Source organism: Lampris incognitus, chromosome 7 (genome assembly GCF_029633865.1).
Source record: "Lampris incognitus isolate fLamInc1 chromosome 7, fLamInc1.hap2, whole genome shotgun sequence".
Classification (NCBI taxonomy): domain Eukaryota; kingdom Metazoa; phylum Chordata; class Actinopteri; order Lampriformes; family Lampridae; genus Lampris; species Lampris incognitus.
Window position 1 is genome coordinate 19,144,476 of NC_079217.1, and position 144,179 is coordinate 19,288,654.

Below are 144,179 nucleotides of genomic sequence, written 5' to 3' on the forward strand. Positions count from 1 at the left end.
CATTTTTTTAGGTAAATTTAACCCTATGTTACATTGCGTAAGGTTTACCCAATTTAAGTAGTTCTGTCCATTAAGAAAATAAGGTATCTAATTGGTGATTTCAATATCAATATTGTAAACTGTAAGTCTAATAATTTAATTAAGGACTTTATTGACATAATGTTCTCTCATTATTTTCATCCTATGATTACAGTACCAACCAGAGTGACAAAGAGCTAGTAGACAATATAGTTACAGATGTGTTGGGTAAGAACATGAAATCAGGAGTTCTGTGTATGGATTTTGCTGACCATTGCCCGATCTTTTTAATAAGATTCAAGGAACACGATAAGCTTACATGTACACCATATCCCAAATATAAGCAAACCTTCATCCATCCACCCAATATCCAAACCACTTATCCTGCTCTTAGGGTCACGGGGATGCTGGAGCCTATCCCAGTAGTCATTGGGCAGCAGGCGGGGAGATACCCTGGACAGGCCGCCAGGCATCACAGCCCCCCCCCCCCCCACACACACACACACAAAGAGTAAAGCACAGTATGATCCTTTTGTTAAAATGAACTTTACATTCTGTTAATCACAATCACTATGGAGGTTTTACCAAGCTCCTATTGGTCACCTGGCAATTTTTGTTTATCAGTGTATCCCCTGCATCACTGCATGATGATGGCAGACATTTTCTGCCATTGCTATAACTTTGTCAGAGCTTACAACAACACTGTTCAGTTTCTAAGCAGCTTGGTATTTTCCTATTAAGAATGTACTCGTGACTATTGACTTTAGCTTAGCTGCTGGTAACTAAAATAAAAGAACTAGTGTTTATTGAATTGTTACTTCTAAAAGAGAAGAGTGAAAAGATATAATCAAATTAGTAATTAGTGCCTATTCTGATAGAAATACTGATTTTTAGCTACTAGTTATTTTCCAACAGTGACCAGTGATTGGTCAGAATGGCCGAGCGGAATAAACCGCCGTTCTTGCAATCCGCTCGTCATGTGGCTGGGAGGTTCGTATCCCAGACTTGCTGTAACCGGTCACGGCCAGAGCGTCCGCGGGGTAAGGCATTCATTAGGCCACGCTTACCCGGGACTCGTCATTCTCCAGCGACCACTCTGGCCCATTCGGGCGCCTGCAGCCAAGCAACTGAAAGCACTCTCCCTACGTCTCCTTTGCGGCCTGAAGGTAATGCAATCCATGCGAGGCTTCAGTGTGGAAAATAGCGAGAGCAGCCGACACGCGTTTGAAGGAAGCTGAAGGACTATCTCCTTCCTGTGGAAACGTGAGCCAGGGGAGTTATGCGACTAGAGTTCTGGCCATATGCCATTGGGTTAATTGGGTGGGATAAGGGGAAAAACTAGAAACATATATATATAGAATAGCTAAAAGTGTTTACAAATAAGTACTAGTGTCTAATTTTTAGTGACTGGTGCCTTACAATAAATAAATGATAAATCAACAAACAATTTGCCTATGACAGGGAAATTTTGTCTGAGACAGCCTTACAACGACTAATATCACATGTTCAAACTGTGTTTGTGTGCGATTTGAAGTCTGTAGCTCCTCCACTTCCCCCTCTCCACCCTGCTGCCCCTCTTCCCCCATGCAGACCATGTGGCCTCAACTATATTGAGATTATAGTGGAATACGGACATTGTTGAGTAAAGGGGTGGGGTGGAATGTCACATTTAATTACAGATTGAGGTTTTAAGGGGGAAACGGAAGCTTAGTGAGGATTCTACGGACAGTTGGAATGATTATGTGCTCCATGGTTTGTAGGGTAATGCAAGAAATCATACCTGTGAAAAAATGTCCTAAGCCATGGGTAATTGTTTTTGGTGGCACAAGGAATGTGATAACCTAACCCTAACCTTAAGAATAGAAATATGGCTTAGAGTAAATTGAGGAAATATCCCATGCCCAAATATTGTAGAGTAAAATAGACTTAGAGCAGTAACAATAAATGTTATCAAGGGAGCACGAAGAAAGTATTGGAGGATTTTTGCCCAGATACTCCTCTTAGTTAATTGTTGTCAATGGTGCATAGAATGTCAGAGATATATGAGAGACACGTTACACCTTTTCCGGCTGATGGAAGGGTCGAGGCTATTATCAACAAAGATAAAGTTGAGTTATGTGTGAAAGCATTTCAAACGGTGCATAAGCTTAACATAGATGTTGGAAAAGGAGCAGTGTGAATTACAAATGCATTTGGAGAATGAGAATCCAATAAATGCATTTTTTTGCCTTTGAAGGAGATGAAAAAGGCAATTCAATTTGGAGCAAACACCACTCCAGGTAAGAACAGACTAGGTTATGAACTATATAAGCATTTAGATGATATTGTGTTAGAGTAAAGTCTATTTTTCTTTAATGCACTACGGAAGAGGGATGCTGTGATTGAGACATGCTTTGATAGTTCCAATAATGAAACCAGGAAAATATTCATCAAACCCAAACTCTTATTGCCACTAGCATTAATATCAGTTATGTGTAAAAAAATTGAATGAGTAATATCAACAGGCCTGTCTGTTTTTTAGAGAGCAGAGGATTTTTTTTGCTGAATATCAGAATGATTGAAGAACCGGTAAATCAACAATTTAATCAATAAATATGTTAGATCTAGCTATCAAAATAGCAATTTCAAATTAAGAATCGGTAGTTGGAGTTATTTTTTTTCATTCATCTTCAGCCACTTCCCCGGGCTCGGGTCGTGGTGGCAGCAAGCTAAATAGGGCACTGGTTGAGCACCACCATGTTGGAGTTCTCCCCAGGCAATGGGAGGGACACCTCTATATGACTGCGAGTCGCAGGGGGGAAGGCTCTGACTGTTGTGTGTGTTTATGCACCGAATAGCAGTTTAGAGTATCCGGCCTTCTTGGAGTCTTTGGGTGGTGTCCTGGATAGGGCTCCACCTTGGGACTCTATAGTTCTGCTGGGGGACTTCAATGCTCACGTGAGCAACGACGGAGAAACCTGGAGGGGCGTGATTGGGAGGAGCGGCCTCCCTGAGCTGAACCCGAGCAGTGCCTTGTTACTGGACTTCTGTGCGAGTCATGGATTGGCCATTGCAAACACTATGTATGAACATAAGGTAGTTCATAAGTGTACTTGGTACCAGAACACCTTAGGCCGAAGATCGATGATAGACTTTGTGGTTATATCATGAGATCTGCAGCCATATGGTTTGAACACTCTGGTGAAGAGAGGAGCGGAACTGTCAACTGATCACCACCTGGTGGTGAGATGGATCAGATGGTGGGGAAGGCTGCCGGACAGACCTGGCAAACCCAAATGTGTAGTGAGGGTGAACTGGGAACATTTGGCAGAGGCCCCTGTCCGTGAGGTCTTCAACTCCCACCTCTGGAAGTTCTCCTGTATCACAAGGGAGGCTGGGGACATGGAATCTGAGTGGGCCATCTTCAAGGCCTCTATTGCAGATGCAGCAGGCAAGAGCTGTGGTCATAAGGTCATTGGTGCCTGTCGAGGTGGCAATCTAAGAACCTGCTGGTGGACACCGGCAGTGAAGGAATCCATCAGGCTGAAGAAGGAGGCCTTTCAGGCTTGGTTGGCCCAGGGGTCTCCTGAAGCAGCAGACAGGTACTGGGAGGCCAGAAGGGCTGCAGCTTCAGCGGTCGCGGAAGCAAAAACTTGGGTGTGGGAGGAGTTCAGTGAGGCTATGGAGGAGGACTTTCAGTTGGCCTCAAGGACGCTCTGGCAAACCATCCGGCGGCTCAGGAAAGGGAAGCAGGGCTTGACTCAGGCTGTGTTCAGCCGGGGAGGGGAACTATTGACCCAGACTGGGGATATTGTCGAGCGGTGGAAATTACACTTTGAGGAGCTCCTGAACCTGGCTAACATGGCCTCAGTGGAGGAGGTAGAGTCTGAAGACTCAGGGGAAGTCCCACCCATATCCCTGGCAGAGGTCTCTGAAGTAGTTATTTACTTGTGTACTAATAGAGTGATGGAGTGCTCAGTAATGTTTAATCTGTCAAGTTTTGCAATATAGCGTTCAATATCTTTAGAATTAAAATGCGCAGTGAACTCTGACGGCTTGAAGTCGACGCTGGCGCCATTCATTTTTGCTCAGTGCACGCGCCTTTCTTCCTGCCAAAATGGCCGTGGAAAAAAATAGTCACGTGACGTCCAAGCTTTATTGCGCGCACCTGTTATATCCCCGGATGCGCTGCGCACGCATTGTTTCTATCCCGTAATTGACAGACTTGTGGCTGAAATGAAAAGACGTTTATCAACCGAGGCCGGAGATGTCCTAACCGGAGTCTCAGTACTCAGCCCCAAGCATGCGTCTTTCCTAGACAAGAAATGTCTGCAGCCCATGACCCAGTTCTATGGAGTGACGGAAGAGAACCTGACCGCAGAGCTATACCAGGTTAAGCGTCTGCTGGAAAGAAAGAAACACAGGGACATGTAGCGAAGGACACGACAGAATTTCTCGCTTTAATGCGACCCTACCAGGATGCTTTTACGGCCTTACACAGACTCATCTGCATTGCACTGACTCTGCCTGTGACCTCTGCTTCTCTTGGCTCCGTCGCATCAAGAATGGTCTACGGAACAGCAGCGGTGATGCCCGAAACAGCAACCTGGCCCTGTTGGCCATCTACAAACAAAGGATGAAGGCTTTGGATGTCCGGCGCATCGTTGATATGTTTGCGGTAAACCACAGCAACCCGCGGATTGTGCTCCTTCGAAAACGTCAGTGGTAAGTTGGAATATATTTCTAGGGTCGATTTGGAAACTGTGCTGACCTTGTCTCGTTTTGTGTGGCCTCAGCGGCCACCTGTTGTGCTGTTAACTAGTTCTCTCTCTCTGTCTCTCTCTCTCTGTCTCTCTCTCTCTGTGAATTTGCTTGTTTTAATGCTGCCGCCGCGCAGCATGCATGTCTTCCGCTGTGACACATTGTTGTTCAGCACTACGGATAGGCCGATGTGACACAGTTTGTGTTTATGTGCTACGTGTTGTGTTCTTGTTTTAAGTGCTGCCGCCGCGCAGCATGCAGTGGACGGGTGTGCCTGACAACATGACTGAGTTGAAATAGCATGGATAGTATTGTGTAAACTCGGTAGCAGTAGTGACCGTCCACGTCTGTTGCTCTCGATGTAATTTTGCGTGTGAAAATAGGAGAGTGCAATCATCTAACTCATAGTCGCCTAATGCGTGGCATTTCTAGCTGCTGGAAGGGGGTGCTATTCTATTGTGTATGTATTCACATTGAAATTCTGGCATTGATCTGAGCCCCGCCACTGTATGGATTAGCCCCACCGTGATTTAGCCACCAAAAAAAATAAAAAAATACTCTGCCGCCGCCACTGCTTTGCTGAGCTTCCTTGGGGTGGCCCTTTACACACCGTTTTGTGTATTATACACTGTAATATTTGCTAGTAATATTTGATTTGCTAATGTCCCTTACGGCTTTCCGTAGCGCCACAACAAAGTCACGTGATGTACGTAACAACGTCAGTCGGAATCCGGTCGGTCAATAAACACCCAGCACGAGAGAAGTCGTCCTTGCTTTATTAATGTTATAAGTTAACATAGCCAGAGGGCACAGAACATTACATGGTGTCAGAGTAGCGGAGTTTAAATACCCAATATGGATTCGTACGGCGTTCCAGCTCCACGGATGGACTGGGAATCGGCGAACTTACCTGAAGCATGGAGACGATTTCGACAAACAACGGAGCTAATGTTCACGGGCCCCCTGCGCGGGAAGAATGAAGAGGAGAAATGCAGCTACCTCCTGCTCTGGATAGGGGAAAAAGGGCGCGATGTGCACAACACTTGGACACTCAGCGGAGAACAAGCCAAGAAGCTAGAAACGTACTACGATAAGTACACTGAGTACATCACCCCCAAAGCAAACCCGATTTATGCCAGATATAAATTTCATGAAAAGATGCAGGGAGAGAGTGAATCCTTCGAACGATTTGTAACTGAGCTAAAGCTCCTAGTCAAAGACTGTGGCTACCCAAATGCCGACGAGATGGTCAGGGACCGCATCGTGTTTGCCACCAACTCACCCAGAGTGAGAGAAAAGCTACTTAGCCAGGGAGCTGAGCTAACGCTAGAAAAGGCCATAGATGTAGCCCGCTCACACGAGCTAGCAAAGCAACAGCTAAAGTCTATGGGCCAGGGCAGCACACATGAAACGGTGCACGCAATAGGCAGAAAGACTTACAAACCGAACGCACCCAAAGCAGCTAACGCTAACTTCAGACAAAGGGAGGGTAACGTTAGCACCGCCGCTAGGGCGTGTAGCTATTGTGGAGGGCTACACGGCGCTAAAGCCACTTGCCCAGCTAAGGGTAAACAATGCATTAAATGCAAGAAGCTCAATCATTTTGCTAAAGTATGCAAGTCTAGCTCCCAGGGACAGACAAAGTACTACCGCGACACAGTACATGCCGTCGGAGAGAACCCAGAAGAGTGCACCACTGACAGAGAGCAGGAAGAACTGTACTTCGACAACATTACAGTGGAGAGCACCGCTGTGGGAGAACAGACAGAGCTGTACATAGACCGCATCTCAATAGAGAACAACGGAAAAAGCAACGAGCAGGCTTACGTAGAGGTTGGAATTGGCACACCTCCACAGAAGGTAAAGTTTAAACTAGACACTGGGGCACAGGCCAATACTATTCCCACCAACCTGTTCCAGGCGCTGTTCAAAAATGTGACACTGAAACCAGCAATACACAGACTCACTGAATATGGAGGAGGCGCGCTGAGCGTGAAAGGCACATGCAAACTCAAATGTAAGTACAGAGACAATGCAATGATGCTGGACTTTTACGTCATTGACACAAACGCCCCACCAGTCATGGCAATGAAAACATGCCGTGACCTAAACTTGGTAAAAATAGTGATGGCTGTGAGCGAGGAAAACAATGTCACATCACAGAGCATAATGGATGAGTATGCAGATGTTTTCCAGGGAATAGGAGAGTTCCCAGGCGAGTGCACCTTCCGCGTCACACCAGATGCAACGCCGGTCGTCTGCCCGCCACGCAGAATCCCCATCGCCCTACGCAGCAAACTGAGGGACGAGCTTGACAGCATGGAGAAAGGCGGCATAATCTGTAAGGTAACAGAACCCACAGAATGGGTGAACGCACTCGTCATTGTTGAGAAGCCAAAGACAGGCAAACTTAGAGTGTGTTTAGACCCCAGAGCTCTTAACAAAGTGATACAACGACCTCACTACCCCCTCCCCACGCTGGAGGACGCCACCACAAAGCTTGCTGGAGCTGAGTACTTTAGCGTGTTAGACGCGCGGTCAGGCTATTGGGCCATCAAACTGAGCACTGAATCCTCAATGTTGACGACATTTAACACAGTGTTTGGCAGGTATCGTTTCCTCAGACTGCCATTCGGAATCGTGTCCGCTCAAGACGAGTTCCAGAGACGCGTGGATGAAACATATGAAGGATTGGACGGTGTGACGGCCATAGTGGACGATATACTAGTGTTCGGCAAGACTAAAGAGGAACATGACCAGCGTCTCAGAGCGATGCTGAAGCGCACAAGGGAGCGAGGGGTGAGGCTCAACCCCGACAAGTGTCACATATGCGTGTCCGAGGTAAGCTACTTCGGCCACACGCTCTCACACGAAGGCATCAAACCAGACCCACACAAGGTGAAGGCGGTCAAGGACATGCAACCCCCACAGAACAAAGCAGAGCTGGAGACAGTCCTCGGCATGATCAACTACCTCGCCAGATTCGCTCCACACCTCTCACAGATAAACTCACCCCTCAGACAGCTTCTGAAACAGGACAGTGAGTTTGTGTGGGATGCAGTCCACGACAAGGCGTTCCAAGAGATGAAGAATCTCATTACACAGCACCCAGGTCCAGTACTCTCATATTTCGACCCGCAGAAAGAGCTGCGACTCCAAGTGGATGCATCCAAAAGTGGCCTTGGGGCTGTCATGCTCCAAGATGGCAAACCAATTGCCTATGCGTCCAAGTCACTCAACAGCACTGAAGAAAACTACGCACAGATAGAGAAGGAGCTCTACGCTGTGGTCTTCGGCTGCAAGAGGTTCCACGAGTACATGTACGGACGAAAAGTGATTGTGGAGTCAGACCACAAGCCTCTGGAGGCAATACTAAAAAAGCCACTGGCAGCAGCACCACCCCGGCTGCAACGGATGATCCTGGCGCTCCAAAAATACGACATCCAAATCATCCACCGCCCCGGTAAGGACATACCGGTGGCCGACACACTGTCACGCAAGTCAATAGAACACCACGACAGTGACCTACAGGAAGGGATGGAGGCCCAAGTGCACACAGTCCTCAGCAACATCCCTGTGAGCGACACAAGACTCACAGAAATCAAGCAGGAAACAGCGCAAGATCCACAGCTCACCGCACTCAGACGAGCCACACTCACTGGCTGGCCAGACACAAAGAAAAACTGCCCGCTCAGCATCCAGGAATACTGGAACCACAGAGCAGAAATCTCAGAAATGGACGGTATCCTGTTCAAAGGTGAGAGAATCATTGTCCCCCAAAAGCTTCGCAAGGACATGATACAGCGCATCCATGCCAGCCACCTTGGCGTGGAAAAAAGCAAATGCCGAGCAAGAGACTTACTGTTCTGGCCTGGCATGGGGAAACAGATCGAGGATGCGGTAGCAGACTGCAGCATATGCCAAGAACGGCGCAGCGCAAATGCAAAGGAACCAATGATGTCACACGCCATACCCGAGCGGCCGTGGCAAGTGATAGGCACAGACCTATTCACATGGAACTCACAGGACTTCATAGTCACTGTGGACTACTACTCCAGATTCTTCGAGCTAGAAAGACTTTACAGCTGCACCTCATCTGCCGTCATCATGAAGCTGAAAGCAGCAATGGCTCGACACGGAATCCCCGAGACTATCATCAGCGACAACGGTCCGTGCTACAGCTCTGGTGAGTTCCGCAACTTCTCACAGACATGGGGTTTCTCACACACCACCACAAGCCCCCACTACCCACAGAGCAACGGCCTCTCCGAGAAGACTGTCCAGACGGCCAAACGCATCCTGGACAAAGCCAAAGCTGAGAACAAAGACCCCTACATGAGCTTACTGGAGTATCGCAACACACCGGTGGACAACCTGAAATCACCGGCACAGCTACTGATGAGTCGGAGGCTGCGGTCCATTCTCCCATCAACAGCAAAACACCTGCAGCCACAGATCGCCAGTCAGGAGGATGTTCACAAAAGGAGAGAGGTATGTCAACAGCGCCAGCAGGCGTACTACAACCGAACAGCCAAACCTCTGCCCCACCTGCCCGCAGGCACACCAATCCGCTTCCGGCAGGAGGATGGATCCTGGAGACCTGCAACTGTGGAAAGACCAGCGAACACAGAGAGGAGCTACCACATCCAAACCAAAGAAGGTCAGATCTACCAACGCAACCGTCAACACCTGCGACAAAGCAGAGTGAACACTCACACTACACACACACACACTTCACAGCAGACTGTTACCAGCGCTAACAACAACACACAAGCCCATCAGCAAGAGCATGCTGAACCTCCAGACACGAACAATCAGCGACAACCAGACACACAGCCTGGTTACACCACGAGGTCAGGTCGCACGATCAAACCAAGACAAATCCTTGACTTATGAATGTTAAAAAAAGATAATTTTACACCAACCTGTACTATACCTGCTATGTTTTGAAAAGAAATATTTACAGCGTTCACTTACCTTGTGTACCTACCTGCTGTTTGCAGTTACCAGTAATGAAATGAAAAAAAAAGATGAAATGTTATTACGGTGTCACATTTAGACAGTGAAGGAAATGTTTTACACTACTTTGTTGCAGTCCAGTTATATAAGAGTTCCACTTTCATATTCTTTCTTATTAAGATTGTATTCGCTTATAAACGTGCTCAACGTGGTCTGTATCTCTGCAGAGAAAGCAGCACTTTTCAGAAAAAGGGAGATGTAATATTTGCTAGTAATATTTGATTTGCTAATGTCCCTTACGGCTTTCCGTAGCGCCACAACAAAGTCACGTGATGTACGTAACAACGTCAGTCGGAATCCGGTCGGTCAATAAACACCCAGCACGAGAGAAGTCGTCCTTGCTTTATTAATGTTATAAGTTAACATAGCCAGAGGGCACAGAACATTACATACACTACCGTTCAAAAGTTTGGGATCACCCAAACAATTTTGTGTTTTCCATGAAAAGTCACACTTATTCACCACCATATGTTGTGAAATGAATAGAAAATAGAGTCAAGACATTGACAAGGTTAGAAATAATGATTTGTATTTGAAATAAGATTTTTTTTACATCAAACTTTGCTTTCGTCAAAGAATCCTCCATTTGCAGCAATTACAGCATTGCAGACCTTTGGCATTCTAGCTGTTAATTTGTTGAGGTAATCTGGAGAAATTGCACCCCACGCTTCCAGAAGCAGCTCCCACAAGTTGGATTGGTTGGATGGGCACTTCTTTGAGCAGATTGAGTTTCTGGAGCATCACATTTGTGGGGTCAATTAAACGCTCAAAATGGCCAGAAAAAGAGAACTTTCATCTGAAACTCGACAGTCTATTCTTGTTCTTAGAAATGAAGGCTATTCCATGCGAGAAATTGCTAAGAAATTGAAGATTTCCTACACCGGTGTGTACTACTCCCTTCAGAGGACAGCACAAACAGGCTCTAACCAGAGTAGAAAAAGAAGTGGGAGGCCGCGTTGCACAACTGAGCAAGAAGATAAGTACATTAGAGTCTGTAGTTTGAGAAACAGACGCCTCACAGGTCCCCAACTGGCATCTTCATTAAATAGTACCTGTTAGAGCCTGTTTGTGCTGTCCTCTGAAGGGAGTAGTACACACCGGTGTAGGAAATCTTCAATTTCTTAGCAATTTCTCGCATGGAATAGCCTTCATTTCTAAGAACAAGAATAGACTGTCGAGTTTCAGATGAAAGTTCTCTTTTTCTGGCCATTTTGAGCGTTTAATTGACCCCACAAATGTGATGCTCCAGAAACTCAATCTGCTCAAAGAAGTGCCCATCCAACCAATCCAACTTGTGGGAGCTGCTTCTGGAAGCGTGGGGTGCAATTTCTCCAGATTACCTCAACAAATTAACAGCTAGAATGCCAAAGGTCTGCAATGCTGTAATTGCTGCAAATGGAGGATTCTTTAACGAAAGCAAAGTTTGATGTAAAAAAAATCTTATTTCAAATAAAAATCATTATTTCTAACCTTGTCAATGTCTTGACTCTATTTTCTATTCATTTCACAACATATGGTGGTGAATAAGTGTGACTTTTCATGGAAAACACGAAATTGTTTGGGTGATCCCAAACTTTTGAACGGTAGTGTATATTGTAGCGAATATAAGGGGGCAGCCCGGGACCGCCACAACCGGGACGTGAACCCGTAGCTCCCACACCGCAAGCGACAACGTTAACCAGTCGACTAAAGGGTCCCACCCGTCAGTCAAGGACCAACGTGTTTACTTATCCATGCACGTTACACTATGTATACATTGCATTTTTCATATTTGTATGAAATAAAGCTGATTGATTGATTGAATAGGCGGTTATAATTTGGGAGCTGTAATCGATAGCACAAGTGAGACCAAGAAAAATGGTTATCTGTTCCGATTCTGCTGCTGCCTTGTTAATTTTATAGAGCGGATATACAAACGCTTGACCTGATCTGATGTACGCGTTACTTGTGTTTGTTCAGAATAGAACATGTAATTAAATGGTGGATTTAAAGGCAATGAAAAGGCAAATAAGAATAGCAAAATATTCTTTAGAGGGAGAAAGTCCTAATTTTAAAGCGCTACTTGGTAGAGCTTAGTTGAAGCAAAATCCGAGAGTCTTTATTCATGCTCAGTAATCCAGGTAAGAAAATCAAAGAAGGTTGAATCAGTTCATCTGGATAAAACGTTTATTGGCAGACAGATACGTTTTGTCGTTCATTTAAGTGACCTCTTCGGGCTAAAGTGACTGCAGGTATCCCCACCCTTACAAACAATAAAGTTGTATAACGACCGAAACCAGCGACCAGTTTCATATGCAAATATAGGTGTGACCATTAACTACAGTTTTAATGGCCTTGTGTAATATTCACAGAGCATTTGGGAATATTTGCAATCACAGCATTGTAAAATGGCGACAGATGTACTCTTAGGCCCCCTCTCAGTCCAGGGATGGTCGTTCCCTCTTCACATAGATGACCACTTTGACTCTCCTTTCAAACCAGTGTTTCTCCCTATCAAAGATGTGCACATCCTCATCCTTGAAAGAGTGGCCACTTGCCTGTAGATGGGTGTAGACTGTGAGTCCTGGCCTGACGCATCAGCTCTCATGTGGTGTGCCATTCTCTTGGCCAGCGTCTGTTTAGTTTCCCCAATGTACAAGTTACGGCAATCCTACTGGCACTTAACAGCATACACTATAGTGCTCTGTTTGTGCCGGGGGACCCGATCCTTAGGGTGGACTAATTTCTGGTGCAACGTGTTTTGGTGTTTCAAAGCAACTGAGACGTGGTGTTTGGAAAATACGCGTCTCAACTTTTCCAACACTCCCACCACATATGGAATCACCACTGGTTTGTGCTTAGACAGATTTTGTCTTTCTCCTCACTTCGATTGGCTGGTGAACTGTTTGGGCATCTTCCTGGCTTTGACAAGCACCTAGTTAGGATAACCACACTTAACCAGAGCCTGTTTAATGTGGAATTTCTCCCCTTCCCCAGCCACTAGTTGGTGGGGACGTTGTCAGTGGTGTCCTGATGACTCCTAGTTTGTGCTCCAGTGGGTGATGAGAGTCAAACCTCAAGTACTGATCAGTATGTGTTGGTTTACGGTAAACATCAACAATCAAATGTTCCTCATCACCAATTGCAATTTCAGTCTAAGAAGGCTAACGTGTCATTTTTCATATCCTCCCTTGTGAACTCGATGTGGTATCCACAGAGTTAATGTGGTCGGTGAAATATGGTACATCCTGAGATTTAATTTTAACCCAGGTGTCATCCACAAATCTGAACCAATGGCTAGGTGGTGTCCCTAGCTAGGATATCAGAGCCCTCTCTTCCATTTCCTCCATATACAAGTTGGCCACTATAGGTGAGACTGGTGAACCCATAGCACATCCATGCCTCTGCCTATAGTACTGCCCCCTGGATGTGAAGTATGTGGATGCGGAAGTGGGGTAGGCTAAGCTAACTGCTAGCCCATGCAGACCGGCAGTTCCAATAACACTGAGGGCGGTCTGGTGGCAGCCTCGCCTGGCATTGACTGTGGTGTTTTTGGTGTCATTGTGTGGCATGCGGGGAGGTGTGTCGCGGATGTCTGGCTGGGAGAGCTGGCGTTGGATCAGCTGAGGGAGCCTGGTCTGCTGCATCCGGTGGGCCCAAGAACCATGGCCCCTGCCTGGAGCTGTGCCCGAGGAGGAAGCACCAAGGATGGTCTGATAAGACGTGGAAACGGGGCAGGCTAAGCTAACTGCTAGCCCATGCAGACTGGCAGTTCTGACAGTCATCCTGGCTGGCGTTCATTCTCATGGACAGTGATTTTTTTTTCCCGTGTAGTTTGGATATATGTGTTAGTTTAGATATACAGTGCATCCAGAAAGTATTCACACCCCTTCACCTTCCCCACATTTTTTATGTTACAGCCTTATTCCAAAATGGATTAAATTCCTTTTTTCCCCTCAGCAATCTACACACAATACCCCATAATGACAAAGTGAAAAAGGCAATATTTCAGTTTTTTATTTTTGCAAATTTATTAAAAATAAAAAACTGAAATATTGCATGTACATAAGTATTCACACCCTTTGCTATGACACTCAAAATTGAGCTCAGGTTCATCCTGTTTCCACTGATCATCCCTGAGATGTTTCTACATCTTGATTGGAGTCCACCTGTAGTAAATTCAATTGATTGGATATGATTTGGAGATGCACACACCTGTCTCTATAAGGTCCCACTGTTGACAGTGCATGTCAGAGCAGAAACCAAACCATGAAGTCAAAGGAATTGTCTGTGGACCTTCGAGACAGGATTGTATCGAGGCACAGATCCGGGGAAGGGTACAAACATTTTTCTACAGCTTTGAAGGTCCCGAAGAGCACAGTGGTCTTCATCGTTCATAAATGGAAGAAGTTTGGATCCACCAGGACTCTTCCTAGAGTTGGCCGCCCAGCCAAACTGAGCAATTGGGGGAGAAGGGCCTTGGTCAGGGAGGTGACCAAGAACCCGATGGTCACTCTGACAGAGCTCCAGCATTCCTCTGTGGAGATGGGAGAACCTTCCAGAAGGACAACCATCTCTGCAGCAGGCCACCAATCAGGCCTTTATGGTAGAGTGGCCAGACGGAAACCTCTGCTCAGTAAAAGGCACATGACAGCCCACTTGGAGTTTGCCAGAAAGTACCTAAAGGACTCTCAGACCATGAGAAACAAGATTCTCTGGTCTGATAAAACCAAGATTGAACTCTTTGGCCTGAATGCCAAACGTCACGTCTGGAGGAAACCAGGCACCTCTCATCACCTTGCTAATACCATCCCTACAGTGAAGCACGGTGGTGGCAACATCATGCTGTGGGGATGTTTTTCAGCGGCAGGAACTGGGAGACTAGGCAGGATCGAGGGAAAGATGAATGGAGCAAAGTACAGAGAGATCCTTGATGAAAACCTGCTCCAGAGCATTCAGGACCTCAGACTGGGGCAAAGGTTTACCTTTCAACATGACAATGACCCTAAGCACACAGCCAAGACAACGAAGGAGTGGCTTCGGGACAAGTCTGTGAATGTCCTTGAGTGGTCCAGCCAGAGCCCAGACTTGAAAATAGCTGTGCAGCGACGCTCCCCATCTAACCTTACAGAGCTCGAGAGGATCTGCAGAGAAGAATGGGAGAAATACCCCAAATATAGGTGTGCCAAGCTTGTAGCCTAATACCCAAGAAGACTTGAGGCTGTAATCGCTGCCAAGTGTGCCTCAACCAAGTACTGAGTAAAGGGTGTGAATACTTATGTACATGCAATATTTCAGTTTTTTATTTTCATTAAATTTGCAAAAAATTCTACAAAACCTTTTTCGCTTTGTCATTATGGGGTATTGTATGTAGATTGATGAGCAAAAAAAAGGGATTTAATACATTTTGGAATAAGGCTGTAACATAACAAAATGTGGGGAAAGTGAAGGGGTGTGAATACTTTCGGGATGCACTGTAGTATGTTAGTATGTGTAGTAGTTAGTATGTGTGTTCTTGAAGTTCATGTAGTTCATGTAGTTTTTTGATATGTTTTTGTCTTTGTGTTGCACTGCTGTGGGCTGAGGGAAACAATATTTCAACGATATTTTAAATAGTGTTCCTGAATCCATGGACTGAAGCCACAGTTTCAGTAGCAGACACACTTGGTCAGTGTGCGTCTGCTACTGAAAATGGTGGTCCTGTTGCTAAGGGTGGGGTCGTTTTGTAATTTCATACAGACCACCTCCACTGCCTCATCAACAGGAACGCATGTGAAGAGAGAATTAACATAATAAGAGACCATTGTTTCATCCCCCTCCATAATGATGTCCCTCACCTTATCCAGTCTTCTGACTGTAATGTTCATTACTGCCTACCAACGGGTTAAGAATAGATGCAAGAAACGTAGAGATGCTATGGCACATCCTGTTTATGTATTTTAGGTAAACTATACAGACTAGGTGTAGCTTCTCCTGGGTATAATCTGTGGTACTAAATTCTGTCAATAGCATTGTGCTGTTCTAACCGCTTCAGACAATCTATCACCTTTTTCTGCCTGGATCTCATTTCAGGAGATCTGTCAGTAAACGTTGCATCCAGATGAACTGACTCAACCTTCTTTGAAAATCAGAGAGGGAATAGAAAACATATGGAAGGAGAAGTGGAATAGTGGGAAGGCTTTATTTTTTTTTATCCAGAAGTCAGTGAATAGAAGTATCTTCATGTCGTGTGAAATAAGGGATATTTTTAAGCTGATGCTAGACTTGGGTCAGGGCACTGTCGGCTGTTTAAGACTTTTTATAACTCAAACACATTTTACTTTACAGGGTGAAAGTGTAAGGAAAGGGAGTCATTATAGAAAGAAATGCATGACTTAGGTGTTTCCTCTTTTACTTTTTCTGCTTTGCTTGGCCAGAACAAGCACAATAAATTAACTGAAAAAAGGGTTGTGCAGTTTTGCGTGATCCAGGAATATCTCCTCAAATAGAGATGAGTTAAAATTTCTTTTTCTCATCTACTAGTGGAGGGCAGCAATGTGGGAGAAGAGGAAGAATGTTTTGGTGTGGATGGCAAACTTTTTGAAAACAATCTGGAAATGCTAGCGTGGACCGAAAATGTTTGACCTATATTTGACATGAAAATGTTTAAAATTTCTCCACACTGATGTGGACATGGCCTCAGATGATTTGAGCAGATCTGTAGATCTGCAGATATATTTGTCCAGCAGTGTTTCTATAACTAGTAGTATCCACAGCCTTCTTTTAATCAGGCTCTTACAAAGCTATAGTATATGCCACATGATATGTAAGAGACAGATCTATTTCTATTTTGAATCTTTGTAATTGTTTTGCTTACTCACACTTTCTAAGACTACTTTTTCAGTAATTTGTTGTTTTATAATTCCTTTGTCTTTCTAATGGGATCAGAGTGAGCAACTCACCTTGTCAAAGTTCTCCTATATGCAGACTTGCTTGGCAAATAAAAGAGACTTGAGAAAATATATGCAATGGAAAAGACACAAACGAATGGGAAGTATTCTCTATTAAATCTATAGACTCCCTTGTCATTGTCATAGTGGAAATGTCTCGTCATGTTTGATGGCTGTCACTATGGGGGCCTTGCGCTAACACATACCTCTCAACATTTACTACTGTGTTAATTCTGCATTGGTGGCCTTAGCTATGTTTCACCAATTTCAGTTGAAACTGGCCCCACCCTCACAAAGGGCCCCCAACTGACATGCAAGAATTTAATAATTCACCCACTGATCCCCCCCCCCCAATATATTTATTGTGGCAAGCAGCTGTTATTATTTCATTCAAATCTGACACACAAGAACCACCACTAGTGGGCGCCAGGAAGGGTGAGGCTTCTCCTCATTCCAAAGCAAAAATGTAATTGTTACAGTTTTTAATTAAGGAATTGTTTGGATTATTTCCATGTTGAGCTGTCCATGATGCTGGAAGTGCACATAATCAATTTAAGTCTGAAAATATACCGTTATTGATGCAAACCAACTTGAATCCTAGCTTTATTTTTCTCCTTTATATGTTATGTTGTGTTTATTTATTTATTTATTGGTGGGGTACGGTCCCACATTAGCTCTTGAAATGAGGCCCCAGATGCTTAAGGCCGCCTATGAAAATCTGTAACTGCTAAAAGCTGTGAGTCACCTACTTAGCTGACTGTTAGGAGAAAGTCCTGAGCTTGAGGTTGGTTGACACACTACTCAACTGAACAGACACAATAATACATTTCCCACTAAAAGCCAGTTTAATGGGCTCATGTGATGTGTGATAACACATGCATTGAGGTATACACATAGATGCACGCACACAAACACACATTCTTGGCTCACCATTTAGTCTGGGATTCCCCTGAACATCTAATGAAATAAGGTATAGATTATGATCTCATATGTATAGTTATATCTGTCAACATGTATGGGACCAGTCACCGATAACTCCAACTTAGAGGGAGTAATACACTGAAATTATTCAAACCGACATTGAGTACCCTTTTTATAGAATTAGACATAACTTCATTAAATTGGCATTTTAAATGCAATGATGAAGGTCTCCTATATTAGAAACTGAGGTCATTCATATACAGTCTATTATTACATATTGCTAAAGTAAAAAAAAAATTACATGCATGCATACTCTGGCACATATGAAAGAAAAGAACTGATCCTTCATAAATTCAGTGAGTAAATCCAGACAAAGCCACTCTGCATTATTGTTGCACAATTTCACTCAACAGTTTGAGTGAAGCCTTTGATAATATCACAGTGCTCTGATTGAGTTTTCTTAGGGCCAAGAAACCATTTTAATTGTTTGGGCAACATGCCAGTTCTCTTGTAACTTAATGGCTAGTCAGGCAATTATTTACTGAGACAACGGGAGACAATAGTTATTTAGTTGCTCAATGCTGCTATGACGTTTGGACAAACAATCCTCAAACGGACATGTTTGGCTCTCTGACTTCACGCTGTCCTTCAAGAGCTATGCCAAAATGAGAAGCTGCTTTAGCAGGAAAGTAACTGTAGATGAATTAAAGGAGGAATTGTGAAATGTGTAGCGCATAATTTTCTTAGTCTTGTCTGTCTCCAAACAGGTTGCCTGTCTTCCTGGGCCCTGAGGCACTGCCTTTCAATAAAAAGCCTTGGCAAGTATTCTGTGTATGCTTCCCATCTGTGCTATCAAAAAATATTGCACACACATGTTTTCAGAGACTCTCTTGGGCATTGATAGAGTTATTTAGAAGGATTCTCTTGGATTTAACACAGCCACATGAAATGCAAGGAAGGCTTCATCAGAAATATTAGTGCCAAGCAGAAACAACACTTTCTGTACTGGTTTTACTCTTGCACAAAGTCATAATTACAATATGTCTGCCGTATACTAATATCCATGCATCCACACATCAGAGCGCTTTTAAGTAATCTTGTCATTAGTGTCAAAAGGAAGATGAAAAAGACAATAAACCAACAAATGACCGTTGATAGTATAATGGTTAAAGATGACATTGTTTTTTTCTTTTTTTGGGGGGGGGGGGATTTTTTTTCCCCCTTTTTCTCCCCAGTTATACTTGGCCAATTACCCCACTCGTTCAAGCCGTCCCGGTCGCTGCTCCATCCCCTCTGCTGGTCCGGGGAGGGCTGCAGACTACCACATGTCTCCTCTGATAAATATGGAGTCGCCAGCCGCTTCTTTTCACCTGACAGTGAGGAGTTTCACCAGGGGGACGTAGCACGTGGGAGGATCATGCTGTTCCCCCCAGTTCCCCCTCTTCCCTGAACAGGCACCTCGACTGACCAGAGGAGGCACTAGTGCAGCGCCCAGGACACATACCCACATCCAGCTTCCCTCCCGCAGACACGGCCAATTGTGTCACGCCCGACCACGCCGGAGGTAACGCGGGTATTCGAAACGAAGAGCCCTGTGTTGGTAGGCAACGGAATAGATCGCTACGCTAGCCGGACGCAAAGATGATCATTGTTAAAGAATATGTTTAAGACTTCATGAATAAGTGTTATGCACATAATTCTGTTGTATTTCTTCAAATACCAAGTATCACCCTTATTTAATGGTCTGAGTAGACATAAATTGGCAAAAAACAAAAACCCACATTCCTATAAAAACAAACACAGCAGAGTTGAAGTATGTTTAGTTTACAAGTTTCTTAATGTTTTCCCATCCATAACTACTAATATTAGCTTAAGTATTTCTTGAGCTTACCATTTGCTGCAAATCTCATGAAGAGATTTTTAGACTGCCACCTTAAAGCAAATGAACTTAAGCATTCAGCATATCACCTTCATCAGCTTCCAGTTTGGTCTATATTCAATATATGTCTGCAGACTAGATATAAATAAACCATGCATTTTTGTTTATGAAAACCCTACACCAACCAGAATCCATCTTTTTCCACACAAAACCTGAATAGACTTTTAAAACCAGACACTTGAATAATCTCCACCTACCACATGTCTGTGACACCTTACTGTAAACACTTGATTAGATAAGGATGATCTTGACTCAACTCTGACTATTCACATTAGTAATGAAATGGTATGTCTCAATACTACTAAAAAGAAGCTTTGGGTCTATCTGATGAGCAAATAATTTTTCATCATAACTGAAAACCATTATCTCAATCATTCTCCTTCAAAACATGTTCACAGGACAAACTCTAGGCCAGCAAAAAATTGTGTTCAATTGCTCTCTCTTCAGCTGCAAATCCAGACACGCCCTCCCTCTTACTTTCCTTGCATTAGATTTATTCAAGTCCAGAGCCATGTTATTACTTCTTATTTTCAAAACTTGTGTGTTTTCATGCATTGTGTGGCTTGACTCTTTCTGGCTCCACTGGGGATAGTTGTTCTTATAAATACTTCAGGATATTTTTCACAGTTTGCACAACATTTTAATTATCAAATGAAAATATATCATCTTATGTTCCTCCTGATTTTCGAATCCACTAGGTACACTCAACAATTCCCCTCCCCCTGCCTCTGATGCTATCTCAGGTATGTGCAGGTGTGGAGTGTGACAGATGTACGTACTGCAGCCCCTCCTACTGTCAGTTACCCCTGAGGGAAAGCTGTGAGACTTAGAAGTCCTTCCCTGGCCAGATGTAAGTAGTAGGGCTAAATCCCCAACCAAGTTGTACCCAGACTCCTATCGCCAGCAAACCCCCAAATCATTAAACCATACAGGATCCAAGATGGAACAAGGCAGTTCAGGATGGGCACGGGTTTCTCCAACCAATCAAGTTCTGCAACAGGGCTTAAGTTTAATTCTCCAGTACTGACATGAGTCACTGGTTGGTATTGCCAACATTTCCTTGTAAGACATATCCTGATTCCCAGGATTCTTGTGAGTTGGCATTTTTTTAAACTACCGTACAAAGGGGTACAGAAAATGAGGCTGTGACCTCAAGGCAACAAGGACATGTGTGATGTTCAGCATTTAATCCTCTCTCTGAAATGATTCTTTTCTATCCTGTTGGAGACATGACGAACTCCTATTGTCGAGAAAAACAACTTGTGTTTATTGTGTTCAACAGAAATATCATCGTCAATCAGTATGGCAAGAAATTAACTTTCAGTGCATGAAATAGATTTTTAAAGTGTGGCATAAATTTGATTCCCAGCTATGGGACTCTTGATCCAACCCTGTTGTAGTCAATCAAGTTGCATTTTATATAGTGCTTTTCTAGCTGTAACAGCCACTCAGAGCTTTACATTTCTGGTCAAATCTCAGTTTCAGACACCTGTTATAATAGAACACAAGCCGTTTTCTGTACAGTCCACTATAAAAATGCATAGGGGTGTAAAATAATCCCCTTTAATCATGTCTAACAATAATATTGACTCTTTTTGCTTTTGAGTATTACTCTCTCAGGCACTTCTAGATCGGTTCAGGTGGATTTTTATCGGTTTTGATTGCATTGAAATCGATAGCAATTGTTAGCTTAGCATAAGCTGTCTTTGCCCCTGATTTGTACTGAGAAGTGGCAATCAGATTTGGCGAAAGTGCACTCATAGTCTGGTGACGAAACATCTACACTATGGTTGTTGGAAAAAATAATTCTGAAAAATTCACTAAAATAAGTGACAATCTCGTCATAGGTCATTTCTACTCATATTATTCAATATAGTTCAATGATTAATGAGAGTGATGGGCAAATAGGATTCAAAACTCTAATTCATTTTCACCACAGGGGTAAAATACATGGATCCAGAAGTCATCCGAGAGCCCAAAAATTACTACAAAACTTCAGAGGTCTATAACAGAAATGCAAAGCAACACTAAAATAACATATGACACCCATGTAAAAATAAAACAAACAAAAAAAATCACTCAGGAAGAAAATCAAATCACTCAACATATACACCCACAGGAATGTAATATGACACTTTGCTAATTGATAACTTTCAGACGTCGCGTAGGAATAAAGAATTGCTGTAATTGTTTTTGTCTTCTTCTTCATCCTCTTCCTTTGGATCCTCTAGAAGTTTCTCTAGCGGGTTTGGAGATTCTGGTTGCACATCTGGATCCTTAACAAGGGGTTGAGGTGCCATGTCTAGAGTTGGTGTTTTGGAGTTCATCTGGTGGTCTGAAGGCTGTGGGAGCTGGATGGGCTGGGCCTGAGCGTCTAACCCCTGGGTGTCTAGTTGAGAAATCATAGTGGTCAGAGGCATGGGCAGGGGCATGTGGACCAGTGGAGACCCAGGCAGTGCTGCAGAACCTGGTGTAAACTGAACCCCTGTGCTGGGCATGGTGGATATGGTCGTCAGGGGCTGGGCCCAGGGGATGTAAGTCAACCCTGAGTCCTGAAGGTCCATCTGCGGGAGGCTGGCTGGTGCTGGTGCCATAGGTATTGTCTAAAGCAATGACAACAACAGATACGTTTGGATGTTGATAAGAAATTGATATTCTTGTTCTCTCTTTGACCTCATCTCTCACTTACCCCCAAGTTAGTGACGAGTGGTGTGTGGGAGTAAGTCAGCATTGTGGGAGGCCTGACCACGGTGTAGCTAGAGCAGAGAGTCTGCATATACATATCTGCTGTGAGGGTGGTGGGGGCAGGATATGCCAGGGTCTGCGTGGAGGGATCCTGGTGGTTATACTCAGACGAGGACCAGGACGTTGCGGTAGGCTGCAACCCGGCAAAAGTGGCAGTCGGCTGGGTTCTCCACCCTGCATAGTGCGCCCCTCCATCACCGGCAGTGGCCAGGGAGTCAGTTGAGGCGCTGCTGGCCAGCTCAAATCCAAAACTACCTGTATTAATAAGGATTTTTGAAGGGGGGGGGGTTAATGTTTGGTTAATGTGTCTGACAAATCTTAGCTGGCATTGTATTGTAAATGTAATTCACATAAAATAACTTGTTATATCTTGTAATATCTTGTAATGCAGCAAACAAAAATATCTCATTACCTTGTGGATAGGATGACTGATTGTTGTATGGAACCACATCCTGGAGAAATGGATAAGATCAATGAAAGAATGAAAGAAGTATTAGAGAATCTAAATACAGGTAAATGGTGATGGAGCTATAATGATCTGTAGGTGTGATAAAAGTGCACTGCAACGTTGACATATAAATAAGCGGTATTTACAGTTATACCAATAATCCCAGGTGTGTATGACAGGTGAATCTTACTCATTGTCATTAAAACAGTTTGTGTCTTTTTTAGCGTGTGCTTGAGTTTGTGTAGGTGTGCACGTTTGTTTCAACAAAGTGTGCAGTTATACACTTTGTATACTAAGGAAACAATGTGGTGTAAACATAAGTGTGGGACATATTCACATGTGATCTTATTGAATTTCATTGTAAAAGAAACAATGTATTGTGGGTCATGTGTGATTAAAGGTGCAGTATTTAAGATGGTAAGCACTTAAAATACTTAATATAAAAATTTGATGAAATTTCTTATCGACGGTGCTACAAAATCTAGGCTGAACCCCAAAAACACAACTTGAATCGTGTAGCCCTCCCAGAGAAACCGAGTTGTTGATCAAGTTTCAGTTTGTGTCTTGCTTGGTTATCTTTAATGGGAGTGTTATTTTCCACCAGAAAATAATGGTTACCCTCGAGAACAGATATTCACGTGCACCCATGATTTAACCAAAAGATGATTCATTGATCAGTAACAATGTCAAGGATAACAACGGACATGTATTTGCCAGAGGAGGGCATCCGTGTGGCTTGGTGGTCTATTCTGATGCCTGCTAGCACGGGGATCACTGGTTCGAATCCCCGTGTTACCTCCGGCTTGGTTGGGCATGCCTAGACACACAATTGGCCGTGTCTGCGGGTGGGAAGCCGGATGTGGGTATGTGTCCTGGTCGCTGCACTAGCGCCTCCTCTGGTTGGTCGGGGCGCTTGTTTGGGGGGGAGGGGGAACCGGGGGGGAATGGTGTGATCCTCCCACATGCTACGTCCCCCTGGCGAAACTCCTCACTGTCAGGTGAAAAGAATCGGCTGGCGATTCCACATGTATCAGAGGAGAGATGTGGTGGTCTGCAGCCCTCCCCGGATCGGCAGAGGGGGCAGAGCAGCGACTGGGGTAATTGGCTGGATACAATTGGGGAGAAAAAGGGGAAAAAAGCCACAAAAAAAGCCAAAAAACAGACAAATATCTGCCAGAGGAAGAAATATACCGGAACTTAATAACTGCGTCTTTATAGTAGATTGTATTATCTAAGTAGGAAAAATTCACATACTTGTCTAAAGATGATTTGCTACTATGCTGTTGAGCAGGGGTCTCAAACTCAACTTACCTGGGGGCCGCTGGAGATAGAGTTTGGGTGAGGCTGGGCCGCAAGTATTCCCAAAAAAAAAGTACAACCGATCCAATCTTCTCAATCTTTTATTTTTTTTATTTATATATACAGGTGATCAAAACAAGACAGGTAACAGTACAAGTGCAGGAACAAAAACGAACAGTGTGAGACAAAAAGGGGACACCAGGTTCTGTTATGACAAGATGGAATACTAATAAGATTAAAAAAAAAAAACAACAAAAACAAACAAGCTATCAAATGGTCAATGAGCTCCATTTGAAGCACAGGAGGGGCATCTTGCACATCAAAGGAGAAGGGGTCAGCAAAAATTTGAAAAGTGGCTCTGTGTGTCTTGAACTCTGCAAACCTGTGATCAAATTGCTCCTGTAGCTTCACAATGGCATCAGCATACTTCTCACCACTGAATGGTGTGCCTGCATCCATGAGTGCTTTGCATGCTGGGAAATGGCAGAGGTTTGTCTGAGAGAGCTGGGCTTTCCATAACACAAGTTTTGTGGAGAATGATCTCACGTTGTCATAGGCAGCACTGACAAGCTGCCCCTGGTTTTGTAATTTCTTGTTCAGTACATTCAGCTCATGTGTGATGTCAACAAGGAAAGCTAAGTCCATGAGCCATTTGGGATCACTTAGCACAGGAACAGCCATCCCAGCCTTCTCCGTGAAGGCTTTCACTTCTGCTCTCAACTCAAAAAACCTCTTCAAGACGTTTCCCCTGCGGAGCCAACGTACCTCAGTGAAGTAGAGCACATCCTCATATGCTGACTCTATTTCCTCCAAAAAGCCGCGGCACTCCCGGTGCTTTAAACCCCTGGATCTGATATGGTTGATGCATTTCACAACGACAGACATCACATTGTCAAACTTCAGGCATTTGCTGCAAAGGGCCTGCTGATGGATAATGCAGTGCAGAGCAATGGCCTCCTCCACACCCTCCTCTTCCAGTTTTTTTTGAACAAGTGCCACCACTCCATTTCTCCTCCCTGTCATTGATGGTGCTCCGTCGGTTGTTATTCCAGCAAACCTCTTCCATGGCAAACCCGCATCCGCAATGGCATCACACAGCTGGCGGAATATCTCCTGAGAGGTGGTCTGGCCATGCATTGGAATCACTGTGAGCAACTCCTCCATCACTTCAAAACTGTCGTCAACACCACGGACATAGATTGCGAGCTGCGCAGTGTCAGTGATGTCTGTGCTCTCATCAATAGCGACTGAGTATGCACAGAAACGTTTGGCTTTCTCACGCAGTTGATCATATATGTTACCTGACAGGTCAGAAATGCGCTCTGCCACTGTGTTGGCTGAAAGGCTGACGTTGCTAAACTGACCCTTCTTTTCCAGACAGACTATACTTGCAGCCTGTAACATGCACTTTTTAACAAACTCCCCTTCTTTGAATGGCTTGCCCGACTTAGCAATCATCTCACTCACCACGTAGCTAGCTAGCTTCGACTGCTGCATCATTATCTTTGCTAGCTTTCTTGACGAAATCTTGTCGCTTCAGTAAACATGTCTTAAGATTGGCGACCCATTTCTCTCTCTCATCTCCCTGGTATTTTGTATACTCATCATCAGCATATCTAGTCGAGTAATGGCGTCTGATGTTGTATTCCTTGTGCACTGTAACTTTCTCGGTGCATATAAGACACGTCGGGCTGCCTCTGTGCTCAACAAAAAAATATGCCGTCTCCCACTTTTCCTGAAATTGTCTGTGCTCGTCACCAACTTTTCTCTTCACAGCAGGTTTTGAGAAAGACATAACTGGGGCTTGCTGACAGGATATATTTTCCTTCCACTTGGTGTCGCTCCGGAATCAAGTTTCAACCAAGTTTCAACCGTTGCTAATTCGCGCTGCCCATTATGGTGCGTTCAAGTTGTGCTCGGAAGTCGGATTTCTGAGCTCCGAGTTGGACATTTCAACTGGAAGTCTGAAATCCGAGTCGTTCCAATTTACAACTTCCAACGTAACGGGAACGCACCATGACTTGACAACAAACGCGACACCGGAAGCTGTCATGAGCCTGCGCTATGGTAGCTCATAAGTGAAAAATAAAAGCCCAGGGCATGCGCGGGCCGCACTAACACTAAACTTTGATGTCAAGTAGGGGGCCACAAAATAATGTCCCGCGGGCCGTGAGTTTGAGACCCATGCTGATGAGAGTAAGAGAGAGAACATCGGATGCCCTGCAGAGTGTGGTCTGACAGGACAATAAAAGGACTGACACCCGAATTGATAAAGGTTGAAGTATTTTCTGTTCCTATCCGTCAGAAAGGCTGTTGGAGATCTCCACTTAGGTATAGGCAGCTGCAAAACTACCATATATGCAGGTAATGCAGCTGCACTGGGGGCCACAACAGTTTAGGGCTCGCACACAGGACGCTGTTACCGATAATCTTTTCATCTGCACCAAGGTGTGCTGTCACCAATTATGTTTTCATCTGTTATGGGGCTTCGACACCAGATTTTGTTAAGTAGACTAGTCCATCACTGTCTTGGCCTTGCTATTACGACACCTCTTCTATAATGACTTCATTTAGGTGTCAACTGTGCAGTGCATTTCAATGTTGCTCGCCGTTTTAAGGCTGCGTGTTTTCACTTCTTTCATTCGCTACTGACATGATGTTTAGTTATGGCTGATCGTGATGGGCAGGCCGGGGCCCGCTTTGGCCATCTTGCATTGGGGCCCGGGGCTGACTCGTTACGCTGTTGGGTATAAGGTTTGGAGCAGGCTATGTACCCAAGATCCCACACTGCTATTACGTTAAAGACAAAACAAAGTTTAAATGATTCCAGTCAATCTTCAGATTAACAGTTGCACTCAGTTGCCATCTTCCAGTTGCCTATGGTTTTAGCCTCTGTCACGTTCTCGCTCTCTCTTACTCTCTCGTTCCATCCTTTCCCCTCCTTGATAATTGTGGAGTCCAAGGGTGCACTCCTCTTTTGAAAGTCTTGTATAATTCCATATTTAAAAAATCTATTTGCTCTTGAGATCCAACACAAATATGTGAGTGTGATAAACAGTGACGCAGGCAGGATTCGTAAAGAAATGGATTTGTAAAATAACGAAAAAGATGTACCAGTGTTGATTTTTAAGAGCTATCCTCAGGCTCTGCTTGACACCAGCTGCAGGAGAAGCCTGATACCGGGAGTCAACCAGGAGGGCATGTTAAGAGACCATAGGGCATGTGCTGTCAGATCCCTAAATGTTTGCAGCGGATCTGATGAACTGTTAAGTGTCACAGCTTTGATGGTGAGAAGAGAATTACTGCACTCATTCATGTCTAGGCAGAAGACTGCTCAGACAGATGAAGGAGAAAATGCTGAAATTGTCAGAGATGGTCTAAGCACTGTAATATTTTAAAGGTACTGTTGCAACTTTGCGATTTGCACTCACAGCAAGAAGGTTCTGTGTTCACTTCCAGCCCATGTGTGTGGAGTTTGCATGTTCTCCCTGTGTTTGTGTGGGTTTCCTCCCACAGTCCAAAGGCATGCATGTTAAATGAGTTGGAGTCCCTATATTGCCTATAGATATGAATGGTGTGTGGGTTTTGTGATGTACAGCTAATTTGTCCTGGGTGTCTCCCTGGAAAAAAAAATCTCCCTCCCCCAAAAAAGAATAGTTTACATCACTTAAATAATGATTGTATCCATCTTAATGTGACTGCTATAATACAATTAGATTTTAAGCAAAATTTAGAAATTAAGCCGGCCATTATCTACTGTAATTTAAAGTCAGATAAACGGCAAGTAAAAGGTATTGTTGGATTGCCTTTCCTCGTAATGTAAAACATGATAATGATAACCTGAGACGCCATGTTTCATAAAAGCAAATGTGGAGCTATTTTTCTAAATGGATAGATTGTGCCCAAACTAAATAATGTACTTCATGTAGTGTAAAATAGTGCGCAGCCAGGCTTTCACATAGTATATATACATACATGCATGTGTTATAGTTTCCAGTATAGTCTCACTTGCCTTTGAGCCAGACAAATATATACATTAATCCACCTCATAATCCAGCAAATCAACCCTGCCCAGGCTGTGAAAACTGATTATTTCCTGATTGCATTTATATATCTCTGTATTAGTCAAGCCTGAACCATGAGACAAAAGGGCAACATACATACAGTGGATATAAAGTCCACACACCCGTGTGAAAATGGCAGGTTTTTGGATGTAAAAAAATTCAGCCAAAATAATTCATGTCAACTTTTTCCACTCTTAATGTGAAATGGCAACCTATAAAAAATAAAGCAAAAAACATTAAGAAATATTTTAAGGGAAAAAATACAAAACTTTTAATGACCTGGTTGTATAAGTGTGCACACTCTTTTATAATTGGGGATGTGGCTGTGTTCAGAATTAACCAATCACGTTCAGACTCATGTTAGAGTCGTTAGTATACACCTGCCATCAATTAAAGTGACTGTGATTAAGCCCAGTTAAAGTTCAGCTGTTCCTGTAGGGGCAGCACGGTGGCGCAGTGATTAGTGCAGTCGCCTCACAGCAAGAAGGTCCCGTGTTCGAGCCCCGGGGTAGTCCAGCCTTGGTGGGTCATCTCAGGTCGTCATCTGTGTGGAGCTTGCATGTTCTCCCCATGTCTGCTTGGGTTTCCTCCGCGGGCTCCGGTTTCCTCCCACAGTCAAAAGACACGTAGGTCAGGTGAATTGGCTGTACTAAATTGTCCCTAGGTATGAATGGGTATATGTGTGTATGTGTGTGTCGGCCGGCCCTGTGATGGCCTGGCAGCCTGTCCAGGGTGTCTCCCCGTCTGCCGCCCAATGACTGCTGTAATAGGCTCCGGCATCCCTGTGACTCTGAGAGCAGGATAAGCAGTTCAGGTGATGGATGGATGTTCCTGTAGGACTTTCCTGACATTTTGGTTGCATCCAACTGCAAAAGCCGTGGTCCACAAAGAGCTTACAAAGCATGACCAGAACTCATTGTTGAAAGGCATCGACCAGGAGAGGGGTACAAAAGAATTTCCAAGGCATTAGATATACCATGGGACGCAGTGAAAACAATCATCAACAAGTGGAGAAAATGACACCGAGATATCACCAAGAACAGGTTGTCCCTGAAATTGATGAGAAGACAAGGAGAAAGCTGGTCAGGGAGGCTGCCAAGAGGCCTGCGGCAAAATTAAAGGAGCTGCAGGAATTTCTGGTAAGTACTGGTTGCTCCCGACATGTGAAAACAAACTGCCATATTCTTTATATGTCTGGGCTATGGTGGCAAGACGGAGGCCTTTTCACACACGCGCACACACACACACACACACACGAACAAACCATCTAAGCCTGGTGAAATTTTGCAAAAATATGCACCCAGTCCCTCAAACCCATGTGGAAAAACATGTTATGGTCTGATGAGACCAAGATTGAACTTTTTGGCTTTAATTCAAAAAATGTTTGGCACAAAAACAACACAGCACATCACCAGATGAGCACCATATCCACGATAAAGCATGGTGGTGGTAGCATCCTGCTTTGGAGCTGCTTTTCTTCAGCTGGAACTGGGGCTTTAGTCAAGGTGGAGGGAATCATGAATTGCTCCAAATACCAATCGATTTTTTTTTTTTTGCCACAAAACCTTCAGACGTCTGCTCGAAAGCTGAAGATGAGGAGGAATTCCCCCTTTCAGCATGACAACGACCCAAAGAATACATCCAAATCAACAATGGAATGGTTTCACCAAAAGAAGGTCAAAGTTTTGGAATGGCCCAGACCTGAATCCAACTGAAAATCTGTGGGGTGACCTGAAGAGAGCAGTGCACAGGAGGTGTGCTCTCACAATTTGACAGATCTTATGTTTTTGCAAGGAAGAGTGGAGAAACTATCGCCAAGTCGAGATCTGCCAAGCTGTTAGACTCTTACCCAAAAAGACTGAGTGCTGTAATAAAATCAAAAGGTGCTCCAACAAAGTATTAGTTTAGGGGTGTGCACACTTATGCAACCACGTTATTGTCAATTTTGTATTTTTTTTCCCATAGAATGTTTCTGATTTTCACTTTTTCATAGGTTGTAATTTCAAACAAAGTTGGAAATTTTTTTAACATGATTTACCTTGGTTTCATTTTTTTTTTTACATCAAAACAACCTGCCATTTTAACAGGGGTGTGTTGACTCTATAGCCACTGTAACTGTTGGAAACATTTAGGGACTCTCTACAGTGCTGGTTATGAGGTCACCACTGAGTCAGGCTAAGGCTACAACAATAACTAAAAGACATAGTGAGTCTCCAGTAATGACTCAAGTTCTCTTATGTGCTGTGTTGTGACTAACTCAGTCACCCTCTGACAGCTTTCAGAGGCAGTTACATAAAATGTAGCTACATCGACCTGCTGCAGTGCAATGCAACAAGTATGGTTAACCTAATGTAACAAAAACACACACACACACACACAAACTTGCTTAAAAAATGTCCATCCCTGATTGTCACAGTCAGACTGTTTGAATTGTTATTGTGCAAGACATCAGTGGGGGGGATGGCGGTGAGCGGTTGTTGGGGAAAATCCGTGTTCTAGCACTGAGGCCTTACAAATCTTATCTCAATGTACAGTGTACACAAATACACAACCAGAAATTTAAAGAAGGAAGAGCACCAGTCCTTTACTCAGAGACCCTCAACCAAACTACATGAGAAACACCTGTTTATTTGTTTGTCAATCTGTGACAATGATAGCATGCCATTATTTGCACATTTGCCATTGCTACTGTTAAGGGACTATAAAACCATATAGCATGCTATAAAAGACCGACTGAATTAATGGTAAACTGCAGACACCCAGCGGTGAGTACCTACCGGCCTTCCGGAGGCTGATCTTTCAGGAGGTGCCCGAAAGAGAGGCAAGCAAAAACCTTCACATTTTCATAGATAATAGAAACAAGAGGGATGTGGTGTCTTGGTGGCTCAGCAGTTAAGGGCATATCATATGAGCTCCAGGCTAACTGCAGCATTCTGGTTACAGGTATAACCCCCATAATTTTAACTGCTCTAGAAAGGATTACTGTTTAGTTTAACGTGTTTCACAGTCCCCAGTAGAGGGCGCTCGTAGCTTTTTTAAAAGGAAAAAAAGCCATGCCACGTCCACCAGATGATATAACGACGGCAACTGTAGCAGCTGCAGACGAAATAACGAGGACGACATAGCAACTCATAGAAGTTGGAGGGGGGAAAAATACATTAGCTGACACTTTATGGTGGAAATCTACACATTCCCAGTTGAAGTTCGTTACCACCATTTTCGAATATTGAAGATTGCCTGAAGATTACTTGTTCTTTTACCCAGATTCTCCGGTGAGTTTCTACAGAGGTTAGCTAACCATGTGCTAGCTCAGCCGAGTTGGCTGTCTTTTGATTTATGCACTGTAGTATTTTCGTGGTTAATAGAGAACCTAAAGTATTTAATTTAAAAAAATAAAACACAATCGGAGGATTTCCAGATATATTATGTAGCCTATTATTTCCTTTAAAGCGATGATGTAATAATATCGTGATTTTGCCGTGGTTAGTGCTGGTTAGCTACACAGACGTAATTGACTACGTTTTGTAGCCCATGTGCGTTTTCAGCAGCCAAATTCTTTTCTTTTGGCTGTCGATTTGTTTCCTAATTCAATGCCTTGGGAATGTAAAATATTGTATATGTTGAATCAAATATACCAGATCTGGTGCTTTTTGTGAGTAGAATTTTACTGATTATTCCCTGTGGTATGCAGGTTGTTGTTTTTTGGGGGGGGGGGGTTGTGTACGATTCCTTCCTAACTGCAAGGGGGAGCAGTAAGCTGGGGAGTCGAGTCGCAACGAGCCAGTGGACAGTACGTGGAGGACGTGATCGGCTGTTCGAGCTGCCAATCAACTTCTGCTTCTTCAGTTGAGGCGGGACAATAGACAGAGAAGGACGGGTAAGTTTTTTTTTGGAGATCTCCACATTCATTTTCAGAAATACACTACCTGGGTAGACTTTTGTCTGAACTTTTCCTACTTTTCTTTTAACAGAGCTCTAATTTCAGTTTATTCAAAGAGACAGTTACAGACAGGCTTTGAGCAAATGGTGTATACATTGTTTCCAAAAAAAGTGATACTTTCAACGTTAATGTAAATAAATGCCGGCTACGTCCGTTTTTGTAATCCGTTGTCTGTGATATTTTTTCCTCTTAACTCCGCCTTAGCCGAACCAGATTAGATCAGTAAGTTACTATTGCTAGACTAAAGCATTTCACGGGACTTTTTTTGCTTCCTGTCTCATTATGTTTCCTGTCTAATTGCAGTTAAATATCAAATAAAGACTAAAAACGGTGTGTTCGGGTGGTACAGTGGACCCTAGCATCTCAATGCTGAGGCTCATGGTTCAAGCCTCAGTGGTCCTTAGCAGTGCAGCTGGTAGGGGGTAACACGTCCCGCCATTGCATTTAGCAACTCCTACACTTAGTTGGACACTTACAGTTGTGGTTGGATTTGGGAGGAAATAGCATGAGTCTCCACATGAGTCACATTTCCCAGGAAAAGGCTGTAGTTGGCAGGTGACCTAGCCCGTATTAATGCAACAGCTTACCAGGGCCCAAGCCCCGGGGCCCAACAATGTGAGGGGGCCCACGAGGGTCAGGCTTTGCTGTGTCCTTACTCCTGACTGATGTGCGTGTGTGTGTGGCGGCCGCTGGCCGCCCTCAGGGTCAGGGGAGGGGGTTGTGTATGCTTCATATCTGACAAATCACAATGTCAGACCCATTGATTAAAGGGGGGGCAGTGACATTAGGCTACCAATCACACATATGACGTGCCTGTCAAGGCTGTCATTATTGTCCAGTGAATGACTTGCTGTTTTTCAACTGTATACAACAATAACATTACCGCTCAACTTGCTTGCTGCTTGAAACTTGCTGTCTGGGAAAAAAAAAACATGCCTGGAAACAAGAAATGTGAAAGTGGAGCTCAAAAAAGGAAAAACCAAAGAGAGAGAGAGCAGTGGGAGTCACAGTTATTAAGACTCTGAGGCTGAAAACTGATCAAGTGACCAGAAAACAAGCATCAAACTCCAAGAAGTTGAGCTCGACCTCTCCAATGCAGTGGAATTGGTACACTCATTGAGGGATTTTATCACAGCTCTACGGGATCAATTTGACAGGTTTGAGTCTACGGCAAAGGAGCTGTCACCGAGCCGACACAGTCATAGGGAGACGGCGTAAAACACCACCAGACTAATCATCTGAGCCAGATGTTGGAATGATGATGACCAGCCGACAAAAATGTGCAGTGGATGTTTTCACTGTGGTCATCGATAAACTTGTGGCAGAACTAGACCGGAGGTATGAATCCTATAATGCACTGAATAGCAGCTTTGGATTTCTAAATAAAATTCACATCATCCCATCTCCAGAACTTTGTTCAGCAGCTACACTGCTTCAGATGAAATACCATGCAGATTTACAGGAGGACTTTGTTGATGAAATAGAGCAATTCAAAGAATTGATCAGAAATGAAGAAAATACAAGTGTGTGGGCCTTGCTTCAGTTAATAAGGGAGAAGAATCGGTCATCAGTTTTTCCAAACATGGATATAGCCTTCAGGATTTATTTAACTCTCCCTGTAACCAATGCCTCTGGAGAGCGCTCCTTTTCAAAACATGGACTTGTCAAGAACAGACTGCGCTGTACAGTGAGACAAGACTCAGCCACTTCACACTGATGTCATTGGAAAGTGACATTGTTAGAGCCCTGGACTTCACCACTCTACTCAAAGACTTTGCCACGTGCAAAACCAGGAGGAAGTCGTTTTAAGGGTAAGAACAGACTTTAATACCTGCGGTTGTTATTGAGTGATTTGTGCAATATTCTTATGCTGGCACTGCTTTTGAGTGGAGGAACACTGGACAGAAGGATGCATGCAGGCTTCACTTGCCAGTGTTGTATGAGTTGGTTTTTGGACATTGGACATTTTATTGGGGCCATTTAGACTGTATGGCACTTGAACTTATTAGGCAAAACAAAGGGATTGCTTTCATCTGTGTGTGTGTGTGTGGGTGTGAACTGCTATGAGAGGATGAATAAATGGAATTAGTAGAGGGAGAAGTCGGCTGCTTCTCTCTCTCATACCAGCAGTTGGCAATGTGTTAACGTGTATCAGATATTGTGATTTGAGACTAGATATATTGCCTTAGATTTTGTGATATGGCATAAGTGTTATCTTTTCCTGGTTTCAAATGCTGCATTACACTAAAGTGAAGTAATCTTCTGTTCTATTATTTGCCTTTACTCACTTAGACATTATTTCCATCATCAAAATTCTCATTGTGACATAAAATAAAACTGCGGTCTTAAGTGATTGTTGATGGGGGGGGGGCTTGAAAAACTCATAGCCCCCGGGCCCATGTTAGTTTAATCTGGCCTTGCAGGTGACAATAATCAGTTGGCGAATCCACGTGTTTCGAAGGGATGTATGTGGTAATCGACGCCCTTGCCAACCAGTGAAGGGGACATGCAATGACAAAACGTTGGGAGAACAGCAAATTGGACAAAACAGAAAAAGTAATCTTTGTAAAACAAAAGGAAAGCTGCTATTCATATATCACTATCATTTCGGCTGTCCCCATTAGGGGTCGCCTCAGTGGATCATCCGTTTCCATCTCTTCCTGTCCTCTGTATCTTCCTCTGTCACACCAGCCACCTGCATGTCCTCTCACCACATCCATAAACCTCCTCTTTGGCCTTCCTCTTTTCCTCTTCCCTGGCAGCTCCATATTCAGCATCCTTCTCCCAATATACCCAGCATCTCTCCTCCACACATGTCCAAGCCATCTCAATCTTGCCTCTCTTGCGTTCTCTCCAAACCGTTCAACCTGAGTGGTCCCTCTAATATACTCGTTCCTAATCCTGTCCTCCTTCGTCACTCCCAATGAAAATCACTGCATCTTCAACTCTGCCACCTCCAGCTCCGCCTCCTGTCTTTTCGTCAGTGCCACTGTCTCCAGGCCATATAACATACGTATATCACTATCATAAATCAGTTTATTAATAGTCATATCAGGAAACAACTGATGTAGAATATATGGGGAGCCATGTTTGATTTGGCTATTTTGCATAACACCAGGCAGGGAGGCCCTGTGGGAGAACATTGACTGTGACAGAGGGGCCAGTCATGTTGGCATAGGACCAGTCACACTGGCAAATTCAAAACCAGTTTATCTACAGACCTGGATTGTGCACCTTCATAAGTAATGCATATCAATGCAGTCAGTTTATGTGTGGGATTACTAATACGCCACTATCAAGAATGCTGGAAAGAAAGAACAATTGTTCTCAGATGTCCCTGATGATATCCAAGTTCCAAAAACTGTTTCGTTGTTCCACAACAATTGTTCAACAGGAATATCTTCCAGAGAAAGTCGTGTCAATTCTATTTTACATTCTGTTGGAAGATAAACCACACCTTTTCAAAAAATGCTTGGCCCCTTTTCCCAATTAAACCTCTGGGGATTTTTTGAGTGTTTGGAGGGTAAGTGTGTTCATATTTGTGGGTAGGTGTGTGTGTGTGAGTAATTTGCAGCATGCAACGTGCACTGTGTATGGTCTTCAGCTCTGGCAGCATTATACTCAGTAAGTGGGAGGACCATTTGGCAAGGCGGCAATTTGTTTTGCATAGGGCCCTATGCCCAGCCCTGGAGCCACACAAGAGAAAGGCTTCAACTGTCATGGAAAAACACCTGGATTATGTAAGGAAAAAAAATCTCCCCTTTGCTATAAACCAAGCCTAGGGTCCTGACTGCTAAAGCTCTGCAGACATTATCCACTGTGCTGGTGCCCACTTTTTCACTTGTGAAACTTCAACCCATCATTCAACCCTAACTCAGACAGTATTTTCTTGAAAATTATTCTTTGGTGAATTCCATGTGTTCGGGAAAAGCTTGAGCTTGTTTTTAGTATTTTGTTGTATTCTATTTATTGAATAGTTTCCTACAACAAATTCCATATTATGTATTAGTTAATCATCTCACACACACAATGCTAGCTACACTACAAAGCAACGTTATTATGAGCGTAATAAGGAAGATTGCTTCACTGAATGTTTTGATTTTAATAGTGCATTAATTGATGGAATACCTTACCAAAAGGTCGTTAAAGGTTCTATAAAGAATTGTTTTACCTCTTTTTTAGATAAAAGGTCAATAATACAACCTAAAGTAACAGTCTGCTACTTTATTCTATATATTATTCTATCTATATGTTTTATTTCCATCCATTATTCAAACAGGGTCGGGGGTTGCTGGAGCCTATCCCAGCAGTCATTGGGAGGCAGGCGGGGAGACACCCTGGACAGGCCGACAGGGCTGAGGCTCACACACACATTCACACCTAGGGACAATTTAGTACGGCACCTGACCTACATGTGTTTGGACTGTGGAAGGAAACCGGAGCACCCGGGGGAAACCCACGCAGACACGGGGAGAACATGCAAACTCCACACGGAGGATGACCTGGGACGACCCCCCAAGGTTGGACTACCCCAGGGCTCGAACCCAGGACGTTCTTACTGTGAGGCGACTGCGCCAACCAATGCACCACCATCCTGCATGTTTTAAATGATGAAATAAAAGTTTGAAATCACTTTCACCATTTTTTGGGAGTTTCATTCATGGCTAAAATGTTGCTGGAAGTAGAGTTTGAAGAGGCAGTCATGAACAACAGACAAAACAAAGAGCAGATCAGAGTTCCCAGGAAAGTCTGGGCACGGTTAAATGGGAGCAGGAGAGGCTGTACAGATCAAAGCTCCCAACCCCACCACCACAGTTATCAGCAGCATAAACTTCACTTCTCAAAGAAGAGAGAAAAAGAGAAAGAGTCCAGACACACAACAGATAGACGCATATGCTCACAGTAAACAGACAGGTTTCCACCAACCGGGCCTACAGTTTAGCGCTAGCTAGAAACTCGAACCTAACCTTGCATCAAGACTGAGACCCTTCCAGGGAGAAGGTACAAGGTTACACTACCTGAACAGAAGTGTGTGGACACCCAAACATCACACCCATACGTGCTTGTTGAAAATCTCATTCTAAAACCACGAGCATAAATATGGAGTATCCCCCCCCCCCCCAGCTGCTATAACAACCTCCACTCTCCTGCAATGGTTTTCCATTAGATTTTGGAACATGCCCCCAGGGATTCGCTCCCATTCAGCCACAAGAGCATTAGTGAGTTCGGGCACTGATGTTGCGTGGGAAGGCCTGGCTTGCAGTTGGAATTCCAATTCCTCCTAAAGGTGTTTACAGTTGACACTATACAGTTGGGCAGGTAGCATTCTCCTGGCATCCACCAAAGCCTGATTCATCCGTTAGACTGCCAGATAGTTAGCGTAATTAGTCACTTCAGAGAACGTATTCACTACTCCAGAGGCCAGTGGTGGTGTGCTTTACATCACTCTAGCCGACGCTTGTCATTGGGCATGGTGATATTAGGCTAGTGAGCAGCTGCTCGACCTTGGAAACACTGTTCATGAAGCTGCCAACAATGCAGGCTGAATACTGCTCCACCTGGCTATATGTTTGCTAAGGTGCTGGAAGCATCAATGAATCCAAGCTGATAGAGAAGATTTCTGCACACTTAGATCTATGCAACACTAGAACGACCGGGATTTCACTCCTACATTTTAACAACTTCTAATGCTATTTTTCCAACAATTTAGAATAGCCGCTGTCCAACGGCAGTAAATACTGCAATGTGCCGGTGGTAGTCATGGTACGTTTGAAACGGCATCTGTAACCAGACATGTCGGGAATAATCAAAAATCAAATTTAGACTATTTCTCTGCACTGGAGGAGGCTAGTTTTTTTTCTTTCTAGGAAAGAGCAATGAACTTCACGAAAGAAAAGGCTGTGACCAAAACACGTCATAAATAAAATGTATGCAATTTTAGGAGAATGGAGGAGCGGCAGGTCTGTATCTTTTTTTCTTTTTTCCCCCACAAAGTTATTAAACATTGTAAATGACCATCTTGGTCGTTCTAGTTAAGCTTTCAGTCTGTCAGACCTTCGTCAGAGCATACATGATTCAATAATGGACTGGCAGGAAGAAATAACCAATCCCATTCTAATCATTGGCAGTATGCAGTAAACCTGTGCACACCCTGGTGATGGAAACCCCACCTCTTGGGAATTGTAGTGTTTAGTACTTAATGGAGTACTGCGAAGCATACAAATAAAAGCCATACTTATAGAATACAAAAAAGGGGTTGAACCAAAGTGAATAGAAAAAGCATATACAACCAGGAAGCACCTAACAGTAATACCAACATATCACATAGTAAAGGGGGCTTTGAGTGGAATCTGGCAAAAGCCTCAAAAGTAAAAAAAAAATAAATCCCAAAATCGATAAGATAAGACAAGCATCTCAGGACAAAAATAGAACACAGGACTATGGAAAGGTATCAGGAGAGGGCCATCATGAACCATAGACCCCAAATTCTACACCAGAGAGGAAAAAGAAACAGCCTGGAATACAGCATAACACACATATCAAAATCCTTGTTGAGGCCCGTAGGCTGAAGTGTATCTAAAGTGTCAATCCAACAGAGCTGCCTCTGGCATATCTTTCTTTCTATATCTCTCTGTCTTTGCAATTCAGTGTGTTCAATGCCCTGGAATCGTAGGGAGGAGATAGGGTGTGAGAATTCATTGAAATGACAGGCAACAGGATAGTTGACATCATTACGTCTGATGGACCTCTTGTGCTCACTAATCCTATATTTTAGCATGTGTGTAGTAAGTCTTATCACATGGGCATTTTAATAAATTAATCACATTTTCTGTGCTGCTTGTGATAAGGCCCTTAACAGGAAAACTTTTGCCAGATCTTGGATGTATAGAAACTGCAGTTGCCCATGTGTTGTGGCACTGGGCACAATTGCCACATGGATAATTCCCATCTTTTAAAGGAGCTAAAAAAGTCTGTTTCGGACCTACCTTAATGTTGACCCGCTCCAGCTTGTTGCACAAGTTAGGACCTCTTCTATAGAGAAAGAGGGCAGGATCCTGATAATGCTGGACTAAAGCTGGGTCAGAGGCCAAAATAGGCCAGTGTTTTATAATGGTGTTCCAGAGGATATAGGCCTGAGGAGTGATGCAGGAGACAGAGTAATTTTTTTCTTTTTTGGCATTTTTTTGTAAAAGCCCAGAGTGGGATTTAGAAAATGCAACTTGGCAAGCCCCATCAATGCACTGTAAAGAGTATCCTCTGTCAAAAAAAATTTTTTTTTCATTGCAGCAGCTTTATAACAGAAACCCCTTTCTTCACAAAAGCCTCAAATGGTTCAGCTATCTAGATGATGTATTTTGCATTGTCCAAGAGACTAGCAATGAGTTGAATGATTTTGTTAATCTCCTCAATAGTATGAATCTTGACCTGAAGTTGTCAGTTGAATATGATCATTAACTTGTCTATTTCAGATATGTGGATATAATTATGTAATGACAGCCTCATCACTACCTTATATCAAAAAGAAACAGATAGAAATACATGCCTCTTGACCATCCCAGAGCTCTGAAATATAGTTTACCCAAGAGTCAGTTCTATAGACTCAGATGCATAGGTCACTCTAATGAGGAATTTATTGATAAAGCTGCTGCAATGAAAAAAAAATTGGACAGAGGATCCTCTTTACAGTGCGTTGATGAGGCTTACCAAGTTGCATTTTCTAAATCCCACTCTGAGCTTTTACAAAAAAGTGCCAAAAAAGAAAAAAATCACTCTGTCTCCTGCCTCACTACATATACTCCTCAGGCCTACATCCTCTGGAACACCATTATAAAACACTGGCCTATTTTGGCCTCTGACCCAGCTTTAGCCCAGCATTTTAAGGATCCTGCCCTCTTTCTCTATAGAAGAGGTCCTGACTTGTTCAACAAGCTGGTGCAGGTCAACATTAAGGCAGGTCCAAAACAGACTTTTTTAGCTCAATTAAAAGATGGGACTTATCCATGTGGCAATTGTGCCCAATGCCACAACACATGGGCAACTGCAGTTTTTATACATCCAAGATCTGGCAAAAGTTTTCCTGTTAAGGGCTTTATCACATGTAGCACAGAAAATGTGATTAATTTATTTAAAATCCCCATGAGATAAGACTTACTACACGCATGTTAAAACATAGGATTAGTGAGCACAAGAGCTCCATCAGACGTAATGATGTGAACTGTCCTATTGCCTGTCATTTCAATGAATTCTCACACCCCATCTCCTCTCTACGATTCCAGCGCATTGAACACATTTTGAAGCTGCTGACAAAGTTGAGATTTTCCATTAAAACCAATTTATTCCTACATCAACCAAGTGTCTTTCTTGAAACAAGATGATTAAATCTTTTACAAATAACATAGCGGCTTAAAAACCTTCTGACTTGTCAAGTACTACTACTTTCGGCTGCTCCTGTTACAGGTTGCCAAAGCGGATCATCCGTTTCCATCTCTTCGACCGATCCGGTATGGAAATCTGATTTGTGATCCGCATATTTGATTTGGCAAAGATTTTACGCCATTGGTCCCTCCTCATTTATTCGGGCTTGGGACCGGCACTGGCTTGTACCCAGCCAATTCAAGGCTTGCAGTGGCTGGGTTCTGACTTGTCAAAAAGACTTATTTAATTTGATATACCACTCAAAGTGAGATGTTTTCAAGACAATTTCACCAAACAAGATGTTCAAGATGCACCGTCTAAAAACAAGCCCTCAAGCTCAAGGAAATTTTGCTTGTTAGTTGACTGTCTTATATAAGTGTAATGAGATGTTTTAGCGGCGCAGTGGTTAGCGCAATCGCCTCACAGCAAGAAGGTCTTAGGTTCAAGCCCTGGGGTTGTCCAACTTTGGAGGTCATCCCGGGTCGTCCTCTGTGTGGAGTTCGCATGTTCTCTCCATGTCTGCATGGGTTTCCTCCGGGTGCGCCGGTTTCCTCTCACAGTCCAAAGACATGTAGGTCAGGTGAATCGGCTGTACTAAATTGTCCCTAGGTGTGAGTGTGTGTGTGTGTGTGTGTGTGTGTGTGTGTGTGTGTGTGTGTGTGTGTGTGTGTGTGTGTGTGTGTGTTGGCCCTATGATGGACTGGCGGCCTGTCCAGGGTGTCTCCCTACCGCTGCCCAATGAGTGCTGGGATAGGCTCCAGTATCTCCATGAACCTGAGCAGGATAAGGATAATGGATGGATGCGATATTTTGACTTTAAAAGAGACAAATAATGCTTGGTGGGATTTGGATTTTTTTTTTTGTTGCAGTGAACAGGGCAGAAATTTGACAAACTGACTCGTTGGAAATGTGGCATCCTATGACAGTGCCATATTGAAAATCACTGAGCTCTTCAGTATGACCCATTCTACTTCCAGTGTTTGTCTGTAGAGACTGCATGGCTGTGTGCTTGATTTTATGCATCTACAAGCAATGGATATGGCTGAAATAGCCAGATCCACTCATTAGAAGGGGCATCTACATACTTTTGGCCATAGAGTGTATGTAGGGATACTTCTGGTGTTTTTTATTTACAAACTCGTTCTCATTTTCATAGTTTCTGCCACTGTGCATATCAGTTATGGGTAACACTTTAGTATGGGGAACATAAAAAAACTTAATTACTAGTGAATTAGTAATGATCAAGATGTCACTTTAGTATGGGGAACATATTCTAAGTAACAAAAACTCAATTTACAGTAATTTAACACTATTAACACTTATAGTTTTGTGTTTTGTTATGTAAGAACAGACCATATTCATTAAGTGTTAGTAAGGGAGAATAACTCTTCTTGTGGTACTACCACCTTATAAAGTCCATACTAAGCAAAGCATATTGAGATGGTACTACTAATAAGCAATAATTCTGAGGTTATTGAGGGAAACCTCATAGTTAATGGCTTACTGGTTGTATAATAAGGCCATGCAGAATAAGGCATTAATGACTACGTAATAATGACAAATTAAGAGCCAATATGTTGCTAATTTGCATGCTAATAAGCACCTAATTAATGGTGACTACGTTCCCCATACTAAAGTGTTACCGAGTTATGATATTTTACTCACTCATTGTCAAGGTTTTGAGGCAGCGCCACTGGATACCATTTTCCAATGGCATCTTTTAGGGCCATGGAAAACAAGTGCCAGACATGTTTCATCAAATCCAGTTTAACTTTTATTATCTAAACAATGTCTTGGAAGTGAAAAAAAGTCAGTTAAAATTTTTTGCCTGAAAATCTCTATTACAATGGTCTGAGCCATCGGACCATTGGCCATCAGCCATCAGACAATGGTCTGACAAGCACATCTGAGCTTCTTCCTGATTCAGCTTGCAGGAAAGACCTGCCAAGTTGCTGTTGGTATCCATGTGGGCGCACAGTTTTGATTATTTTGTATGTGGCTCACCTTGACTTAAACTAGTGCATAAAATCAAAATCCTAGTAAAGCCACTGCAATGGCTGAATACTTGACTGACTTTTACAAGGATGATTGAGTTGAATTAGGCTTGCTGAAACATGTCTGTGTTTCATGACCACAGAAGACAGTTAAATGGTGTCTAGAACTTCTGTCCAGAATGTCCACAATGAAGCCAGTGAGGAATCCATAACTGATACATATGCACGATGGCCAAAACTATAAAAATAAGATGCAGGTTGTAAAAGACTTGCGTTACCCTTTAAGGAAAATTACAACAATTCAGATGTACCTGATAGTACAGACTCATAATCAATTTGATGAGTTTTTTTGTTTGCTTGTTTGTTTTGTTTTATTTACTGGTAAAATCATAGTAATTTTTACTAGAAATTATGGTTTGATACTGATTTTTTTTTACACCCCCCCCCTTTCTCCCCAACTGCACTTGGCCAATTACCACACTCTTCCGAGCCGTCCTGGTCGCTGCTCCACCCCTTCTACCAACCTGGGGAGGGTTGCAGACTACCACATGCCTCCTCCAACATACATGGAGTCGCCAGCCGCTTCTTTTCAACTAACAGTGAGGAGTTTTGCCCGAGGGATGTAGCACATGGGAGGATCATGCTATTCCCAGTCCCCCCCCCCCCCCCCCGAACAGGCACCCCGACCGACCAGAGGAGGCACTAGTGTAGCGACCGGGACACATACCCACATTTGGCTTCCCACCCGCAGACACAGCCAATTGCGTCTGTAGGAACGCCCGACCAAGCCGGAGGTAACACGGGGATTCCAACCGGTGATCCACGTGTTGGTAGGCAATGGAATAGACCCAGATGCCCCTGATACTGAAATGTTTTTGCATTGCTCCTATATGATCATACAAGCTGAAAAGTGGTAAGACATATTTTTCTCCATGTGCATAATAAACTCAAGGAATGCTGTGATATGCATGTATGCATATATTTTGTAGTGTCAGGTGCCATGGTTCACTCACTGCAGCTGAGGGAGATGTCTTAGCAGGGGGAGGCTCCAAACCTCTTTTCCTCCTCAACAGCTCTTTGACTGGGTCTCTTACACGAACACCCTGGTATGGTCTTGAATTGGCAACCAATGATGGTGGGGCTAGAGAGGCAGAGAGAGACGGTACACGTGAATTCAAAATGTGACTGCATTGCCCCTAAGCTACATGTCTCTGTGACGAACATAATTAGTGCATAAATTTCAGCTGTCTCATGCCAAATATGAACTGAGGCAGTGTATGGCAATGACAGGTTCAAGCACCAGGCAGTTAACGAAGGTCCATGAGGTGTGAAATTGCAAAAGCTAAAATACTTGGATACTAAAACAGAGAAGGGAATTTGGGAGAGCACAAACCTGACCTAGGATTTGGGAGGAACATATATCAGCTCGAAACCGATCCTGGGCCAGTTTTCCTCTAACAACGTATTTCAGTTTTAGAGGTAGAGAAATTGGCAGCCCTAAAGGCGGAATCTGACATAATTACCGATAAATACATCCATAAAATGTGATTGCGCACACACTCGCATAAAAAGCCTAGTTGGCCCGAACCACGGGCAATTATGACATCCTTAACAACCAAGAAAGACAGACTTTAAAAGCTCTTTACTTACGTAATATTCAAATGTTCATGAGCTGTGACTTCTTGCAAGTATAAGCATGAAAAGATATCAGATCTGACAGGGATGGCCTCGAGTAACAGTACATTTGAAACTGTAGGCAATGTCATCAGTCAGCGTGGTTTGAGGCTCTACAGTCACGTGAGTGTGATGATGTTTTCCTTTCAGGTGTGCAGCTGTATGAACCCTCTGGAGCTGGGTAGCAGGGTGATGTATGAAGTAGACAGGATGAGGGGAATAGGCCCAAGAGCAGTGACCTATGGCTTTGACTTATGATCCTTTCTTTCCTGCCATCTCTCCCCCTCTCCATCTTAACCTCTTAAGTCTTATGCACACAAATGCAAACATACAGGTAAAGGCACTCTCAGTCCTTTCAAAGTCCACACAGACACAAGCAGGAACAAAAGCATGACAATTTTTTCTTTCCCTATGACATGACTGAAATTAAGCGACGGGGTCAAAAGTTAAACAGTTTGTCATTGCTCAGTCATCAAGACATCGGAAGGTGATTAATTGACTGCTGGCTGTCTAAGACCTTTTTTATGTTTTGATTTGAATAATTTGAACCATCACAAAGTAGTCAAAATGACACAAACAGTCATGGAGTTTCCCTCTGGAACAAACTCTCCAGCGTATATATTTTTGCATGTCTCTTTAATGTTCACACACACTACTAAACTTCAGAGCGAAAATACAGTTGCATACACTGTTATGAAAAGGGACGGCGGTTAGTATGGGTGTGGAACACGTACATGTATATGTGTCTTATGTACATGTTATGCACACGTCATGCACATGTGCATAAGTATGACACACCGTCAGCTCTTTGACTTAGGCATTCCAAGTCAGCACTTCATTCTTTTAAAACCTTTTTTAAGGCAATTATTTTGCAGTATATACACACACTAATGCACACCACACAGAGACACACAGACACAGCCATGCCCTGCTTAACATTTAAACTCTAACCTGTCCTGCACAACCGTAGCCTTACCGCCATTATTGGTCACAGCATAGCTCCACTAGAGCATTTAAGGTAAGCGCCTTGCTCACAGGCCCTACAGTGGTTGTTGTTGAAGCAAAGGAGTGCACCCCTCGAATAAGCCTGAATTTCCGTCCAGACGCAAGCCTGTCTCTTGGACTGAAGGGGACAGTTGCTAATGAGAGCTACCCCTACCTCACTGGGCTGTGGGTCAGGAGCCATGTGGCCCTGGCTGTGTTTATCTGGGGTTTTGTCACCATGTAACCTCCATCTTTAACCTGGGAGGTCTACAAGTCACTGGTTCAGATTTCTATCAAACGCTGATTGATTTACCCCTCTGTCCATAAATTACTACTGCCCATCCCAGCCGCTGTAGGCAATGTAGCTAGACGGAGAGAGACATCTTTTTAGAGAGAGTTGTAACACATTACCTTGCTGGAACAGTTTTGGATATAAATCACATCATTTGTTCTGATAAGCCTATGGGTCACACATAGCGCTGGAAGCCAGCCTTAGGCTAACTGACATGGGCATGTCTTAATCATCGTCTCCCTGGTTAGCCTAATTATTCTCAAATGGAGACAGAAACCTCCACTTGTACCCAAGGGGGCCATTGCTCCTTCAAATGCCTATTCACTCATATAGGCCTGGAGCAGATCTACTGCAGTTCAAGAACTTCGAATAAAAATTATGAATACACTTCAAAGTCCCCTTGACAATTATGTAATTACAAGGATCAGACGGCAAAGAGTGGATGACTCCATGAGAAGAGCCTTTTTTTTTTTTAAGAGGTATGGCCCCGGTCCTAGAGTTGCAGGTGACCAGAAATACCTCTGTCACACAGCCAACAGCAACAAAAAAAGACTTGTGCAAAGGCTGGGCAGTCAACCAAGTTCTTGAGAAATGATTTGCTGCAAACTAAGGTGTGGTGTTAATCACTAACAGTGATTCATAGCAGCTGTGAAAAGGATATTGATGTTGCCCATAAAAGAGTTCAGTTACTTACTGCACAAGTCGCCGTTCAAACAGAAGCATTCATTTAAGAAAAGTGATTAAGAACTTTTTAAAACGTCAGTGCCTATACTATGTGGAGCCGGGGGAAGTCGCACCTTTGTGTGGTTAAGAAGTCAACAAGATAGGACAGAGTAAAACGTTTAATCGAGGATCTTTGTTGACATTTGTCAACCCACATATGAATTAAATCAAATCAAATGTATCCTATTAGCCCTAAATCACAATCATAGTCTCAGAGGGCTTTTACAGTCACACTGATTTACAAGTTAATACAGCTGATTTCAATGGGTAACATGCTCTAACTTTGCCAATCCGGGGAGGGCTGCAGACTACCACTTGCCTCCTCTGATACATGTGGAGTTGCCAGCTGCTTTTCACCTGATAGTGAGGAGTTTCGCCGGGGGGACGTAGCGCGTGGGTTACGCTATTCCCCCCAGTTCCCCGTCCCCCCCCGAAAAGGCTCTCCGACCGACCAGAGGAGGCGCTAGTGTAGCGACCAGGACATATACCCACATCCAGCTTCCCACCCACAGACAAGGCCAATTGTGTCTGTAGGGATGCCTGACCAAGCCGGAGGTAACACAGGGATTCGAACCAGCAATCCCCATGTTGGTAGGCAACGGAATAGACTGCCACACCACCTAGACACCTTTTTTTTTTTTTTTTTTGCGTTTTCTCCTCACAGGAAATTAGTTTCTTTTCCAGATCACTTTGCCAAACAACAATACTAGAAACCATAATGCTAATATACACACTCATTATTTTGCTGCTAGTAATATGGTATCATCATCACACAGTACTCACTTGCTGCCAGACCGTCTTATGCTCACTTACTGCAAGACCATCTCCAACGTACCATTAAAATGTTGTAAATGCAAGTAACTACATCTGATTTAAAACCAATGAACTCATCCAAAATATGATGATAGGATCCAGGTGGAAAATGGTGTGCAAGATGAAATAGTGTCAGAATGTAGTTTTTTTTACGATACAAGACAATATGATACTACATGATATGATTCCTTATGACACGATATGATACTATATGATCTTTAAGATAAAAAATTATACACATAGAATGAGAGAATGATTCTAAACATTCTCATTGCAAAATGTCTTATTTAAGGTCATGCCATTTAAGGTAATGGAAGATATAAACCATAACCCAAAATATTTTAAAGGAATGGTTCCCCAAAATGTATCAAATTGATTCAACTATCAGATTTCTGTTAAATTTGCATACACAAGGGAACACATCAAAAACAGGGGCCATGTCATAAAACACACCTATTTTACATGCTTGGGCATGCATCATGGAAATAACAACAAACAGGAACACAATGATCACCAAACCACAGGGACCCTTACTTTGGGTTGCACTGGCCCATATCTTACACAGTGCACTTTCCATATTCTTAAGTATTGCACCACTATTATTGCACGAGTCAGTGCTTGTTCTTACCTGAGACTATCTTGATTGAGTATTTTGATTGAGCGCAGGATTAAAAAAAAAAGTCCAGTTGAGTCCAACCCGTGGGACTCTGAAGCGTCTGTTTGAAAGCATAAGTCGATGTTGTCTATGCAGTAGATTGGGGCGATGAGAAGACATCCTGCACAGTTATGAAACTACGCAAGCAAATTTCTGATGCTGTGAACGGGATGTTTGAACAACACCAAAAATGAAACAGTTATCAGCCAGTTAGCTAGCTGACAGCTAACTCTCAGACAGGATGGGAAATAGCACAGGATATGCATATGCGGAAATGACAGTACAAGCACTCTCAGTCTAACAGGATCACTCATTATATGGTGTTCTTCAATAAACACATAATTAAAACATTAAAATGGATAAGTGAAAAATGATAGGCAGAAAAAATGATCCATCGTGTCTGCTTGAAAACGATGTCTGTGATGACTGAGTGACGACAAAGACAGGAAACACTGGCAGATGAACGTTAGACCTAACATTACAAGAATCCGTGCCTTATCGGGTATTAGGTAGACTGCGTTATCTTAACCGTGAAAATCCTTCCACTGAATTATTGCCATAACCTGATTACACTCAGTATCTGGGTATTGGTTTACATGTAACACAATGTTTCATTGAGTTAGGCTCAAAACACCTCAGATGAACTCAACAATACATTCCAGTATCCCAGAAGCAACCCCCTGTACTCAACCGACAGCAGACTCAACATAGCTGCTAGTGTAATGGCCTGTATAAATGTACTTTTTTTTGGGGGGGGGGGGGATTTTCCCCCTTTTTCTTCCTAATTGTATCCGGACAATTACTCTACTCTTCCAAGCCGTCCCGGTCACTGCTCCACCCCCACTGCCGATGCCGGGAGGGCTGCAGACTACCACATGCCTCCTCCGATACATGTGGAGTCGACAGCCACATCTTTTAACCTGACACTGAGGAGTTTCACCAGGGGGACGTAGCACATGGGAGGCTCATGCTATTCCCCCCAGTTCCCCCTCCCCCCTAACAGGCGCCCCGACCGATCAGAGGAGGCGCTAGTGCAGTGACCAATCACAATCACATCTTGGCTTCCCACCTGCAGACATAGCCAATTGTGCCTGTAGGGATGCCCGACCTAGCTGGAGGTAACCTGGGGATTCAAACCGCCATTCCCTGTGTTGGTAAGCAATGGAATTAAAATGTACTCTATACACTGAATATGTCACACGAATATATAGGCTTTGTGGAAACAGTGCAATCCAGATCTTTTCATGTTTTTGTCTTTCTTTTATTTTGTTTTCTTTGGTGTGACTATATATAATGGAAAAACAATAAAACTTCATAATTACCCTGGATCTATAAAGATTCTGCAAATTGTAACTTGTAGGTTATGTACGCCATTCTTTAATACGAAACGTCTCAATAAGATTCAAGAGTGCATTTGTTACCATAAACAGAAACAATGTGGGTACTAACCACTTTAGTAATGCAATACTAAATGCTGCTAACTGCAGCATTCTGACTGTTGGGCTAATATACCAAGGGGCTGATGATATCAGTAGATATGCTACCAACACGCCACAAACAAATGATACACTAAGTCTGGCAAATTTGTGTCACAAATATGGCTCCATTCTAATTTGCTTCTATACCATGAAACACTCGGCTACAGTAGCAGGCAACAAACCACATATCAATAAATACAATTGTTTGCAGATATAAAATGACATGCTGGCATTCTACCGAGATTGTTGCGATACTAGCAAACTCATGTGGATGTTAAAACGCCAGAAGCTGTTACTGATCTCTGCAGATCTTTAACAGATAAAAAATTATATAAATAGTATGAGAATGATTTTAAATGCCCCTGTCTTTTTACAGAATGTCTTATTTAAGGTCATGTCATTTAAGGTAATGAAAGATATAAATCCTAACCCAAAAGGTTTGAAAGGAATGGTTTCCAAAATGTATCAAATTTAACCAGCATTTCAACAAACCATTGAACCACCATAATGTTTATTAGAGCATATTAATTGCAAATATGCACAACTCTTTTCTTACTTTATCTAATATTACATATTATTTGAGAAATATTAGAATAAATGAGAAAGATTAGGCTTACATGCACAGCTCTTATCTTACACCGTTCAGCCAAAACATTAAAACCACCTTCCTAATATTGTGTAGGTCCCGCTTGTGCCACCAAAACGGCTCTGACCCGTCAAGGCATGGACTCCACAAGACCTCTGAAGGTGTCCTCTTGTATCTGGCACCAAGACGTTCGCAGCAGATCCTTTAAGTCCTGTAAGTTGCGAGGTGGGGCCTCCATGCATCTGCCTTGTTTTTCCAGCACATCCCACAGATGTTTGATTGGATTTTTCGATCTGGGGAATTTGGAGGCCAAGGCAACATCTTGAACTCTTTTTCATGTTCCTCAAACCATTCCTGAACATTTTTCTAGTGTGGCAGGGTGCTTTATCCTGCTGAAAGAGGCCACTGCCATCAGGGAATATTGTTGCCATGAAGGGGTGTACATGGTCTGCAACAATGTTTAGGTAGGTGGTACATGTCAAAGTAACATCCACATGAATGTCAGGACTCAAGGTTTCCCAGTAGAACATTGCCCAGAGCATCACACTGCCTCCGCCGGCTTGCCTTCTTCCCCTAGTACATCCTGGTGCCATCTCTTCTCCAGATAAATGATGCACATGTACCCAGCCAAAAGAAAACGTGATTCATCAGGCCAGGCCACCTTCTTCCATTGCTCCATGGTCCAGTTCTAATGCTCACATGCCCATTGTAGGCACTTTTGGCAGTGGTCAGGGATCAGCATGGGCACTCTGCAGTCTGCGGCTATGCAGCCCCATATGCAGCAAGCTGTGATGAACTTTGTCCTGACATCTGTAGCCAGCATTAATTTTTTCAGCAGTTTAAGCTTCAGTAACTCTTCTGTCCTTTGCAAGTGTCCTTTCCATTCGGCAAACGTGCCCAAACCAGCTTAATTTCCTTTTTTTTTTTTACCATTGTCAGTAAACTGTCATGGTGACCAATAGCTTCTTTAACTTTGTTCAGCACTTCAATGTTGGTGACGTGTGCTGCATATGGGATTTGCAGCATTTTTCTATATGCTCTAAGTTCAAAGGCTTGTATTTTTTTCTCCATAGCTTTTGTTAGAGTCCAGGATTCTGCACCATAAAGAAAAGTTGCTATTATGATGGTGCGGAGCAGTTGCATTTTGACTTCATTCCAAGGTTTTTATCTTTCCAGGTCGTGTTGAGCTTGGTCATTGCGCTCGTTGTGATGGCAATTCTGCTCCTAATTTATTTTTCTGATCTTCCGTCTTTGTTAATCACAGATCCGAGATATTTGAAAGATGTGACTTCCTCAAGTTTTTTGCTGCCAGAGCAGTGTGATGCTCTGCTCTTCAATCTCTTCAGTCTCCCTCCTCGGGTGATCTTGTGTTGTCATGATTTTGCTTTTTTGAAAGGACATCCTGCAAAGCCCAGTAGAAGGGAGTAGGAAGAGAGGGAGATTGAGGAAAAACCTGGGTAAACAACATCGCAGAATGGCTACAGGTGAGCATAGTGGAGTCGGGGAGAGCTGCGATAGATAGGGAATGATGGAAGAGACTTGTTGAGGCATCAGCTGTGCTCCTACAACCTCCATACATTACGGAACTGATGATGACGATGATGAACTCTTCTGTGGAATCAGACCAGATACGCTAGCCTTTGCTCCCCACAGTGAGCCTTTGGCACCCATGAACCTATCGCTGGTTCACTGGTTGTCCTTCCTTGGACCACTTTTGGTAGGTACTGACCACTGCATACTGGGAACACCCCACAAGACCTGCCATTTTGGAGATGCTCTGACCCAGTCGTCTAGCTGTCACAATTTGGCCCTTGGCAAAGTCACTCAGATCCTTACGCTTTCCCATTTTTCCTGCTTACAAAAATATCAACTTCAAGAAGTGACTTGTCACTTAAAGCCACTTTATTTTGTTATTGTAGTGTTACAACAAATTGTATTCTTACTATTCTATCCCTGATGCGAGTTTCATCTACGCAAAAACTGGCAGATGGCTAACAAACAGGATTCAGAAAAAAGTCGAACACGGGAGTGAAGTTGAGGTGTTTTACTGAGTCCTCGTTTCTCTTTTCTTTTTCTCCTTTTTTTTTGTAAAACAAATAAATGCAAAGATACAATGCTTTGGTTACAAACTGTTCTCAAAGTACAGCACAAATGAATTCTCATTGCTTACAATACACATGCTACGACAAGAAGCTACATTTAGCTTAGCTTACCATTTTTAACCTTAGCAAATTAAATGATCACAAATAGCTTGTTAATCCAAACGTTTTAATTCCAAATGATTAATATGCACATTTGCACAAAACACGGAAAAGGTAACAAACTTACAAGAAAAGGCTCCCCAAGGCACAAACGTAAAGGACAAACGGAGCGGAACTTTCTGTCAAAATTCTTGCAAACTGCCGTCTTTTCCTGGTTGACTGCTAACCTACGAGTCACATGGTCTGAACTGACCACTGAGAAAACGCTTTACATTTATCACCGATTTTTACAACAAACTACCACAAGGGGTGCTAAAGAATATGATTTTGAAGGCCACAGAATGTGTGCCATGACACTTGCAATGAATTTGTTCGCTGCATTTAACCCATCCTATTGTATAGGAGCAGTGGGCAGCTGCAGCGCCCGGGGACCAACTCCAGTTCTTCTTTCCACTGCCTTGCTCAGGGACACAGACAGGAGTATTAACCCTAACATGCATGTCTTTTTGATGGTGGGAGTAATCCGGGGCACCGAGAGGAAACCCATGCAGACACGGGGAGAACATGCAAACTCCACATAGAAAGGACCTGGGACGTCCTGGGGTTTGAACCCTGGACCTTATTGCTCTGAGACAACAATGCTAACCACTGAGCCACCATGCCGCCCCCTTTTTTTAAAATAAAATTTAAATCTAATATATTGCACTTGTTGACAGGTGCCATTGTAGTGAGATAATCAATGTTATTCACTTACCTGTTGGTGGTTTTAATGTTTTGGCTGCTCGGTGTATCTTATTTTATCTTGTCTTATCTTATAATCCTGACCTGTATGTATCTTGTAACTCTGACATGAATATTTGTGGAATTGGAATTGTTTACATGTACACACACACACACACACACACACACACACACACACACACACACACACACACACACACACACACACACACACACACACTCACACACTCGCACACACACACACACACACACACACACACTGAAACTTGAGCATCATGAAAGAGGAAGCGCGACAGCTGTGCAGGAGAGTTGGTGCCATTTTGCATATCAAGTTTACAATTCATAACACATCGGCCAACTTTCAAATGACTGTCTTCCTCTTTCCACAAGAATATAACACAAAGGTCTTGCAGCTTGTCAGCGATATTATAAACGTCGCATGCACTCAACCTAAAAGCTGAAGCAATCCTTTCCTTTTGCCCAGGTCCTATTTTTTTCTATTGCTTTTCATAGTTGAAATATTTCAACTTTGATGTTATTATTCAGCAAGATCAAGGTGATAATATTTGTTTAAACAAATGCAGTCAGTTTTCAAACTAAATGCCTTTATTTAACTGAGACACACAAGCGTTTTATGTTTTACCTGCTATACCGCCATGAATGTAATCCCTAGTAGGATGTAATGACTCCGAGGTAACACAACCCCTGAGTCAAGACTGACTTTATGGGCCACATATAAGACACATATACATTATATTAACCTCAGCTCCATAGCTAGGAGGAACACTTGGGACGGCTGTGTGAAGAAAGCTTCTTTAAACGATCACAAAAAGCCTATGAAACCAGATTTCTATCATCTCTCCATCTTAGGTGCATCACTGTTAGCAATTGTTATCTAGCATATTGTTATTTCCCAGTGAAATAACCGTATGCTCCATAACCAAGACAACCACAACCTTCTTCTCACCCATCATTTTCCATGCAATACGATGTACCCTTACAGTATATATATATACACACACACACACACACACACACACACACACACACACGAGTGTCTCCCTGCCTGCTGCCCAATCACTGCTGGGATAGGCTCCAGCATTCCTGCAACCCTGAGTAAGGGTAAGCGGTTGGGATAATGGATATATATACACACTTCGCACAAAAAGTAAGGAAATTTGTGTTTGGTAGATTATTTCTTTGTTGTAACAATGCTGCTTGGCAATAAATCTTATACCGTTGGAAAGCTTGTTTATTTCGCTTTTAAATGGTGCCACATTTGTAAGGAACATGCATTTGTGGGATGAGCAGCAGAGCTGAGTATGTGGGTTGCGCCGATGAAAAATTTGCCAAATCTTCTCTGCCAAAGCTAAACAGCTTATTTTACTGTTGCTGTTGACTCTTGTTTTGAGCTTCTGGTACCCCAGGTGCTGACAATCAGCTGCCTGATATAAGATTTGTTGCCAAGAAGCATTGTTACAACAAAGAAATAATCTACCAAACACAAATTACTTTACTTTTTTTGCGAAGTTTATAAAAAATATATCCATCCATTATCCGAACCGCTTATCGTGCTCTCAGGGTCGCAGGGATGCTGGTGCCTATTCCAGCAGTCATTGGTCAACAGGTGGGGAGACACCCTGGACAGGCCGCCAGGCCATCACAGGGCAGACACACACACACACACACACACACACACACACACACACACACACACACACACACACACACACACACACACACACACACACACACACACACACACACACACACACACACACACTTCATTCCTAGGGACAATTTAGTACGGCCAGTTCACCTGACTTACATGTCTTGGGACTGTGGGAAGAAACTGTGGGATGGATGGATGGCTATATATATGAATAACTTTGTTAAAAGAAACACTCAGTGGTAGGGAAAGTGCTGAACAAATAAGGAGCAAAATAATCCAGTTATTCAAGTAAATTTTCTATGAGACAGTAGAAGCCTGTTTCATGCTATAAGCAATCATCAGCTGTCATTGACAGCTGTGATTGACAGCAGGTCATTGACAGCTATGATTGACAGCTGATGATTGCTTATGGCAAGAAACAGGCTTGTACTGTCTCATAGAAAATTTATTTGACTAACTGGATTATTTTGCTCCTCATTTGTTCAGCACTTTCCCTACCGCTGAGTGTTTCTTTTAAGAAAGTTATGTAGCGGTTATTTTTCCGGAAATTAAGACATTAGCAGCTGATGGGTGTGTGACACACGAAACAAGCTTGTACTGCTATGTATTAAACGTTTTTTTTCCTACATATATATATGTATATATACACACACACACATACACACACACACACACACACACACACACACACACACACACAGAACATAGATTTATGACACCAAATACCAAATGACTGGATGCATCTGAGGAGGCAACAAACAAAATAATGACGAGAAAACTTGGGACTATTTTTTTCTAAGTTTGTTGTCCTCTGTTGAAATTATAGTTGTATTGTAGTCTAATCCATTTCTCAGGCTATCTTTTTTTTGTTTTTGTTTTTTTGGAGTCTTTCCCCCCAAATTACAGCTGATTTATTGTATGCATTATCTTCAACAAACCAAACTTTAAAAAAGCAACAGAAAGGAAAGAAAAGAAAAGTCATGAAGGCTGAAAATTACTAAGTATCAAAGAGCTCAATTTTGTGCAGCAAATTGTTAAAGGACTATGGTACCAAAGGCTGGGAATATATCACTGAAATATCGTTGAAAACACATCACTTGTATCACAGGTAAAATCTGCCCTTAATTCATATTTTAGCTTTCAAAATGATAAAAAACCACACAAATCAGCAAGAAATATCGACATGGAAGACATAGGTCATCTGTATGACACTGCAGTGGTGTACTCACATTTTTCCCAGTGCATATCAAAGGCAAGTCTTGAAAAGTCTCCTAAAACCTTTAATTTGATGCTCTGCTTATAATGACAGTGATCTAATAATTAAGTGAATAAAACCCGAGTGGCCAGCTTTTTAACATCTAGAAGCCCGCCACAACCCCCCCTCCCCCTCCCCAGTGATGTCACAGCGCTTCAAACCGCAAATCTCCTTCAACATCTCTCTATGTCCTCCTGCATCTGGTTTCCAGTTTTTCTCCTAATGTTTAAGTCTATTTCCTTTTTAAGTGTTACGTGTTAACTGCAAAATGTTAAGTGTCAAGTGTTAACTACAAAATGTTAAGTGTTAACTACAAAATGTTAAGGGTTAACTACAAGATGCTGTGTTAACTGCAAAACATTAAGTGTTAACTGCAGAATATTAAGTTTTACCTGCAAAATGTTAAGTGTTAACTGCAAAATGTTAAGTGTTAACTGCAAAATATTAAGTTTTACCTGCAAAATGTTAAGTTTTACCTGCAAAATGTTAAGTGTTAATTGCAAAATGTTAAGTGTTAACTGCAAAATGTCAAGCGTTAACTACAAAGCAAAATTTGAAAGTAAGAACAAAAAAGAAGTAGCAACTCTGCCAGATATGACAAAAAAAGATTTAAGGGGATTGTAAAACATGTCATCTTAAGCTATGTGTGTGTGTGTGTGTGTGTGTGTGTGTGTGTGCGTGTGTGTGTGTGTGTGTGTGTGTGTGTGTGTGTGTGTGTGTGTGTGTGTGTTTATATATATATATATATATATATAATAAATCAGTCTTATATAGTGCTTTTCTAACACTCAGAGTCGCTTTACAAGACAACAGATAAACATAGCACAAACATACAGGGGTGGATGGGAAACAGGGGGGGGGCTACGAGAGGGGGAAGTGCCAGAAGTACTCTCAACTTTGACAGATACAAAAGGGAGAGAAAAATAAGAAAACAGCACTGTTGACATTTATATATATATATATATATATATATATATATATATATATATATATATATATATATATAGGCGGCACGGTGGCGCAGTGGTTAGCGTGGTCGCCTCACAGCAAGAAGGTCCCGGGTTCCAACCCAGGGGTAGTCCGACCTTGGGGGTCATCCCCAGGTCATCCTCTGTGTGGAGTTTGCATGTTCTCCCTGTGTTTGCGTGGGTTTCCTCCGGGGGCTCCAGTTTCCTCCCACAGTCCAAAGACATGTAGGTCAGGTGAATTGGCTATACTATAATGTCCCTAGGTATGAATGTGTGTGTATGTTGGCCCTGTGCGATGGCCTGGCGGCCTGTCCAGGGTGTCCACCCGCCTGTCACCCAATGACTGCTGGGATAGGCTCCAGCATTCCTGCGACCCTGAGAGCAGGATAAGCGGTTCAGATAATGGATGGATGCATATATATTTAGCACAAAAAGTAAGGAAATGTGTGTTTGGTAGATCATTTCTTTGTTGTAACAATGCTGCTTGGCAATAAATCTTATACCGCTGGAAAGCCTGTTTATTTCCCTTTTAAATGCTGCCACATTTGTAAGGAACATGCATTTGTGGGATGAGCAGCAGAGCTGAGTATGTGGGTTGCGCCCATTAAAAATTTGCCAAATCTTCTCTGCCAGTGCCAAACAGCTTATTTTGCTGTTGCTATTGACTCTTGTTTTGAGCTTCTGATACCCCAGGTGCTGACAATCAGGTGCCTGATATAAGATTTATTGCCAAGAAGCATTGTTACAACAAAGAAATAATCTACCAAACACACATTTCCTTACTTTTTGTGCTAAGTTTATATATATATATATGTGTGTGTGTGTGTGTGTGTGTGTGTGTGTATATATATATATATATCAAGATGACAAACGGCAGTCGGCAAGGGACATTAGATACTAGCTCATGAGGAGTATGACAGAATAACTGTTAATTACATAGATATGTATAAAATGCAATCAATCAACCATAGTACCACTGTTGCAGATCATGATTAATGTTAAGAATGTGATAGTAAGTAAGGAGGTGTGTGTGTGTGTGTGTGTGCGTGCGTGCGTGCGTGCGTGCGTGCGTGCGTGCGTGCGTGCGTGCATGCAAGTGAACAATTCTCCAACGGTGGACCTCACCTCAAGCAAGAACAATCTTTATTTTATGTAATCCAAGCGATATTAATCTGGATTAATCTTCGTGCGAATGTATAAGAAGCCAACACTGACAAAGGTCTTGTTTTACTGGCAGATATAATCATGATGGTGAAGCTTAAATTGTGCTCAAAGGAGGGAGGAAAAAGAGGATGATTCCCTTCTCTTCTCTGAAAGCTGTTTGGTAGCTTTGCATGTTTTCAGTATTTGATAAGTGAAGTTGCTAGTTATCAAATCCCTAAATCTTTTTCTCAGTTAAAACACAGAATGTTCTTTTGCTGCATGCAGAGGAAACTTAGTGTAATTTAGAGGACAATGAGGGACTATTAATTTACAATTCATCATCTTACTGACAGTTTATGTCAAGACAAGAGTTATTTGTGCAGCCCTGAATCGCAGTTACACTTTCAGAGGGTTTTACACAGCGACAAACGGGTGAATTCCATAGACAACAATGGACGCCCTCTATCTTTTGACCCACAATGTCTTTTTAGTTTGAGTACAGATAAATAAAATCCACGCAGGCCATATCATAAAGGTCGGGGTCAGTCTTTGTTAGACAAAAAGGAACCATTTTGATGTGTGACTCGAATAACACTGACGGTTATGTTTTTCAGGGAAACGCAGAAGCACGGCAGAGAAGTTACCATCTATTCACCCTTTGCAATGAGCGTAATTACACATCTGCCTCCGCTGGGATTTTACGCCGTATGTTTCACGTTTACAGTATGTGCAATCCTCAAGGTGAATTTTGTTCTCGTCCCTGTCGCCAAGAGCAACAACGAATTAGCATAGAGGACAGCTGCAGAAATCTGAAGTCTAAATTCAGTCTGTTTGGCCAACCCTGATACTGAAACTGCCCTGCGTCAGTCTATCAGTGGTGCAGGAGGGAAACACCTGCATGCACTTAGAGGTTGACTGGCCACCAACGCACAAACCACAGCACCAAGCACAGTACAAGGAGAATCTCTGGCAAACTCCGCTCCTCTCATGTCGCTGCATTTTAAAGTACAATTGCAGAAACAATTTTGAGGCTTCAATATTTAGTATATGTTAAATTAACAGAAAGAAATCACAGTAGAGGGGATCCATTCTGCAGTGCCCCAAACTGTAAGCCATTGATCCATTCAGGTCTATATGAAAATCATCATAGGCTCATGTCTTACTTACTGTCCTGATGATCCTGGGATGTTATCCAAAGTTACACTGACAACCAATGTAAGATCCTGGAAATGATGAGCTTATCATTTTTAGTTTCACGATATATTGTTTGAAGTTCTGTAAACTCGACCTTGTCCTTCAGTCGACTATGTGACCAGACCTGTGTTAAAGTTTGAGTGTGTGAAGTGACTGATGCAAAGCATGGTTACATGTAAGATAGCTGATGCAAAAAGGCTTTCAAATGATTATGGAGCGAAGCCAGGCTCATAGTGAAATGAGGTACTGCACCAGGGGTACTCATTCAGGCACATAAGATATTATTTATCTGTAGCACAACTTAGAGGCAGCAAGTTGTCAGTCACTCTTGCATATGTTGCCTTTTTAAACTTGGAGACACTCCATGGCCTCAGGGGGCATGTATGTACACAAACACACAGACCCAAGAAAGAAAAAAAAATAAAGAGAAAGAACAGACGAATGAACGAAAGAAGGAAAAGAAAGAAAGAGTAGAATAGATAGTGAAACAGAGAAAGATGGAGCAATTTGTCTGTGAAGGTTGCCGTTGTTTCTCTACTTGACATGCTGACCCCCTGGTTTGTCAGTTGAGCCTGTGGGCTGTGTTTTAGTGCAAATGATATCTGTATAGATTTTAGTCGAGTTTTAGAACTTCAGCTGCTATCTTTGTGTTGGGTCGCCAAAGTTGGCACAGATAGTAAATGCATATCTTAACATCATCTCTAACAGCCACTTGCAAGTGCCGGAAAGTGGATAACTTAACCACATCCAAACCTTACTATGTCATTTAAAGACATGAGCAAAGCTATCATTCTGCTCTGTGTAATTCTACTCCAACAAAACCTCATAATTTACCATTCAGTCACATATTTGCGCTTGAAGATGGGGGGGGGGGTGAGATTCCTATAGGCTTGACAAAATAAAGACAGTTGTAGAGAAGAAAAGCCTGTATCGTGTCGGAGAATTTACTTTGGTAATTTGCCATTATGCTATCATATTAACCACTGCACAACGAGCCCCAAATGTGACAGTTTGTACAGGAATATTTCCATTTTTAAAAAAGACATTTTTTCCCCCAACATTGAAAAATTAAAATGGTGAACAAAATTATTGACTACTGTAGGAGCCCTTTCAAGTCAAGTCAAGTCAATTTTATTTGTATAGCCCAATATCACAAATTAAAAATTTGCCTCAAGGGGCTTTACAGCAACACAACGTCCTTAAAAAAGAAAAAAAGAAAGAAAAAAAAAATTATCTGGATAAAAACCAATAAATAAAAAGAAAAAAATGAAGACAGCATGTTTTCAAAAAGGACATGCTACAAATGTTTGGAATAAAGCTTTTTGTTTGCCATTTCAGATAATGTAAGGGTGCACCAACAAAGACTGAGTCACAGTTCACTGCTGAAATGTTTGTGCCATAATACTTAAACCTATGAGGACACCCATTTACACAAACTGTTAGCTGTTCAAGCATTTTATTTTCCCTGACTACTAGGCTCTACTGCTGCATGAAACCTAGCACTTCATAATTCTGTCATTTCTGCTGCGTCTTCCTCACTGTAGGTATCAAAGACTGTTTTAGATCAAGAATCAGGAACACTTACACCATTTCTTCCAGCCCACAGCAGTGCAACACAAAGACAAAAACACATATCTAAAAACGACAAGAACATATCAAACTAAAAAATAAAATAAAATAACTGTCCGAGAGAACGAACGCCAGGATGACTGTCAGAACTGCCGGTCTACATGGGCTAGCAGTTAGCTTAGCCTGCCCCGCTTCTGCGTCCTGTCAGACCACTCTCGGTGTTTCCTCTCCAGGTGCAGCTGCAGGCAGGGCCGTGGTCCATGGGCCCACCGGACGCAGCAGACCAGGCTCCACCAGCGATGCAACACCAGCTCCTCCAGCCAGACACCCTTAACTCACCTCCCTGCACTCCACACGACAAAACCAAAAACACAGTCAACGTTAGGCGAGGCTGCCGCCAGATCGCCCCCGGTACTATCGGAAGTGCTGGTCTGCATGGGTTAGCAGTTAGCTTAGGGCCCACAGGGCGGAGCAGACCAAGCTCTCCCAGCCGACCCAGTGCCAGCTCCCCCAGCCATTAAACGAAGACGTAGACAGACGTGGACGAAGACACTGCATGGACGATACAGGGTGAGGCCGCCGCAAATGTAAGTTTGTGCCACCATCTTCCCATACCAGTGCTGGGTGAGGCTGCTGCAAATGGGAATTTGCGTGGTCACCATCTTGATATGAAGACAGTCTGACGTTGATGCTCCAAGAGAAAACTGATCCCACCACACTTTATTCCAGCCAAACTTTGATGGAAAAAATTTTCTCGTTCCATCACTAACCTTGTCCCCAACTGAGTTTCTATCAAATTCAATTATTGACCCTTCCTGTGCAGCAGCAGCTTGGAATTTTCGCAGATGGGGAAAAGAAATTTGAATCCTAATAAAGGTAGTGAGTGAATCAATCACAAATGGGTGGTAGCTTTTTTTTTTTTAATTCTTTCTGACAAGTGACGAGAGTCATTACTCTGCTGGCATGCAGGGTTGATGTCCCTAAACAATGTAAAAGCCTTCTCCCTTGGCGTTCGGGTAGCGTAGTGGTCTATTCCATTGCCTAAATCAAAATCAATTTCAAATCAAATCAATTTTATTTGTATAACCCAATATCACAAATTACAAATATGCCTCAGTGGCCTTAACAGCAACACAACATCCTGTCCTTTGACCCTCTCATCGGATAAGGAACAACTCCCTAATAAAAACACTTCAACAGGGAGAAAAAATAGGAAGAAACCTCAGGGAGAGCAACACAGGAGGGAGCTCTCTCCCAAGATGGACAATGTGCAATGGATGCTGTAATAATGCAATTTCCACAATACAACATTGAAAGAGGATAACACAATTATAATGGACACATAAAATTTATGAAGAATATGATGCGCAGGATGCCAAGCAGTATCCAGACGCCATCGGAACAGTCCAGGACCCAAGCCATGTGACCAGCATAATCATGTAAAAAAAAAGAATGATATGGATTTATAAAAAGAAAATGTGCTGAGGGGAATGGCAGGCAGCATCCAAGTGGTGACCACCACCATACACCACGGAGACCTGGGAGGAGAACCGACTGCACGTGCACACAAGGGAGACTCACATGACACCATTCACACACAGAAAAAGAGAAAGGAGAAGACATCATTCAAAGAGAGAGAAAAAACGTGAGAGAAGAGAACAGTTTGCAACAGTCATTAGTCATAATCAATTAGTCATAATCTATACTCTATAATCTGGTCGGCAGACCAATGGCTGGTATATTCATTGAGACATGTCTGTGAATGTTCTCATTTATCCAGGTCATAGTTATCCAAAGGAATTGAATCAAGTGCAACTGGACTTGGTTATATATCCGTGAAGACCTTTCGCCTCTCATCCAAGAGGCCTCATCAGTTCGTGCCTTTCTGACTAGACCAAGCTAGTCTGACTGGCTGGTGATGAAACTCAGATATTTAGCCTCTTTGGATTCGTTGTCAGAGCTATTGATGTCAATGGCTCTTTTGTGTTCCGATGTTAAGCAACGACAGTCGTTGGAGGTGTTAGTTTTGACTCCGTTAGTGCTCCATTCAGTGGTCATGAGTTGTTGGAGCTGTTAGTGACCGACTGTTGTTCTTGGAGGCTAAGCTTTTGAGTCTCTAACGAAGTCGAAACTAACACTTCCAGCGACTGTCGTTGCTAAACATCGGAACACAAAAGAGCCATTGACACCAATAGCTCTGATAATGACTCCAAAGAGGCTAAATATCTGAGTTTCATCACCAGCCAGTCAGACTAGCTTGGTCTAGTCAGAAAGGCACGAACTGATGAAGCCTCTTGGATGATAGGCGAAACGTCTTCACGGATATATAACCAAGTCCAGTTGCACTTGATTCTATTCCTTTGGATTCATTGAGACAGAAAACCGACCTGCCATGCAGTACAGGTTGTGAGGCATTCAACTTAAAGGCAACTAATTGTAAGCTAAGGCAAAAAAGATGAGTTTTAAGTTTGGATTTAAAGGACTCAACAGACCCTGATTGTCTGACGGCCGCAGGCAGTTTATTCCACAAGAACGGAGCCCGATAGGAAAAGGCCCTGCCACCAGCTGACTTCTTTTTAACGTTGGGTACACACAGGAGCCCTGTATTTTGAGAGTGAAGAACTCGAGATGGAATGTACGGTTTAAGGAGATCAGACAGATAAGATGGGGCAAGCCCATTTAGGATTTCATAAGTCAGCAGAAGCACCTTGTATTCTGATCTAACATGGATAGGGAACCAATGAAGGGAGGCAAAAACTGGTGTAATATGGTTCAATTTCCTAGATTTAGTTAGAATTCTAGCAGCAGCATTCTGAACCATCTGAACACTTTTAGTACTAGAATGTGGCAGACCTGAAAACAGAACATTACAGTAATCAAGTCTAGATGAAACAAATGCATGTATTAGAGTCTCTGCGTCAGCCATGGAGAGAAAAGCCTGAATTTTAGCTATGTTACGTGACTGGAAAAAGACAGTCTTGGTGATTTATTTAATGTGCTTATCAAAGGAAAGGCTGGGATCAAATGTAGCACCAAGATTTTTGGCTGCCACACATTGTGAAACCACAGAGTTGTCGATTGTTACCGTAACTTGATCAAATTGGTGTCTGTGTCTAGCAGGGCCAATGACCAGCATCTTGGTTTTATCCGAATTTAAAAGCAGAAACTTAAGTGACATCCAATTTTTCACATTAGCCAAGCAGGCCTCTAAGTTAGTCATTTGAGTATGATCATGAGCCCTTATAGGCACATACAGCTGAGTATCATCAGCATAGCAATAGAAATTTATTCCCTAACTACGTATAATTTGGCCAAGAGGCGTAATGTAGAAGAGAGAAAAGTAGAGGGCCAAGAACTTAGCCCTGAGGCACACCATATTTAATGTCAGAAAATTTTGATATAATATTACTACAGCAGACACAGTGTGTTCTTCCAGATAAGTAGGACTTATGCCAAGAGAGACCTAATCCAGAGACACCAAAATTGCAATTTAATCTATCTAATAGTATACAGTGATCAATGGTGTCAAAGACTGCATCGAGGTCCAGTGGTAGAAGCACAGAAGTGGAATCAGAGTCCATAGCTAGTCAAAGATCATTCACCACTCTGGTCAGAGCAGTTTCAGTGGAGTGACAGGGCCTGAAAGCCGATTGAAAAGGTTCATATAGATGGGTTTCTTTTATATGGGTCGAAAGTTGTTGATACACAGCTCTCTCTAGTACTTTAGAAAAGAAGGGGAGATTAGAGACTGGTCGATAGTTATTAAGAGACCCTGGATCGAGGTGCGTTTATTTAAAGTAGAGGTTTAACCACAGCTGTCTTAAAACTGCTGGGAATAATGCCAGTAGTAAGTGATAAATTGACAATGTCTAGCATTGTAGGTCCCAGAAAAGGCCAGAGGTATTTAAAAAGTTTTGTTGGTAAGGGGTCAAGTAGGCAAGCAGTTGGTTTAGAAGATGACATGAACTTAGTCAAAGTATCAAGAGAAATAGTGCCAAAAGCTGTAATAACTGGGACTGTCATTGACTCATTGTATAGATATGAATTTGGCAAGACAGGATCTGCAGGAGTAGCTGGAGTTGAAGAATTAATTTTGTTTAAGATCTCATCAACCTTATTGCAGGAAAAATCTAGAAATTAATGGGCCATGAATGATGAGCAGCTAATAGACAGCTGCTTTTTAGTAAGTTTAGATAGTGTCAAAGAGAAATCTGGGGTTATGTTTATTAATATTGATTAAGTGAGAGAGATACGCTGTTTTTGCAGCAGATAAAGCATGCTTGTATTTCAATAAACACTCATACCAAGATAGGTAAAAAAAACTTCCAATTTTGATTTTCGCCATTTACATTCTAGTTTCCTGCAAGTCCGCTTAAGAACACATATCTTATCATTAAATCAGGGTGTAGGCCTCTTTAGTCGCCGAGCTCTGGTAGTGAGAGGTGCAACTGAATCAGGGAGACTAGTGAGGGCCACATTTAAGTCACTAGTGAAATTTTCAACAGAGTCAGTTACCACAGTGAAAGAAGCCAAGACTTCAGGCAGCTGCTGGCCAAATGCAGCTACAGTGGAGGGACCAATGTTGCGAGTTGCAATTACATCTGTGCTGACATTAAAAGGACAGGCCAATAATGCTTCAAATTTGATGAGAAATGATCTGACACCCCAGATGTGGTTATCAAGACATTCAGATCAGAAACAGCTATCCCTTTAGATAAAACCAAATCAAGGGTTTTACCACTGCAATGAGTCGACTCGTGAACAAACTGGGTGAACCCAAAAGTGTCAACTAGTGCCAGAAAGGCTTTACATAGAGGATCAGCAGCCTTATTCAGATGAATGTTGAAATCACCAAGAATTAGAATCTCATCAGAGTGAGTAACAAGGCCTGAGACAAATTCTTCAAGAAATAATGAGTAACATCCAGGAGGCCAATAGAGTATCACAACTTGGACTTAGCTGAGTCTGTTCATGGCTGAGGGAGATGGACCAAGAACAATTAAATTCAAAAACTTAATTGCAGACTCAGGGTCCATAACGGAGAAATACAAATAGGTAAAAGACAAACCCTAGACAATACACAGAGTAAACACAATAAATAACATAAATGGAACAAAACAGTGTCTTATAAGAAGGCCGCTATACCAGTGGTCCCACTGCCAGGATTGGTAGCGTGTGGCACTGAATCTTATATTAGTTAAGCTCTTGATGATTACATTATCAGAACCATTGAGCCGGCAAATAAATGTATACATGAGCTTTCTTAGAAGAGCCTGAAAGGTACTGACTCCTGCAGCCAAAAACATTTCACTTGCACTACACCATCTAGGTCTTTTTAGTAGTATTCTCATAGCATCATTATAAGCTACTCGAAGCCTCTGTAAGCTTGCTTTTTTATAGTTTGACCACAGGTGTGCAGTATAGGGTGTTGTACAATATGCTCTGAACAGAGACATCTTCACACTAACTGAACACATACTAAACTTGCGTGACAGAGTGTTTGCTTGTGCATACATCATGCGGCATTGCCTATAAATATCATCATTGTCTGTCATTTGTTCAGTAATATAGTGCCCAAGATATATTCAACTTATTACATACCATAAAATTATTATCAGACAATTTAAAATCAGGAAATTTTAAATGATTGACCTCTTTGGTTCTGCAGATCATGACAACACTCTTACTAGCATTGTATTTGATATCATGCTCCACACCATACACAGAACATATACCAAGGAGCTGCTGGAGACCAGCGCTACAGGGACTAAGAATGACAAGGTCATCTGCATACATAATATGGTTCACCAATAAGCCAGAATTCTCACAATGTATTTAGGCACCCCTCTTTGGCTCAATTTAACAAACAACTTTCTGTGATTAACACGATTAAAAGCTTTAGAAGCATCAATAAAATACATAAGAATCGATGAGTTTTGGTCTCTGTATTTGTTTACAATTTCCTTTAAGGCATATATGCATAAGTCAGTGCCATGTTTAGCTTTAAAACCAAACTGGTTATCTGTGGAGTTGACAAGAGCCTCAAAAGACTGGAATTTAGATTCAAGTCTAGAAGTCAGATTGGAAAAAGATTTATATATCAAGGCAACACCCCCACCTTGTTTATTTGCCCCGAGCTACATGGGCACAATTATAGTCAGGTGGGGAAGCTTCATTTAAGGGAAGGAAAACATCTGGTTTCAGTCATGTTTCACATAAACCAATCATATCGAAACTATGTTCCAGAATAAGATAATTTCTTAGTAAGGCTTTGGTAGATAGTGATCTGATATTTATGAAACCAAATTTAAGCATCTTGTTGAAGTGATCAGTAGTAGGCAGAACTTTAGAGCTACCAATAGGTGAATGATTAATTGATATTAGACACCTTGTTGATCGTTTTGGCAACCAACGTTTTGGACAATACGTGGTCACATTCTTGATAACATTAGCTGTTTGGTTCTGTAGATTATTAGGTACTTTTTTGCACATTTCACCACTACCAGTGGTAGGAATAACTACTAGATTATTGTGATTCACACATTTAGGAGAGGAGAGCTTGGGAGCAATACAGCAGGGAAGGGAGACAGTCTCGATGTTATAGACCAAGCTATCAGACTGATAATCTACACTATGAGAAATTCCCTGACTAATCATATTAATTAAACTACTTGACTCCACATCCACACTAGATTTAAACCTAGCAGGCTCTCTAATCACCTGCAACCTTCTGAATGAAAAGTCCCTAGTGTCAAACTAAACATAAACAGCTATCTATATTGCTAGACAAAAGAGCGGCACCATCCCCAGTAGGGTGAATGCCGTCTGCTTTCAGCAGGTAAAGGCGGCCCAAGAAAGAAGGCCAGTTATCAACAAAGTCGAATCCCTGCTCATTACAGTGACGAGCCAGCCAGCGGTTCATTGAGGTGAGCCTACTGTACATCTCATCATTACCCCTCACAGGTAAGGGACCAGAGACAAGTAATCGATGCCGCCACATATTTCTGGCAAACTCAAGCATTTTGACTAGGCTGGCTTTTGTGATCTCTGATTGCTTCATCCTAGCATTATTGGTGCTGACATGAATAACAATGTTGCTGAAAGTAGCGGTGCTGTGTGCCTGGCTTCCCTGAGTCTCCCTCCGTGATGCCAGCACCCTAAGATTAGCCTCTATGTCGGAGACTCTGGCCCCGGGTAAACAGTGAACCAAGGCTGGCGAAGCTAATCTAACATTGTGGGTAATGGAGTCTCCTATCACTAGCACGCGTTGCTTTACTCTGTCGACAGGAGGGGGCGATGCACACTGGCTGGTAGGACTATCAACAGGGCTGAGTGGTGAAAACCGGTTTGCAGTCGGGAGAGGTGACCACAGACCAGGCTACACGACTGATGGCTTGCTCTTGTGAGCCTTCCCATGCCGGTAAACAAGAGAAAAACTCCGCTGCATCTGCCGACGAAGCTGAGCTAGTGCTAACAATAGCAGGTCTGCTGTCAGGCCCAGGGCTAAGGCTATCTGGAGTGCCCGTCACATCTAACGTAATCCTAGCCGAAAGCAGCTGCTCTAACTCACGGACACGTCTCTCTAGTAGAGACAACCTATCTGTAACTACAGAGCCAACACGGGGCTCTCTGGTTCGGCTTGGTACAGGCACAATTGGCCGTGTCTGCGGGTGGGAAGCCGGATGTGGGTACGTGTCCTGGTCTATGCACTAGCGCCTCCTCTGGTCTGTCGGGGCACCTGTGCGGGGGGAGGGGGGACTGGGGGGAATAGCGTGATCCACCCACGCGCAATATCCCCCTGGCGAGACTCCTCACTGTCAGGTGAAAAGAAGCGGCTAGCAACTTCACATGTATTGGAGGAAGCATGTGGTAGTCTGCAGCCCTCCCCGGATTGGCAGAGGGGGTGGAGCAGTGACCGGGACGGCTCGGAAGAGGGGGCCGATTGGCCAAGTATATTTGGGAAAAAAAGGGGGGGAAATAAAAAAAATGCAAAAAAAAGAAAAATTGTGACTGTTTGTGACCATTTTATTCTCCTCCGTGTCCCTTTATAGAGGTTGATGAAGTGTTGTATTCCTAACTCTGACACCATATTGTCATCCACTCAGCATTTATGCAACTGCAGTTGCAGAATCTTTATAGATCCGGGGTAATTATAAAGTACATTTTAATTCCGTTGCTTACCAACACGGGAATCGCCGGTTCGAATCCCTGTGTTACCTCCGGCTTGGTCGGGCGTCCCTACAGACAGAGGCGAAGCTTCTGAACAGGCAAGCACGGCAGCTGCTTGGAGCCCCAGGCAGTAGGGGCCCCCCGAGGGCTGACAGAATTTACTCCAAAGCAGTGACTGCAACCCCCTCCACCTTAAACAACCAATGGACGATTTGCAATGACATACCATCACAGCGTCACCTTCTTAAAATAATGTCCTAAGTCATATTTTCAAGTTTTTCAAAAAACAGAATAAACGGAAAAATGTTGTTTGTTTCAGTTTATTCTGTTTTTTGAAAAACTTGAAAATATGATTTAGGCCATTATTTTAAGAAGGTGACGACAGGAGGAAACCTCCCTTGTAGGGGGCCCATGTCATTGGCATTGCACGTGCACTGCCTGCACTCTTCGAAAGTGAAAGTTACTCCCAGCCTCCACACCAAGATATGTCAACGAAAGAAAATGAAGAGGAGTTATTCCTTGGGAGCAGAAACAAACTTTATAGTTCGTATATTTTATGTTGGTGTCAGATTATTTACAACATAACGGCAATGAACGCTTGGGGGCCCCTCCTGAGAATTTTGCCTAGGACCCCAACAAACCCTAGCATCGCCACTGCCTACAGACACAATTGGCTGTGTCCGCAGGTGGAAAGCCGGATGTGGGTCGGTCGGGGCGCCTGTTCGAGGGGGGAGGGACTAGTGTGATCCTCCCATGCGCTACTTCACCCTGGTGAAACTCCTCACTGTCAGGTGAAAAGAAGTGCCTGGCGACTCCACATGCATCAGAGAAGACATGTGATAGTCTGCAGCCCCCCCCCCCGCATCGGCAGAGGGGGGTGGAGCAGTGGAAGGGATGGCTCGAAAGAGTGGAGTTATGCGCTACATGCACTAGGCTATGTGACGTAGTTCCGCTTCGAAATAGTACTGTTTGTACGTTTCCGCTCCCGTTTTGTTTACATCGCACTGGCGCCAAGCTAGCTGGCTAGCATGACAGTTTGCTCGTCATCATGAGTCTACCCAGAAAAAAGTTCAAGACCGAACATTTTCAAAAACAACAAAATAAAAACTCTGAGTATTGCTGTGTCCCACTTTGTTCGGCTTGCTCCAGGTTTAACGGCATACTAAGTTTCCATAGCTTTCCAATCCATCCTGACCTGAGAAAACAGTGGCTGGTAAATGTAACGGGGGCAGTCCTATGCTGTTCTTTGCTGGTCAGCCTGCTGCACGCCCGTCACTCTCATCATCAGCTCTGCGTTGTGTTCTATTTTCGGTGGGGTCCCAGGTGTTGTGGGGAGCCCTCAGTCTCTCATCATCATCATCATCATGATCAAGGAAGGAGCGGGGACACACAGGACTCTATTTGGCCCACCTTGCCATTTATTTTGGTTTCAAACCCTTCGACAACCGTCCAGTCCTCCAGCGGGAGCGGTGTTTCTTACGGACGTGGGGGTCGAAGTTCAACCACTGCCCGGACTCCACTCGTGTGCGTTAGAAGTAGAAACCGTCCACGGGACTCCGATGTAAGAAAGGATAAACAAGTATTTTATCCCACAGCTTGCAGTATCTTCTTACAGGGATACTCAAGGTTACGTTCTCCTCAACCAGCAAAACTGTCCCACGGTAAGAAGCACGTGTGGCTCGGCTCGATTGCTGCTTGAGACTCCTCCCACAAAACAAAAATGGCCTCTCCCGCGTTCCCTCTTCCGTGTACCCACAAGACCTCTCTCTTAAAGCGACAGTACACGTATATGACGGTCGTTGTAAAACATACATAAAAGTAAATAATGACATAAAATAAAATGTAGTAAACACAAATAACAGCACACAGACAGGATTTGGTGATATTTCATACTCAAACAAAATAAAATAAAAACATTAATTTTAACCTGGTTACATAAACATACGCCGGCATCATTTCACCATCACCTCTCACACTAAGGTCTGTAGCAGACAGTTCTCCACTGATCAGCTCATAGAGCCAACAGCCCTTGATGGTCGAAGAAGGCTTGTTAAAGGTGCTGTACCGACGCTCTTTTATTGGAATGGCTATAGATACTGTTGAGACACCACGGCGCAGTGTGTGGGAGAGAGCAAAACGGCCCGTTGAGTCAGTCCCTCCTGAGGTGCAACACGATAGCACAAGGGATCACGACTACTGCTCTGTCCCTGAACCGTCTGCACTGGACATGTCCTTGTCATCTGTAGAAGACAAAGACAAAGAAATTGAAGACCTGAGAAAGGAATTGCAGGAGTTGCATGCCCAGCGAGAGTTTGGCTTTGCAGGCTCTGACGCCGACATCATTCTATACCAGGTATCTTTAGGTCGAAGTTGTATGTAATTGTTAGTCTAACGTTAGCTAACTGTTTGACATCAACCATTAACATTGGACATAAATTAAATTGTAAAAATCCTGTCGTCAGTGTAGCCTAGTGTTTGTTTACGTTTGTCATTGAGAACCCTGTGCTCCATCCACGAGTTATACTGTGTGACCACTGACAATGTTTCTATATATTTAACGATGATGCATTGGTGGTTAAAATAGTCTATACATACAAACGCGCTATCCGAATGTTGATTTGAGTAACCTACGAGATGACGAGATACTTGTTACAATTAACATGATTTCAATGACTGTAGCTAACGTTAGCTAGCTAGAAGATAACAGCTTGCTATGCAATGTTAGCTAGATACCTACTACTAGTAGTGTTATGCATAGCAAGCGAACAGTGGCTAACAGCCTGCTAAGGCTGATATATATTAATGCTGGTTAAGAATATATGTTACAACGTTGTTTTAGCTAGACAATTAACAACTGATAACGCACAAAGCATTGCCCAACGTTAGAAAGACAGTTAGCTAGGTAATGTTAATAGCTACAACAAAGGCTAACGTTAGCTTAGCTACGATTTGACATTCGTTATCATTGGCTAGCTAGTCACTCACTCATTATTAATAGTTGTTTTCTTACCTTCGTAATTGTGGCATACAGTCTAAAGCCCTTGTCCAATTTGGTGGTTGGTGTTGGTGTTGTTTGCTGGCAAATTCTGTGGACATCTGTTACTTTGAGCTTTGGGAGCTCCTGCAAGGAATCGGTGTAAAACAGCGCCATTAATAGATCGGAAACACACAAGCAGTATTAGGTAGAATGCGGAAACGATTGTGCAAAGAGAGTATTGGCCGGGTATAACTGGGGAGAAAAACGGGGGGAAATTTAAAAAAAATCCCTCTGCAGGGATAGTGAACTGTCTCTGTCTTGTATTGGTTAGTTGTTTGACACCTGTCAGTACCCATAGTGAGGACGTCATGAGAAGATACATTGTATGCCGGGAGTTCTTCTGATAAAGAGAGCAAAGAGTTGAATACGTCTGTGTCACAAGTATGATTTAATTCACTATGTCTATCGGTCTAATTGAATGTATTAAGACAGACAGACACAACACTGGCGACGAGGATAACGACCGCGCTCGTTTAATTAGATAGATATTCAAGTTTAGGTAGATAGATATTCAAGTTTAGAGCGTGATAGCCAATCCCCACTGTGGATGGGCTACTTCAAGGGATGAATGGCTCAACAGTGTTTAGTAAGCTAGACTTGGAATGGGGCTATCACCGGCTTGAACTGACCCCTGAGTCAAGAGAAATCACCACCTTTGCAGTGCATAATGGTGTGTACAGATACAAAAGACTAATATTTGGGATATCTTCAGCTAGCGAACAGTACCAACACATAATAGCTAATGCCTTGGCTGGAATCGAAGGTGTTGAAAACATCTTAGACAACATCGTCATGCACACAGCTGACCGGGAAAAACACGACAGATGCCTGCATGCTGTCATGACCAGACTGATGGAAAGGGGACTGACGCTGAACCTGGGAAAGTGTCAATTCAACATGGACAGGTTAATATTCGTGGGCATTTTGTTGTCTGAAAAGAGCATGGGACCAACGGCAGAGAGGGTGCGAGCAGTGGCAGATGCTCGAGAACCAGAGAATGCCACAGAGGTGAGGAGTTTCTTCGGACTTGTGGGTTATAGTAGCAGATTCATCCCACAATTTGCAACAATATCAGAGACACTGCATTGCTTAACAAGAAAGGACACACCATTCGTATTTGGATCACAACAGGGAAGGTCATTCAAGGTACTAAAGGAGGAGCTGGCACCTTAGCATAGTTTGACAAGGACGCACCAGCCAAAGTGATAGCGGACACCAGTCCGGTAGGTTTAGGTGCAGTGCGGATTCAGAACCAACAGGGACAGGAAGTGCCAATATGCTATGTGAGTTGTAGTTTAACTGACTGTGAGAAGAAATACCCTCAGACAGGGAGGCCCTACTATTGTATTTACAGACATAACACCTACCTCTTGTATGGGCTTGTGAGAGACTACACCCCTATGTGTATGGTTGTGCTATCCACAACTTTGCATGCAAGAGCCCTGGCGTTAGCACATGAGGGACATCCGGGGATCGTTGGGACTAAACAACATCTCAGGACCAAGGTTTGATGGCCTGGCATGGATAGGGCAGCTGAAAATTACTGTAAAAGTTGCCACGGCTGTCAGATACTATTGGCCAGACCCAACCCACCTGAACCATTACAACTGACACCATTACCGGACGGCCCTTGGCAGGACTTGGCCATAGACTTACTTGGGCCCATGCCGTCCAATTACTACATTCTTGTAGTAGTTGATTATTACAGTCACTACTGGGAGTATGACGTCATGACTTCCACGACAACAGAGAAGGTTATTGATAGCTTAGAGCCTATCTTTAGTTGCCATGGTCTGCCTATCTCCTGTAAAAGTGACAACACCCCCAGTTCAAGTCAGTGTTATTCAGAGTCTTCTGTTTGAACAACGGGATTAAACACCTGAAAACAACAGCAAAATGGGCTCAGGCTAATGGAGAAATTGAGCAACAAAATGCATCCTTGATGAAGAGGATCAGGATTGTTCAGTCAGAAGGACTTGATTAAAAACATGACCTTAGGACATATGTGACGGTGTACAGGAGCACTGACCGTGCCACAACAGGGAAGAGCCCAGCCGATGTACTCTTTAAATGCAAAATGAGAGGAAAGCTGCCAGAGATCATGGAGTCACACGCAGACATGGAAGTGCATGACCGGGATGCAGAACAGAAGGACAAGTCCAAACTGCATGCAGATGAACGGCGAAGAGCACAGTATTCAGAAGTGGACATAGGCGATACAGTTCTAGTAAGTCAGGAAAAAGTGGCCAAGCTCACTACCCCTTTCAGTGCAACACCCCACAAAGTCATAAATAAGACAGGGAATCAAATAGTTGTAGAATCTCCAAAGGGCGCACACTACTCTAGAAACACTACATTTGTTAAAAGACAAGATGATGTGAGCAGAAAAAAAAATTCTGTTTTCAGTGCCACTGTTGACAACTGTTTTGTAAATTGTAAGTTTGTTTCCAAGGAAAAGGGGGATGTCATGTATTGGTTAGTTGTTTGACACCTGTCAGTACCCGTAGTGAGGACGTCATGAGAAGACGCATTGTATGCCGGGAGTTCTTCTGATAAAGAGAGTAAAGAGTTGAATACGTCTGTCACGAGTATGATTTAATTCGCTATGTCTATTGGTCTAATTTAATGTATTAAGACAGACAGACGCAACAGTCTCATAGGCACATGTTGGATTATTACATGTTGGGTTCGACCAACATGTAATAAACTTAGACAAAGAGCCTTTTTTTCCGAATACAGTAGGTGCAAACTTACTTGGCTTTCAACAAAAGTCACACTTGAACTTAAAGTTGAAATACTAGAATCTGTGGATGGCCAGCCATCTATAATAATTTTTGTTTTGTTGTTTCTCATCTTTCCTGTATTCTCTTGTCATGTGACTCAGCAGCGTACCGAGTCAGTGTCTGGCCCAAATGCCAGTTGGTCGAAGCGGGCCCTGGGCTGCCCAGCACAACCAGACGGCCCGCCCGACACAGTCTGATGTAACATAACATCATGTCAGTAGCAAATGAAAGAAGTGAAAGCACGCAGCTTTAAAACGACCAGCAACAGCAAAATGCTCTTTACAGTTTACGCTTAAATGAAATGATTACTAGGAAAACAGACTGCTGTGATATAGAAGAGGAGTCATAAAATAAGCAAGGCCAAGATGGTGACAGACTAGTCTACTTAACAAAATCAGATGTTGGAGATAACAGATGAAAACATAATCGGTGACAGCGCACCCGCACATAGACAACCTTCATGTCGACGCATAGGCCTTAAAAACACAAAACACAAGTGTTTAGGTTGATTATTAGTCAAATATTTTGATTTTTATTTTTTTATTTTTTTTTTATTTTGAGATACTTTATTGATCCCCATAGGGATCAAAAAAAAATTTTTTTTTACATGGTGATGCTGGTAGTATGGCTTGGGTCCTGGGCTGTTCTGGTGGTGTATGGGCACTGCTTGGCATCCTCCTTGTCAATATTCTTCATTCATTTTATAATTCCATAATAATTCTGACATCCTCTTTCAATGTTGTATTCTGTAAATTGTGTAAACACAACATCCATTGCACGCTGTCCGTTTTGGGAGAGAGATCCCTCCTCTGTTGCTCTCCCTGAGGTTTCTCTCTATTTTTTTCGCCCTGTTAAAGGGTTATTTTTAGGGAGTTGTTCCTTATCCTATGAGAGGGTCTAAGGAAATGATGCTGTGTTGCGGTAAAGCCCCTTGAGGCAAATTTGTAATTTGTGATATTGAGCTATACAAATAAAATTGACTTGACTTGACTTGACTGTTGGCACCAACATACTATATCTGACCCCTGTCCTCCCACCATGCCTATGTTTTGTTACACTGCCACACCTTGCCCTTAGTATGGCTCCTGCCAGTTTTGATTTCCTATAAATCTCCTTATTTGCCTTTTCGGTATGTTTGGATTTGCCACAAATTAAAAGTAAAACAAGTAGGATTTTCCTAAAAATCAGTGTATAGACTCATACAAAAATAATCCCTCTCAATCATCACTTATGACCCACTAGACGCAGTGGTGGGCTGTCAGGGCCATCAGGGCCTTCTCTGCTGGCCCTGTCAAAATCAAAATTATAATTTGTTTCTCATAGTTAAATTGAAGTGTGCCTGAAATATGTCTGAATTCAATTACTTGTTTTCTCCTGGGGTTGAGCAGGGATTTCCTATGTCATCTAAGCGCATCACAGCTGCTTGGACCAACACTAGTTTGTACTGCTAGCCTTTCGTTGAAGCCCGAAGCTGCAAACAGATTACAACTTTGAGAGACTGTATCATCAGCCAATCAAAATTTAATGTGTAGTGACAGAATGCCTCAGGTCCTGCGATGTGTCGGTGCTAGCCCCGGTGTCATCATCAACTTGGAGCTTTGAGCCTTTGGCGGGTTGTGAGCGAACTAAGCGCTATTGCCGCCGCACTCACAGCTACTGACAATATTGTTGCCGATCTACTCACTGTAAATTCTAACAAGTTTACTTAAAAAAATTAGGAAACTGATTACCTTGGGAAAAGTAAATAAATGAACTTAATTGTGTCAAGTTATGTGAAATAATTTCAGATAAAAATCATTTCACATAGTAACTTCACACAATTAAGTTCATTTACTTGGTTTTACCAAAGTAATTGGTTTCCTTATTTTTTTTTAAGTAAATATGTTAGAATTTACAGTGTACCACTACTTTTGGCTGCTACTTCATATTTTTTGTGAATCTGGTAGGATTGTCTGATTTTTTTTTTTTTTACACGTTTTCCCCAATGGACTAATTTACTGGATGAATTTTGTGAGAGAAAGCTGCCACAAGTCTCTCACATGAGGTGGAACTTCAACAGGTTGGTGTGCACATTTTCTTGTTGAATTGAAGGTTGTGCACTAACAATAATGTGGCAATACTTTATTGAATTTGTTGAAGTTGAGCGAGTGACTGGTGAACGCTACATCAATTGTGGAAAGTTGTTCGTTATCTCCGCCGGTAGTCAGAGGGGATTATGCATTTAGTCACGTGTGTGTGTGTGTGTGTGTGTGTGTGTGTGTGTGTGTGTGTGCGTGTGTGTGTGTGTGTGTGTGTGTGTGTGTGTGTGTGTGTGTCCGTGCACTGTAAATTCTAACAAATTAAAATTACTTGGGAAAAAAAAGGGACCGATTATCTTGGGAAAAGTAAGTAAATGAACTTAATCGTATCAAGTTATGTAAAATTAATTTATGTGAAATGATTTCACATAACTTGACACAATGAAGTTCATTTACTTACTTTTCCCTAGGTAATCAGTTTCCCATTTTTTAAGTAAACTTGTTAGAATTTACAGTGTGGCTAATCTTGCAAACTACTGGACCTATCAGCCTAAAAAAAAGTGTGCACATTTTTGACGGTATGATCAAGAACCTGTTGTTGTTGTGGTTATTAAAAACCTTTGGAAAACGTTTGTTCTCACTTACGCCGCTCCCTCTCTTCATTCACTCTCTCGATCACTCTGCTGGCGCTGCTCTGGCACTGCACGTATGCACACAGTTGATTTAGCTCAGACAGCGTGAGTGCCCTTTGTGTTACAATGTTAGAGTTTCATTTAGCAGACTCTTTAATCCAAAGTGATGTACATCTAAGAGTTAATACAACACAAGCAAGGATCTAGTCAGGGGACAACAATGCAATTTAGTGCCAAAAACCAGGTTCAAGTCCAATAGGACATAGGTGTCAACAGGCAGTGCACAAAGGCAATGCATAGGGTGCATAGAAGTGTTTTTGTTTTTTTTAAATACCATCAGGTGTGGAGGTAACACGGTGTAAAATTTCGCCAAATCAGTATGCAGATTGACAAGACCATACCAGATCAGTCAAGGCCCGGGTTGACAACAGCCACCATTGGTGCTGTGCCCTCACAGGGGTACTGACGGAAACTATAAAATCCTCTCTGGCTGAATAAACTGAAAGAAGAAGAAGATCAGGTGTGGAGGTGTTGGTGAAAGAGCTGGGTCTTATGCTTCTTCTTAGAAATGGAAAGGGACTCAGAGGATTGAATGGAGTTTAGTAACTCCTTCCAACACCGGGGAACTACAGAAGAGAAAAGTCTGGCAAGTGACTGAGGGCCCCATTGTAGTGGAAGTGCCAGGTGCCTTTCATTGGCAGAGCATAGTGAGCGGGACAGAGTGTAGACCGAAAGAGGGAGTTTAGGTAGGCAGGAGCCATTTTAGTTGCTGTTTTGTAATCGAGCATCAAGGTTTTGAATTTGATGTGGGCAGCAACTGGGAGCCAGTGGGGGGATATGAACAGTGGAGTGACATGCGCCTTTTTGGATTGGTTGAAGACCAGACACGCCGCTGCACTCCGGATCATTTTCAGAGGTTTGAAAGCGCATGCAGGGAGACCTGCCAGTAAGGAGTTGAAGTAGTTAATGCGTGATATAACAAGAGTCTGTAGCAGGAGTTGTGCTGCATGCTCAGACAGGTAGGGTCTAATTTTCCTGATGTTGTACAAAGCAACTAGGCACAACCGAGCAATCGAGGTTACGTGAACCTTGAAGGTTAGTTAGTCATCAATCTTGACACCCAAGTTTTGGCCAGCCTTTGTGGGCATGAGCTGGATATTGATCTGTTGTTATAAAGATGGACTGGCTAGGATGACAATGAGCTCAGTCTTGGATAGGTTAAACTGAAGGTGGCATTCTTTCATCCATGCAGAGAAATGTATCAGCAAGGCATGATGATATCTGTGCCGAGACTGTATTCAGGTATGAGCGTTGAAAGTAAACAAGACGTCGATCATATTTCGCAAATCATTCACTGCTGATCTTAGCACGGCAGAACTGGAAGAACACTGGATGCACCAAAAACAAGTCGCTTTGTTCACCTTGCCACCGCGTTTGTTTAACAGACATCATCAGGGGGATTAGATGCGAAGGTGCCAGTCTAGTGTTAAAACTCCGCCACAAAAATACAATTTGAACAGTCGGATTAATCACAGTCACAGCTGGAAATCATCTCAGTTGCAAGAATAAAACATGAGCTAAGTTTTCTTACTGTTGTTTTATTGGTTTAGAATGAATGAAAGTCATTTGACTACATTTATTTTATATCATGAAAATAGCGATGTAAAGGCCTCTTCTCCCGGTAGGCAGGGGGAAAAAAGGGTGGTGATAGTGTATTTTGTATGTGGCTGTGTTGTCTATATTGGCACTCGTGAGAAATGTGGGGGGGGGGGTACAGTTCGTTGCTGAAGGCCCACGGTATGCTACTGACTAGATGTGTGTGGGGGTGTCTGTATCTGCAGAGACCCTGTCCTCTGCCTGCATTTTCTTATTTTGCTGTGTACGGGACGTTTATGGGCATTAACCATTGGGCAGTGGGACTCTATAAAAACGTAGCGACGAAGTGCCAGATTGAGATCGTAAGCACGCATCCAAGAGGAAGCTACCAAAATGGTGGGCACAGCACCGAAAAGACGCAAATATAGCGAGGCCAAACGCCAAGCAGACAAAGCTCGTTCCAAAACGAGAGCGAATCTGGGGTTGCCTTTCACCCGCTGGCGAGCACTTAAGGAGAGGATGGGAATGAAGCACAGCACAGAGTTGGCCTGTACATACATGTATGTGTCCTGACAACTGCGGTCTGGGGGCATGTCCTTCTGGTGTCCTTGAGCCAAGGAGGAAGGGCCAACCTTGAATGTTGCGTTTACAAACCGCAACTGACAAATCTTACTCATTCTACCCTTAAGATAAGATCCAAAATGATATCATAATCCTCAATTCCTGTAATTCTTTCAACCCGCTGATTGAATAAAAAAATCTGTTTTAACGATCAGAGATTTTGTTTGCTGCTTATCTGATATTTGTTCTTTTCATTGCCCTAGAAAATTCCTCGTCTATCAATCTTTCTGCTCCTTTTCTACTAAAACCTTTGACTCTTCTTTGTCCTCTGAAATGTTCCTCATATGAAGCTTTTGCACAATTAAGTCAAGACACTTACAGCATCCATGAGACATTCTGTCCAATTCACCCACTTCTCTGACAATGAACGTGTTGCTCTCCACCCACTTAAACCCCATTTAATAAATAACCATGCACTGCTACCATTTCCCACAATGCAATTCCTCTCCATATCAATGAAGTGAGGATCGTGTGCAAGCCTGTTTGCCCTGACCTTTTCTTCTCGTATTCCATTCCTACAGTAATACCTTTTGAGTGTGAGGACAGGTGTGCCTCCAGGTAACAAAAATCTCCTAGTAGAGATATGCCAATGGTGAGCAATAACCATTCTGCCTTTTTCAATGACCAGTTTCATTACAATTAATCAGTTTAAACAGGTTGGCGACAGGCATAGGCGCAAGTCCATGAATACTGGGATGACATCCAGCGCTTTACCTGTGCCCCTGTCCACAGGGTTAGTGGTTGTGTCAGGAAGGGCATCCAATGTAAAATTTTGCCAAATCAGTATGCAGATTGACAAGACCATACTGGATCGGTCGAGGCCTGGGTTAACAATGGCTTCCATCGGTGCTGTGCCCTCACAGGGTACCGATGGAAATGATAAAATCCGCTGCGGTGACCCCTGAAAAACAGGGAACATGTCAAAAGAAGAAGTTTAAACGGGTTACCGCAAATTATCTGTGTTATGACAACAAAATATGATAAATCAGAATGATTGTAAACTTATAGCATTGTATTCATGGGGACAACAAGCATCCAGTGGAATCAGGACACAATGTCATATACATGCATAGACGGATTATGAGACAATGGGCAGGTACACTGACTTACACCCAACAGCACAATAACAAATTCACCTGTACCTCAACATGATTTACAGTACACATATACCGAAAAAAATGCCATCAGCATATTTTAGCGCATTAGGGGGGCAGCCCGGGAACTGTCACCACAGCTGGGACGCGAATCTGTATCTCCCGCACTGCAAGCGACTACGTTAACCACTTTACTAAAGGGACCGACCCATTAGCCAAGGGCTAACGTGTCTACTTATTCGTGTACGTTACAATATACATTCTGCTGCAGTTTTCCTCAGCGTTTCAGTAGTATTTTGGGTACTCTGTTATTGACATGAATGACTTAGCCCTTTGCCTGGGTCCAGACCTTTGAATCCGCCAACTCCACCAGGTTAACTGATTCTTCTGGTCTGACATCATGACATGAAACAGCAATTTCTTGGTTGAAAAGGTGATCATCCAATGAGCGCGGGGAGGCTAATGATTAGCCAATCAATACCACGGGCGGGACTAACGCAGTTGTCAAGCTGTTTTCAAGCAGCATGTGTTAAAAATTAGTTAAAAATATATCTTATTTGTATTACGTTTGATATATTGGAGATGCATTTGTGTTGGATTAGTTAAGATACTGTTAAGAAACTATGACTACCAGAATGCTTTGCAAGAAAGTGAAAGTCAACCGTGCTATGAGGACTGCCTGTTCTGTTAGGAGAAAGCAATGCCAAGTGAAAATTAGTTTAGCTCTCGAAAGTTGTAATGTTTTGATTGATTGCATCACCCTTTTTTATATAAAGACGTTTCCGTTTTATATCTGTTGTCCTGCCATTATTTTGAAGATAGTTTATACTACAGCATGACTTCTCAATATCACCTGACATTGTGGTTCTTTTTTACTTTGCTCCGCTCCACTAACCCCGGCAAAACCAATGTGCTGGCATGGCTACGTATCAGTGTCGACATAGAATGACATTACAGGTGCATCTCAAAAAATTTGAATATTGTGGAAAAGTTCATTATTTTCCGTAATTTAATTCAAAAAGTGAAACTTTCATATATTCTAGATTCATTACACATAAAGTGAAATATGTCAAGCCTTTTTTGTTTTAATCTTGATGATTACGGCTTAAAGCTCATGAAAATCAAAAATCCAGTATCTCAAAATATTAGAATATTACATAAGACCAATCAAAAAAAGGATTTGGAATACAGAAATGTCAACCTTCTGAAAAGTATGTTCATTTATGCACTCAATACTTGGTCTGTGGTCCTTTTGCACAAATTACTGCTTCAATGCAGTGTGGCATGGAGGCAATCAACCTGTGGCACTGCTGAGGTGTTATGGAAGCCCAGGTTGCTTTGATAGTGGCCTTCAGTTCATCTGCATTGTTGGGCCTGGTGTCCCATAAGCCACAGAAGGTAATTGCTGAAAGAGCTGCCTGTTCGCAGAGTGCTGTATCAAAGCATACCATGGAAAGTTGACAGGAAGGGAAAAGTGTGGTAGGAAAAGGTGCACAAGTAATAGGGATGACTGCAGCCTTAAGAGGATTGTCAAGCAAGGCCGATTCAAGAACTTGGGGGAGCTTCACAAGGAGTGGACTGAGGCTGGAGTCAGTGCATCAAGAGCCACCATGCTCAGATGTGCCCAGGAACTGGGCTACAAGTGTCGCATTCCTAGTGTCAAGCCACTCCTGAACCAGAGACAACGTCAGAAGCGTCTTACCTGGGCTAAGGAAGAAAAGAACTGGACTGTTGGTCAGCGGTCCAAAGTCTTCTTTTCAGATGAAAGTAAATGTTGCATTTCATTTGGAAATCAAGGTCCCAGAGTCTGGAGGAAGAGTGGCGAGGCAGGATGGATGTCTTTGCCGTTACTACTGCAGTGGATGCCATGGCAGTAATTAGTCCCTTTGTGTATGACAATAGCATTTTCGCAACTCATTATGACCGACAATCCATGAAAACAGTGTGAAAACACGCAAAATTTGCAATATTTTGATTTTAGCTCCAGTCGAACAGTAATGGCAGCGGTCCAGTGACGTCACGTTCCGTCTTACACGTCACAAACATCATTGGTACTTCTGTATGATCTCTATTCTGTTGGCAACTAAGCTCTTTGACTACGCGACAAAAAATGCAGTTAATAACAGCGACTTCATGCAGAGGCTCTGGCTTAGGGGCCCCTGGGTCTGGACCTTGTAGGCCCATTTGGCAATCCACCCATGCATACATAATACAAAGGTGGTAAAGGAAGATGTTATTGATTCTTAAAAGGAAAAACAAACAAAGATTTTCAGTATGCATCGGGCTTATAGATGAGTAATTCGAAAAGAGAGAACAGTAACATTATATTGCAAGTGAGAATCAAACAGCAGAGCCCACCTTGTTCATTTATTATCGATACAGCACAAGGGTGGTGAACTGAACTTTTTTTTATCTTGGGTAAAGTTAATAAGATTTCACCGACAAACAAACTACAAACAAAAATAGTCATAGGACCCTGAGATCAGAGGTTCCTTCAGATGAAATTAGAACAATTCTACCATCTCATCACTGAAAGCAAAAAAGGTTATTTGTCGTTTATTAATTCTTAGATGATGTCATCAATCAAGGGAGTCATGGGATCTGTACTTTAAATAGACCCAGCACTCCTATGATGGAAATAAAATGTTCCTCACCGTTTCCACTATCAAAGCCATTTATCCGAATTCGGGTCACGGGGATGCTGGAGCCTATCCAAGCAGTCATTGGGTGGTAGGCAGGGAGACACCCTGGACAGGCCCCAGTCCATCACAGGGCCGACACATTCACACCGAGGGACAATTTAGTATGGCTGATTCACCTGACTTACATGTCTTTGGACTGTGGGAGGAAACCGGAGCACCCGGAGGAAACCCACGCAGACACGGAGAGAACATGCAAACTCCACACAGAAGATGACCTGGGATGACCCCCAAGGTTGGACAACCCTGGGGTTCAAACCCAGGACCTTCTTGCTGTGAGGCGACCGCACTAACCACTGCACCACCCTGCCGCCCGTTCCTCACCATATTCATGACTATTTTCTGCTAGCCTCTGAATTGTCCACCTGGGTCCAGAGTAGACCATGCCACTTCTGCCACTACTGTCAAGTCAAGTCAATTTTATTTGTATAGCCCTACTACTACAACTTTCGGCTGCTCCCGTTAGGGGTCGCCACAGCGGATCATCCGTTTCCATTTCTTCCTGTCTTCTGCGTCTTCCTCTGTCACACCAGCCACCTGCATGTCTTCCCTCACCACATCCATAAACCTCCTCTTTGGCCTTCCTCTTCTCCTCTTCCCTGGCAGCTCCATATTCAGCATCCTTCTCCCAATATACTCAGCATCTCTCCTCCACACATGTCCAAGCCATCTCAATCTTGCCTCTCTTGCTTTGTCTCCAAACCGTCCAATTTGAGCGGTCCCTCTAATATAATCATTCCTAATCCTGTCCTTCTTCGTTACTCCCAGTGAAAATCTTAGCATCTTCAACTCTGCCACCTCCAGCTCCGCCTCCTGTCTTTTCGTCAGTGTCACTGTCTCCAAACCATATAACATAGCTGGTCTCACAACCATCTTGTAAACTTTCCCTTTAACTCTTGCTGGTACCCTTCTGTCGCAAATCACTCCTGACACTCTTCTCCATCCACTCCACCCTGCCTGCACTCTCTTTTTCACCTCTCTACTGCACTCCCCATTACTTTGGACAGTTGACCCCAAGTATTTAAACTCAAATGCCTTTGTCACCTCCACTCCTTGCATCCTGACCATTCCACTGTCCTCTCTCTCATTCACGCATAGGTATTCCGTCTTGCTCCTACTGACTTTCATTCCTCTTCTCTCCAGTGCATACCTCCACCTCTCCAGGCTCTCCTCAACCTGCACCCTACTCTCGCTACAGATCACAATGTCATCCGCGAACATCATCGTCCATGGAGACTCCTTCCTGATCTTGTCCGTCAACCTGTCCATCACCATTGCAAACAAGAAAGGGCTCAGAGCCGATCCTTGATTTAACCTGACCTCCACCTTGAACCCATCTGTCATTCCAACCGCACACCTCACCATTGTCACACTTCCCTCATACGTATCCTGCACCACTCCTACATACTTCTCTGCAACTCCTGACTTCCTCATACAATACCACACCTCCTCTCTCGGCACTCTGTCATAAGCTTTCTCTAAATCTACAAAGACACAATGCAACTCTTTCTGGCCTTCTCTATACTTCTCAAACAACATTCTCAAAGCAAACATCGCATCTGTGGTGCTCTTTCGTGGCATGAAACCATACTGCTGCTCGCTGATCATCACCTCTCCTCTTAACCTAGCTTCTATTACTCTTTCCCAAATCTTCATGCTGTGGCTGATCAACTTTATACCTCTGTAGTTGTTACAGTTCTGCACATCGCCCTTGTTCTTGAAAATCGGTACCAGTATGCTTCTTCTCCACTCCTCAGGCATCCTCTCACTTTCCAGGATTGTGTTAAACAATCTAGTTAAAAACTCCACCGCCATCTCTCCTAAACATCTCCATGCCTCCACAGGTATGTCATCAGGACCAACTGCCTTTCCACTCTTCATCCTCTTCATAGTTGCCCTCACTTCCTCCTTGTTAATCCACGGAACTTCCTGATTCACTATCCCTACATCATCCAACCTTCTCTCTCTCTCATTTTCTTCATTCATCAGCCCCTCAAAGTATTCCTTCCACCTTCTTAGCACACTCTCCTCGCTTGTCAGCACATTTCCATCTCTATCCTTGATCGCCCTAACTTGCTGCACATCCTTTGCAGCTTGGTCCCTCTGTCTAGCCAATCGGTACAAGTCCTTTTCTCCTTCCTTAGTGTCTAACCTGTCATACAACTCACCATACGCCTTCTCCTTTGCCTTTGCCACCTCTCTCTTTGCTTTACGCTGCATCTCCTTGTACTCCTGTCTACTTTCTTCATCTCTCTTACTATCCCACTTCTTCTTTGCCAACCTTTTCCTCTGTATAATTTGCTGTACTTCCTCATTCCACCACCAAGTCTCCTTGTCTTCCTTCCTCTGTCCTGATGACACACCAAGTACCTTCCTAGCTGTCTCCCTCACTATTTCTGCAGTGGTTGTCCAGCCATCTGGCAACTCTTCACTACCACCCAGTGCCTGTCTTAACTCCTGCCTGAACTCCACACAACAGTCTTCCTTCTTCAACTTCCACCATTTGATCTTCGGCTGTGTCTTCACTTGCTTCGTCTTCTTGGTCTCCAAAGTCATCCTACAGACCACCATCCGATGCTGCCTAGCTATGTTCTCCCCTGTCACCACCTTGCAGTCTCCAATCCCTTTTAGATGGCGCCTTCTACATAAGATATAGTCCACCTGTGTGCACTTTCCTCCACTCTTGTACGTCACCCTGTGTTCCTCCCTCTTCTTGAAATATGTATTCACCACACCCATTTCCATCCTTTTCACAAAATCGACCACCATCTGTCCTTCCACATTTCTCTTCTTGACTCCATACCTTCCCATCACCTCCTCATCACCTCTGTTCCCTTCACCAACATGTCCATTGAAGTCCGCTCCAATCACCACTCTCTCCTCCTTGGGTACCCTCTCCACCATGTCGTCCAACTCACTCCAGAATTCTTCTTTTTCATCCATCTCACACCCAACTTGCGGGGCATATGCGCTGATAACATTCAGCAATAAACCTTCAATTTCCAGCTTCATACTCATCACTCTGTCTGACACTCTCTTCACCTCCAGCACGCTCTTGACATACTCTTCCTTCAGAATTACCCCCACCCTATTACTCCTCCCATTCACACCATGGTAGAAGAGTTTGAACCCACCTCCGATACTCCTGGCCTTACTCCCCTTCCACCTGGTCTCTTGCACACACAGTATGCCTACCTTTCTTCTTTCCATCATGTCAGCCAGCTCTCTCCCTTTACCAGTCATAGTGCCAACATTCAAAGTTCCAACTCTCACCTCCACATGCCTACCCTTCCTCCTCTCTAGCTGCCTCTGGACATGCTTTCCCCCTGTCCTTCTCCTTCGCCCAACAGTAGCATAGTTTCCACCGACACCCTGCTGGTTAACAGTACCGGTGGCGGTCGTTGGTAACCCGGGCCTCGACCGATCCGGTACGTAAGTCTTATTTATGATCCACAAATTTGATTTGGCAAAGATTTTACACCGGATGCCCTTCCTGACGCAACCCTCCCCATTTGTCCGGGCTTGGGACCGGCACTAAGGATGCACTGGCTTGTGCATCCTCAGTGGCTGGGTTTTTTTATTTGTATAGCCCAATATCACTAATTACAAATTTGTCTCAGTGGGCTTTACAGCAACACAACATCCTGTTCTCAGACCCTCACATTGGATAAGGAACAACTCCCTAAAAAAAAAAAAAAAAACTTTAACAGGGAGAAAAATAGGAAGAAACCTCAGGGAGAGCAACAGTGGAGGGATCTCTCTCCCAAGATGGACAACTTGCAATGGATGTTGTTTTTACACAATTTACAGAATGCAACATTGAAAGAGGATAACAGAATTATAATGGAATTATACAATTTATGAAGAATATTGATGAGGAGGATGCCAAGCAGTGTCCAGATGCCACCAGAACAGCCCAGGACCCAAGCCACGCGACCAGCATCACCATGTAAACAAAACAAAACAATTAGTCACACATCTTAATGAGAGATGGTTATAACATTGAAACAGGATAACAAAATCATGTGGATTTATAAGCTATTTAAAAAGAAAATGTGATGAGGGGAATGCAGAGCAGCATCCAGGTGGCGACCACCGTCACCACGGAGACCTGGGAGGAGGACCAACTGCACATGCACACAAGGGAGATTCACATGACACCATTCACACACAGAAAAAGAGAAAGGAGAAGACATCATTCAGCGAGAGAGAAAAGACATGGGAGAAGAGAACAGTTTGCCGTAGTCATTAGTCATAATCAGTTAAGTCATCAAGTAGTCATAATATATACGCTATAATCTTGTCGGCAGAACAGTGGGTGATAAATTCATTGAGACAGAAACCGACCTGCCATGCAGTACAGGTTGTGAAGCCTTCAACTTAAAGGCAACTAATTGTAAGCTAAAGCAAAAGATGAGTTTTAAGTTTGGATTTAAAGGACTCAACAGACTCTGATTGTCTGATGGCAGCAGGCAGGTTATTCCACAAGAACGGGGCCCGGTAGGAAAAGGCCCTGCCACCAGCTGACTTGGAGCACTGTATGTTGAGAGCGAAGAGCTCGAGCTGGAATGTACGGTTTAAGGAGATTAGACAGGTAAGATGGGGCAAGCCCATTTGTGAGGAATATAATCAAAACAAGAACAACAATTAAATTATTAATGGTATTAATAATGGAATTAAGCTTTGTCAGATAGCACATAATAAATCAAGAGATGTTTTAACGAGGAAGAGAGAGACACAGTTTAGATAAGTGACTAACAACAACAACAACAACAACTATGAGTACTACAAGTCCATCCATTAACCAAACCGGTTATCCTGCTCTCGGGGTCGCGTCATTAGGTGAATGGAAATCCATTACATGTGGTACGCTTTGTTGTCCACTGAGTTGCTAGGGTGTATTTTCTATAGACTTCAAGAACAGGGTGTTTGAAACGGTTGGCCACTCTGTCAATCCTAAAGTTGTCTTTTTTTCCCCATCTAAGTACAGTGTACACACGTGTGTATACAGTGTACACACATGACTGTACTAACGTCGCATATTTTCATACCGTTCAATGCCGCACTGTCAAGCAGGGGCCTCCGGCTGACAGGATACTGTATGTAGCAGCTACGTTTAGCACATGGCCACAAATGCACATGTGAGCACCGTCCTGTATGCTGTGTCTGGGGGCTACAAAATACTTGGTCTGATGTGTCAGTGCAGGTCTATGTGTTTGTGTTTGTGCGGTGTGTGTGTGGGTGTACGAGAGAGAGACAGAGAGAGAGATGGGATTTTCATTAAGACAAATGGTAAACTGCCCTCTTAGGCGTAAATCCTAATGAGGGAATGTGATAAGAGTTGATAGACTGCCAGAGAGTGCTTTGGTGGGGGAAGCGGAGAACAGAAGAGGAGATTGCTAAGAAAGAGGTGTGTGTGTGTGTGTGTGTGTGTGTGTGTGTGTGTGTGTGTGTGTGTGTGTGTGTGTGTGTTTGTGTGCGTGCGTGTGTGCGCCCGGCTCCAGTGCTGTTTGGCTTTGGCCTGTGTGTACTTGCAAGCCCTTAAAGGGCCTGAAGCATGCCTCAACCTGTGCAACACATAGATCTTCTCTGGGGCTGTGGCTCCACTCTCACCTTTCACATGCTGGCTTGCACTTATTCTTTTTTTCTTGGCACCTCTCTCCCACACTCAATTGCTCTCTCTCTCTCTCTCTCTCTCTCTCTCTCTCTCTCTCTCTCTCTCTCTCTCTCTCTCTCTCTCTCTCTCTCTCTCTCTCTCTCTCTCTCTCTCTCTCACACACACACACACACACACACACGCACATGCATTGAAATGACTTAATGACTTTCCTCTGCCCCTCGGAGCAAAGGAGGACACTCGTTGCCCTTAACCTCTATAGGGAGGCCAGGCTTGATTTCAGACAGCTTGAAATGAACGCTTGGAGTGGCGCAAACAGGATGTAAACTACTTGCATGACTGCTGCTCTTGTGGCCAAACAATGAAAGCATTTGACAGAATATACAGCAGTTTGTGTTTGCACTCTTGTTTTCAAACTCATGGTCTATTCTTGCATGAGTACACATTGTTTGTTGGTTTTGAGAGGAATAAATAAGTTGGAAATGGGAGAAAACGTAGACGCAGACATCTCACAGGCCAGTTCACAACAGTTAAAATTGGAAAGTGACTGAATATGGATGTCATGCACGCTAGTGCACAGTCATAAAAACAACCAAGCAAGAGCTCAATAAAAGATCATTTTCCTTATTGAGATCTAATGTCGATATTAATGTGTAATAAGTCTGGAAAGTCCCTCAGTTCATCTCCAAACAGGCTGAAGAGTTCATCGCTTCATTTTTATTAGACAAACAATTACGCAGCTAACATCTAGTTAATTATGAAAATCAGGCATTTAACTTTTGACTGAATGTCAGTGAAATATAAGCAGGAAGGTAAGTAGGTAAGGTAACTTATTTATCTGGAAAAAAATGCACTTTAAGCAAAACAGCTAGTTCACCTATTAAAGAACATTCATCCCAACTCCTCAGCTAGCTAACATTCACTGTGAACACTCTATCTTTCTGGTGTTGTTGCTGATCATTCAGGAAAGAAAAAAAAAAGCCCCTACCAGGAACTTGTGGCACTTCCCTTTTCTGTTGCCATGTCGCAGCGTGGCTACCAGTGCCAGGTGCTTTTACAGGTTATCTTAGTCAAACATTAGACTTCTACAGAAACAATCTGTTCTAAACAGTCTGCCGGGTCAGGCAGGGGCAGAGGAAAACCTAGCACAGCAGGGGCTTTTCCACGATTTCATATGAAAACACTTAATAGTTTTCTGATATCTACCAAATACTGCAATTTTGTGCAAAAGATGCTTGTGCAAGTCGGTTAGGAGGCTACATAGTTAGTCGGAGTGACAAATTGGAAAATTATACGGTTTTATTTTATTGGAACCAATTATGTGATAAAACATTTGATGAGTCCAATCTGCAATTTCCAAACAGCCCTATGACTCTCATTGTCAGTCCTCTGCTCATCCGTCATCGGTTTACTGAGTATGGATTTGGATCTGTGTTCAAAAACTGAATTATTTTGTGATTTTAAACACTCCAAAGGGTTAAAGTTAAACATTTGGACACATTTTTAATATTTTAGTCTTGATTGTATTATATCAAATAAAAAACTGACTTTTCCATGAGTGCAAAAATAGCTGAAGGACTAGCTTGGTCAGACTAGCTTGGTCTAGTCAGAAAGGCACGAACTGAGGAAGCCTCTTGGATGAGAGGCGAAACGTCTTCACGGATATATACTAAGTCCAGTTGCACTTGATTCAACTCCTCTGGATAAAAATAGCTGAACAAAATTATGATTTTTTATTGTCTTATTCTGAATGGGACTGAACTGCATATGTGTGCTTTTGTCATGCAGCAGATGCACTGTTTGTCAGACGCTTCCTTCTGTCGGAGGAAAAAGCACCGACGGATATGACCGTCGCTACCATACAAAGAAATTAATGCAGCACGTGACTGCAAGGCCCCAGTTGATAAACATGCAGCGCCTTGTTGTTTCTCTTTGGTCCTGCAGAAACAGAAGAAGATTAGTACAACTGACACGAATTCAAAGGAATTCACATAATACTACCTTCATTACACTCACAAGTGAGGGCTTGCATTGTTTTTTTTTTCTGAGTGTGGATCAAGGTAAACAACTATGCGGATACACAGACATGCACACACGCAAACACGCATGCGCGCGCGCACACACACACACACACACACACACACACACACACACACACACACACACACACACACACACACAAACACACACACACACACACACACACACACACACACACACAATGCCCTGTAATGCATATCACTGGAGACTACAATGACTCATAAGCCTTTCTGACAGTGGAAGAGTTACTTTTTAAGCCTCAGCCTTAACACTTCTACTTACTAACGTTTATCATATGATCATAACTGGTGGGTAAGGATCACGAGGAATGTTCTTTCCAGACTGAGTTCTGAGAGCACCTCATAGACTTAAAAAGAGGTTTTTAACTGTTCCTATCCATGTAGTTACACATAATATTCCAAATATTGATGATACTTTTTAATATAATATTTTATAAAAAAAATTATAAAATATAAATTATATTTTTAATATAATGTTAATACTTTTTTAAAAGGTTCACAATAAGCACATTGTGGTTTAGGAGTGAACTGGGGGAAAAGGGTAAGAGTGGCATATTGACTTCCTCCATGTTGCTCAGTGATGATTAGTTCAGGACAGTTGGGCTCCATACATGGAGGACAAAAACTCGACTGAAAACAACAAAATGTCCCTTTGAGCCGGAGGGAGAATGCCTCGAGAAAGTGCGGTCCATTTTAATACACTACTGCCACCTAGTGTCCCGGTCTCCTACAGCCAGACCACACAAACCGAGGCAGTTGTATGAAGAGCCTCTAACACTAGATGGCGACAGAGAATCAGGGGCACTATGGTTGCTGAGGGTCAGATTATGTGTAACGCAGGTTCTTGGGCAGATGAAAAATTTGTCCAGAAGGCTGTCTCACGATGCATGATTCCTTATGTACATGTCAAACGTCACAATTAGTTTGGTTTAACCGTTTTGGTTTTTCTGTCAGACAAAAGTGCTTCCCTTTCTACGGGGGTAATGTCGCCATGCAAACTCATGCTGCACACCTGACCCGCTCCGGGGTTAGGGTTAAGTTCAACACAGATCACAACAGCTCTTCGACCAATCAGCCGTCAGAGGTGTAAGAAATGCCTTTACCATGCCTTTGAACCACGTGGGAGGAAAAAAGTAAATTGTGAGAAAAAAAAAAGTTTATTGCTTTTCTCACTGCTAGAGGGGGAAACAGCAGAGAGGTCGTCATGTCAGTGCATTACAAATCATTCATTCTTTCGTTATCCAAACCGCTTATCCTTACTCAGGGTCGCAGGGATGCTGGAAACTATCCCAGCAGTCATTGCATGGCAGGCAGGGAGACACCCTGGACAAGCCGCCAATCCATCACAGGGCCCACACACACACACACACACACACACACACACACACATAGGGACAATTTAGTACGGCCAATTCACCTGACCTACATGTCTTTGGATGTGGAAGGAAACCGGAACACCCGGAGGAAACCCATGCAAACAGGGGGAGAACATGCAAACTCCACACAGATTACAAATCTTTTTGTTTTTCTTAAGACCAAAAAAAAAAAAGAAGAAGAAAAGAAAAAGAAATCATTCAATAGGCATATATAACTAGGCCTAAATTCTTTACATACTCCAATTTATCCATTTCCAATTCAGATTCCTTTATTGGACCTCTGTCAGTTTGCGGCCTAACTCCAGAGTCTATTTATGAAAGGCCTGGTCAGAATGTATTTGCACCTGACAAAATAATGCACCGGTTAAAATCATATTGTAGCATATCATGCACACCTTAAATAAATGTTCTTGTATAAACCCATGAATGTGTGTTGATTATCCAGTATAGTGTTTTACCATTTTTGCTTGTCTCATACTGTAGGATTGAAGGAGGCAACTACTTCCTCTGGCAATATATGTTCACACTCAAATCTTTGCTATGATAAATGCAGAAGGATGTATTTACCTGTACAACTCTCTCCAAGCACATGTCTCCTCAGCATTGTACTTCCCCCTAGTGATTAGTGTACTGATGACATATATGATGTGTATTAATTACATAATCTATCACAGTTTGTGATTCCTGCATACTTTTTGCTTTGATACGGCTGTGTGGGGCTTCATGATTGAGGGGTGCTGGCTCGAAAAATATCCGAATTTCCCTCAAAACTGCAATGAGCAATACACTTGTCATATGCACTTATATTACAACTTTAAAGCACAAACTCACATATACAAACCCTGTCTCGAAGAGGTTTACTCGGAGCTGCCAGCAGCGGGGTCAGAGCACACACCTCCCTGGACCCCCACCATGATGATGATCATCATCATCAGCGGTCACTCAGGGTCGAGTATGACCATCCTTCCTCTGGGTCCTTCTGGGTCCTCAGGTAGGTGTAGAGGCTGATCCTAGAGCCGCATAATGGGAGGATGCCTGTGCATGACAGCTTTTTATATGGAGTGGCTGAAGCGCCTACAGCCACCACACGGTCCTTGTCAGGGGGTGGCCAGAATCCAATGGCGTGGAGAACCAAGACGATTGGGACCACCCTCTGTTGCAGCCTTCACCCGCCATCACTGCCGTTGTGACCTGGAGACATCTTCTGCCAGTTCCACCGTTGAGGTCTTTGTTGGATTACGCTTTGTCTGGAACCTCCCCCTTGACCTATCTGCCTTGGGTGACCCTACCAGGAGCCAAGCTCTGGACGGCATAGCTCTTGGGATCATTGGTACATGCAAGCTTCTCCACCACAGCAAAGTGGCAATCCAGGAGAAAATAGACTGACCCCTGTTGTTAGAGAGGGACAACACCTTTGCTGGAGGATGATTCAGCTGGACCCCCTGCTGTCCCTTTTAGCTCACTTTTTTGTTCCGTTTTCTGCAAATCATATCAGTTCTTAATTTGTTTTACAGTATGCATGCAATCAAAAGACTAGAAGAATAAGAGCAGGGGAAGTACTTACCACTTGATGACTACGTATATCTTTATATGTGGTCCTGATTTGTATCCATGATCTCATCATATATGTAGGACTGCAGCAACTGTAAAGAATGAAAATTAAATGTTTGCTTATAGTCTGCAAACCATTTTGTCTATGCATTATACATGTTATTGCATGTGAAGATTATACATACGTGTGTGTGTGTGTGTGTGTGTGTGTGTGTGTGTTTGTGTGTGTGTGTGTTCATGATAAAAAAGTAGCTTGCTATAAAACGAACTTGGTTATTTAAAACGTGATTGTATATAAGAATAGTCTCAGCATTTGCACATTTGCTGTTGACCTGAAAAGCGGCCGGTCTCTAACTCAAACCGATGAACTGACCTGCCGAACCCTCACTGGACACTCCTCACTCCACTAATCCACATCAAAAAACAGGCCACAAACTGAAATGCAAAGAGAAAAAAAAGTTATTGCAAAGGGGGGAATAAAGTATTACAAAGAAGTTTTACAAAGGTAAAAAAATATTGCAAATGTAACAAAAGGGCCAAAAGTGGGGGGAATGTTTTTACAAACACCAAATAAACTACTATTTCAAGCACATGTTTCATTTACAGTACTCTAGTTTCTCTTGCAAATGACATTATACCTATTTCATGGTTATTTTGTGTTTGCATTTTTTTATTTTTTTATTTTTGCAATTCCATATGGCCTCATCTTGACCATAGAGATCTACAAAAGCTCATGGACTGGTGCAGTGTTCACACTGGGATCTTGCACACACTGCTAAGCACAAACACAGCAAACAACATCTTCTTCCTTGTTTCTTGTCTTACTTCAAAAGGTTTTGCTTTGTTTTGAGTAGACTGCTGCCATGCACCTTGTTCACACCAGATGGCAACACTGCAGACACACCAGGAGCAGGGGCGGCCTTCACCTTTAAGCAAAGGTAGGCAACTGCTGTAGAGCCCTCAAATGCCAAGGGCCCCAAAGGTCCACTGACTGTTTTCCTTGAAAGACATACCATTGTATGGACAATACGATATCTGTTCCTAGACCAGTTAGAGGAGCAATGGATAAAAGGGGTTATTCCACTTTGAGTGAAGCGTGATGGGAGACCACTATCCACAGTAGCATGTGTGAAGGAGAGATAACCAGCAGTCATCACATTTATTAAAAAGTCAGAGAAATAATGACATGGAGCTATGCAAGTGGGGCGGCAAAAAAAACGTAAAAGAAGAAGGGTTGATAAGAAATTCGTCTCTTAACTTGCCAAAGGTATCTTCTTGTTTTGCTTAAGAAAAAACTGCAGCTGCTAGAAGTAGCCAGCAGCACCCTGTGACAGTGGCTTCAGGTGAGAGAAGTTTTTCTTCTTTGAAATTTATAAATGGTCAGCAGTAGCTCAGGAAGTAGAGAAGGTTGTCTGGTAACTGCAGGGCTGCCAGTTGTTGAGGTGTCCCTGAGCAAGACACCTAAACCCTAACTGCTCCCGATGAGCTGGTTGTTACCATGCATGGTCGTCCCTGCCCTTGTGTGTGTGTGTGTGTGTGTGTGTGTGTGTGTGTGTGTGTGTGTGTGTGTGTGTGTGTGTGTGTGTGTGTGTGTGTGCGCGCGCGCGCATGGGTGAATATGAACCCTTTACTTTAAAGCGCTTTGAGTGATGGTTGGCAGCTAGAAATGCGCCATATAAAACTTAACTGAGGTCAAGAGGTCAACTGAGGTCATGAAGGAAATCACGGGATATGGAGTCTAGGATAACAAAATTTGCTGAAGCAAGGCTCGCAAGGTGAAGTCCTGGTCAGTGTTGCCCATCTAAACTATGTTGGTTGCCACTCTTTATGGGCAACAACCACAGGGAGTCCATAAAAAAGATGTTCTACTATTCAGCATACAGCTAAAGTTGTCCTTCATATAGTTTTAAACTAAGGCAGGGGTCGGCAAGCTATGACACACATGCCCACAATGGTACAAGAGGCCATTGACATGGACACGTGGAGCAATTCAGTAAAAATATTATTAATGTACTTTTTTGATTAAAAAAACATTTCTAAAGTAAATTTAGCTTAATGAACTGAACGAACAATTATATTTAAAATAGTTAATTAACCTCAAAATACACCAGTTTTGTTTTGTTTTTTCAATTTCCTCCTTTTTTCTCCCCAATTGTATCTGCCCAATTACCCCGCTCTTTTTTTCTTTTCTTTTTTAGCAATCCCGGTCGCTGCCCCACCCCCCCGACCGCCCAGAGGAGGCGCTAGTGCAGCGATCAGGATGGTACCGTATGTAGAGAGTCTGGCCATCCTCTGAGCTTTGCAACACGCGCTGTGATTGGCTAAGAGCCTATCACGTGCTTGACGGGCGCCATGTTGCCTGCCAACGCCTGGCTCTGTCACCATGGCGTTTCAATGATTTCCCCTGCGTTTTCGGCCCATTTCTCGCCGATTTGTAGCAGTTGAAGGAGAAATGGTGTGTTGTGCGGCTTGGGGTTGTTCCGGGACAAGGCCGATGATGCATCGATTTCCACAGGATGCACAAAGGAGGGCAGTTTGGACCGTGAAGATTCGCAGGCTGGGCTGGTCCCCCTCAGTTTATTCCTACTTGTGCTCGGTGAGTTCATTTCAGTGTTAATAATTTTTGGATAAACTAACTTCCCTAGAGCAACCCGAGAGTCTGTAAGGTATTGATGTGTGGAAATCAGTTGTATAGCACATCCAAGCCACGTATAACCGTTGACAGAAATCAGGTAAATGTAAACAGGGTCAGATTGTCATATGGCATGGATTGAGTGACAGGCCTGAGCCTGAGCCGAGGCAGTGTGTGGGTAGTGTTGAGATAAACTAGACAAGAGCCCCGATACAGAACTGACGCTGCACTGGCTAAACCTCGAAACAGGTGGGCCTAATATTTCTCAAGAGTCCCTGATATTATTGCTCATTATCATTCACTAGTTAGCCTACTGAACGTTGCAAAATTTGTAATATTGGTACTGATTACTAATTTACCCACCATACCAGTAGTGTAGTGCAGTGTTTCTCAACCGGGGGTCCGCGGACCCCTAGTGGTCCGTGGTGTAATTGCAAGGGGTCCGTGAAAATAAAATATCTTTAAAAAAAAGATCCTATGACATTTATAGAAATAGGATTATTTTACTCAAATGTGACTGAGACCTTTATCTACCTAAGCTATAAAGGGTAACAGGACTTTTTTCTCTAATTACATCTGTTTCACAAGCGTAATTTATTGTATTTTAATAAGAGATCTCGCTCCCGTTTGCATTGTTAAAAGTTACTGCATAAAAATTCTGTTGTTACATATAACTAGGGTTCGCTTCGCGAACCCTAGTTATATGAACAACGACAAAATGGCTGAGAGGGTTATTGCATTGTGACATCATCCACAATAGCTCGCTGGAAAAAAGAAAAACGATGGAGGTGCATTCCCCGTGCCAATCCCGGACAATATGACCCCCTGTGGTCATATGTCCTCCCACCGACCCCATATTGGCACGCCCACCGGAAGCGCTATTCCTCTTTGTAAGTCGAACCATCTCCAACTAAATGAGCACCACACCTGTGGCCCGGGTAGGAGGAGAACGGCTCTATTCTCAGCCATTTTGTCATTGTTCATATAACTAGGGTTCACTTCGCGAACCCAAAGTTACATTTCACGTACTCCAAAATGGCTGAGAGGGTTATTGCATTGAACAACGACAGGATTCGTGCCTCCGTTCCCTAGCCGTCCAATGAACCCTTCAAACCCCTGGTGGGAAGGGGTACGCGTTCTGATGAGAGCATCCTAAGAGGCCTGCTCCAGAACAGCGTCGGCAACCGACCGCACCTTAACGTGCCGGTAATAATGCCGTAAGAAAGTGGTCTCACCACTCCAAACCGCCGCCTGGCGGATGACCTCCCAGTCGATACCTGACAACACAGCTATCGACGTAGCAGTCCCTCGGGTAGAATGCGCCTTCAGCTTAGGAGCTGTTTTACCCGCTTTGGTATACGCCTCCGTAATACCATCCACCAGCCAGTGTGCTAGCCTCTGGGTGGAAAGGGCATAACCTGGATTGCTCACTATGTAGGTCAACAGCAGCCTGTCAGACCTACGAATATCTGCTGTGCGCCGCATGTAAATGCGTAAAGCCCGTACAGGACACGAGAGGTGCAAGCGTTTCTCATCCCTAGTCACCGGTGACGGATGAAACGCGTGTATCACCACCGGGGCCCTACTCGTCAGGACAGACACAGTTTTGGGCACGAAGCTGGGGTCTGTAAAGAGCGTGACCATCAGATCACCAGAAAACACCATCCCCTTGATGGTGAGTGCAGTGAGCTCACAACCCCTCGCTGCGGTGGTAAGTGCCAAGAGCACAGCCAGCTTAGCCGAGACATAACGCATGTCTGCCGTAAACATGGGTTCAAAGGGATCTTTCTCTAGTGCGCGCAGAACAAGGGAAGCATCCCAAGTTTCAGCTCTCGTAAGCTCCTTAGCTGAGAGCTTCTTAGCACCCAACAGGTACTGCGTCATGAGCGGGTGCATGAAAACCGTGCTACCCTCGATCTTCCCCCCGGAAGAACGTGAGAGCCGATACACAGACTTTGACCGAGGAGAAAGACCATAGTCTATCACTCCTACACACCTCCACAAAAGTCAGTATAGGGCCAATCCCTACTGACAAAGGGTCCATGTCGCGTTCAGCGCAAAATTGGTCAAATCGATTCCAGTACCCCTGGTACCTGGAATACGTGGAGTCTTTACGCGCCGCTAAGATGACACGAATCACTTGCGCACTAAGTCCCATAGCTAAGAGCCTGGCTTTGTAAGCATCCACGCTGCTAATCGGGAGCCTCCTATCCAGGGGCCCTCCCGTAGCAGCCCTCCTGCTTGCGTGAGCGCGTCCGCCCACTCCGGGACGTCGAACCGCTCGCCTACTATCCAGGGCACTATTCGCGGAAACCACGGGGTGCTCGGTTCGTACGGGGCCACGAGAACTAACCGACCCCCTGTGCGCTCGAACTTGACCACCAGGTCTAGGAGGCACCTGCGCGGGGGGAATGTGTAAAGCATCTCCTCGGGCCATGGATCTAGTCCAAGCGCGTTGACCCCCAACGGCGCTAGGTCGGACGGGAGCATCGAGTACCAACGAGGGCACTTGTAATTGAGTTTCGATGCGAACAGATCCACTTGAGCTACCCCGAACCTCTCCCAGATCATAGCCACTATGGCTGGGTTGAGGCTCCAATTGTCTGCATGCGGGCCGCCTCTCGAGAGGATGTCCGCTGCTTCGTTGTCCTTCCCAGGAACATGAAGCGCCCTGATTGATAGCGCGTTGCTGTTGACCCAAATCCAAATTTGCATGGCCAACTCTCTGCAACGCTTGGACTTCATACCGCCTTGGCGGTTGATGTAGGCCTTGGCCGTCATGCTGTCTGTCATTATCAGTATGTGACGGCCTACGAGATCCTGAGCAAAATGCTGGATAGCCAGCCAAATTATCTCCGTCTTGCGCGCGTTGATGTGGACCTTCTCCCCAGACGGCCACACTCCTCGCGCTGTTTTGTAGCCAAGGATGGCCCCCCAACCCGAGAGGGACGCATCCGTATAAATCGTTACCTCGGGTCCCCTGGGGCCCATAGGGACCCCAGACATGTCCACGCAGGCTCTGTTCCAGTGGTCTAGGTCCTGCGCTACCACGCGCGGGACCAGGATAAGATGGTTGTTGTACCGGCGTTCGTTGCCGTATTTCAAGAAGTGAACTGCGAACCACAATTGCAGTCTCCTCATGAACAACAGACCTAAAGGAACAACTTGGTGAGCCGATGCCAGAAGGCCCAGCAGCCTCCTGATCATCCGATAAGTGACATATGTCCCCGGGACGAAATGTGCTAACGTGGTCCTGGTGGAATGCCATCTCTCTTGCGTAAGGGTTGCGCGCATGGATACCGTATCCAAACTCAGACCCAGATACGTTGCCTGGCACGAAGGCCATGGCGCGCTCTTCTTTATGTTGATAGTGAAACCCATGTACTCCATGAATTCCATCAACTCCTGAATATGGAGTATTGCTTGTTCCGGCGACCGGGCCAACACCAACAGGTCGTCTAGGAACCATGCCAAGCGCATACCTTTGCGCATCAACACTCCGAGCGCTGCTTTCACACACCTTGTGAATGTCAGAGGAGAGAGGCGATATCCGAACGGGAGGCATGTGTACTGGTAACACTGACCCCGGTAACAGAACTGAAGATACTTTCTGTGTCTTTCCGCAATCGGACAATGATAGAAAGCATCTTTTAGGTCGACCGAAGTTAGCCAATCGGACTGTGTCACCATTGACAGCAGAACCGGTGTGCGTAGCATTTTGAAACTGACCTTCTCTACATACTTGTTGAAGGGTTTCAAATCTAGGATTGGGCGCATGCCCCCATCCTTCTTCGGGACCAGAAAGTAACGGCTGTAAAACCCGTCTTCTCTTTCTAGGGGAGGAACCAACGTGATTGCCCCTTTCGAGAGTAACTCTGTGAGTTCGTTGTCTAGGATTTGTGCTTCGGCCACCGACCCCGGTTCCGTATGCACTATTCCCAAGTACGGGGGTACAATACCGTTCTCGAAAAGGATTTGGTGTCCGTGGGCTATCTGATCCAAAACAGAAGCCGACGGGACCAATTCCTTCCACCTGTGTAACATGCGTGACAGAGGTCTCGTTGCCTCCTGTACCTTGCTGTTCAGGTAGCGCGCGTAAGTTGCGCGTAAAGGGTCTGGGGAAGCCCCGCCCGCCATGCCCTGCATCCATGGGGGGGCTTCGTCCTTGTAAAGGAGACCCAGATGGGGGAATTGGCGTTTTGAACCTTTCCAAATTACCATTTGACCCATCAGAGAGACTAAACATTGTCGCATCATAGTCCCCTCCCAGGGGCTCATTTGCGCTCATGTCATTATTATCCAATATTTCCAGCAGGGATGTTATTACATTGTTATCATCATCTTTACCTAAAGATTCAGACAGACAATCAGACTTGCGTTTCAAACCTTTTAAAACGCAATCACCATCATCACCAACATAAAAACTTTTATTCACATTCACAACCTTTGGAATAGAACAAGTAGACTGTGCATCAGAAACCAAAATAAAAGGCGCAGTGTTTAGCCCTGCGCACGCTGTGTCCCCTGAACAAGCGTCTATATCGCCGGAGACGGCTCTGGAATCAGTCTGTTGGTGTGGGTCGTAACATCCTGCCGAAACACGTCACTTGGCAGCTCCCTTCTTGGAAGTGTCTGTGCTGTCCGGCTTGGCCGCCTTGGCCGCTGGATCTGTGGAAGACTGGGAGTTTGGACGTGAGCCCTGTCCACGCCCGCGCCCCACTTTACCACCTCTTTTTGGATAAGTCTCTCTCCATTTCTGCTTGCGCGCAGGCTTGTCCCCCTGCCCTTTGCCCACCGCGGGCTTAGGGGTAGGCGGGTTCTTCATCATCGGGAGAAGCTCCTTGTGCAAGGTTTCGCGCTCGGCCTGGGCGGCCTTGTATTTGCTGATAATGTCCGGGGTCGTTCCAAACAGGCCCTGGTTCCCTGCGCAGGAGTGGGCCATCCACTCCTTGCAGAATTCCTCTTTTACCCCGGCTGTCTCTAGCCAGAGACGTCTGCGCGAAAGGGTGGAGGCAGCTGCGCTAGAACCGCACTCTAGAGCGATGGAATACAGCAGCGATCCCAGGGAGTCAGCTATGCGTTCCATTTCCAAGATGTACTCACAACCTGCTTCGCTGGCCACTACGTCACCGAACTCGGCCCCGTCGATACCTGCTGTAGCGATGGCGGCTTTGCTTTGCTCGACGTTTGATAGGCTGCAGAGCTTGCGCATGTACGCCGTTATCATCCCAGCCGTTGACACGAGTCCAGCTGCGCGTGTATTGGCGTGCCATGCATCACACGCGTAACGATCCACCTGTTGACCCCACTGCGAAGGGTGTTTGGGAGTATCGCGAGACCCCACCTTGGTGTTAGGGTTGAACGATAAAACGTCCCTCTCTGGTTGCGGAATTTTCCAGTCTTTGTAGTTGAGGTTCCTAACCTCGACTGCTAAGACGTCAACCCCCTTCTGACTGAACTTTGAGGACGATTTAAGTAGCGGATCCGCCTCCGCCCGCTTAAACGCTCGTTCGATGTGATGATAAGGTGGTAGAGTGGAGTCCCTGACCCTCTCTGCCATTCGTGGAAAATCGGCTACCACCGGATCTTGAGGATTGCCCGGCTCGGTAACGATGTCGGCAGACTTGACCGCTCGCGCGAACAGATTGCGGAAACTGGCGAGGAATGTTTCGGACCCACGTTGCATGGCGTCGCCATCTTTGTTTGGTTGAGACGAACTTGGCTGGTCGTCTTCCACGTCCTGATCGTCTACTTCCTCAGGCAGTGAATCCTCGGGTTCCGCACCCGCCGAATAACATGCCACGGATTCACCAGGGAGAGATAGGATCTCATTGATCCAGTCCTCTCTAACTATCCTGGATGGTGGGATAGCCTCTGGCTCCGGAGGGATGCTAATGCTATCCGCCGTCCCGTGACTGTAGCTAGGAAGCATCGGAGGGATGTTGCTAGCCTCCGCCCCATGGCTATAGCTAGGTAGCACCATGCTAGCCGCCTCGTTAGCAGGTGCGAAGGGATCTGCAAGTCCCCATCTTTGACGGTACAGGGCAGCCCACCTTTGGCGCCCCGATCCTCTGATGGTTTTACAGAAATTGCAGTCGATCTCATTACGGTCTACATCCCTCAAGTAGCCCGTGTAGTGAACATGCGGGATATGGGAGACACAGTCCGGATGGGGGTCCCATTGGAGCGTCGCCGGTTTAAGACACCCGCACCAAGCGTAGAATCCGGCCACATCGACCGGATTAACGAACATCTTGGCGATAAAAGGTAAGCTAACTATAAGTTAGTATCTAATATACCAGTATATCACTAGATTACTTGCGTATTTGCAGTTTTCCTCTTAGTCCCAGCGAGAGAGAAACAGCCATCGACCGATCTCATTTAGTTGGAGATGGAAAGAGGAATAGCGCTTCCGGTGGGCGTGCCAATACGGGGTCGGTGGGAGGTTAAGACCACAGGGGGTCATATTGTCCGGGATTGGCACGGGGAATGCACCTCCATCGTTTTCTTTTTTCCAGCGAGCTATTGTGGATGATGTCACAATGCAATAACCCTCTCAGCCATTTTGGAGTACGTGAAATGTAACTGAAAGTTACTGAATACGTATTCTGTTTTGTTACATATATCTGAAAGTTACTGTATAAGAATTCTATTTTGTTAACTATATCTAAGTTACAACTGAAAGCTCTTATTTTTGCCCCAAAGAGTGAATAAATGCTATAATGCAATTTAAAATGCAGTTTCTACTGTTTCTATCAAATTGCAACCCCCCTCCCCCAAGATCAGGTGGAGGGGTCCTCAGGGTAGATCAAAAATACGCAGGGGGTCCAGGACCCCAAAAAGGTTGAGAACCACTGGTGTAGTGGATAAAAACTAAAGTCTCTGGAGTAAATTCTTTGGGTTGAAATCTACATGTATGCAGCAGATGCCCCTGCTCAGTGCCTGCGACTGTGTTTTGACCGCTGGTGGGTTTCTTCCTGATCTCATCACCGTCATCATGGACCATAAAAGTGAAACACGTTATAACCATAGCCTCTACTCCTGATCTGGTGTTAAACAACCTACTCCGACTACTGGTTGGTATGCAGTAATAAAACAAAAAATCCATAATTTCTGGAACCCCAAGTACTGGTACTGAATAATGTAAAATACATAAAGTGCCTCTCAAAATTATTTACGCAGTGGTGTGGCCTTAAAAGCCCAAACAAACCCCTTTCTTAATAGCTTCAATATGTTGTCTAAATTTTTAATCTAATAAATTAATGTTTCCTCTAAATTGGGGTCAAAGTCTAGTAATAGAAATTAACAGAGTGATCCATTCATGGTACATTACACCCACAAAACAGAGTAAGCTGTGAGCCTCATTTTGCCATGTGACCAATTACTGATGAGTGATTCCAAAAAAAGAAAAAAATATATGTTTGTACACGAGACGCCAAGATAGGAGGGCCTGCCTATGGAAAATGGATAACTTGACAGGTATTTTGTTTATACCGAAGTCACGTTTAAGAAGGAATTCTATCCCACCAACTTTTTCAAAAATTATATTTGGGATGAGGTACCAAAGCTTGTTTTTGTTTAAGGTGTTATTCTTTATCCAGGTTACCTTAAATATTGTGTTGGATTAGTCAAAATCAAGCATATTCAAACCACCGTGTTTATAAGGATTGCATAATACTATTATGTTAAGATAATGGATATTATTTTTCCAAATAAACTTAATAAGAGGCTGTCAACTTTCTTGACAAAAAGATTTTGGAGCCTCTAATACCGAAGCAGAAAAAACTAAGCGAGATAAACCTTTGGTTTTAAATAAAAGAATACAACCTCTGAGTGACAAATCTATCATCAACCACATGTTACATTTATTTTGTATTTTATCTATTAGGGGAATTGAATTTAGGTCTGTTCTTGCTATTTGATTTTTGCAAATTTTAATGCCCAGGTATGAAACGTGTTCTTTAATTGAAATGCCTACTACTTCATTTAAGTGATTGGGTTTTTCTTTCAGTGCAAACAGTTCACATATTTTAATAAAGTCAAACCTGATGCCTTAGAAAAAACAGCAAGGCAATCTGTACCTTTTTTTATCTCTCCTTCATTTCTTAGAAAAATTGTAGTATCCTCCGCTAGCTGGGTACATTTGATCTCTGTATCTGATATTCTTATTCCTTTGAAAGGGTCGTTATTAGTATGTAATGTTATCAACTGTGTAACTAACAACAAAAAAAGAAAAAGAAAGGGGGCCACAGGGACTCCTTATTTTATACCTTTGGAGATGTAAAATCTAGAGGAGGTGCCAAAAGACAATTTAACTGTACTATTACGTTCTTTATACATAGTTTGTTTTGCACGCTTAAAATAAGGTCCAAATCCAAAAAATAAAAAATGAAAAAATTGTGTCATACATAAAATTGTGACTGACAGAATCAAAAGCTTTATAGAAGTCTACAAATAAAATATAACTATTGTCTGTGATGTATTCATTATAATGTATCAAGTCTAGGATTAATCAAATATTATTACTGACATGCCTCCCTCGCATAAAACCAGATTGGCAGTCATCTATAATTGTTTAGACAAGACTTTAGCTCTGAGCAAAAATGAGCGCCAATAGTTGGCGTCATTGTTAATTAGGGTTATTGGTGTCAAATTATCAAGAATTAAACAATCTTTATTAGGTTTGGGTAACAGAGTAAGTAGACCTTGAACCATAGCTGCAGGGAGTGTACCCATATCAATAGCCTCTTTAAACACACACTAAAAATTATGCAACACTGTCTTGAAACGCCTTATAAAACTTTTTGGTAAAGGTGTCGTTCCCTGGGGATTTGTTGTCTTTTAACTTTGATAAGTTTTAAGTTCTTCCAAGGATATTTCCTGACCACATCTTCCTGTAGCACCGTCAGTAATATACCTTGCTTTTTTCTTTTGATGGATGACCAAAAAAATAAGCAAAACACATGAATTAGTTATCAGTTATCTTTAGTATATAACTTGCCATAGAATTATTTAACATAGATTGAGATTTCTTTCGGATCATGTGAAATCCTTCCATTAATCTTTAATTTAGCCAAATTATTGATAGAGTGATTAATTTTTTCGAAATTATGGAAATATTTGGTATTCTTTTTACCTTGCTCCAACCATTTCCTTCTTGACCTGACAAAGGCGCCCTTTGCTAAATTCTGATATATAGAGTCTATCTCTAATTGTAGTGTGGTTAATCTGTTTAAATCTACTTGAGATAATTTATCTTTTTCAAATATAGAGATTATCTTTCACTGTAGTATCTTGTTTAGATATTTTTTCTTTTGCAATTTGTTCCCCCATTCTAATTGCCAAATTTATAACTTGAAATTTTGTGTACTCCCAATATTTGTTATAAGATTTGCTTTTCTGCAGTTATCATTAATTATAATTACATTTAATTATATTTTCTTTGAAAAACTTATCCTCTAGTAGATAATTGTTTAACTTCAAATAACTTGGGTTATATTTATAACTATCTGTTACCTTGCCCAATTTAAATCTTAAGGATGTAAGTTTGTGATCCATAAGTATTGATGGTTCAGTTTTGGTTTCCTTTACTCTTGTATTCGGTTCATTTGAAATAATCCAAAAATCAATTCTTGATTGACAAATCTTTGTTGCTCCATGTAAACTGGGTCTTATCAGGATTTCTAGTCCTCCAAATATCACAACAGTTTAGATGTGAACATAAGTTGTTGAACTCACCATGAAGAGCTTTTAAACAATGTGGAGGGAAGCAATCTTTTAAGGGGTCACTAATCGAGTTCCAATCTCCTCCAAGTATCAATTTGGCATTAATGAAGGTTTTTAATAATATAGATATTTCCTTCTCCAGCTCCTGAAAAAGAATGTTGTTCCTAAAATAAAAACGTTATCCATTATTTCAATAACTAGAAGGACCCATCTTACAAAAAAATTACAAATGTTTGTAGTACTCTCCCTTTAAATGCTCTACTCAATATAGCTACCCCAGCACAGTGGTTCTTTCCATATGCCATCGATATATTGTCTCCCCACTGAGTTTTTTAAAAGTTGAAGTCTGATTCCGCTGCATGAGTCTGTTGTAAAAAATAAAAATCTACCTTGAAACTTCTACAGAATAAAAATATAGCTTTTCTTTTCACCTGCAACTGCTGCTTGGTGATTTTAACATCCACACTGATAATCCTTTTAACTCATTTGTCATAGTTTTTTTTTTCTGGGTTGATGAAGCTTGTTAGCCGTGTCAGGCAGTTCATCTAGGAGAAGGAAAACTCTGATTTAAAACCGCCGCTGCCTTGCGGGTATATGGGAAAGGCTTCAGGAAGAATCCCTGAGAAAAAATAATAATCTGCATCCGTCTCCATTGCCAGTCATCTCGCTTCGTCTTGCCACTGGTAGTAGGTGGTCTCGGACGAGAGAGTGGGGTTGATGGTGCACAACTCGTCCTCACTTTAATCATCGCGCAAGTCATCAGTCATCCATCATAGGATGACTAGATGGTCCTCGTCACTTATGATGTGTGAATAACAAAACACATAGATTTTTTTAAACATTTCCATAGATTTTTTTAAACATTTCTAAACCTTTCGACCTTGTGCAGCATATCACTGGCCCCACACATATTCGTGGGCACACCCTTGATTTAGTTTTCACCCTGAACATATCTCTTAATTCCCTAAATAAGATCGATTTTGTTGATGTTGTTTAATGATTTGTGTATATCTGCCCTTGATTTCTTGGCTCCATATACTTCCAGGGCTGTCTCAGTTATTAACACAACCCCTTGGATCAATGAAAACATCCGTCAAAAAAGAAAAGGGGGGGGTATAGGAAGACTGAACGCAGATGGAAAGAATCTGCTCGAAGTTCAACAATGCCACAAGGAGTTATTATCTGAATTAAATCAAGCTTGTAAAGATTCGAGAGCTGCGTACTTCTCTGACTTGATTGAGAGTAATAAACATAACCCTAGGTTTCTGTTTAGTACTATCAATAAGCTTGTGAATCCCTCTCTTCCTACCACTTCCTACCATCCATTATCCAAACCACTGGTTTGGATAATGGATGGATGTTCCCGCCCCTTTCAGCCGTCCGATTTTAATGTCAGAATTTGTTCCTGTATTTCTTCAGTTCCTTGTTAATACTGTAGACCTCATGCATCACTCCTCCAGTCCCTGTGATATAGTTCCAACAAAATTTTTTACAATCCATCCTCCATGGCTTAGGTCCCAGCCTGCTCTCTATCATCAACTGCTCATTCACATCCTGGTCTGTACCTGACTACTTTAAAATTGCCTGTGATCAGCCCTTCCTCAAAAAACCTTCCCTTGATCCAGCAAGGGTAGAGAATTATAGACCTACGTAGTTTCTTTGAGAAATCCCGACCCCTTTGCCTGCTTCCATACCATTTCCTTCTCTGATCTGGCTGTAAACCTTGTTATTACGGGTCGAATCCTCCTCTCTACTTTACGGCCAATTCGGTGACTTACATCAATGTGAAAGTGAAACTCTTCTCCAGTGTCCGGGACTATGGCACGGCAGATCTCCACCACACGTTGTCTTACATTTTCTCCTTGTTCTGGCAGGCCGTAAAGTTGTAGGTTCCACCTTCTATGGTATCGATCCATCTCGTTGACCTTATCTTCTAGATCAGCTATTTATTTTCTTCTGGTGGTTAATACTAACTGATTTAGCCTCCTTTACTTCAGTTTTAACTTCCTGTATCTCTTTCCAGAGAAATTCAGTTTTCCTTCAAGGCTTCAATGCTGTCATCATTCTTTCTTTATTTTATCAAAGCTGCCAGAGCATCAGTTTTCTTTCATCTTCTCAGAGAGTAGCCTCACAATGTTGTCTTGTAACTCAGAGAGTAACTCGGAGAGTGTGGGCTCCATCTTGCCTTCTTTTTTTTTGCATCCTGAGTGGTTGGCTGGAAGAAGAGAGCACTCGCCCGAACTAATATAAGAATGCATCTCTCTAGATTTGATTATATTAATATTGGTAGAATTGGAGAAAAGTTGTTTACTCGCTTTTTCTGTAGGTTGGTTTCTCTGTCTCATTATCAGCCATTCTGCAATTTTCTTTTTGTTTAGGAGCTACAGTGGTGCTTGAAAGTTTGTGAACCCTTTAGACTTTTCTATATTTCTGCATAAATATGACCTAAAACATCATCAGATTTCACACAAGTCCTAAAAGTAGATAAAGAGAACCCAGTTAAACAAATGAGACAAAATACTTGGTCATTTATTTATTGAGGAAAATTATCCAATATTACATATCTGTGAGTGGTAAAAGTATGTGAACCTTTGCTTTCAGTATCTGGTGTGACCCCCCCCCCCCCCTTTGATCAGTCCTGCACATCGGCTTGGAGGAATTTTAGCCCATTCCTCCATACAGAACAGCTTCAACTCTGGGATGATGGTGGGTTTCCTCACATGAACTGTTCGCTTCAGGTCCTTCCACAACATTTCGATTGGATTATGGTCAGGACTTTGACTTGGCCATTCCAAAACATTAACTTTATTCTTCTTTAACCATTCTTTAGTAGAACAACTTGTGTGCTTAGGGTTGTTGTCTTGCTGCATGACCCACATTCTCTTGAGATTCAGTTCACGGACAGATATCCTGACATTTTCCTTAAGAATTCACTGGTATAATTCAGAATTCATTGTTCCATCAATGATTGCAAGCCGTCCTGGCCCAGATGCAGCAAAACAGGCCCAAACCATGATACTACCACCACATTTCACAGATGGGATAGGTTCTTATGCTGGAATGCGGTGTTTTCCTTTCTCCAAACATAATGCTTCTCATTTAAACCAAAAAGTTCTATTTTGGTCTCATCCATCCACAAAACATTTTTCCAATAGCCTTCTGGCTTGTCCACGTGATCTTTAGCAAACTGCAGACAGGCAGCAATGTTTTTTTTGGAGAGCAGTGGCTTTCTCCTTGCAACCCTGCCATGCAGACCATTGTTGTTCAGTGTTCTCCTGATGGTGGACTCATGAACATTAACATTAGCCAATGTGAGAGATGCCTGTAGTTGCCTCAAAGCTACCCTGGGTTCTTTTGTGACCTGGCTGACTATTACACACCTTGCTCTTGGAGTGATCTTTGATGCTCAGCCACTCCTGGGGAGGGTAACAATTGTCTTGAATTTCCTCTATTTGTACACAATCTGTCTGACTGTGGATTGGTGGAGTCCAAACTCTTTAGAGATGGTTTTGTAACCTTTTCCAGCCTCATGAGCATCAACAATGCTTTTTCTGAGGTCTTCAGAAATCTCCTTTGTTCTTGCCATGATACACTTCCACAAACATGTGTTGTGAAGATCAGACTTTGATAGATCCCTGTTCTTTAAATAAAATAGGGCGCCCACTCACACCTGATTGTCATCCCATTGACTGAAAACACCTGACTCTAATTTCAACTCAAATTAACTGCTAATCCTAGAGGTTCACATACTTTTACCACTCACAGATTGTATGTAATATTGGATCATTTTCCTCAATAAATACCTGATCAAGTATAATATTTTTGTCTCATTTGTTTGACTGGGTTCTCTTTATCTACTTTTAGGAATTGTGTGAAAATCTGATGATGTTTAGGCCATATTTATGCAGAAATATAGAACATTCTAAATTGTTCACAAACTTTCAAGCACCACTGTAGGTTATTTGCTAACAATAGCCAGATGCTACCAGTATCCACTTTCTTCTTTTTGGAAACAATATAAAGTTGTCTGAAAGTTGGAAATATAGAGCTTAAAGTGCTTTTATTCAATAAAGCAATTATCTGTTATTCTATTGATCTAATAATTGCTTTCTAGGTGCAAAAATCATCTACTCCATTTTAGCAGTCAAACGTGCCAGTTGTCTCAGCTGTCATCTTCCACCACCGGCCCTCCTCCCCCTCCCTCTGATCTGCAGACGAGCGCAGCATTACAGCGGAAGGGAAAACATAGCATAGTCAATGTAGCACAAACGTAGCATAGCTATGAATGAATGATGATTTATTTCAAACATGTAAATAACCAGGATATAACATACAAATAAACCATTGCCAATAATCTGAAGTGATCAACAAATCCACACATCAAATTCAGTGAGCAAATCTCCATTTACATCAGATTATTTGCTACATGTTCGAAAAGGAGTAGAAGTATATACTTATTTTTTCCTACCTCTTATCACCTACTCTTAAGTCAATTCAGCTACTATACATTACAAAAAGAAGAAGAAAAATATATATATAACAAAAATATGATAATTAAAAAAATTATATAAATATCTAACAACCCAGCTATCACTTGGTGTCATATGAAGGAAAATGGAAAAAAAAACGTAATTAGGAATGTTTGGAGATAAGTAAAATTTAATGGTTAACACAACTCTTCATCGTTCCTATAGCTCTTGAAAATCAGTCCTTTGTACTTCTTCTTGAACTGTGTAATGTTTGTACTTTGTTTACAGAGTTCCATGCTCAAACTGTTCCATAATTTTACCCCACAGATTGAAATGCCCATGCTCTTCAAAGTTGTTCGAACACATAATTTCTTGAAGTTTAATTTCCCTCTCAAATTATATTCCCCTTCTTTATCTGATAATATTTTTTGTATATTACTCGGTAGTAGATTGTTTCTTGCTTTGAACATTATTTGTGCTGTGTTGAATTCTACTAAATCCCTTATCTTCAAGGCACTTGACTTTAAAAATAGCTTGTTGGTGTGTTCATGATATCCTATGTTATTAACGATCCTTATGGCTCTTTTCTGTAGTATGCATAATGGTTGTAGGTTGGTTTTGTAGGTGTTACCCCATACCTCCACACAGTAGTTCAGATATGGTAAAATAAATGAACAATACAGAGAGTGCAATGATTTATGATCCAGAATGTGACTTGCTTTTCTCATGACTGCAGTGCTTGTTGCCAGCTTTGCTCGCACATATGTTACGTGAGATTTCCAGCAGATTTTGTGGTCTAGTATCACACCTAGGAATTTTTTTCCATATACTCTTTCTAGTTGGATATTGTCTATCACTACCTTTACTTTGATATTTGTTACGTGATTTCCAAACAACATAAACTTATGTCCAGATTTAAAGATTATTTGTTTTTGTCAAACCACCGTTTTAATTTTTCCATTTCTATTTGTGGTCACCTCCAAAAGCTGTTGTAAATTCTCACCAGAACAAAATTTGTGTCATCAGCAAATAAAATAAATTTCAATATTTTTCATATCTTGCATACATCATTTAAGTACAGAATGAACCGTTTTGGACCTAAAACCAACCCCTGGGGTACATGGGGTACACCACAAGTAATGTCCATGCATGACGATTTATGTTCACCTATCATTACAAACTGCTGCCTGTTACTTAAATAGCTTCTTAGCCAATTCTGAACCACCCCTCTGATACCATACCTTTCCAATTTGTCAATTAATCTGCTGTGATCAATAGTGTCAAAGGCTTTTTTTTTAGATCTATAAATATTCCCACAGCAAACTTTTTTTGGTCTATGCAATCAGTTATTTCTTCAATTAATTCAATGAGCGCCAGAGATGTGGATCTGTTTGGTCGAAACCCTTACAGGCTATTGGTCAGCAGATTGTGCTTCTCAATGAATTTGTCTAGTCTAGCAGCAAATAGTTTTTCCAATATTTTGGAGAATTTTGACAATAATGAAATCGGTCTGTAGCTAGTAAATTGGTATCTATACCCGGTTTTATATAAGGGTATGACTTTTGCAATTTTCATTTTGCTTGAAACTTTGCCAGATTGATAGGGCATGTTATAGGTGTGGGTTAGTGGTTTTGCAGTGCATTCAATTACTTTCTTAACTATTGTCATATCAATATCATTCGTGTCAGTAGATTTTTCTGTTCTCGCATTTGTTTACAATGTCCATAATTTCCTTCTCTTCTACCACGCGAAGAAAAATGGAACTTGGATTTCTGTCCCTGTTACGGCCCTAGTGCCGTGTGTTGTGTATACACTACCGTTCAAAAGTTTGGGATCACCCAAACAATTTCGTGTTTTCCATGAAAAGTCACACTTATTCACCACCATATGTTGTGAAATGAATAGAAAATAGAGTCAAGACATTGACAAGGTTAGAAATAATGATTTGTATTTGAAATAAGATTTTTTTTACATCAAACTTTGCTTTCGTCAAAGAATCCTCCATTTGCAGCAATTACAGCATTGCAGACCTTTGGCATTCTAGCTGTTAATTTGTTGAGGTAATCTGGAGAAATTGCACCCCACGCTTCCAGAAGCAGCTCCCACAAGTTGGATTGGTTGGATGGGCACTTCTTTGAGCAGATTGAGTTTCTGGAGCATCACATTTGTGGGGTCAATTAAACGCTCAAAATGGCCAGAAAAAGAGAACTTTCATCTGAAACTCGACAGTCTATTCTTGTTCTTAGAAATGAAGGCTATTCCATGCGAGAAATTGCTAAGAAATTGAAGATTTCCTACACCGGTGTGTACAACTCCCTTCAGAGGACAGCACAAACAGGCTCTAACAGGTACTATTTAATGAAGATGCCAGTTGGGGACCTGTGAGGCGTCTGTTTCTCAAACTAGAGACTCTAATGTACTTATCCTCTTGCTCAGTTGTGCAACGCGGCCTCCCACTTCTTTTTCTACTCTGGTTAGAGCCTGTTTGTGCTGTCCTCTGAAGGGAGTAGTACACACCGGTGTAGGAAATCTTCAATTTCTTAGCAATTTCTCGCATGGAATAGCCTTCATTTCTAAGAACAAGAATAGACTGTCGAGTTTCAGATGAAAGTTCTCTTTTTCTGGCCATTTTGAGCGTTTAATTGACCCCACAAATGTGATGCTCCAGAAACTCAATCTGCTCAAAGAAGTGCCCATCCAACCAATCCAACTTGTGGGAGCTGCTTCTGGAAGCGTGGGGTGCAATTTCTCCAGATTACCTCAACAAATTAACAGCTAGAATGCCAAAGGTCTGCAATGCTGTAATTGCTGCAAATGGAGGATTCTTTGACGAAAGCAAAGTTTGATGTAAAATAAATCTTATTTCAAATACAAATCATTATTTCTAACCTTGTCAATGTCTTGACTCTATTTTCTATTCATTTCACAACATATGGTGGTGAATAAGTGTGACTTTTCATGGAAAACACAAAATTGTTTGGGTGATCCCAAACTTTTGAACGGTAGTGTATGTGTGTAATTTCCCTCTCCAGGTAATGCGCCTCCTCTTGTGGAGCTGCTGTTTGAGCACATGAGCACAGGTGATTTCAACCCCTCATCAGCTGGGTATATAACCTGGAGAGAGCCGCCCAGCTATGCCAGTGGGCAGTTTTTGGCAACCAGAGAGAGCTGTTGTGCTTACAGTCAATACTCCTTGAGAAGGAGGGTGAAACCTGTTCTGTTTTTGTGCTTCTTTTTTTGCTCTGAGTTATTTTGTTGTTTGTTACCTAATCCTGGTTAGTTAAGAAAGAGCCAGTGTCTCCAGTTGATCTTTTGTTGCATACATTGGCTATGGTTACTGTTAGTTTTGTTAATAAACTCATTTGTTCTTACACTTGGTCCCGCCTCCCACCTTTCTTATTCCCCTGGAATACTTTTTCTTTTCTGTTATTTTCCCTCATCCCCTGGACCTTTAACAGGGAACGTAACAGTCCCCATATTCACTATTGTTCCTCTCTGTGATTGTGTCATTGATTTTTTTTTTTCTGCCAGTTTTGGGCCCTCATTTATATAGAATCTGTTGAAGCCGTTGACCACATCTTCCATGTTATTTATAGTCTTGTCATTATCTATAAAATATTGTAGGCAGCTTGGGCTTCTAGATCAGTTTCTAATAATACTATTCAACACATTCCATATACCTTTGGTGTTGTTTTTATTGGTCTCTAACTCTTTATCATAGTATTGCTTCTTGCATATCTTCATAATGTTAGTTAGCTTGATTTTATATTTTATTTCTGCTTCAATGGTTCTGCACTTTATACATTCTTTATAGAGCTTTTTTTTTTTTTTGCCAAGCGTTGCATAGTCCCTTTGTGATCCATGGACTATCTTTATATTTCTGTTTACTGTTGAATTGTGCTATTGGGCAATTTTTATCATATAAGGATTCAGTGTCTTTTTTTTTTATACTGTATTCCAGTTATATATTAGTAATTAATTTTTGAAAGCATTCGTGGATTCCACTGTTCTCACTCTTAATATATTTAATATTGTTGGAAACTTTGTTCTTCCTAAAATTACAGTCATAGACTGTAAAAACTGGTAGATGGTCACTGATGTCATTTTGTCATTTATTAAAAGTCCGCTCTCAGTGAGGCCTTCTGTAATGTTTGTGAATATATTGTCTATTAAGGTTGCCCAGTGTGGTGTGATTCTGCTAGGTCTAGTGATTTTAGGATATAAACCCAAACTATCTACTACTACTACTTTCAGCTGCTCCCGTTAGGGGTCGCCACAGCGGATCATCCGTTTCCATTTCGTCCTGTGTTCTGCGTCTTCCTCTGTCACACCAGCCACCTGCATGTCCTCCCTCACCACATCCATAAACCTCCTCTTTGGCCTTCCTCTTTCCTGGCAGCTCCATATTCAGCGTCCTTCTCCCAATATACCCAGCATCTCTCCTCCACACATGTCCAAGCCATCTCAATCTTGCCGCTCTTGTTTTGTCTCCAAACCGTCCAATTTGAGCGGTCCCTCTAATATAATCATTCCTAATCCTGTCCTTCTTCGTCACTCCCAGTGAAAATCTTAACATCTTCAACTCTGCCACCTCCAGCTCCGCCTCCTGTCTTTTCGTCAGTGCCACTGTTTCCAACCATATAACATAGCTGGTCTCACAACCATCATGTAAACCTTCCCTTTAACTCTTGCTGGTACCCTTCTGTTGCAAATCACTCCTGAAACTCTTCTCCACCCACTCCACCCTGCCTGCACTCTCTTCTTCACCTCTCTACTGCACTCCCCGTTACTTTGGACAGTTGACCCTAAGTATTCATGTGACATCACTGGCTCTTTTGGGTTTGATTTTCAAGGTTCAAGGCAGATGGCACACTTCTCCGCCATGGCCTCGATTTCTTTTCCCATTCCTGGCCAGAACAGGATGTCTCTGGCTCTCTGCTTACTTTTCTCCATGCCCAGGTGTAGAGTGTTAACCACCTTATCTCACCTGAGGCCATGATTTTCGATGTTCAAGGCAGATGGCGCACTTGTCCACAATGGCCTCAATTTCTTTTCCCATTCCTGGCCAGAACAGGATGTCTCTGGCTCTCTGCTTACTTTTCTCCATGCCCAGGTGTGGAGTGTGTATGCATGTAAGCATGCTTGCTCTGAGAGAGTGTGGGACGAGGATTTTCTCACCTTTGAATAGGATTCCATCCATTTTGGATACTTCGTCCCTGTGGTTTCAGTATTCAGCTATGGTGGGCAGGCATCTTTTTCTCACCTCAGGCCATCCTGACAGTATCGTTTGCTTCAACATGGTGAGCTGAGTGTCCTGTTCAGTTGCTGCTCTGATGTCAGCAAGCTTTCTGTCACTCATTGGCAGGTTGCTGATGACTGTGTGAACCTGAGCATCCATGCCCTCGCTCAGAGTGTGGCCACTGTAGGCTATTGACTTCCTGGAGAGTGTGTCTGCGACAGGAATATCTTTACCTGGATGCTGGATGATGGTGATGTCATATTTCCGCAGCTGTAGGATCATTTGTTGCGAGCGTGGAAGAGCTATGACAAGGGGCTTTCTCAGTATCGACTCCAACGGTTTGTGATCGGATTCTATGATGACCTTGTGCCCGTAGATGTATTGATGAAAATGTTTACACCCAAAGAAAACAGCAAATAGTTCTTTCTCTATTTGAGCATAGTTTTCATCTGTGGCTGTGAGTGATTTGGAAGCGTACGCGATGAGCTTACCTTCCTGTAGGAGCACTGCTCCTGAGCCACTCTTAGACGCGTCGACTTGAAGCCTCAGCTTCCTGTTGGGGTCATAGTAGGTGAGCACAGGTCCTGGCTCCCGTGTGATGAGGTCCTTCATCTGCTGGAAAGCAGAGAGGTGTGTTTCATCCCATACAAACTCACTGCTTTGCTTCAGGAGCTGACAGAGGGGTGCGTTTACTTTAGCCAGCCTGGGGCAAATCGAGCCAGGTAGTTCACCATCCCCAGAATGGTCTTCAGCTCAGCCTTGTTCTGTGGTGGCTCCATCTCCTTCACGGCTTTTACCTTTTCGGGGTCCGGTTTGATGCTGTCGCGTGTGAGCCTGTGTCCAAAGTAACTGACCTCTGTGACGCAGGTCTTGCTCTTTTCCAGTTTGAGATGCACTCTCCTCTCTCTGGTCCTCTCCAGCATGGCTCGCAGGTTGGCATCATGCTCCTCCTTGGTCCAGCCATAGACCAGGATATCATCAACAATTGCAGCAACATCACTCAGCCCTTCGTAGGTTTCGTCACTCTTTCTCTGGATCTCATCCTGTGCCGAAATGATGCCAAAAGGCAGGCGGAGGAAACTGTATCGGCTAACCACAGTATTGAATGTCATTAACATGGAGGATTCATGTGTTAGCTTAATTGCCCAGTAGCTGACTTTGCATCCATGACGCTGAAGAACTGCGCTCCTGCCAGTTTTGGAGTGATGTCATCCAGCGTGGGAAGTGGATAGTGTGGTCTTTTGATAGCTTTATTCAAATTGCAGGGATCTAGGCATATCCTCAGTTTGCCTGTGCGGGGCTTCTCTACCACTACCAACACATTCACCTAGTCTGTAGGCTTGGTCACCTTGGCGATGATTCCAGCCTTTTCCATGTCATCCAGCTCGTCCCTCAGACGGCTGCGGAGAGTGAATGGGATTCTCCGTGGTGGGTATATGACTGGTGTGGCTGTGGGGTCCAGGTGTATGCTGCATTCACCTGGAAACTGTCCGATCCCCTGAAAAACATCTGCAAATTCCTCCATTACATCACAGCTTTCAGCTTGCGCAGCATTAACAGACAGGACCAGCTTGATTAGATCCATGTCAAGAAAGGCTTTCAGTCCTAAGACAGGTGGAGCTTGGGTGCTGACTATGTAAAATTCAAGTGTCATGGCAGTGCCCTTGTACTTGCAGCTCAGATACAGGTCCCTTTAACATTAAGCAGTTCACCACCATAGCCTGTGAGACGGCGGGCTGTGGGCTTTAATACACACTTCCAAACAGTTTGTGAAAATGGGTAGCGGGATTAATGTTGACCTGAGCACCTGTATCTAACTTGAATTTAACTCTGCTTTTCTTGACTGATTTCAACCTCAGCAATGGCCTGCTCCCTGTCTGTGCCTTTCTGCTCTTTTGTAACTGTGTCAATGTACAGTGCATCCAGTTCCTCTATATCACTGCCCTCTGTATGCACTGGCCTGGGCCTGCATGGCTCCTGGGACCTACATACCTTGGCGAAGTGATTAAATTTTTTGCACTTGTTGCATTGCCTTCCTTTTGCTGGGCATTCCTGTTGTTCACTGTTCCCCCTTGCACAATTCCCACACGTTTTGTAACGTTTGGCACTGTCTCCGCTGCTTTTGAAAGTTTTTCCGTGACCATTGTTTTTTGGAGCATCTCTGTGTGTCTTGTCGTGGCTCACTGCATGGACTGCATGGCTAGCTGATGGCGCGCAATTGTTCACCATAACTTTCATCTGTTCTTGTGCTAGCTCATGTGAACACGCGATGTCCAATGCTTTTGCCAAGTCTAGTGTAGCTCCATGGCTAAGCAGTTTCTCGCGGACTTTATGCGAATTTGTTGCGAAAACAATACAGTCCCTAACCATTTCGTCTGCATTAGCATAGCCGCAGTCTTTGACTAGCAGTTTCAAGTCTGTCACGAATTGTTCAAATGATTCGCTAGCACCTTGCATTCTCTCTTGAAATGTATATCTAACAAAGATTGGGTTAGCTTTCGGGATAACATACTCCTCGAATTTATCATAGTACGTTTGCAGTACCTTTGCCTGGTCCGCTGTCAGTGTCCACATATTGAAAATATCCCGTCCTTTGTCTCCGACCCACAGAAGGAGGTAGCTGCACTCCTCTTCGCTCTTTGCCTTCAACTGTCCAGGGAACATTAGCTGCACATGTTGCTTGAACCTTCTCCACGACTCCGGTAAATTGGTCGAGTCCCAATCCAGTCTCGGTATTAGAACACCCGAGGAATCCATTTCGAATGGTAGACTATGAGTCCGCTATTCTGACACCATGTAATACTTTGTGGTTTCGCTATAGTCACTCTTACAGTGGTCTTATAGGAAATTGACAGGAGACGATATCACGTCTGACTACTCTTTATTAAAGCGTCCATCTTGTGTGTTTCAGTCTTGCAGCAAGCATCCTCATATAACCCTGACACATGCAAATGAGGCATCGTGTCAGACAATTATATCCTAGGCTATATCTAGCCACAGGATATTACAGCCACCCCCTACCAAGGACCGTGTGGTGGCTGCAGGAGGATCAGGAATCAGGGACACTGTCATTTCACTTCCAGCACTTGCGTACATGAAATTAAACGAAATGCCGTTTCCCCCAGCCCACAACAGTACAACACAAAGCAAAAACACATCCAAAAACTACAAGAATATATCCAAACTAACAAATATATCCAAACTAAATAAATAAATAGATAAATAAAAAATTAATGTCCAAGGGAACAACGCCAGCCAGGATGACTGTCGGAACTGCCAGTCTGCATGGGTTAGTAGTTAGCTTAGCCCACCACGCTTCCGCGTCCTGTCAGAACACCCTCGGCGTTTCCTCCTCCAGCTCCAGGCAGCACACATGGTCCCCGGGCCCACTGGACGAAGCATACCAAGCTCTCCCAGCCAATCCAGCGCCAGCTCTCCAAACTAGACACCTTCGGCACACTCCTCACGATGCCATCAAAAACACCAAAGTCAGTGCCAGGTGAGGCCGCTGCCAGACTGCTATCAGTGTTATCTGAACTGCTGGTCTGCATGGGCTAGCAGTTAGCTTAGCTTGCCCTTTCTCCCAGCCATCAATGGAAGATGAAACTTAGATGCAGACGTGGAAAAAGATACTGCATGGACGATACTGGATGAGGCTGCTGCAAATGTGAATTCACACCGCCATCTTCCGACACTGGCTCTGGGTGAGGCCACTGCAAACAGATATGTATACGTAGATACCTTGTTTGGAATTTGACGTGCGTCTGCGTGGTCGCCATATTGGGGCGGTCAACAGTTGAGTCAAGAGTCAGAGAGTTGAATTGATAGAAAAATGCCTCAGGCGTGTGCTACATTTGGCTGTTCAAACAGAAGAAAGGTTAAAAACAGGCAATGCGGGATAACTTTTCACAAGTATGTGGCAATTTTATCGACAATAATTTTATATAACACTATTTTACTGTTCTGGAAGGCAGTGAACGTGAAATATCACCTCAAGACTATCCTGAAAATTACCTGACACCGTCGTAACGTTAGCTAATGCTAGCTAACTACCTAATGGAAACATGGCTGGCTAGCTAGCTAGCTAGCTAACTTACTGAAGTACTAGTACAACTAGGGGTAAACGTGATATTTAGCTACACCTCATCCCATTAGTTGTATAATTTATTTTATAGAAAAGTATCATCAGGAATGTGTTTGTGCTCATGAGGTTATACAAGCTACCAAGTTTAAATTAGCTAGCTAGCTAGATCTACTAAGCCATATTTATGCTGCTATGTTAATGTACTGGCTGCAACATTCAGCTACATGCCAGAAGTAATATTGAGATGGCCTTGTTTTTGTCAAAAGTTCCCAAAAAAAATCCTGGATTAAGGAAAGCTTGGGCCATAGCTATTAGATGGAAGGATTTTGAGCCTACAGATACTACAGTTCTCTGCAGCTGTCATTTCATGGCAGATGATTTTGACAGAACTGGGCAAACTGTGTGTGTGAAGGAATGTGTGATCCCTTCAGTTTTTGCATCCTTTCCAGACCATCTGAACAAGGTTAGTGTATTTTTAAGTCATAAGATTAGTGTTATTTGTGGTAAACAGTGTTAATAATGGAAACTGATTGGAATGATGAGCATATACAGTACATGATCTCTTGCTAACATAACTGGAATTACCACTAAACCTGATATTGAAAGTAAACATCCCTTTTAGAGTTTTCTAATATTGATTTCTTACTTAATTTGAAGGTTCTCAATCCATAGTTTTCATATGACGTCACATTCATATTTGAACGCCACCTGGCGGGCAAAAAACTGCCCAAACGGCAGCATTATTGACCCATCCAGAACAAAATACATATAACTGTCTGTACTTTTGTAAGCTTTCATCCCGGCGGCAGTGTAAGGAGAGGGATTCTCCACAAGATATATGTAAACATCGCCAAATTGGAGCTCTGACAGGGACTTTGTTGTTCTTCTTTCGTAAGGTGATCCAAATAGTTGTTGCTTGGAACAGCTGGAAAATTGACAGGTCTGTGCTGCTGCTCTACGGAGTTTCCACTGTTGGCCGCCATGCTGGAACTTTGTTTTGCCTGCCAGGGCTCCACGTCAGTCATGTGACTGAAAACTATGGATAAAGCCAGGTCAACTAGGACATCAACACAAGCAGATGAGGCAAGTGATGATCCTGTGTCTGAATCTCCTGAACCGCAGAACTCCTCAACCTCAGTAAGTGTAACAAAGCAGTTCTTATCCACAGCTTTTTTGCAATATACCTAGTTGTGTTGTATAGTGCTTACCCAACAAGTGCTATATTTTATAGGATCATCATTATGCCCTTGACCCTGACCAAGTTAAATATAAGTTAGCTGAGGCTGAAGCGAGAGTTGAGGAGCTGCAGAGGCAGTTGAGAAACGCCAAGGATCGTGAAAGGAGACAGAAACAAAATGTATGTAATGGTCCGCTGTGGGGTTTCTCCAGGGAACACTGGCAATGTGACAGCCCAGGATGAGACGGTGTCCTTGACTGCTGTGGACATGTCATCTGTAGTGCCGGCTAATGACTCTGACATGGCCTCCTCTCCATTTGAGGACATGGTCTGTAGTGTCATCCTCGACCACAGTTAACTGCCAACTCACTTCGGAGGTCTGACGGAGAATGCACTGGTGTACATAGGAGGGTTTGTTGTACGACAGGTGATGAAGCAGCTTCCATGTGATGTGTGCCGAAACAGTTTGGTGTCTGATGCTGTACCAGCATCATTTTCAGAAAGCTACCACCTGTTGACCTTGAAGAACAATAGAGGCTTGACGATTCCATCTGTAGGGACTGTCAAGGTGATCCACTCAGCAGAGCGCTGCATACGACAAACCACCAACATTACATCAGCAGCTCATCAATGCAGCGTTTCCCTTGTCAACCACATGATCCAATCCAACATAGGTTCAGAGGATGTGTTCAATCTTGGTGACCATATAGTTGAAACTCAGGACGTCATTGATAATCACCACTTTTCCATCCTGTCATTAGTTGTCAGCACATTCCACAAATTGAGGCAGTACCACACTGCCAAACTTCACACTCTGCAATTGCAAAGTGGTAGCTTCCGAAAGAAGCTCTCTAAAGCGATACAGTTTTAAGGATACTAATCCTTATAACAAAATGTTCTAAGGTCACATGTTACTGTACATCAAAGCATACAATTAAATTAGAAACACAGATGCCTCACAAGATAAAACAAATCAAAATACAATGATAGTGATGATAATACATGCAATAAATAAATGCAAAACAGCATAAAAAGAAGTGTAAATGATGACGTGTATAAAACAAAGAAATCTAAATAAAATAGATAGTGATAGTGATGATGATAAATGCAATAGACATTGAAACAGAGCATAAAAATAAAAGTCTAAATGATGAAGTGTATATATGCGTGTGTGTGTATATATATGTAATATAGCAAAGTCAGGACAGTTTATGTGGGCTATGTGTATATTTGATTCAGCGGGGAGATCCTACGCTTAGATTTTGAAAATGTTGGATGATTGTTTGGCAGTAGTGATATAGTAGGTATTCCACAGTATAGATAATCTTTATTGAATAGAAAACTGATTATTAGTATATTATAGTAGGTAATTATAATAATCATTCTGTACACATGATGAAAAAAATTCCCAAATTTCAGAAACCAGATGACAGAAACCTTCATCAATGACCCAGCTTGTGAACAGTGTCAGAACTTTTTACGTCACATCTTAATGTTGTAATTCTCTCCAGATTACTTCTTACTTTAACTTCTGTCTTTATTTTCCAAATATGTGTTAAACAGGACTTCCAGTTTTATTGAACTTGTTCATACAGCAAACATATGTAAGTAAACTAATGTGAGCAAGTTTTTGTCAGTGGGGTGTGGAAAGACTGTTGAATCTTTTACACGGAAATGAAATATTTGACATTCACAATTTTTGTGTACCGGAGCTTGCTGAAGTGGACTTACCATGCTGTATTTGCCTTGGATCAACTGACTGGATGTTCTCTTAACTGGAGTCATGGGGAACAAAAATAGTTGTTTTGTTTTGGCATAGAGGTGATTAGAACTAACCTCCAGTAACTTTAATTCCAAGTAACCAGTATCATTTATCAATTTCTCACGTTTATATCAAACCAAATTTCGTGAAAATCGGTTCAGAATTGAGCGAGTTACAGTCGATTTATGTAGAGAAGTCGGCATCTCTCAATACACGTTATAATGGTTTACTTCTGGACCGCTCCAATATGGCGGACGGGCAGACGCATAGCAGCGACGTGCAGCAGCGGCCAATGAGGTATCTTCTTATGTTGCAAACGTGATTTTGCGCAGCCATAGACCACCAGAACACTTCCGGGTACCTTGACAACAGGACGCCAGGAGAGGGGGATAGAAAACCCAAGCCGCCAAGCCGCACTGTATTAGATACGCAGCCTAGCCGTAGCTACGATGCCCAAAAGTTGCTGTGTGGTGGACTGTACTGTTAACAAGAAAAACAACTCAAATATTCGTTTTTTTTGTATTGCCTAGAAGGCAGAAGGAGGGAGAAAAACGATTGAAATGGCTCCAGGCGATCAGAAGGAAAGACAAGGATGGACAACTTTGGGATCCTGACAGCAAACATGTTTACATCTGCGGTCTGCACTTCATCACTGGTAATGTTAGCTAGTTTAACTAGCTAATAATAGGTTACATCTATTCTACATTTTATAATCACCAAAATGTCAAGTTAGAATGCCAATAGATCAGTGGGCCCAGATGGGAAAACGAATTTAGTCAGTGTAATAGGCTAGCTACACTGAACGAGATGTAGCCGAGTTAGCTAGGCTACAACCCGCATAATGTTAGCTACACTGTAGTCTCCCTCGCCAGGCTCCCTTCAGCTACACTGTAGCAGCTAGATGTGAAACTCAGTTGCGGGGTAGGTTGATTCATCTCCCTCTTCCCCTCCCCTTGCCTTCCCTCCTCCACTCATATTTTCTAAGACCTGCTCTGGCCCCTCCCTCACCTCCTCCCCTTCCCCTCTCTCTCCCTCCCTGGAACAGTTTGGTCTGGCGCAGGTTGAGCCGGTGGCTATATGGAATTCCACAGTTAGCTAAACCTGTCTGAATGGGATCACATTCTTCAAACCCATATGTGTTTTTATCCATTAAAAATCATAAAATGGTCCCTCCCCCCTGAATATTTGGTCACATGCTCAATTTTGTTTATCTTTCCTAGAAACAAGGGGTAACTACCCCGGTCTCCCTTACCCAGTTAAAATGCAAACATTGTTATCACATTATTATTGTCATCCTTATTGAGTAGTATATCATGCATCATTGTATGCAGTCATGTGTAATCCAGTAAAAAGTAATAATTGAATAAAATGCAAACATTTGTTGAAAATGTAGCCTAGTTCCTATGTCTTTTCCCCATGGCTGCTCTAGGTCATGATGTGTGATTTAATTTTTGCCTTTTATCATTTCAGGGTGTAATGCATGAGTGGGGTTATTAACCCATTCCCCTGTTCGATTGAAAGGACACTGGCCACCGATACTGCGAATTTTTCGCAAATATCGGTTCTTGTCCGCAGCAGCCAACGTAGCGACATAGTTAGCCATTTAAACCGTGTTCAAACTTGCCGGCTTCTATCCCCCTCTAGCTCCCCCCGCTCTAACGTTCGAACGCGGAAGTGCAGTGGTCTATTTTCCCACACCGGAACCGGAAGCATCAGCCACTCCGCGAAAAAAGCTGTCATGCGCAGGCGTCCTCCCATTATGCGGTTCCAGGATCGGCCTCTACGCCCAATCTGAAGACCGAGAGGGACCCAGAAGGCAGACGGTCATACTCAACCCTGAGTGATCGCTGTTGATGACTGTAAGGATATTTGTAAACAGGCATGGAGATGTACTTGTTTTCAATGTACAGACTGTGGCAACCAATCTTATTGCATGACAATAAAGAATCAATCTGGTCTCTGTCTATCCATCTATCCATCCATCTACGCTGTCTTTGTCTATCTATCTATTTTATCCATCCATCTGTGTCTCTGTCTGTCTAGCTATCCGTCAATCTATCCACCTATCTAGTCTGTCTCTATCCATCCATCCATCGTCTATTGTCTGTCTCTGTCTCTATCTATCTATACATCTAATCTGCTACTACTACTTTCGGCTGCTCCCATTAGGGGTCGCCACAGCGGATCATCCATTTCCATTTCTTCCTGTCTTCTGCATCTTCCTCTGTCACACCATGTCTTCCCTCACCATATCCCTAATCCTCTAATAATAACAATATGAATAATTTTAGTTATATAGCACTTTTCTAAAACAATGTTACAAAGTGCTTTACAAAAAAAATCAAACCAGACAAGGCAAAAAGCAGAATAAGACCAAATAAGTAAGAGTGAAATAAAAACAGTATAAATAAATAAAAACAAATATCAAACATTTGTAAAAGCTTTCACAAAAAGAAAAATTTTGAGATTAGATTTAAAAGAAGTTAGAGACTTGGTTTGTCTTACTTAGTTCGACAGGAAGAGAGTTCCATAGTGTGGAGGCTCTAATAGCAAAAGCCCGATCACCCTTTGTAACAAACCGAGACCTAGGACTCCTATCAATCTATCTATCTTGCCCCTCCCTCTCTCTCTCTCTCTCTCTCTCTCTCTCTCTCTCTCTCTCTCTCTCTCTCTCTCTCTCTCTCTCTCTCTCTCTCTCTCTCTCTCTCTCTCTCTCTCTCTCTCTCTCTCTATTTGCCTGTCTGTCTCTCTCTGGCTGTCTGTCTGTCTGTCTGTCTATTGATCGATCTATGCCTATCTATAGCTATCTATCTATATTTCTAGTCTGTCTCTATCTATCTATCTATCTATCTATCTATCTATCTATCTATCTATCTATCTATCTATCTATTTTGTCTGACTATCTATCTACATGATAGAGGTGAAACTTGGGAAGAGTATATTGAAGAGACATTGCAACATAATGATGGTTGTGACAGAACACCTTTTTTATGTTATGTGTTCATCTAAATCTATTAAGAAATATAAAACAATGTCCATACAATTCCAACAAAGACAGACCTTACTGGTATCTAAACTTCTTTTACATCATCAAAAAAAAAAGTTCATGATGGCATTAAATTGAAAGAAATAACATTGTGGGTCTGACCTCTTGGCTCACTGTTTGCATCTTTACAGCTATAGTGATGCTACATGAAGATCAGCTTTGCTCTACTGTATATACGCATGCATTATTTCTAGTAATGCATATAACAGTAATTCCTAAAATAATCTTAGAGTGGTTTACAACAAATAGATTTCATGCAAAATTAATTTCATTTCCTTTTAATGGTGCATGCAATGCTCTAACCAGAGCATTGGGATCGATCTGTCTATCTATCTATCTATATATCGAAGTGAATAAGGATTAGGAGATGAAGGGGCCATTGCCGCAGTCAGCATTGTGACAATTTTTGAAGCAATCTTTCTCCTCGTATGAATACTGTAATCATCTGGAAAAACAGGTTGTGTGAGTCAAGAGTATTGGACCAGCCCCTAAGGATATACAGTACGCGTACACCCAACTGGAGGTTTCAAACCATAGCTGACGCCACTTTTTGAAGTTTCCAGCGACTGTAGTACTTCATTCTGTCCCAGGTAAAGCTCAAAGCTTGGCACATTCAAGTTTAATTTATTTCTCCTCATGTAAGATGCGGGGACGATATAAACGAAAGGAGGCACATGGAAAAGTCAATGGACCCAAAGAAAAGGAAAACAAGCTCTTAAAAATGCCTCTGTTAATGGATCCTGTGACTGTGTCGGAGGGGCTGAACTCACCTGCTCCTGTAAAAACCCTCCAGCAGGACAGCTGCAAGAAAGGTAAGCTATATGTTTGTCAAGACTACCCTCCAACAATTTTCCAATGACTAAAAGCTGGATGAATTACAGGGTTTTTATTGATTGAACACACTGATTCTGTGTTGATACTTATTTTAAAAGGGAAAATCAAGTCTAGTCTAGTTAAACTGCAAGGCTTAAAAGTATCACATATCAGATATGTGTATCTTAATCTGCCTATGCATTTGTAATATAAAGCTATTTTAGATCGAATAGCTAGTCAAATTGCAGGTATGAAACATTGATTCAATGTTATATTTTAAAAAGGAGAATCAAGTGTATTTAAATTCTTAGACTTAAAATGATCCTACATATTTGATAGCAAATTAATCGTATCTTAATCTGTCTATGCATTTGTAATGTGATGTTATTTCAGGGTTGTTATTAGCCTACTGAAAGGGATGGGTCTTTTCTACCAAAAAGTGGACCTTTTATTTCCTGTAGCACAAGACACTTTATGCAAGAAGGCTTGTGGCCTACTATGGCTATGAATACACCATACTATACACATGTCTGTAATGTAGTGGAAGGATCATAAAAATCATCACATGGCAGTGACTATGAGCTTTCTTTTTTTTTCCTAAGGTAACTGCTGCTTGGTGTCACTGAGTACACTTTAGTTTGACATTTTATACTTCTTTTTTTTTTTGGTTCGATGGCCCACTTGACACCCACTCCACCCCCCACCACCCCGCTACACCCATGTTAAGGACTGAGAGTGAAATTATGAAATAGTCATACCTTTTACCTGGATTCACGTTGTCAGTTTAGACATCCCTAGGTCCTACGACTACAAATCATTTGTCTTTTTCGAATTAATCCCCAAGGATCTAAATGCTCAAATTATGAAGGTGAAAAGAGATACCTGGGCGTGAGAGTCAAGATGCCAGTAAAAGACATGCTAAGAAACATTCGTATTGCCAGAGGTTGTGACCCTCAAGATTTTCAGGTAAGAAGTAAACTTGTTACTTTAATTTTTTACTTTTTTCCCCTCTCTTTTATTTCATAGAAAGAAAAAAAACATTCAAAGTACAACATACATATATTAAACCAATAGGGAAATAAAATATTTCACAAACCCATCGAACTCTATAGAATCAGAGGATAAGAATTAAAAATGAAAACACAGACAAGACAGAACATAGTGAGGTAACCTGTAGGTTTTGACATGGCTTCCAGCCTACAGACCCCCCACCAAATTAAATCCAAAAAAAAAAACTACACATGCCATACCAACTACACTATTTAACCAAAATCCAACATCACCCTCCCTCTTTCCCCAATCCCAATAAAAGTGCTCCCCTCCACAAATCCCCTAATAAACTCATCTTCTCTAACGTAACTATACAACATATTAACATCTCTTTCCATTATACACTTAAAAATATTCCACACCTCAGCTTCCCTTAGCTTGACAGTAACCTTTGCATGACTTAAAACATAAATTAACACTACATCCTTTCACTTTGCCATTTACCCCAAACAACCACAATTCTCTCCATTCCATTCTGTCAACAAACCCACCTCTCCAACATCTACTTATTAATTCCTTCATTTACAACTTGTAACCCCTCCAGCTCACAACATTCAACAAACTTGTGCATAAATGTTTCCACTCCCACACCACACACATCACATTCTTTCTTCACATTAAAATCAAACTTACGGATTATTACAATATTGGACACCATATTGTGTCTTAATAAAAAGTCAAAATTCTCACATTCAGCACTGTTCCACTTCACTCTCAGATTTCTCCATATCCTCCCTACATCCACCTCATTCATAACCCTCCCCCACACTTTCTCCGCAGCCGGTCTTCTCACTTCTCCCCCTCTTAAACATCTATACATCACTCTCATTTTCACACATCAGACTCACTCTCTTCTCTCCTTCTCCCACATACATTTGTATATCTCCTTCCTCATTCAACACAGCCTCTCTCTCAATCATACTGACCCATTCTCTCGGCACCCCCCCCCCCCTTGATCTTTCCAAATATCCTCTGTGCCATTCCCAACCACATTTCATCACCCCTTCTCCTCACTTCATCTACCACTACCTGTGCCCTCATAAACCCTAGTACATACTCATACACTAAATCCCTTATCTTCCTAAACCCTGCTCTCAAATCACCCTGTTGTAAATTGTGTTCCCCTCAAATGTGATTTTTGGATTTAAAAACACTGGTTGTTCCCACACCTGCTTCACATTCTTACATTCATACTGCACACATTTCACAAACTCTCCCATGCTCCCAGCACCTCCTTGTAAAACTCAGAGACTCCATTCCACATACCTTTCTTCATTTGCATATACACTCCACTCTCCCCACACCCACCACACTTTTGTTTTTACTAATGCGATTTCATCGTCATCACCGACTGGTTCATTTGAATATGAGAATATCGGGAATCTCCATTTTCCAGATACGTATATAGGACTTGTGCTTTCTCTCAAAATATACATGCTGTTGAATAATTATCCGCCCAAGTTAAGCATGAAATCCAAACCAGTTTTCTGTTTTTAACCAATGCATATTTTCTTTTCACTTCACACCCATCTCTGTTTACAGCAGAACTGTGGCAAAAGATGCAAAGGTGAGTAAAAAAAACAAAACAATGCACACTGCAACACAATCTTGCTTTTGCCTTCAGCTATGCAACTACAGTGAATGTTTGCTCATTTAGTCAGTCAGGACTTATTCTGCCTCTTGACTGCTTCAGGATATAGCCCTGTATACAGTACCAAATAGTGAAGCAGTACAGTATATACCAATAAGAGGAAGTAGACCTTGTTCAAATTTTACTGAACAAGGTATACAAATATTTATCGGGGTGAAACTTCAAAATGGATCTCACCCTTCTCATACACAGGAGAGAAAAAACGTGTGTATACAAGTGGAGAATGCCGAGCAAACAAGGTGAGTGTCGATTCTCACGCAAACCCTGACTTCCAGCTTTGTGCACTCACGAAGTTAAGAGTGTAGTAAATCATGTGTCGGTTATTGAGTGTCACTCAAATGACTGTGAATACTTTGGATGCCTTTTGGCTTTCAGAGAAAACTCTCCACAAAAAGCCTGGAGGAATTGGCAATCATTGTTGAGGTGCTGGAAGAAGATCTAAAGACTGGCAACAACAACAGCCCCCTGCCTGAGAATCCATACCCCTCCAACATTGCATTGTCACCTGAGTACTCTCCTGAGCCCACTAGTAAACCACGGGGACTAGACCTGCCTTCATACAGGGGTCCCCCCAACTACCCAGAGAGCCATATTCCTAGAACAACAGATCACTGCTCAACAGGTCTCAGTGGACCTTCCGATGAGAACAAAACTGGATGCATCTATCACAGCCTGCAAGCCGTGGTGTCTCACCAACACATAGGGTACAATACCTATGAGTCTGACAACATGATCCCCAGTCCCCAGTCCAACATGACCTATTCCCCAGGCACAGCAGACTATTACCAGGCCCAGTCTCCTCCCAATTCACAGTACACTAGACAGCTTTGCAGCCCCAATTATGACCTGCACTATCGCAGAAATGTGGAAGGAGGAGGAAGAGATGGGAGACTGGAGGAGGAGCGGCTTAATCCCCAGAACCAGGACTGGAACCAGGACACTGCTGCATTCTTCTGGACCCAGCTGCAAAGAGAAGAGTATCGGTTAAGAGACATTTCTGACTCGGTACTGCTTGCAACAGATGCACAGGGCAAAACGTAAGTTTACTCTTGTGTGTTTGTGTATGCCTCTGTGATATCAAATTAGATCGTTCGTATAGACAAAATCTACTTATCTTGGTAGGAGTCTCTGGAAGGCTTGCTCACACTTCTATGTTGCTATCGGAGTCTACAGGATCCCACTATATTCTGGTTGCACCCATTGTTCATAACTTCAGGCCTGCATACCATGCAGTGGCATTCTTACTCAAATGCCATGGGTTGATAAGGTAATCCATTGGACAGGGATTCAACACTCAGGTGCAGTGACACTATACTATACAACAGTGAATGAGGTAATAGTTTCTCAAGTGGGACATGATATTTTTCTCATAATTCTTGCGTTTGGGGTCATAATTGGCATTCTTGCAGTTCAAGCTACACATGAAACCACTTGAGAGATAGATGAGCAAATTAACAAAAAAGGAAGCACTTAATATATCAAAAAGCAATACCAGATGATCACCTGGAGCACAGAGAGATATTCACCCACTGGTAACAGAGCTGTTTGTCCTCCTCCAGTATCAGTACCATGCAGCAGAAGTTTGGACATTTTGAAAATCATCCAAAACAAATTATGCTAAATTTACTTGCGGTGATATTTGTGACATAGCTAATTGACAAAAAGTTTGTGTGTAGATGATGAAAAAAAAACCGAATATATTTTTGTCCTTAAAGTTTGTCTGCCTCAACTTTCTGTTGATTACAAATATTATATGCTCAACTGATATACTCATTGTTTCTTTCATTGTTAACATGTTTGCTCATTGCTTGTACCTCCAGTGCTCTCCATAGGGCAGTCTGTCTGGGGAAGAGGGCGCTGGGCTATGCCGTCGCCAGGAGAATGGCATCACACAACAGCTTGGATCTCAAAGACTCTGAGGGAATGGTAGAGTGCATCCAAATTTATGATTTCTTTTTTCTATAAGGTTTATGAAATAAGATGTAACCATAACAAAAGTATAAAAAAGGTGTTTAAAGCACGATGGTCCAGTGGTTAGCGCTGTCACCTCACAGCAAGAAGGTCCTGGGTTCAAACCCTGGGGTTGTCCAACCTTGGGGGTAATCGCAGGTCATCCTCTGTGTGGAGTTTGCATGTTCTTCCTGTGTCTGTGGTGGGTTTCCTCCAGGTGCTCTGGTTTCCCCCACCATCAAAAGAAACATGCATGTTAGGGTTAATACTTCTGTCTGTGCCCCTGACCTGAAATTGGAAATAATAAACCATTGGGCACCTGCAGTGCCTGAAGCTTCTGTGTTCATTATTCGACACGGTGGCCCAGTGGTTAGCGCTGTCATCTCACAGCAAGAAGGCCCTGGGTTTGAACCCCGGGGGTGTCCAGCCTTGGGGGGGGGGGGGTCATCCTGTGTGTGGAGTTTGCGTCTTCTCCCCATGTCTGCAGTGGGTTTTCTCCCGGTGCTCTGGTTTACCCCACCATCAAAAAAGAAACATGCATGTTAGGGCTCATACTCTCCTGTCTGTGCCCCTGACCAAGGCAATGGGAAAAGAACTGGAGTTGGTCTCCGGGTGCAGCATGAAGGCAGCAGCGCACTGCTCCTAGCTACACAGATCACAGCTAGGATGGGTTAATTTGCAGCAACTGAATTTTCCCCAAGGGGATTAATAAAGGAAACTTAATAACTTAAACTTAATCCAATTAGTCAAGTAAATTCTCTATGAGAGAGTATAAGCCTGTCTCATGCTATAAGCAATCATCAGCTGTCCTTAATAACTTAAACTTAATAACTTCATAAACCTGAGGTAGGCAACTTCTTTTCAGTGTTATTTGTGAAACATTTCATGTCCCTCTTAAGTAATTCAAATGGTCTTAAAAGAAAATCAAGCCTCTGTTTTTAACCCTGAATCTGTATTCAGGATCGCAAAAGCTCCTGTGAGCTCCCCTGATTGGTTGAGGGTTACTGGGCATGATAAAGCCTCAACCAATCACAGGAGCTCTGTGACTGGGTGGTCCTACCACCTGTTCATCACTGACATGAACAGTCTTTCTGTCGATTTTCTTGTCATCACCATGGATCTTGTAGAGGTGGATAGCTTTCACATCGATTAATACTTCACCTCTCATCAAAACTGCTTTACAATGTCAGTGTTGGGGTAACTAAGAGATTCACCGGTTTTGTTTTGTTGTTTTTTTTACGTGCATAGATTATCAATGAAAATACAAATTTTGTCAGTTACAAGACTCAGGCATTTGGGTGAACCTGGTTTGGAGGGAGGAGTTAAAGGTGGAAAGGAGAGAGCAGAGTGAGAGGGGAGTTGATTTTTTTTGGGGGGGGGGGGTCAAAATTGCCTACATCTCCAAAGCTACCTACTCCAACTTTAAGGAGCTCATTCCTTCTGAGGTGACCTAACTCCACTGCTAACGCTGCCACATCGACATATAACAAAGAATGACTATCACAGTCATAGTTCTGGTGTTACAGATACTTATTGCACACTCTTCATTCTTTTTCACATTAACATGTGACTGTTACTGTTATGCACATTAAAACGCAAGTATTACTGTGTCATCAGCATGATTTGTCCTGTCTCACTTGTTGAAAGCCTATTGCTATTGTGCTTTTTCCGCCATTTGAATAATTTCCCATAAGACCGTATAAGACGGAAACCTCAGACCTTTCCGAAGAAGATGACCTCAGTTGTCCACTGACAACTGATGACACTGTAATTTGTGAAAACCAGTTTACACGTTGAAGAGTCATTACTTGGGATTTTGAACACCGTTTCTTACCTAAGCTTTTTTGTGTGTTGACCAATCTGCACCAAACTTGCTGAAGAGCATCAGTGTATTTCCATACAATATGTTTGGTAGCTATAAATTAGTTGTCTCACAAAACTGAAAAGCAAATTTCGCTTTGCTCATTATGGTCTGACAATCGGCATTTGTTTGTATTAGGGGTGTTGTCAATGGCCACTGACCAAAATTACTTTGCTGGAGATTGGATCAGCCTTTAGTCAGTGAGAACCATAAACCCCATGACATAGAACCAGAGTGCCACATTTCCATACATGTTGGGCTGCTCGTAGTAAACACCACAAATGTTAGCAGGTCAGTCAGTGCAACTAGTTATACTTATTTGAGAAAGGCCTTCAATGCATTTTTTCGCTCATTTTGCAACAAGGTAATGAACTCAAGTTCTGATAAAACTAATTCTACAGCAGCATTGACACTGAGCTCCCCTAGTGCAACCACTGTTGTAATTTTCATAGTGCAATGCTACTCATTTTCATCATCATCTAAACCGCTCCCCATAGCTCACTGATTAGTCCAGCGTCCCACTGCAGGGCTCAATTGTCTCTCAGTGGACACTTTTCCAGACTACAGTATATCTCAAATAGCAAAAACTGAGTTGGCAATATATAGGCTGGCTTTGCAAGGACAATAAACCAGCCCTATTAAATAAATCAAATGACCAATAACTTTGCAAATCAACAAGATTGAACTGTCAGAACTCCTACACTGTGGTTTCCAGTGCTCCAGGTGTATAACTGACTTGTTCTACAACTTTGCAATATGTACAGCCATCCCTGCCATGACAAATTAAGCCAATTGTGACCATTGTGAACTGGGCAGCACAGTGGCTCAGTGGTTAGCACTGTTGCCTCACAGCAAGAAGGTCCTGGGTTCGAACACCAGACCATCCCAGGTCCTTTCTCTGTGGAGTTTGCATGTTTCTCCCCGTGTCTGCATGGGTTTCCGCCCAGTGCTCTGGTTTCCTCCCACCATCAAGGACATTTATGTTAGGGTTAATACTTCTGTCTGTGCCCCTGACCAAGGCATGGCTAAAAAGAACTGGAGTCTGTCCCCAGGCGCTGCACTGCGGCTGCCCACTGCTTCAACACCATAGGATGGGTTAAATGCAGAGGATGTATTTTGTTGTATGCTTGCTTACAAGACAAATAAAGTGTCTTTCTTTCTTTCAATTGGAATTTTTGGAAAAGTTTTTCTTTCAAGCTTTTTTGTGTTGAGCAATGTGCAAAAAAGCATGCAACATTACATTACTGAACCTTGATAGTCAAATTACCCATGGGGAGGCTCATTGGCATACACTACATGGTCATAATTAATAATTTAAACTGATGAAATAATAAATTGGGCATAGCCTAACACATAATTGCCATTAGAAGGCACCAAAAATGTCAAAAATGAGAGTCAGTTCACTCATTTTAGCCATTTTGCTGTCAATGTGTACCCAATCATTGCAGAACTTGGTTCATGTGTGTATTTATGTCTGTACAAGCATTTTACTGTGAACATGCTTACATAACTACAAACACAACATACCAAATAATTCTGTATACCACAAAAACCTGTTGCAACTTCCTGCTATAGAAATTGTGTGCTCTGTCTGGCTTTTATACACTGCTCAAAAAAATAAAGGGAACACATGCAATGTAGCTCCAAGTCAATCACACTTTTGAGATATCAACCTGTCCAGTTAGGAAGCAACACTGATTTGTGAATCAATTTCACCTGTTAGTAAATTGTCTAATTTCCACCTGGTGGAAATTAGACAATTTGCAAGACAACCCCTATAAAAGGAATGGATTTGCAGGTGGTGGCCACAGACCATTTGCCTGTCCTCATCTTTTCTGGCCGATCTTTGGTTAGTTTTTCATTTTGCTAGTGCCCTCACCACTAGAGGTGGCATGAGGCGGTATCTGCAACCTACAGAAGTTGCTCAGGTAGTGCAGCTCATCCAGGATGGCACATCAATGTGTGCTGTGGCAAGAAGATTTGATGTGTCTCCCAGCACAGTGTCCAGAGCATGGAGGAGGTACCAGGAGACAGGCCAGTACACCAGGAGACGTGGAGGGGGCCGCAGGAGGACAACAACCCCGCAGCAGGACCGCTATCTGGTCCTTTGTGCAAGGAGGAACAGGAGGAGCATTGCCGGAGCCCTACAAAACGACCTTCAACAGGCCACTAATGTGTAGGTTTCTGCTCAAACAGTGAGAAACAGAATGCATGAGGATGGTATGAGGGCCCGACGTCCACAATTGGGGCCTGTGCTCACAGCCCAACACCGTGCAGCCCGATTGACCTTTGCCAGAGAACATCTTGGTTGGCAGATTCGCCATTGGCGCCCTGTGCTCTTCACAGATGAGAGCAGGTTCACACTGAACACATGTGACAGACGTGAGAGAGTCTTGAGACGCTGTGGAGAACGTTCTGCTGCCTGCAACATCCTCCAGCATGACCGGTTTGGCGGTGGGTCAGTGATGGTCTGGGGAGGCATATCCTTGGAGGGCCGCACAGACCTCTACGTGCTAGTCAGAGGCACCATGACTGCCATTAGGTACCGGGATGAGATCCTCAGACCCATTGTCAAACCATATGCTGGTGCAGTGGGCCCTGGGTTCCTGCTCATGCATGACAATGCTCGTCCTCATGTGGCCAGAGTGTGTCAGCAGTTCCTGTATGTCGAGGGCATTGATGCTATGGACCGGCCTGCATGTTCCCCAGACCTGAATCCAATCGAGCACCTCTGGGACATCATGTCTCGTACCATCCGCCAACGCGATGTCGCACCACAGACTGTCCAGGAGTTGACCGATGCCCTGATCCAGGTCTGGGAGGAGATCCCTCAGGAGACCATCCGTCGTCTATTCAGGAGCATGCCCAGACGTTGTAGGGAGTGCATACAGGCACGTGGAGGCCACACACACTACTGAGCCTCATTTTGAATCGTCTTGAAGAATTTCCACAGAAGTTGGATCAGCCTATGTTCTCATTTTCCACTTTGATTTTGAGTATGATTCTGAATCCAGACCTTAATGGGCTAATGATTTTGATTTCCATTGATCATTCTTAGGTTATTTTGCTCTAAACACATTCCTCTGTCTAATAAATAAAGATTTTCAGCTGAAATATTTCATTCATCGAGGTCTATATTGTGTTTTTAGGTGTTCCCTTTATTTTTTTGAGCAGTGTATTTTCCGGTGCACACAGGAACATAGACAGCTCAGCCACAGCCTATTTCATATCCCTTTGGCACTATTCACTAGTGGTAAAACAGATACTTAAATTGCTTTTGTTCCCAGACTGCCCTTCACCTGGCGGCCAAACAGAATCAGCACCTGATGGTGGCAGATCTTATCTACTTAGGTGCTAGTGTCAATGAGAGGGATGGCTCCGGGAAGACCTGCCTCCACCTCAGCTCTGAAAATGGTTATATTCGAGTTTTGGAGGTAGGCTTTTTTCCAATTGGTTATTTTTGTTATTTCTTTTATATGATAAAAAAATGTTTTACCCCACTGGTCATATCTGAACATAGGTAGTTAATTGTCTTTCATGATATGTTCAAGGCCTACCATTGCAAAGCCTGTTGAGTAGTAAAAAACAAAAAAAAAACGACACCAGATGGTATCGCATATATTAGACTGGGGTATAGCAAGTTTACCAGAAGAAATGGATCAGTTTTCCCCCAAAAGTGGCCCTTTTTATTTAAAGCATAGAACATTTAATGCTAGCCGCTTTTCGACTTACAACAGGCCACAGATACGAGGGGGAAAAGTTCCTTTTCTTGTCCAGTGTCTTGTTTTAATCTTTTTTGGATGCTATGTTGGCTTTTAGATTTTCAATTGATGCGCAAGTGACATTTCCATCATGGCATTTCCAAGAATTGTTCTCCTGTGACTGTTGATTTAAAAGTGATCCAGGGCATCCAGGTAGCATAGTGGTCTATTCAGGAATCAGGAACACCTTATTTGTCATTTCACCTCATGCACTTGCGTACATGAAATGAAACGAAATGCCATCTCCCCCAGCCCACAGCAATACAACACAAAGACAAAAACACATCCAAAAACCACAAGAACACACATCCAAACTAACACATATATCAAAACTAAACAAAAATCAATGTCTAAGGGAACCAACACCAGCCAGGATGAATGTCAGAACCACTGGTCTGCATGGGCTAGCAGTTAGTTCCATTATGCTTATTATATATTCCTTCCTCTGTAGGAATGCTGAGGTAGCAGCCATTTCCATTTAGACAGTTTGGCACACACACTCTCCATAGCACCCTCCCAGTTCTTCCTCTGAAACTCCTCTGTTCCCAGAATAACACCCAAAATTTTCATGCCCTGCCTTTCCCATTTGAGGTTTCCTGGTAACTTTGGCCTGGCCTTGTCTGCCCTCTGCCCAACCTGCAGAGCTTCACTTTTTTCCCAGTTCACTTTTGCTGGAGATGCCCTTTCATACATGTCTAAACTACTACCGAGGAACCCCAAATCTCTCTGGTTTCTGACACAGTAATGTCATCAGCATAAGCTGAATATATAATAATATTATTAACCAACATGTGCATCGCTGGTTCAAATCCCCCTGTTACCTCTGGCTTGGTCGGGTGTGCCTACAGACACAATTGGCCATGTCTGCAGGTGGGAAGCCAAGTGTGGGTTTGTGTCCTGGTTGCCGAACTAGCGCCTCCTCTGGTCGGCCGGGCGCCTGTTTTGGGGTGGGGGGACTTGGGGGAATAGCGTGATCCTCCCACGCGCTATGTCCCCCTGGTGAAACTCCTCACTGTCAGGTGAAAAGAAGCGACTGGCGCCTCCACATGTATCAGAGGAGGCATGTGGTAGTCTGCAGCCCTCCCTAGATCGGCAGACGGGGTGGAGCAGTGACTGGGAGGGCTCGGAAGAGTGGGATAATTGGCCAAGTACAATTGGGGAGAAAAAGGGGGAAAAATAAATAAAAGTGATCCAGACTGATGAATTTACTAAGGACCCATGAAAATATTAAGTTACGCATGTTATTGTAATCCCATTAAAATGGGGTTTAAGTCTTTTTTGATGAACTTTGCTGTTGAAAGAGTTTACTTACTTTTCCTCACTGGTTGTCACTCTCTTTATATATTGGCTCAAGCATCCGAACAGCCTCATCTGTAGTCGAGTTTGTACACAAGGCCAGTCAAGTGTAAGGCAAAACAGCTCTGCTAAAAACTGCCTTAGCTGGTTTTGTGAATATACCATGTTCAGTGTTTGGATGTGGCTAACATGACTTGGAAAACCTGTATTGTATTTTTGTGTGATGGATGACTGATGTGCCACAATGCTTCAAAACTCAAAGACCATTAGCTGGTCACATGTTCCACTCCTATGATTTAGTAAAGTTAGATAACACTTGTGTACAAAAAGAAGCAAGTATTTCAGGTGTTCTGGAGTCGAGTTCAACACACGTCCTGGTCGTTATGTGACCATTTTAAATAAATGTGTTCGTTCTCAAGCGACAACTAATTAAATGACAGCCACCGAACGTTATTTAACAAGGGCCAAATATAACATAATAATATGTAAACTAGAGAGGTCACAGTACCACTTTTTCACTTCCGATACGATACCACGGCTTTGGCTATCTGTCGATACCGATATCAATCCGATATTATGTTTAACTCTTGTACCACCACTACTACTACTTTCACCTGCTCCTGTTAGGGGTCGCCACAGCGACATCTGTTCCCATCTCTTCCTGTCCTCTGCATCTCCCTCTATCACGCCAGCCACCTGTATGTACAAATAATAATAGTAACAATAATAATAATAATAAATACACGGAAGCACTTTGCTTATGATAGCCAATTACCAACCTAAAACCATCTCACTCAAACGGAGAACAAACAAATACTTCCCCAGTAAATAGTACCCAACAACAATTGGTTATGAAAGACTGCCATTCTCTATTCAAACATTACAAAAAAAAAAACAGGTACTGCAGTACTTAAAGCGAACAGGTTTAAAGTCAAAACAATCAGCGTTCAGCATTATAAAAAACATACAAAACTATCCCTTACAGTGCAGCTAATATGTGCAAATGGCATCGTAAAACACAACTTAAATGTGTATAACATTCCAAATAAATAACATAACATTAACAAACACAGTTTAAACTGACTTTACTGACCTAGCTGCTTTATTTTTGAATTTTGCATTCGGCTGTTGGTGTTGGATTGTTTTCCTCTGAAATACTTCCACACCACTTACATGACTATTCCACAGGTAGTTAACGTTTATACACTTGCGACTAATTCTACTACTGCTGTTATCACTTGACACTCTCATGGATGTACTATAATACATCCATGGACACGCTGTGCCACTCCATGGACAGGTTGCGCTGCTTAACCGGAGGTGCGCGGCACGGGAAGTTCTAATATGAAAAAGCCATTCGAAAGAAGATGACACATTATTGTACAGTAGGGGGCGGTATGCAACTCTACGTTGTTTGCGATCCACCAGTACACCAAGAGGAGAAGAATAGGACGCATAAGATGAAGAAGAAAAAGACGAAGACGACGAGGAAATAATATCTAAGCATTTAGGCGATGGTTTAAGGTAGATTTCCCCATGGATTGTATCGGATAGGTATCGGATCATTTTTTTCTCCCCTCCGATATCAGATCCAGCATTCTGGGCCAGTATCGACGCGATACCGATGTCGTTGGGACATCCCTAAGTCATAACTCATAACATTACTGTTATGAGTTATTTTTTCTTCATGCAACATTGATTGTGTGACAAAAGCTGTGTTTTCTGTATCCAGTATGTCCTGTCAGAAACTCTTGCTTCTTCAATGCAACTATACTCATCTCTCAACAACACTCTTTTGGGACCGGTGGCGTCTCTGGCACGGAAAGCCTGGTGGGGCTTTCCCATAAACTCTGTATGGGCAGCATCCAACTCATCAATGAAACAACACACAAACCTTGCTCAATGACCCCAAACACAAATGCACCTTATCAATGAAATAACAGATGTACACATCAGGAGTTAGCGGAAGTGGAGACAGGGTTATGAGGGACATTATCTTTAACGGCATTTGACCTCACACAACTGGTATTTTACCTTGTTACACAGCATCACATCACAAATCCAAGCAATATACAATCATTTTGGTCTGCAACTGTAATAACACATCCAAAGCAACATTTCAGAGCAGGAAAATTCATTGCTTTCTGGGCCTTAACCTACAGCCAAAGTAGCACGCCTTGTAATGCAAAAGAGACTCACCAATTACATTCGTTGCTTGAAAAGAAAAGATGCACGTCGATCTTTCATCTGGGCAAACTTGTCGATAACCTTTCTGTCGAAGTTCACCAATCCATGAAAGAATTCATTTCAACTGATAGCATAGCAAGTGCATTTAACCTCTGTTGGTCCATAGTGTTGCGCGTAAATGTCTTAATACTTTTCAACGTTTAACAGTCTCTCTGCACACCGATATTGTAGACAAATTTTACTAAATGTCTTGACATATGTCATTCTATTTTTTTTTTTTTTTATTGGCTGCTGTCAGCATGGGGCCAACATGATCGTGCCCCATAGCTCATTACTGAAAGCGCGTTGAACATGCATACGGTGTTTTCAGCTGCTGCTCACTTGATTAAACGAACGCTGACAGACCGGCCCCATTCTTGCCAAATGAAGACTGCTAGGAGAAGTACTGACCTTCATGCAACAGGTACAGGGGGATATTTGGAATGTATCGGACAGCACTACTGCTGTCATATGTAGTAAATACGCAACAATGTTAGTTACGAAGAAAAAAAAATATTTGTTACACTGAATTATTGATCATGTCGTTCACTGGTGGCATCTGATGGGTCCAGGCCCCACCGGCCCCTCATGTAGAGACCCCATTGTTTGGGACCATTTCAGCAGTAGCGAACCATGACTATTAAATCCCCCTTCCCTCGTCGGGAAGAAAAGCAAACTATCAGCCTAGCTTACTGTCCTATTCTATAGTACTGCAAAAGTTACCTTTGACAATTCCAGCTCTGAAAAGAGAAAAAAATAAGACGCTAGTCCAGCCTTAGCAATGCAACGAGCAAACAGCACAGAGAGAGTATGAGTTACCACTAAAACAAAAAAATAGCTAATTTCTAAGGCAAAATGCAAATACTCCTTACAAATAATCGCATCATCGTACAAGCTGCGTGTGCGCTTCAGCGGAATATGGTGACAACGGGCCGGCCAGGGTGCAAAACGCATGACAGTCGCACCCTCTTACCACACAAAACCATCATCATGACAGCACGCACAGCCAAGCAACCATTAGCGAGACACTTCAGGACCATGGACAGTGAACAGCAATCATGGCATTTTGGATCACACCACCACCGCAAACAAGCAATATTGTTAAAAAAATATTATTAATAGATTGGCACAGTGGCCTATTGAATATTCTTGTGGTTAATGGTTAACTCTTATTGTTATGGTATGGTTAATGTGCATACTGACTGCTAAGTTGATACATTTACAGATTCATCGGTAATTCTGCATAAGCATTAACATATACAAAACAGGTGGCGCAGTGGTTAGCGCAGTCGCCTCACAGCAAGAAGGTCCTGGGTTTGAGCCCCGCGGTAGTCCAATCTTGGGGGTCGTCCCGGGATGTCCTCTGTGTGGAGTTTACATGTTCTCCCCATGTCTGCGTGAGTTTCCTCCGGGTACTCCGGTTTCCTCCCACAGGTCACAGACATGTAGGTCAGGTTGAATCGGCTATACTAAATTGTCCCTAGGTGTGAATGTGTATCGGCCCTGTGGTGGCCTGGCAGCCTGTCCAGTTGTCTCCCCACCTGCTGCGCAATGACTGCTGAGATAGGCTCCAGCATCTCCGCGACCCTGAGAGCTGGATAAGCGCTTTGGATAATGGAATGGAATGGAATATACAAAACAGTGGCAGCGGCGGCCAGATTAAAATCACTTGGCACGGCGGCCTATCATATTTTAAATAACTTACCAAATTAAGCTCTTCCTTTGGCAATTAACTCTAACTTTTCATTAAAAGTTAATCTTGAAAACGGCGTGGATAACAAATTCGCAACGATGTCTTCACCTAACAGTAACCTTACTCGTGGCTTCCATCATGAACCAACAGGCTAACTAGCTAGCTAGTTCAGCTGCGTTTTTTTTTTTTTTTTTTTTTGGTTTTTTTTTAGCCTGTGATTCGTATCCCTCCGCAGCGGGTGGAACTTGTCATAAAGTTTAACAAACCCCACCCATTTAGAGGGAAGATGTGATTGGTCAGTTTCACTGTCATTTGAAATTACTCTCTCAATGAACTGTTGTTTGGACCTCTGTAAAATTATTGCTGGACCACCAATCAGAGCTGAAAGCATAGTATTTTCTTCATAGCAACTGACGAGGCAGCAAAAATCTGATAAGGAGACAAAGGGGCTTCTTTCAGAAACATTTTGTTTAGATGTTGATTGTCAAATTATGAATTGATAAAATAAAATGACAACTGGTGACTTTTTAAAAAAAATTTTTAGAATATGTAGGCCCACCTAGAAGCCCTTGACGTTTCCTCTCTGCATTGTAGGGATTTTTGTTATAAATATCTCTACAAACTCATATAAGGTATCAATGTATCATTTCTTTCAGGTCCTGAAACATATGATGACAGATGGGGTGTATGTGGTTGTTGACGCTACTGACAAGTATGGTATGCACTGGAGCAAAGAGATTTCTTTATCTAATAACAGACGTCAAACTCAAGGACAAACAAAATCTTAAATATGAATTTAATGTATTACATTTGATAATGGGATATTTAGAATTTAACAATTAATAACTTGCAATATTCGCCACAGATAGACCAGCTGAAATCTTCTGACTGAAGTTGGTGATGTTTGGGACTTTAGGGAATGTAATATTACTTTTGAGGATTTATAGGGTTCCTCACAGTGTGTGTGTGTGTGTGTGTGTGCGTGCGTGTGTGCGTGCACGTGTGTGTTGTGCGTGTGTGTGTGTGTGTGTGTGTGTGTGTGTGTGTTTTCAATCCCCAGGACTGAGTGCCCTCCAATGTGCTGTGTTAGCTCTGGATGCCACAATTCTTGAGCTGGAAAGGAGCACATCCCCTTGTCAGATAAGATTCCATACACTCCGCAAAGAGCAGATGATGGAGACCATGGAGTGTCTGCTGGAGATGGGTGGCTACCTTCCAACCCTGGTAGGTGGCTCAAAGTTAATCTGCCTAAAGATTCAGATATATTGTAATGCATACAAATGTAAACTCAGCAAGGAATTTTCCATCAATGATCAAAAATGGTGGATCTAAAAAATGTGATGCTTTAAGAAATTGACCCTTAATGAATATGGTGGCTCTATTTCCAACAATATCTTTTGCTGAGTTGTTTTTTTTTTTAACTTAGGTGTTTCTATTTTTTGCAGTATTTATTTTGGGAAAATTTGATTTTTTTTTAAAGATTTGTCAAATTGTGCAGTGACATAATGCAGTCTCAGTTTAAATCAAACATTCCACTTGTATCTCTGTTCTTACTAAATTCAATATTTTGTAACATTTTTAGACAGAATGGATAGAGCCTCCTCTTGATCCCAAGTATCATAATTAAAGAAAAATATCCAAGTGCATGTAGCATGATGCTGCAACAATGTGAATGTGGGCACAAAGTAAATCAAATAATAGTCCTAAAAACAACAAAACTATTTTCTGTCACGGTAGACCCAAACCAGTGCACTCTGTACTGACGTGAAATATGAAAAACCTCAGGTAAATTTGAATTAAAAAAAAATAGATTGATAATTGAAAAAAGAAAATCGTTGGTGCAGTCGCCTCACAGCAAGAAGGTCCTGGGTTTGAGTCCCGGGGTAGTCGGGACTTGGTGGTCGCCCCGGGTCATCCTCTGTGTGGAGTTTGCATATTCTCCCGTGTCTGCGTGGGTTTCCTCCGGGGGCTCCGGTTTCCTCCCACAGCCCAAAGACATGTAGGTCAGGTGAATCGGCTATACTAAATTGTTCCTAGGTATGAATGTGTGTGTGTGTGTGTGTGTGTGTGTGTGTGTGTGTGTGTGTGTGTG

At 42.9% G+C, this 144,179-nt stretch overlaps 1 protein-coding gene across 1 annotated transcript; it reads right to left on the minus strand.

Annotated features, from left to right (window-relative positions):
- Positions 1-21,596: 21,596 nt before the first annotated feature.
- Positions 21,597-55,553, minus strand: LOC130115941 (POU domain class 2-associating factor 1). The gene is made up of 5 exons (XM_056283827.1): positions 55,499-55,553; positions 43,464-43,591; positions 22,703-22,742; positions 22,235-22,545; positions 21,597-22,148 (listed from the first exon to the last, which is right to left on the minus strand). Exons 1-5 carry the CDS (start codon positions 55,512-55,514, stop codon positions 21,699-21,701), a joined length of 945 nt encoding a protein of 314 aa, XP_056139802.1. The 5' UTR covers positions 55,515-55,553; the 3' UTR covers positions 21,597-21,698.
- Positions 55,554-144,179: the final 88,626 nt, after the last annotated feature.

Bases quoted from the DNA above. Each gene is read 5' to 3' on its own strand.
- LOC130115941 (XM_056283827.1), bottom strand. The intron at 22,546-22,702 runs GTAATGAGATAT...TTATTAATACAG, and splicing joins TCAGTCATCCTATCCACAAG to GTAGTTTTGGATTTGAGCTG. The intron at 22,149-22,234 runs GTAAGTGAGAGA...TCATTGCTTTAG, and splicing joins CACTCGTCACTAACTTGGGG to ACAATACCTATGGCACCAGC.